General features: G+C 42.1%; 2 protein-coding genes across 2 annotated transcripts; one reads left to right on the top strand and one right to left on the bottom strand.

Annotated features, from left to right (window-relative positions):
• Positions 1-29,694: 29,694 nt before the first annotated feature.
• On the top strand, positions 29,695-53,242 carry LPIN2 (lipin 2). Its single transcript, XM_056854553.1, has 19 exons — positions 29,695-29,891; positions 31,818-31,913; positions 33,395-33,690; positions 34,904-35,011; positions 36,286-36,409; positions 37,566-37,902; positions 39,142-39,241; positions 43,023-43,210; positions 44,159-44,252; positions 44,583-44,652; positions 45,164-45,253; positions 45,658-45,737; positions 46,092-46,233; positions 47,609-47,757; positions 48,091-48,177; positions 49,874-50,026; positions 51,822-51,936; positions 52,679-52,782; positions 53,009-53,242. Exons 1-19 carry the CDS (start codon positions 29,700-29,702, stop codon positions 53,151-53,153), a joined length of 2,670 nt encoding a protein of 889 aa, XP_056710531.1. The 5' UTR covers positions 29,695-29,699; the 3' UTR covers positions 53,154-53,242.
• A 4,252-nt stretch (positions 53,243-57,494) lies between these two features.
• On the bottom strand, positions 57,495-105,146 carry EMILIN2 (elastin microfibril interfacer 2). The gene is made up of 8 exons (XM_056854632.1): positions 105,028-105,146; positions 101,512-101,634; positions 87,425-87,600; positions 83,621-85,540; positions 66,813-67,295; positions 65,787-65,828; positions 60,677-60,805; positions 57,495-57,897 (listed from the first exon to the last, which is right to left on the bottom strand). Exons 1-8 carry the CDS (start codon positions 105,144-105,146, stop codon positions 57,560-57,562), a joined length of 3,330 nt encoding a protein of 1,109 aa, XP_056710610.1. The 3' UTR covers positions 57,495-57,559.
• Positions 105,147-124,239: the final 19,093 nt, after the last annotated feature.

The following is a 124,239-nucleotide window of genomic DNA, read 5'->3' as shown; positions in this document are numbered from 1 at the left end:
TTCTGTCTCCACTGCAAACCTTGTGAATAGTAGACATGTTGTCGAAGGCTTTCACGGTCAGAGTTCATTGGTTCTTGTAGGTTATCCGGGCTGTGTAACCGTGGTCTTGGAATTTTCTTTCCTGACGTTTCGCCAGCAACTGTGGCAGGCATCTTCAGAGTAGTAACACTGAAGGACAGTGTCTCTCAGTGTCAAGGGTGTAGGAAGAGTAATATATAGTCAGAAAGGGGTTGGGTTTGAGCTGAGTATTGTCCTGCAAAAATAAGGCTTGGCTTCCTGCCCTGAAAAACCTCCAGACAAAGACAACATTCAACAATAGCCATACAGATTAGCTTTGGATTACACACATTAACAGATCACTTCAGGATACAATGGTTCCATATTAACATACCATACCCTCATTAGCACATTATCTTGATACTTACAGGACAATACTTTTGCAGGACAATACTCAGCTCAAACCCAACCCCTTTCTGACTATATATTACTCTTCCTACACCCTTGACACTGAGAGACACTGTCCTTCAGTGTTACTACTCTGAAGATGCCTGCCACAGTTGCTGGCGAAACGTCAGGAAAGAAAATTCCAAGACCACGGTTACACAGCCCGGATAACCTACAAGAACCAGTAGACATGTTCTTCGGCACATTAGAAATATCTCATCATTCTCATCTATCTAGAGTGGGAACCTGTTCCAAGTATGAATACCAATGTTTCTTCGAGATGTACCTACTGGATTGACCTAGGAATTTCCAGGCTTATAGCTCAGCCTGTTGGGCACATAGCTACACTAACAATTCTGTCCTAGACTTTCATGCTTCAGAGCCCATTCACTTCATTGCCTTAGAAGGGCAATGAACTCTTCTAGAATTAAATGGCTAAATTAAACTAAATTGTCATGATTCTGCTCACAATTGAAATATTTTTAAAAGACACAAATATTTTTAAAAGACAATGTCATTGCTCAGAAAGATCTCTAACAGTGCACTCCTAAGGAGAGTTACTCCAGTCTAAGCCCACTGACCTGAATAGGTTTAGACTGGAGTAACTCTTCTTAGGAATTAAGTTACTGTTGACAGCAATTTGAATAAGCAGCAAAAGCCATTTTGAGTTACACTGACTGATATATCAGGCCCTGACCTGAATGGCCCAGGCTAGCCTGGTCTCATCAGATCTTGGAAGCTAAGCAGGTTCATCCATGGTTAACACTTGGATGGGAAGACCATCAAGGAAGTCCAAGGTTGCTTCACAGTGGCAGGCAGTGGAAACCACCTCTGAATGTCTCTTGTCTTGAAAAGCCCATGCCGAGGTCACCATAAATTGGCTGTGACTTGACAGCACTTTCCACCACAAACTAATGTCAAAGAGCTGGGATAATAGTATTGATAGCACTTCACCAATCAAGACTAGTTTGGCATCATCTGAAGTTTCATCCCTCTAGTACTGATCACAGCATTTTAATTGTAGAACAGCCCATTTCTGAGGATTGGGCTGAAAGTGTAGCGGAGGTGGCGTAACCCTGTGGCCAGCCTAAGTGCCCTCTTATCACGGAATAAGAGGCACTTATGCTGGTGGTGGGGTAGTTCCATTGGCACCTGGGTGCTCCTCCAATGCCGCAGCCTCTCCAGGACTTAAATCCCGGAAAAGAAATGCAGCGCCGGTGTGTGTGTGTGTGTGGGGGGGCATTCCCGGGCCATTCCCAGGCATGGAGCTGACTGTAGTCAACTTCCTGAGCCCCTCCAGCCTAGGAACGCCACCTCCAGCAACAGTGTTGTTGCGCCAGGTTTTCCTTGGCACAGCATCGCTGCTTTCAATGGGGCTATTTTCCCCATTTTTGGCTTTTTGGTTTTTAAAAGGCCTTTTTTAGCCTTGCAGCGGCCAGTAAACCTCTTTGGATGCACCGCTGCTGTGTCTCGGCCACGCTGTCCCTGGCCGCTGCAGGGCTCAGGAACGAGCTGTCAGTAAACAATGGTGATTTTAACACAAAGCAATAAAGATACACACATTTAAACAGAGAGGCTGAATGAAGTAAACATATTTGGAGAACAAAAGGGTGAGTTCTGCGGGGTAACAAAATAGCTATTTTTAAATATTTCAAAGGTTGGACTGGAATGTGTATATTCTAAATTCTATTAGAGTTAGCTGATTTCTTAGAATGCTTTCTTCCCCAACCACATTATTGCATCATCAAAATAATTATAACAATGTGAAACAGTCAGGCAGGTGAATGATCTATCTATCTACCAAAATACATGATTATGGATATTTATTTAGCCAGGTAATGAAGATAGTGGTTTCTTAATTTTGTTGGCTATCAAATTAATATTTTATATTTTTAATAAAAAACAAAACCATGGAAATAACACAGTGATATCCAAATTTAACTCCATTTGATCAGCTGGGGATTTTGTAGTGCATATAAAATGAAGACTACACCTTTAAAAGCCTTATGGCTCTGCAAGACCATAGCTTGAGTGCTTTTGCTCAATAACTCATCAAATCTTTATTTTTTGGGAGATCCCACAAGCAATATCAGTAACACATGAAAGATCTGAAAATATTTTCATTGAAGACTTAATGAGCAGGAACTTTTAAAGCACCAGGCTTATCTGATAAAATTAAGATGACACCATTATTAAATACCCCCCCCCCAAAAAAAAAAACATGAGGGATGTTCCATGAGAAGTTTTAAATGGGCAGCCCATTCTTGTGGGGGTGATGGTTAGGGGGCAATTGGAGGCAAAGCAGCTGCACCGCTTCTAAAGCAGGATCCAGCCCCCCCCCCCGCCGAAGCCAGAAAGCTGCCCTTACTTGTGAGCCCTGCATAACCGCTTTAGAGCGTTCCATGGGCCTATGCCACCTAAAAAGGTGGCATAACTCACCATAAGGGCAAAGAGGGCATTCCTGGCCCAAAAGGTCAGCTAAAGGCAGCTCCACCCCTGGGACTGCCACCCAGGATGCCGTTATGGGGAACTGCACCAGGAGAACACTGGCGCAGTGGTGTGGAGTCCCAGGGCCAGTGTGAATGCCCCCCATGCCGGCATAAGTGCCCTTTATTCTGGGGTAAATGGGCATTTACGCCGGCACGAGGTTACACCGGCTCTTAAGGAGCTTCGCCCCCCTCCCCCAGGAATGCGTGCTTAGTATCGGATACTGGTATTGGAAATATAATGTTTTTAAGATTTTGGGAACCCCTGTCTGAGTAATCAGACAGCAATATCAGGAACAGGATGTGGTATGGTTTAGGGATATGAATGTCAGACTAGGTCTGGAAAGGCTCAGGTTCAATGTGCCATAATGTTCACTGGGTGACTTTGGGACAGTCTCTCTCTCTCTCTCTCTCTCTCTCTCTCTCTCTCTCTCTCTCTCTCTCTCTCTCTCAATTTAACCTATTTCACAGGGTTGGTGTAAGATCAAAATGAGGGAAGGAAGGGCTGTTTTTGCTACCCTGGGCCACTTTTGAGACTGAGGGAGTTTCAAAAGTTGTTTGTGATGGAAAACTTTCTGATCTCATCCCCACCCCCAGTAGGGCAAAAATCCCATTGTATGCACTGAACATCTTGAGTACACTTAAGATTACTCTTTGAATCTTGACCACAGATAGTAGTAAAACATTACATGGATCTATTTTCCAGCTTCCTACTTTGCTTGCTTGTTTTTCTCTCTGCTTGCTTTATTGTAGCTTATTGTATCTGATAAAGATGAAATGACTCCTTTGGCTACATTTGTTGCTGAGGCACAAGGGCTTTGTCTTGACACAGTAGCCCTAGGTAACAAGAAAAATGCATCTGGCAACAAAAAAGGTAAGGATTTTTATTTTTGTAGACACATTTCCAAGAAAAATATGACATTTGAAGACCATGAAGATTATTTCCTCCTATAGTAACCTGTAGGTATTTCCCCAAGGAAAACAAAGTCTTGCTTTCTCATTGTTCTGCGTTATTTTAAATGGAAAAATATATATTGTTTCTTCACAAGATCCTATGAATATTAATTTTCATTCTAACTAAAACAAAGTATCGTTCATTTATTTGGAGTTCCTGAAATGTACTGCACATTGAAATTACAGGCGTTAGAAAACTTCTGTTTATATCGTATAGGAGACCAGCTAAGATTTTTACACTGTAATCCTAAACAGAGTTACACCTTTCTATGTCCATTGAAGTCGGTGGGTGTAGCTCTACTTAGGATGGCACTGCTCATTAACATGGCTGTTGCCTTGATAGTTCAAGCTGTGATCCTAAGCACATTTTTCTAGAAGATGACTCAAATGAAATTAATAGGATTTAGCCTATCCTTTCCCACTTTTGGATATGATCACGTGATAGGGGAAACGTTTTTTTGGCAGCGTGAAACAGCCCTTGGTTCCAGTTATATAGGGCAGAGACTCAAATCACAATCCTATGCAGAGTTACTCCAGTAGAACACTATTAAGAGGCTTTAGACAGACTGATGTGAATGTACCTATGGTTTATGCACTAGCATCTGGATGGTTGTGTTGGAGCTAGTGAGGGGGGATGCTGTTGCCATAGGAACTGTTGGCTACAGGCCTTGCTGTGCTGTGACAATGCCATTGGTAGGGTTGCCAACCTCCAGGTACTAGCTGGAGATCTCCCGCCATTACAACTGATCTCCAGCCGATAGAGATCAGTTCACCTGGAGAAAATGGCCGCTTTGGCAATTGGGCTCTATGGCATTGAAGTCGCTCCCCTCCCCAAACCCCACCCTCCTCAGGCTCTGCCCCAAAAACCTCCCGCCGGTGGTGAAGAGGGACCTGGCAACCCTAAGAAAGGGAAGAGCGGGCCAGACCAAGTCTGTCACGAGTGCACTTTAGAAGGGCCCATAATACCATGGCAAGGGCCTTCCCTCCTCCTTCTGCTCTCTTACCCCTTTTAAGACCTTACAGCACTGGAGAACTTTCTACAGACATAGTAACTTTTCTCTTTGGATCAGGGGAATACATATATGGGGAAAATGCATTATTTCTCTTGAATTAGATTTCACTAAGCCACGAGTAGAAGAGATTATTGCTACAGAAGAGACACCTGATCCAAGTGAAAATCCAATTGTGGAAGACGGAGATGATCCTAAAGACAGCTGGCAAACTACAGGGATCCCAGGACATTGCCAGTGACAAGACTTCATCTCAGATGGATTCATGAACAGAAGTTGGGAAAGAAAAAATGTCCAAGGGGAAACATCCTGTACAGGGGAGCTTTATCATTATACTGCACATATTATGAAATGGATGACAGTACTGGAGTACTATTTCATGCCACAGTAGTGTGTTTATGATGCAATACAAATACACTAACATTTAATGGATTCACTGCATGATTGCTGTATTCTGGATATACTCATATTTGGTATAGACTGCTGCTGTGTAGGGCTCAAAGTGTTCAGCATAAAAATAGATGTCTTTTACAGGATAGACTTATCTTGATGCAGAGTTTCAATTTACTGATAAAATCCTGAATAACTTCAAAGTTGGCATACTTTCACACAAATATACACCAAGTAATGGAAATCAGGTTACCTATTGTATGTGCCATGTGATAATATTATCGGTTGTTTGCTTCCAAATATTTCATGCTTTGTCTAAATGTCTGAGGACAACAGAAACATTTGCATCCTGTAGCAACACATTTACTACCTTGCTAAAGTGCCCATTGATATAACAGTGTGCTTGTGAGAATGTCTTTTATCAACCTGTCATGCTTATAGGCTTGGCAGCTAAGAACAACTCCTGCGCATGCTAGACAGTCTCTGCTATGGAGTGAGCTTCCTCATGTGCTAGCACTTTCCTTTACACATGATCAATGGTTTTCCTTGAGCTTTGTGCAAACTGAAGGGCTAGTACAAGAGGAAGCATGCTGTACAGCACAGACTATCTGGTGCACATGGACCTTGATCATAGTATCCGAACCAGTATACACAAATAGGGATTCAGATTGGTTTATCAGAATCTATAAAATTACAGAAGAAATCTTAGTAATTCTTAGTAATGCAAAAAGATTGTTACTTAAACTTATGTAATAGGTGAGATGAAAGGTGTGATGCACAAATAATTTTTATTCAGGCTATCCTGGTCTTGTCAGATCTCAGAAGCTAAGCAGGGTCAGCCCTGGCTAGTATTTGGAAGGGAGACCACCACGGTATACCAAGGCAGGCAATGTCCAACCACCTCTGAACATCTCTTGCCTTGAAAACCCCACTAGGGGTTGCCATAAGTCAGCTGTGACTTGATGGCGAAGAAAAAAAGGGTGGGATGAAAGGTGAGATGTAAGAATATTTTTCATTTCCCACATACCCTGACTTATGATGATTCTGACATTAACAGTGCAATCTTAAGCAGAGCTACACCCTTCTAAACTCACTGAAGTCTATGGGCTTTGAACTCTGCTTAGGATTGCACTGTAAATTACTCAAGGGAGTAGACAGTATTCAGACTTCTATGTAGGCTGAAGTTAAGTAAAATTTCTTTATAAGCTGTTAAGTATGATGTTTGAAGGCAACCTCAGATGTGTTTCTGGAAACCTTTCAGGAAACAGAAGCAAATTATTGTACTACCAGACAGAAAATATTTATTCTGCTTTCTGAGCAGTCAGTCAGCAGCTGCATTTGTGGTAATTTTATAATGGAATCCAGTTTAAGAATGTCTTGAGAAAATGGATTTAACCTTGTCCCATCAACCACCAAAGAAATCAAAAGGAGATTTCAGTTAATTGGAAAAGTCCCCCCCCCCTTTTGCTGGGAACAGATTGCTGTTGATAAAGAAAATCAGAGGACTATGCACTAACACCCTTGTGCAATTGAAGTTTCAAGTAGAACTAAGTCCACAGTGAAAGACTAGAGGAGCCATATAGTGACATGTAAAGGGCCATCTATAACTAGAGCATTATAGTTTGCAAAGAGCCACAGTTCAGTGACCATGCAGGTTTTATATGTGTGACCCGCCAACCACCTCAGTATGGAGTTTGCATATGTTGAGGGCCATATTTGGTCAGGAACAATAGCAGATATGCTTTTTAAAAAACTAATCTGTAAAGGACTTCACATAGCAGTACTAAGAAAGAACCTGAATAAAACAGATTTGAACCTTGCTGCTGATCAGGGTTTGAAGGGCCAGTTACCACCTTATATAGTTTCGATGTTGAAAACACAGCCATTTAGGGGGGAAATATTCAACACTTGCATGCTCATTATTCTATTTTGCTAATATAAAATCTAGATGTCTTGAATATATAACTATACTTACTATATAACTGTATAACTATAATAACACTGACGGTAAGTCGAAAGTACCGTAGCTCTGGTATCTTCTGTCCATATTCATGGCTGTTTTTGTAATTTTCAGCAGTTGTGATTTTTTACAGGCATGGGTACAGTTAGAATTAACTAACCAATGCACTTATGCGAGTGCCAAAGTAGTATTTACAGCACATAATCATTACCTGAGCTGCACAGCAGTAAAGCCAAAACCCTTGGATTTTAGTTTGTTAGCATTCTAATCCCAAAAGTATTTATTTGAGCAACTATATTACTCTGACTTCAGTGAAAATACTTCTAATTCAGGGTTCATGGTACCCACAGGCACCATGGTGAACACATGAAGCTGCCTTGTACTGAATCAGACCCTTGGTCCATCAAAGTCAGTATTGTCTACGCAGACCAGCAGCAGCTCTCCAGGGTCTCAGACTGAGGTCTTTCACATCACCTACTTGCCTAGTCCCTTTAACTGGAGATGCCGGGGATTGAACCTGGGACCTTCTGCATGCCAAGCAGATGCTCTACCACTGAGCCACAGCCCCTCCCCTCCTCAGTGCTTGTCAGTTCATCACCTTGTGCCCACTGAGTTTTCCAAAAAGTGAGTGGGGCCCTTGTAGGGCAAGAGCAGGAAGACTGGTGAGCATCCAGGCTTGTGGTTCCATTCCTTGTTTTTATTCATCCTCCCCTTTCTCCCTTCCTTCGCCTTCATTTCTTTTTTATTCTCCTTCTGCAATTCTTTTGCAAAGTGAGGAGGGGGATATTGTGTATGGCTCTGTCCCCCTAAGGGAGCCATTTTGGGTTAGTGTTATGGTTGCCAGGTCCCTCTTTGCCACTGGCAGGAGGTTTTTGGGGAGGAGCCTGAGGAGCGCAGGGTTTGGGGAGGGGAGGGACTTCAATGCCATAGAGTCCAATTGCCAAAGCGGCCATTTTCTTCAGGGGAACTGATCTCTATCGGCTGGAGGGCAGGTGTAATAGTGGTCGAGTTGTTTTCTACTTCCCCAGAAGGTCAGACCAGAACCAACGGATTGAAATTAAGTCAAAAGAGTTTCCGTCTAAACATTAGGAAAAACTTTCTAACAGTTAGAGCGGTTCCTCAGTGGAACAGGCTTCCTCTGAAGGTGGAGAGCTCTCTTTCCCTGGATGTTTTTAAGCAGAGGCTAGATGCCCATCTGTCAGCAATGCTGATTCTATGACCTTAGGCAGATCATGAGAGGGAGGGCATCTGGGCATGGAGTAGGGGTCACTGTGGGTGTGGGGGGGAGGTAGTTGTGAATTTCCTCCATTGTGCAGGGGGTTGGACTAGATGACCCTGGTGGTTCCTTCCAACTCTATGATTCTATGAGAGGTTGGCAACCCTAGTTAGTGTTCACTATCCCCTCTCAACCAACAGCCTCAAAAAGATTGGGGGGCCCTCTCCTAAGTAAATGAACTTGGGACTGCAATTTATGTCCCAATCCCAGAGCACTTGGGAGGTGGCACCACAATGTTGGAAATAGATTTGAAATAAGTTCGCCATGTTTTGTCATTGGATACGTTTACAAAAGAGTTCTGTGAAAATCCCAGTTAATATAACAAAGTCTTGTGGCACATTAAAGACTAACAAGTTTCAATTCTAGCACAAACATTTGGGGATTGAAATCCCCCAGGACACCCTGTTGCTGATGGAGAAATCGCATTCTCCTGCAAAATAACTTTAAGCAAAGACTACTGCTGAATAAGAAGAATCAAGAAGTTTAACATTATATCCTGGGGGACTTAACAAGGACTTGGAAATAATTCCTCAACCATAACAGGCGTTCGCTAGCCTTGCAAAAGCAGGGAATTGTGTTACCCCCAATTACTGCTATTGCAATAGTCCCTAGATGCGTTTTCATTATATTTTCATTATACTTGAATCTTACAAAATTGCATCTCACCTTGTCCTGCATTTTATGGCCCTTGATTCAGCTGTTAATTTTTTTCTTCATATATAAATGTCTGCCTAGTAAGGATCCACTGCATACACCTGGCAAAGCGATTTGTTGTCCAAGAAAGCTTATACTAGAATAAAAAGGTGTGAGTCTTTAAGTTGCTCCAAGACTCCTGTTTATTTTGCTGCCTGGCTACACCTCAGGATATATTACTTAGTGAACACGTAGCTCAATCCTGTATGGGTATAAGATGGAAAGTCCATTCAACTGCTGCAAATTATTTCTGGATCCCCAACTGTGAATTTTATACTGGATATACCAGTAATTATGGGGTATTTAATCACTTGCTCTCATTTATGAGCACCAACTAGCACTTGGGGGGGGGGGGATTCCTAGATGTGATCATAGGATTCTGACGTTCATGTTAATATTTGACTGTGGAGTTGCCTCCTCCAAGAAATGCTTCCAAGGAACACTGCAGGACAACACTGCGTTCAGAACAAAGAATAGATTCAGCTTTGTAATGTCCTAGCTGCACTATATACTGAATATTTTTAGTCATCTACCCATTTTGCTTCTGATGACTGATAATACTCCATTAACAGGCGTGATATCCACACTGAGAGATCAGGGACCGTGTATCACCTAAATATCAAAAGATTAGATTATGGTATGCAACACTTCCAATCTTAGCATTACAATATTTCCTGTTTTGTTTTTTAAAGTGACATTTTCTTATAAGCTCAACACGAATAGGAAAGCATTTTCCTTCATCGCATGGTATAGTGGGTAAGACTAGGATCTGGAAGACCCAGGTTCGAATCCCCACTCTGCCATGGAAGCTCACCGAGGGTCTTTGAGCCAATCACCCTCTCTTGGCCTAACCTACTTTTCAGGGTTGTAGTGAGGATAAAATGGAGGAGGGGAGAATGAAGTTGTAAGCTGCTTTGGGGAGAAAAGTGGGGTATAGATAGTTAAATAAACACAAATTCTAAAATCCATGGAAACCAATGAGTTTCAATTAAATTAACACTGCATGCGATTAGGCTACAAATTTACAATTTACTATGAGTGTGTTGATCAACCCATTTCCACAAGTCAGTCATACATTTTCAGACTCATGTTGGAACTTTATAAATTGTAGATAAGGTCCTATATAAAAATAATGTGCCATGAGAAATATGGAGATCACTGTAGTTATAGCCATTTTTATGTGTGTGCAAAAGTTTTGATAAATTATATAACTGGATGCGCACCCAACCTCACAGGCATTTCTTATACCACATTATTGTGTGTGTGTGTGTGTGTATGTGCAAAGTGCCATCAAGTTGCAGTCAATTTATGGCGACCCCAGCAAGGGGCTTTCAAGGCAAGTGAGAAGTGAGAATGGTGGTTTGCCATTGCCTTCCTCTGCAGAGTCTTCCTTGGAGGTCTCCCTTCCAAGTACCGACCCTGCTTAGCTTCCAAGCTGTGACGGGCTATACTATGCTGCCTTTCCCTCCACATTATATTGGGGATCCATTATTGAATATCATGTGGTATAGTTTAGCCTCAACAAGCAATCACAGGGGGAGGTGATAAGAATTGGGACTGCGACACTGGGGAATGGAGAGTTAGCTGTTTCCTTTGGACCACTTCCTTTATTGACCCCTCTCCAGACTTCTTTTAGTTCTTCCAGGAAAAACATACAGGCACCCTCTCTTTTTTTCCCTTCACTACTGGGACAACAGGTAACAGGGGGCAGTGGTGATCAGAGAAACTCCCCTTCCCCGGTGCTGTGGTTCAGATCCATACAGGTGTCTCCCTCAAATCTTGAACTTTGCAGCATGGAAATCAATGGACAACACAAAACCTTGCACGGAATTGGGCTGTTTACTGTGATTTCCCATGTTATAATTATGTAAATATCAAAAAAGTGACGAGTAATAAAAAAATACTCAAGTAAAGCATCCATGTCATGTAGATTTTTAAAAATATAAATATCAACTACTCGGAAGTTTCATGAAATAGTGTAAAATGTTTGTCAAATCCAAGTACTAAAACCTCATGAGTCAGATCTAAAATTCTTAAGGCCAGCTTTAAATCATAGGTTTTAAAATATCTATTGCTTTTGGGTTTTCTAGCCTGCCTTAACAAGTAGTATTTCTCTAAATTTATGAGGGCTACAAATGTACAATGCAATATTTAAAGTGCTCTGTTGGCACAAGTCTCAGGGAGGAAAAAGAGGCTGGCGCTACTACTGCACTAAAGGAAATCAGACTGGCCACTGTCCAATAAATAAAAGCATTTATACTTCGTATGCATTGATTCTGGAATTCGTATGCATCAGTAGCATGTTGTTAACATCAACTGGATGATTTAGGCTAATGTGTATAGTTGCCACAGTGTAGTGTTTGCAAACAATCTGACACAATAGGTATGACAAGAGGTACTCCCATACTTGCTGCCAATGTTTTCTAATTTTAAAACCTTTAGGATCATACAAGGACTTGCAGTGTGAATTTCTCTCGCCCCCAACTATTTCTCTTTCCAAAAGCCCCCACAACCTCTCCCCCTTTCTTGCCTCCTCTCCTTCCCATCTACCAGCCACCCTACATCTATCTTCTCCCCATCTTCAGTTTTCCGCCTTACCCTACCCTGGCACCCTCTACCCAGGGAAAACTAGGGCTCAGTTGCATGGTACCAGTTGCCAGGGCTGGCCCAGTTGCATAGTGGGGAACCTGCAAGGACTTGTGAAGGACACCCATCTTCCCATCTTCCCATCTCAGCTTCCCCATACTATTTTCTCTTCCCCTCCACCTGGCAACCCCCATATAATGACCCTTCTCTGCTTCCTTCTCTCCTTCCCACCCACACACAAACCTTTTATCTGCCCCTTCTTATTGAATTATATTTATTCTTTACTTCATTTATAGTCCACTTTATCTACAATGGGGTCTCAAAGCAGCTTACATCATTTCTCTTTCCTTCATTCAATCCCCAGAACAACCCTGTGAGCAGAGAGGACTGGGAATGAAAAACCCTGGGAAACTGCCCTGCCCCCAGTACAGGGAGGGAGAGAGGAAGAGGCAGCCTGTCCCACCCAGATCCTCCCTCCTAAAGGGGAGAGAGAAGGAGGAAGCAGCCTGCCTAACCAATTGGCTGGCTGCTTCTGTCCTCATCTTGGTGGGCCAGGCACAGCTTCTCTCATCTTCTGTGGGCAAGGGTCTGCCTCCCTCACCTTGGCTGAGTGCCACCCTTACCCCCTGAGGGGCTTTGCCGGGCACTGCCCCCTGCCTTGCCTCACCTCACCAAGAACCTGTCCAGGTGACATCTTCTGCCTTGCTTTACCTCGTGCAGGGCTTGGCCAGGCACCACCCTCTACCTTGCCTCGCCTTGTGCAGGGCTCAGTTGGGAGCTGCCCTCTGCTGTGCCTTGCCTCACCTGGAGATTGTTGGGTCCAGGCCGGGCACTGCCATCTGCATCGTCTCACCTTGTGCAGGGCTCAGATGGGCCAGGCTCCATTGTCTGCCTCACCTTGCACAGGGCTCTGCTGGGCTAGGTGCTGCTAACTGCCTCACGCTGCCTCATGTAGGACTAGGCTCGGGTGCTGCCATCTGTTTCACCTTGTGTGGGGCTTGGCCAGGCTGGGTGCAGTGTCTGCCTCACCTCAAGCAGGCTGAGCCAGGTGCTGCCATCTGCCCCCTTCTACCTCACCTCAGGCTGGCTGGAAGCTACCTCTCTCGCCTTGAGTGGGTCAGGCTCAACCCTTCCATCAGAGGACTGGCTGGCCCAAGTGTGGGTGGGATGCCATCAGCATATGGGATGTGTGCAGGTGCTTTTAATGGTCAGTCTTACCCTGCCTGTGAGGTAAGTTGGGCTGAGAATATGTAAGTGGGCCACAGTCACTCAGTGAGTTTTCAAGGCAGAATAGGGAATTGAAGTCTTAGTCTGAAACTCTAACCATTCCATCACACTGCCGTTTGTGGGGTGGCTGCTGGTGAACATTCACAAGCAACCAGGCTTAGGTGAGTCATACAAGCAGTGAGGTATCAAGTTGCCCAATGGTTCCTGCTGGGCCTGGCCCCAATGAGTCCTCTCTCAAAGGCCAAAATTGACTTTGAAAGAGTCCTGTCCCCTCCCCCTGCCTTTTGCTAACAGAAACCAAGTCTGTTATGTTTGCCTAGCAACAGCCACGGAGGGCATCTGTTTCTTAAAGCTACAGGCACTCCTTTTATCATCTTGGGTTTTTCAAATCCCCCAATGTGATTTAAAAATTATTTTAGATTTTTCTGCAAACCTTGAGCATTTTTCAGGTTTGTAGAAAGATTCATCTTGTCTGTTCATAAGTCCAGTCTTTGGATTTAAGTATCCTCATATTTGGCTGACTTGGCTTTTAGAATATAGACCCACAAAAAAAGGGACATCTACTACAGGGGAATATCATTGATGTTATGCCTTCATTAATAGTGTTGAAATTTGTATTTTGATGTTATGTTGATCACAATGTATAGGATTGTTATAAGAATGAATTAATTTTAATCTAAACATCCTGTATAGTAAAAAAAAAACACACTATAGGAATGGTAACCATTAAAAATAAATTATTCTTTCTTCTAGGGGAGTTATTCAAACAGACAACAAGCAAACCTTAGCACCTGCTTTGGGCGGAGGATAGTATACTATGACTGCATTCCTAAACACTTTCCTGGAAGTAAACCCCCTTGAATCTATTCCACTAACATTGGAGCCTTTCCCTGGCAGGAGAGGCATGAACAGATTCACAGGATCCAACCCACTATATTTCCACCTCTTCTCAATCCTGAGTCACGCTGCATCTTCATAATAGATAGCCAAACAGCCTTCTCTGCTGTGGTAGCTGCACCTGTCCATTATGGCTGGGTCATCTACAAAGCAAATGGGCAGGAAGTGACATCACTGGCCAGGAATAATGGCCCAGTTATTGCTTATCTCAACCCAGAAGTTGAGTCAAGGGTCTCTTCGCAAGAGCTGCTTCAACCAGACTCTGAGTCACCCTTCAAATGCACATGCAAAACAGAAATTGAACTGGGTTCTGGTGTTATTCAGCATTACTGATCAAAAAAGCTGCTTCCGCATTGTGATTATGACAGCTATGTTATAAGGCTAAGCAGCAAATGGGCTGTGTAAACATTTCTGCGTAAATATTACTATCAGGTCTTAAAACACTTGTTATCTAAAGCCAGTTGGTGTATCAGCATATACGTGAGTAATACTTGTGCGTGCCATTAAAAATGGTTTTATGGCCCATCATGCCAATGGCTGATATAGGGAAAAAACAGGTTTGAAGTATAATAATATAAAAAGGGTACACAGAAGTACTGATAAGACAATGTTCTGGGCCATATTGTCAGTTTCGAGGAAAGGCTACAAAGGTTGGATGTTTTTATTTTCCAGGTAAAATCATTATGGGGTATTTCACAGCGCTGCACAAAAGTTCAGGGGTGGTAACACAGTAACGTTAAATCATTGTAGAACATAAGATAATACTGAGCTACTCTCCAGCTCCATTTCTTCATGCAAATCTCTGCCTTCTACTATTTCAATACAATAAATACACACATCGCATTTGAAACAGAGGATTACTAGAAAGCGAAATTCAGACCAGTGAAATTCAGGTTGTTCACTCCATCTATAAACGATATCAAATTCTTTATGGTTAATTTATACAAACATTTCCCAGTTAAAGATTACTATAGGAAATTGCTATCTTATGGTAGAACCTGGAACATAGAGGGGGTAAAATAAGGTAAAGGTCCCCTCTGCAAGCACCGGGTCATTCCTGACCTATGGGGTGACGTCACATCCTGACGTTTCCTAGGCAGACTTTGTTTGCGGGGTGGTTTGCCAGTGCCTTCCCCAGTCATCTTCCCTTTAACCCCAGCAAGCTGGGTACTCATTTTACCGACCTTGGAAGGATGGAAGGCTGAGTCAACCTTGAGCCGGCTACCTGAAACCAACTTCTGTTGGGATCGAACTCAGGTCGTGAGCAGAGCTTGGACTGCAGTACTGCAGCTTACCACTCTGCGCCACGGGGCTCCTGGATAGAGGGGGTAGGATAGCTTAATTTTATAATAATAAAAAGGAAGGGGGTGGGAGAGAATCAAATCATAACAAATAAATACAAGACACTCCAATTAGAGCAGGGGCCCCCAATCTTTTTTAGCCCATGGCCACCTTTGGAATTTTGAGGGGTAGTGGTGAGCGGCGAGCGCCACCCCAAAATGGCTGCTGCAGGAATGGAGCCAAACATAAAACCTCTCTCCTCATTTTGCAGAAGAATTACAGAAAGAGAATAAAAAGAAAGACTGAGGGGGGAGGGAAGGGATTATAACGACATGAAGGAACGATACACCGACTAAGGAAAGCCCAAGTGTTTACCAGTCCTCCTGATCCTCCAGAAACCACAGAAAACCCTTTCATTTGAATGAGGGCAGCCGATAAGAAGGCCTGCCTCATAATGGTCCCATCCACGTTCTGAAAGCTTTGCAGATGCCCGGGGAAGCACTGGCAGACACCGGCACCCATGGGCATAAAGGTGGGGAACCCTGCAATGGAAGTGTTGATTCTCTGGGGTTCTGGAATAGCTTTGCTAACAGAGTGAGTTGTGACGAACAATACGGGCCCTCTTTCCACAGCTGCAGCCTCATGGAGTCTACTTAAACATTGCTTTAATGTGGAGAGAAGCTCATGTGCAAAAGCTTAATGCAACTATTTTCTTCATCCTACTAAATATGTATCTTATTACAGCCGAAGAGCCATGGATTAGATGCCTGATCCTTGAGTATTAAGCTGTTGTGTGAGAAGGACTACTCGTATGGAGACAGCCACCGCAGACAGATATTTGCTGGGGCCTCACACAGCAACTGTTTCATACGCACCTGCCCTTTTTGGAGAAGAATAAAGTTGCTTGACAAACAGGGTGCTGTTTTAGGCAATGGGAGCATCACAAGAGAAGATGCAGAGGTGTGTGACAGAGATAAAGACAAGGTACTAGCAATTAAAGGTTCACCTTCCGGATACAAATTTGAAGTTCAAGCAGATTCTTTCAGTGCAGAAGATAAAGATTCTTCACATTATTTACAGTGTTTATCTGGACAAGGAATTAGCTCACATAAGCAACAAGTAGTAGTACACAGGATCAAATCTCAAACATGAGGTCATTCTGCTGGGTACATTTCCTGTACACATGATCAATGCTTGTTATCTTTTGTAAGCACAGTAACTGGAGCACACATTGTTCCACCAATGGCCAGTGACTGCACCGAGCTGGTTTATCATTGTATTGCCTTCTTGTATTTCGCTGTTGGGGAAGCAGCAGAAATGCATGTGGTCCTCTGAATGACACTTCAGTAAATTATGATCCGAATTCCTCATTAGGTTTGTCCTGCCAATCTTGTAAGACTAGCAATCTCACCAAGGCACCATAGAAATCAGTTGGCCTTTTTAATTTTGGAAGTGGATTGTGTGTTTTCTTGGACTCTTAAACTCAGCGACAAAAGATGCTAAAACGATTGTATAAGGCAAGGTTGGTACTTAGTCCCTAAGAATTTCAGGTAGAGTTTTGACATGGCAAAGAAGAGTTGGTTTTTATATGCCAACTTTCTCTACCACTCAGACCGGCTTACAATCACCTTCCCCTCCCCTCCCCACAACAGACACCTTGTGAAGTGGGTGGGGCCGAGAGAATGTGATTTGCCCAAGGTTTCATGTGTAGGAGTGGGGAAATCCAGTTCACCAGATGAGCCTCTGCCACTCATGTAGAGGAATGTGGAATCAAACCCGGTTCTCCAGATCAGACTCCACTGCTCCAAACCACCGTTCTTAACCACCACACCACACTGGAGAAGACAGTGGCTGTAATGAATCCAGCACCCTACATATTCACACAGAAGTTAGAAACCGCCGAAAGCACCGGAATACCCAGCAATGCACAGCAGTAATAAACTGGAGTATTGGGATGAGTTTATACCCGAGATAGTCATCCTCATCTTTAGGGATTTTAGTAGTTCCTTGCATGTAACAAGGAGGCATCGCAGACCCAGCTGGCCACCTAAACCTTAAGAACACCCGTGTGCACAGCAGAGTGTCTGCATGCAAACACACCTGAACACATGAAGCTGCCTTGTACTGAATCAGACCCTTGGTCCACCAAAGTCAGTAGTGTCTACTCAGACCGGCAGCGGCTCTCCAGGGTCTCAGGCAGGGGTCTTTCACATCACCTACTTGGCTAGTCCCTTTAACTGGAGACGCCGGGGATTGAACCTGGGCCCTTCTGTTCTACCACTGAGCCACGCCCCCCCCCGTTCGATGCAAGAACGTTAATCTGTACACATCATATTCAGCGCTAAGGCTTCGGCACACCGCGAGCGCCCACGTTGGCACCAGCGGCTGGCCACGGAGCGCCACCCTCCAGCAACAGATCCTGGATCCGGCTCGGACTCTCCTGGCGAGGGAGGCGGGCAGGCGCCTCCCGCCTCGGCCGCTCATGAGCCCTGGTCGCCCGCGCGGACGCAGCCAGGTCGGCATACCGGGGGCGAAAACGCACGGTCGCTTTACCCTCCTTTAGTCCCTGTCTTAGCCAGGATCACATCAGGCGAAACGCGTGCGCTCGCTCCAGGCTGACTCCTGGCTGAAACAAGGGCCATTTCTTCATCGGAGGTTTCGCCTTGGATTTGCCACTCTCTAGATGCACATTTCCCCGGTCTAAATTCTCAAAACTCTGCACGGGGGGCTTACGGTTGAGTTCTGAGAACCGGGATGGGGAAAAGGTGCGCCTAGAGAGCGGCAAAGGCCCGGCGAAGCCTCCCGTGCACCAAGGGCCAGGGATTAAGGGAGGATAAAGCGACCGCGCGTTTTCGCCCGGGTGGGTCTCCTCCTCCCCGGTCACGCGGGGCCCCCTTCGCTTTCTCCCCCTCCCCTCCCCTCCCCGGTGGCTGGGATGGAGCGAAAGGGGGAGGGGGGAGAAGGCGAGGGGGAGGAGGAGCTGGAATGTCCGCCCCGCGCGCGCGCGCCTGCGTGCGTCAGTCGCCCTCCCCTCCCCCCCCCGGCTTCCTAGCCCATCGGGTTCATTCAACGGCCGCCTGCAGCGAGGGGTGGCAGCGGGGACGCGCTTTCCCCCTGGACGGCTGAGCAAAAAAAAGGTAGGGGGGAAGGGAGGAGGGGGAGGAGGGGGAGGAGGGGGAGGAGGGGGGTCCCCGCCTGTCCCTCCGTCCCTCCGCGCTCGCCCTGGAGAGCTGGCCTCTTCCCTCCCCGCCCTCCTCCCTTCCCCGCGCGCCGAAACCGCTGTGGAGGAAATGGGGGGTGGGGGTCTTGCTGGGGGGTGGGGCGGGGTGGGGGTTGCCTCCCAGCAGCCTGTTCCTCCGTCTCCTCTCCCTCCCTCCTCCCTCCAGCCTCGCTGTGCGCTTTGGGCTCCTCCTCGCCCGACCAGGCGAGCCGCCTTTGCTTCTCTGTGGCTCTCTGTGGCTGCGGTTCCCGGGCCCGCCGCTTTGGGGGGGGGGGCAGCCCCCGCCGGAGTCGGTGGGCTTCCTCGCGAGGAGGGGCGGCGGGGGACGCGGCCCCGCGCTTCCTGCCCCCGTGCTGCCCCTCGCTTCTCACGTGACGCGCTCTCCTCGCCGGCGGCGTGTTGGAGAAGGGGGCAGCCCTTTTTCTCGTTGGGTGCAGGGCATTTCCTGTTTTCATCTAGTCTCATCCAAGTAGTAGAAAAGGGCCAAGAGTCCAGGAGCACCTGAAAGACTCACAACAATATTTTCTGGCAGGGGATGAGCGGAGCTGTGGCTCACGAAAGCTCACCCCCTGCCAGAAAATATTGTTGTGAGTCTTTCAGGTGCTCCTGGACTCTTGCCCCTTTTCTACTACTGCAGACAGACTAACACGGCGACCCCCTGGGAATTACCTCATCCAAGTGTCCGGTTCTTTGAATGGCCCCCTGGTTCCCAGGGTCGCACGAAGCGCGGGGGGTGGGTGGGTGGGGAGAGGAACGGCGAACCGAAATGGGATGCTGTTGGCCCGTGAGAGATGCAGCCCGGATGTTTTCTTCTGTTGGTATCTGCCTGTAGCCACTGTCATGGCTCTTCTTCTTCTTCTTGGCAGGGTGATGTTTACTCTAGAGTAGCCATCAACGTTAGCGAAGCTGCCGAGCAGTAAAGCAAGGTTACGCTTGCATCCCAAGGGCTCCTGACTCTGTGCAAGGCTCCATCCTTTGTGTGCAAGGAGCCCTGAATCTTGCCTGCCGCGCTCTCCGCCTTTCTTCTTTGTTGCATTTGTTTCGTTTTGGCCTTTTGACGCTGGCTTCTTGAAAAAGCTCTTCTCTCATTCAAGGCTGAGGCTGAAGAGCTGTCGGTTTATGCTGCTGATCGAATCCAGAGGTCATGGTACAGAGTATCGTAAAACCTTTATAAGTTGCAGATGGCTACCATGCCTTTATCGGGCCGTACATTTGTAAAATGCTATGCTTATCAAAACTCGTTTAAAAAAGCAGAACCTCAAGTTTTAACCTGGGGTACTACAAAATTCAATTTCCCCTTGTATGTTTTAATAAAACTATGGTGTTTATTTACAGGGGAGAGGACAAAGATGAACTTTAGCCTTAAATAGGTGTCGGCATTTCTGGGGCAGGGGAGCCCTTTCTTAAGATATTTTGAGGCCACCCAAAACCTCCTGATGACTTTTCTAGTCTTGTTTTTGGTAACAGAAGGGTGCTAATACTGATCACTCCTTAGTACTTGGGTTAGCTAGAGAGAGAGAGAGAGATCTTTGGCTAACCCAAGTACTTATACTATTATATATATAAAATTATTCTGATTGGACAAATTAATATTATTTCTTGAGCCATTAAGAATCCAGTCCCCCCTCCCTTTTCAACTTGTAGCGTACAGCCAGATAGGGTAGTGATGTGACTTGGCCAACTGTTTCCAGAATAAATTTAGGACAATACATTTTATCACTAGTTGACGTTAACACAGATTTTTGTGTGTGAACAAGCTTCCATGTTGCAAGATTTATGTTTGTGTTAATAGTTAACACCAGGCCACACAAGAGATAAGGTTTTCTATTTTCAGATAAAAACATCTTGTAATGTGTATTTCCGGATGTGTCTTTAATAATCATGTTTTGTATTTATGACCACTGAGGAAGGCCCAATAGGCCGAAACGCGTATGATCCTGTATTGGTCACTTATAATGAGTGTATCATCAACTTTTATATCTTTGTAACAGTCTGTACTGACGGTTTTATATGTAGCCTGCATTCTAGGCCCTGGTTTCTCTTCAGATCTAAAGTTTGTGTAACAAACATTATAATTATTTTGTCATAAATTTTATAGTTTCCAGCTGAACCTTCCAAGCTCCCTAAATTTAGGACAGGACATGAAAGTATTTACGGTGCAAGACAAAAGAAAGATTAAAAAAACACCTGTGGCTAATTTATTTGGCCTACTATCTTTTATTAGTATTGGTAGTGTTTGGGCTGGATTGGTTGTGTGGCATTACTCTGTTAGAATGCCATGTTTTGTGTATATGGCCTAGCAGCCTGAGGATGGCCAGCCAGCCAACTGCCATTATTCTCCTTTAGACAGTGACTGTGGTGAGGCTGCAACCCTGTGCATATTTGTGGGTTAGTAAGTTTCATAGTGGAACTTTAAAATGTGCCTAGAATAGCACTGCTGACTGCATCTTTCTTAGCCAGCAGAAGGAAGGAAAACTGAAAGAGCTGAGTTGGAGGAGGACTGAGTCAAGAAATTCCACATTGCATCGGTATCCCTTGTAAAGTTGTTATGTGTCCAGCCGAAGGTGGAAGATTCAGACATAGGGACTCTAGAGTCCAAAAGTCATGACCTCGCAGTAAAAAATAGATTGTGTGCCAGCTGAGACTGTCTTATAGCCACATGTGATTTCTTGTGGCAATTAGGAAAGGATTTCCCCTGCTGCCTGGTTCTTGGTAACTCAGAAGTTCTGAATAGAAATCTGAACTATATGATCATCAGATGGGAGACTTAATTCAGGGCCCAAGGTAGAGTTCCATGTACAGAGGCCTGCTGAGTAGAAAATACTTTGTCCAAGAAACATTATTTAAAAAGAAGCTGTTGATTCTGGGAACTGCCACCATGGCTATAGGAACTGGAGGACACTGAGTGGTTGTTGGGCCTTCTGGGTCTGTATGATAGGAGAAAGGGAGAGCTGTTAGAGTGTTGATCACCAACAAACAGGAAATGAGAACAAGAAAATGCTGAATACCTTTTGAGCTGGGGGGAGTCAGCTTATCTGACCAGCCCAGCAGTTGCCAATTGACTGGTGGTGAGGGGTGTTTCGACTGCAAAGATAGGGCTTTACCCACTCACTACTCCTCCTTTTGGGCACATTTCCCTGTTGGGGAAGAAAAGGATGTGTTAATACACTGCAACTGTTTTTTGTGTGAGAAGTAGCCCTTCCTTTTTCTGCTTAGTGGTATCCTTACGCTGCTGAACGGATTTGACTGTATCATGGCATCACTGATAGCAAACTAATCTAGTTCAGTTGGAAAGCGTGGATTTGTTTGCCCTCAGTTATGTTGCCACATTTGCTAGATCTGACAGCTATGCGATGATGTCATTGTTACTAGGATGAAAAGGGGCTGCTATGAATTTAAAGAATGGCACTGAAGCTGCAATTGATGGAGGTTGTGAAGAGGCTCTCGAGGTGAGCTACTTGAACGAGTATTGGTTGCATGTGGTCATTTTCTCTTTCCGCACCCTCCAAAACATTGCCAGGAATGATCCTTTCTCATAGTCACAGGTGATATTTGATAGGTAAAAGTTTGTTAAATGCACCTCCTGTTCCAATGTTTAATTTTTTGTTGAGCTTGGTCCTAGAGCAGGAGGTATTTTGCAGGCACTGATTATAACTTCTTTTTTTGGGGACCAAATTTTGATGTGGTGGCTTTTTATGTTTACATGCAAAACCAAGTAGAATCCATTAATTTTAAAAAACACCTTTGCTGCTGCTTGAGTAGAAGTTCTGCGTTAGCGAACTTGCATACTGAGTCATAGTACAAAGTGTTGTCTTATCTAGCCAGTTCTGCTTAGGCTACTTGCTGCCTGGATAAAGCAAATCAGAGGTTCTTCACTTCTTTCTTCATGTCAGTTTGATGCCATTGCACTGATACGCCAATTTAGCAACTCAACTGTAATATCTTGAAGGCTTTCTCTGTTTGTGGCTCTCTGTGGTGGGAGCGGTTTAAATGCATACAGAATGTTTGTGCACTGGTGAGATAATATTACGCTGTTCCCCATACTGCAAGTTCCAGAGATGGAATTCTAGCCATAAGTAATGCTAGAGTAACACCATAATGGCAATCTCAAAATGTATTAAACAAGGCTAAAAGCATCATGCTAAGTAAGGGTTGCCCTGACCTGGATGGCCCAGGCTAGCCTGATCTCGTCAGATCTCAGAAGATAAGCAGGGTCAGCCCTGGTTAGTATTTGGATGGGAGACCACCAAGGAATACCAGGGTTGCTGTACAGAGGAAGGCACTGGCAAACCACCTCTGTGAGTCTCTTGCCATGAAAACCCCAAAAAGGGGTCGCCATGAGTCGGCTGTGACTTGAAGGCACTTTACACACACAAGTAAGGGTTATGAGAATAGAAATAAACTGAAGAGGAGGCAAGTAATACAGAAGATTCTCACATTTTCAAGAGGCAATGGGCTTGTATCAAATTGTATGTGTGTGTGTGTGGGAGAATTGCTTTTTTGAACTGTCCTGTGCAAGAAAATACCAGTAAAAAATAATAGTCTGTTTCATTAGCATGCTAGTGGATCCACATCTGTCTGCAGCATTCTGTGGCATTACACCTTGAAACATACAGGTGGAAGCTGAAAAATTGTTTGTTTTTTAATTCAGGGCTTTGAAAATACAGCGTGCCAAATTCATAGTATGAAGGGGGGAAATCATACTTGTAAAACATTTGAAGACCTATGGGTTTTTTTCCCAGTCTGGATTTGGCTTATGTTGTATACAAAAGTGGACTTGTATAACATAAAGACTTTCTTCCTTTTTTAAAAAAGGCATGAACTGTTTCATTCTATTCATTACTATTTGCATAGTAGACAAGCATCCTTTCACTAAGATTGGGATGAATTGAAATATCTTGTGTGCAGGGTATATCCAAATTGACGGTGCTGTTATTATAATTTGGAATGGAAACAGAACATTTTTCTTTCTCTCCCCTGCTCCATCCACTCAGACAATTAACACAAAATACCTACTTCTCAGTCACCAATAGATGCTTGTGGATGCTAGCTTGAGAACTGAAAAATTAAGCATATGTTATTCCATCTTGCATTGTGGTGTAGCGTTTAGAGCAGGGGTGGTGAACTCATTTTCAGCCTAACCTACCTCACGGGGTCGTTGTTAGGAGAAATGGAGTAAAGAAGAACAATAAGCCATTTTGTGTCCCCATTGGGGAGAAAGGCAACATATAAATGAAGTAAATAAATTAATAATTTTTCATGTTTATCTGCATGGGCTTGAATTAGAAGCTTCCGATTCTATATGCTGGGGACCTTTGTGATGAGCCACACTAAAGTTGCAGCATATATGAAGAAACTGGCAGTTTTGTCCTCTAACATTCTCCAGTAGTCAATTGGCCTGACTTTGCCTTCCTGTATGTGCTTGTATTGTAAATAGGCCTGCCTTTTTGTCTGGGTAACTGCCGTCATCTGTGCTTCTTAATTTTCTTCTGTGCATCTCTGTTAGCTGCCCTGTCTTTCATTAGGACTCTGCCTGCCTGGTTGCCCTTCCGCCTGACTTCTGCTTTATCTGCTGCTTTTGTGTGTGTGTGTGTGTGTGTGTGTGTGTATCTTTGTCAGACTCATCTGCATCTGCCCCTGGATTGACCTTCCTAAGGATTTGCCCCCCACACCCCATCTTGACACTGGGGTGTGATTTGCACCTACAACATGGATCCACCCTCTTGCATACACTTCCTTTTCTGCTTTGTAGCCCAGGGTTCAGGCAAGCAAGACAAAAGCTAACCCAAAGGAATCCAGGCAAGGCAGACAAAGCCACACACTCTCAGAAGAAAAACCTTGCTAGCATCTGATCCAAAAGCTCAAACCAATAAATGAGCAGGCATTCATCTACAGCTTTCACCTGCTACTAGTTTATGTTTGGAGGTCAGTCTGTATGATCAGGAAACGAATATCATACAGCATTCCCAGGACTATACCACTTCAGAATGCACATAGAGAAACCACATGCTAGCTTAGATTGGAGTGAAATTATTTATTAATCATGTGACATCTTGTACTGCGTTGTCATTGCCTATCTCTGCAACCATATGCTGGAGTGTAGCCATGTCACTTATCTCTTGCAGTGGAAGACGGCGTGCATGGTGGCTGTTTTGATTAATTCAGTTTTAAATTTCATCACTGTTTGGTAAGGAAGCAAGAACTGTGGTATGGTAAGATCCTCAAGCAAAAAGCATCAGGCCCTGCTTGGGCAGTTTGCATGCTCCTTTAAGGTACTGTGTGGAAGGAGTACCTCTCCATCTAATCCCCCCCCTAAATATAGGTACAGTTAACAGGATATTTAACTCTGTCGGCAAATAGTTACCTTGGTATGCAGAAGAGTGACAAAAGAGACTACAGAAGCAAGAATGTACTTGTTGCTGTATGGGGGTGTCTTGGCGCATCTTATCAGCAGACTTTTAAGACCTGTTATATAACACAACGTTGCAAATTTTATTTTTTTAGTAGCTCTTTATCAGGGCTGGTTCAACACCCAAACAACCCAAGCAGCTGCTTGGTGTGCCAAATGGACAGAAGCTGCCCTAGAGAAGGCATGAATTGTCCCCTCCTGGGCCACCTCCACCTGGTTGGATTCCAAGGCAGGCTGCAAAGACATTACTTCTTCTACGAGTCCACTTTGAAATGTCTGTGTGAATCTGGCTTATTGTCTCCAGTTTCAGTAGCTTCTGGCCTTGCAGCTGTGCAACTCAGAACCCAAACACACTTTTTTGGGGGAGAGTATTAACGTCAGCAACTTCTTGCAGCAGGCCTTCAAAAATAGACTCTGACTTGTGGGGAGGAGGATCCACTCTCTAAGGACCCATTTTGTTCAGGGCCAGGTTAACACAGCCTGCCTTGCTTCCAGCAATAGCACCACAGGAGGAATCCCCAGAGGTGTCACTCATTCTGTGCCACCGCTGCTGGGAATACACTTTGGAGCCCAGCTAGGTAGCAGTGGTGCAGGGAGTGCATGCCTGCACCTGGACCACCTCGGCTGATTTTGGCACCCCAAGTGGCAGCCTGGGTTGCTTGTCCGCCTAATTGTCCCAGGAATCTATCTCCCTGTGCTCACATCACTTCTGCCCATCTGGGTATCAAGGCACTGCTTCTGAAGCCCATCTTTTTCATGGTTTGGGTGGTGTGGGAGCTGTTGTCCGTAGCTCATCTTTTTCATGATTGGGGTGGTTTGGGAGGAGCTGCCTGCAGCTCATCTTTTTCATGGTTGAGATGGTGTGGGAGAATCCGTCTCCACTCATGCTGATGGTCCACTTTCCTGTGGTGAGCAGGGAGCCAGCTGTCTGGCAAGTAGTTTGGGTTGCTTATGAGCAGCTTGACCCTATTCACCGGGTTGCTTTCTATACTTACAGACTCTTGTACATAGCACACCTTAATTCCCCCCCCCCCCATCCATTGCTGTCACCAGTGATGTGGATTTTCTGGGAAATTTCGAATTTGAAATTTTTTAATCAATAGCTTAAATATTTTAAGTTAGCAAAATTTAAATAATGTTAGCAAAAGGAGGCAAATGTACCATGCACAAGCCTGGACCATGTACAGGCACTGTGGTTTGTCCATGCAAATCCCACATTTAACCCATCTAATGGGATTGATTTGCAGCATATCTTCCATCTTCAGGTAAACAGAAACTATATATTAATATGTAGAGCAGAAAAACTCCCATGAAAAATACAGAATTGGATTTTTTCTGGGAAAATTCAGTTTAGAAAATCCCCACCCCCATTTCACTACCTGTTTTATTACTTAAAATGAAATAATGGACATAGTCCATCCTACAGGGTTGCCAACAGGCTTGAAGAGAAATATCATGTCCCTTTAATAGAGGCTTTGTGTTGAAATGAAGCTGTAACTTTTCATGGCATGGAAGTAAAAAAACATCACCAGGTAAATAACATCCCATTAAGCCTCTGTTAAAGGGACAGCCCCCTGACCTTGATAACTTGGGCTAGCCTCATCTTGTCAGATCGCAGAAGCAAAGCACTGTTGGCCCTGGTTAGTACTTGGATGGGTGATCCTTCCCCAAGGAAATCCAGGGTTGCGATGCAGAGGCAGGCAATGGCAAAACACCTACCGGGTTGCCGTAAGTCAGCTGTTACTTGATGGCCCTTTCCAAAATCAAAGGGACAGGACATTTTTCTCACATCCACTAGCAACCCTACCAGTTTAGCGTGCATATAAGCATTTGCAAGACCCATTCAACTGCAGCCCATGTGAGGCATCTCATGCTTGGGCCAATCCTGAAACCCTTATCAGACTTAGCATCTGATGTCTTCAAGGTTGGGAGAAAATGGGGAAAGGCTGGGTATGTCAGCTCATATGTAGGACTCTACACTAATCATGTGGTCACTTCAGCAAGAGTGGAATGCAAGACAATATACAAGCCCCTTCTCATGGTGCCTGGCTAGTCAGCTCTCCGTGTATTTTGAGGAGTAACTTGAATTTGGAGAAAGAGAATGATTTCCAGTTGGCAAAAGTGTCAGACAATGATTTATTTTGAGGAGTAACTTGATTAAGGAGAAAGAGAATGGTTTTCAGTTGGCAAAGGTGTCAGACAGGGATGTATTTTATCTCCCTATCTGTTCAATCTGTGTGCAGAACATATCATACGGAAAGCTGGATTAGATTTATATGAAGGTGGAGTGAAAATTGGTGGAAGGAACATTAACAATTTGAGATATGCAAATGGCACCACATTACTGGCAGAAAACAGTGGAAGACTTGAAATATGACTACTGATGAAAGTTAAATCAGAAAGTGCCAAAGCAGGATTACAGTTGAACATGAAGAAGGCAAAAGTAATGACTGCAGGGAAAATACACAACTTTTAAGACTGATGATGAAAAGATTGAAATTGTTCAAGATTTTCTGTTCCTTGGCTCCATCATCAGCCAAAAGGGAGACTGCAGTCAAGAAATCAGAAGGAAATTGAGTCATAAGAACGGCCCTGCTGGATCAGACCAAGGCCCATCAAGTCCAGCAGTCTGTTCGCACAGTGGCCAACCAGATGCATCTAGGAAGCCACAAACAAGACGACTGCAGCAGCACCATTCTGCCTGTGTTCCACCGCACCCAATATAATAGGCATGCTCCTCTGATGCGAGAGAGAATAGGTATGCAGCATGACTAGTATCCATTCTAACTAATAGCCATGGATACCCCTTGCCTCCATGAATATGTCCACTCCCCTCTTAAAGCCTTCTGGGAAGGGCAGCCATGAAGGAGCTAGAAAAGATTCTTAAGTGCAAGGATATGTCGCTGGCAACCAAGATTAAGTTAATTTATGCCACAGTATTCCCCATTACTATGTATGGGTGAGACAGTTGGACAATGAAGAAAACTGACAGGAAGAAAGTTGATTCCTTTGAAATGTGGTATTGGAAGAGAGTTTTAAGGATACTGAGGACCACCAAAAGGACAAATGAGTGGATTCTAGATCAAATCAAGCCTGAACTGTTCCTAGAAGCTAAAACAATTAAACTGATGCTATTGTACTTTGGTCACATTATGAGAAGACAAGAGTCCCTGGAAAAGACAGCAATGCTAGGAAACAATGATGGATTGACTGTATAAAAGAAGCCTCAGCCCTTGGTCTGCAGGACCTGAGCAAGGCTGTTGAAGATAGGACATTGATTCATAGAGTTGCCATAGGTCGGAAGCGACTTGACAGCACTTAAAACACACACTACTTGCATGTGAAAAACTACCCAGATAGCTGGATTCTTTTGTAAGCAAGAAGTGGTTTTCTATTGCTGCGTTGCAGCCTACTGTGGAAATGTGCATCTAGTACAGCTGTGACAAAGTGAGGAAAGTTCCATTTGTGCGCTGGGCTTAAGGACAGAATGGTAGTGGTGGAGAGCGCATGAAAGCTTCTGCACCTTGTTTTCAGCGAGTGACTCATATTGGTTGGGTTGGGCTCATTTTGCGCTGGTATGAAACGAAACGTTTATTAGCTTTCTTGGAATTACCTATCATCAGCCTTTCTCATTATGATAGATGTCCTGATCAGTAAACAGAGAAACTTCAGTTTTATTGATGTCTAGATTCTTTTGTCATAATAAGTATCTTTAAATAGTTCCTAAAGATATCTGTTGACCCTCGCACACGACTGTATCCTGACTCAGGACAGAGGTGGAATGGCTTCATTTTTTTAGAAGATTGATTTCTACAAGGAATAGAAAGTGTCTTGTACCCTGGAAGTTTATCTTCTGGATTTCCCCCCACACAGGCTTTAGGATTAAAAATAAATGCAATTTAAAATGCAATTTAATAAATGCAAATTAAATGCAAAAATAAATGCAATTTAAAATGTAGCCAGTTTTGAAAATTAACAATCAAACTTGTGAATATATTTAGTGTGCTTACTGAGATTTACTACAGGGTAAAATTAAGTCTTAAACCCTCCACTTGCAAGCACTATGAAAATCTTAATTTCCTTTTTTAAGGAATAGCTCATTTGTAGCCTGCGTACACTGATATGTCTTGATTCTAGAAGGTGACTGAGCACTTTGAGTAGAATTTAGCTTTAAGTCTACTGAGGACCAAAAAGATCTGAAGGAGATCATAATTGTGTTATTTTGCAAAAAGTAAATTGTGTGCGTGCATAACCACATTTCAGATTGCGGCCGTGCAGGAAGGGAAGAAGGGATTTAACCCACCGAATCCTGTTTTGCTAATGTAAATTGGCTCTTCACGCTATTATTGCAAGTATTAACTTTTTTCTTTTAAAATGGCACAGGAAGTCTAATTTCATTTAGTCAAATGGAATAGCACTTGAAGGGTTACATCTCCTTTTCCCACATGGTCCAGATCCAAATTGTTGCTGTGCACACATGCAGTTTACCTTTTACAGATTGATGGAGATCATAGATCTCCATCATGCCTTCTAGCCCTCATTGATAAATCAGGGTTTGCATCTGTGTAATGAATGAAATGGCCATAGTGTAACTAACTTGGATTTTATTTAGCTTTCAGTGAATGAATTATGTGGACCAATTCAAGTTCACAGGTGACTGTAATTCTGTTTAGGGCCATTTTTAAAAATTTGAATAAACAAAGCTGAGTTCTTTACATTTGTGTTCTCGTTCAGCTTGACCTCTCATAGAATGAATTCAAGTGCTGTCTTTTTAGCCACAATCTGGAGAACCTTGATTTGCAAGAGTATCTGAATTCTGAACAATGCTTTCAGTCACATTTCTCTGCTTTTTTTCAGCTTTGAAGTATGAATTACGTGGGGCAGCTTGCAGGACAAGTTCTGGTTACTGTGAAGGAACTATACAAAGGCATTAACCAGGCTACACTGTCAGGATGCATTGATGTAATTGTAGTTCGACAACAGGATGGTACATATCTGTGCTCACCATTCCACGTTCGTTTTGGAAAGCTTGGCGTTTTGCGTTCCAAGGAAAAAGTGGTAAGTAACTTTAATGATAGGAACTGTAGGAATAATTAACGTTCTGCGTTCATAAAACATTAGCTTCATGCTTACGAAAAGAGAAGAGTTTAATCTTCTGAGGGCAAAGTGTACATATTGAGGCTTTGCTTTCTCCCCCCCCCCCCGCAAAACGCTCAGATTGTGCAGCTGTTATGGCATTAGGATAAGCCATGATGTTGCAGTCATTACAGGGAATAGCCAAGATCAAGCTTACCATTTACACTTTCTACTAGCTATCATCCAGAGTATGTGATGCTCCAAGTGTGGAGCATGGGTTAGAGCCTGTTATATAGTGGTTAGAGTATCAGATTTGGATCTGGGAGACCCAGACTTGAATCCCCACTGTGCATGTCACACACGCTCAGTCTAACCTACCTCACAGGGTTGTGGTGAGAATAAAATGGAGGAGAGGAAAACAGTGTAAGCTTCTTTGAGTCCCTGTTGGAGAGAAAGCTGGATTATAAATGAAATAAGGCAACTGAGTTATTTTCTGTACGGCTGCATTAAGGAATTCCATCCATACCAGTGAAGATACAATTAGAAGTCCCCCTTGCTTACAAAGGTATCAGTTCAAAAGCCTAGTCTAGGTATAAAAAGCACTTTGGGAAGCAAAACAATTATTTCAGTTTTGCTACTGGTAAAGCTTCTCTGAAGCAGCCTAACTTAGGCTGTTACCGCACTAGGTATTCCCAGCGATGTATCAAGAGTTTGATATTGTTATAAAAAACATCGCTTTGAAAGGGTTTTTGGATGCCACGGCTAAAAAATGGTTGGAAGACGTCTTCACAGCTAAAGGGGCCAAACAAAGTGCAAACAGTATTTTTTATAACAGTTTCAAACTCTTAATACATCGGTGGGAATACATTGAAAGTGCGAACAGAATTTCTTATAACATTTCCAAACTCTTGATACATTGCTGGGAATACCTAGTATGGTAACAGCCCTAGTCACACAAATGCTTAGAAGATTGCAAAATAAATAGCTTTCAGAGTTATCTAAGAACATGTTGGGTGGGGCAGTCTAGCCAAAGGTTATAATTCAGCCCCACCCTCCCAAAATCTTCCCAGTTAAATTGTCAACAGTCAGAAGAGTGCTGGGGAGGAGAATGTCTGTATGGTGAATGAAGAAAGCGATTGTGTGTCTGTATGGTGAATGAAGGAAGTGATTATACATGAGCCAAGGGTTGTCTGCCCATAGTATATTACAGTGTTGCAGGGTTCCTGGAACGCTCCTCCTGGTTTGTGTGCTGTTATTATTTCCCCTGGTTACCACAGACTGGAGCAAATCCCAGAAATAGCATTAAAATGTGATGTGTGAGGCACCCCCCCCCCCGTCAGGACCACAACTTGTCATTAATTTATTGCTCAAGATGCCCATGTAAAAACGAATACTGTAAGATTTAAGCTCCATTCAGGTAGGTGGCAAGACATACATACTTTCTCTTCGTATCGAGGACAGCAACTGGTGGCCCACAGGCCAATCACAACTTCGCCAGCTAGTTGCTAACCACAGAAATTATGTGTTCATTGATTTTGTCCTCCGTCACTGGCTCATGTGTAGCATCCTGCAGTCTGCCATATCCAGGTTGATGGGAAAGGCTTTCCCTGCTTCCACCAGCCTAATAGTCCTAAATTGCTGGTACTGCTGCCTCCTTGTTCCTCACGGAGTTCAGAGAGGGCCGTCAGACTACTATTGGATTATGTGGGAAAGGGTCGTATTTGTCTCCTGTCATATTCCGTGGGTTTAGAGAAGCAAAAGAAAGTGTCACAATTACCATTCTTTTGTGTGATTTTTTTTTTTTTTTTGCAGGGAGGGGCTATATTGTATAGACCAAACATTGCTTAATTTTTGTATGGTGATTTTTCTTGATCGTTCTAAAACTTCAGCCTATTCCGTTTTGCACAGATTGATATTGAAATAAATGGAGAAGCAGTTGATCTTCATATGAAACTGGGTGACAATGGGGAAGCTTTCTTTGTGCAAGAAACAGAAGAAAAGTTTGTAAGTGGTGTGAATATAAAATATTGAATGAGGCATCTTAATCCTTTTCCCTGTCACGTCTGATTTGCAGATTAGCATCTTCGATTGCTGCATGTGCTTTCCTGATGGATGGAATTAATTTTTCGTTTGATTTACAGCCCATTAGAACAGGGATTGACAAATTCTACGTGCTAGGTTGTCATGGCACCTAGAAATGTCACCGTGGTCGCTAGACTTTACAGCAGTCTCTCTCCGCAATCCGCAGTTGATGTATCATTTTATAACATTCAACGGTGGGAGATATCAGTTGCTTTCTATACAGGCTCCAATATTCAATTAAATGGAGTTTTAAAAGCAGTAATGGATTGATCAGAAATGGGTGAGAAGTTAGGTTATGATTAGGGGTTAGCATTTTGTTGTAGAGATGACAACCAGGGTTATCCTTATATTTGTTTATATACAATACTTTTGTCATAGTTTTAATAAAATTATGAGAAGAAGTTAGGATTGGGTTTTATGGTAGCAATAATTAGAAGACACAAGTGGGGGCCCACAAAACTCATGAGGGGGAAAATCTCATCCTTCCATTGCTGAGGCGGCCCCCCAGTCCCAATCTCGGTGGGAAAACTCCCTCTGGGCTCGCAGCCGAGGCAGCCCCCCCCCCCAATCTTGGCAGGAAAGTCCACTTTGGGCTCACTGGCTGAGGCAGCCACCCCCACTCCGAGTCTCGGCAGACAAGCCCACTTTGGGTTTGCCAGCTGTCAGCCACCCCCTACTCTCTCACACACAGTCCTGATCTCCAGGTGGCCGCCAGTGTCCTCCGCCAGCTGGGCTGGGCCCAGAGAGGCTGCTGGCATCCCCACAAGATAGGAGCTGCCTCTGTGCTGGCAGGGGTTGGAGGCAGCCGCTAACAGCAGGTGCATTCTCTGCATAAAATCCCTGTTTTTAAAATCCCTGTTTAAAAAAAAAAAAAAAACTTTGGGATTTTTCTGCAGACTCAGGGTGTCCCTGTTTAAAGGTGCAGGGGGAGAGCCATGATTGCAATTGAAGGTTTACTTTTTGGTTTTGCTACAGCACTTCCCACTGCTGGAGAAACAAGCCAATCAAAAATTCATTTTTGGGGGGGTAGTGGAAACCGCAGTGGTAGCAGTAACAACTAGAGTTGCTGAACTACAGTAGTTTTCTGCACACACAAATGATGGCTGCAGACTTGTATGTAAAAGTGAATAGGGGAAATTGTGAAAGAGGTCTGAGATTCCGATTCAAATTTTATGATGTCCAAAAATATCCCCGAGAGATACTCCAGTTAACACTGACAGTCACCAAAGTATGATTGGACATGTATAACTACTGGATAAAAGTAGAGTTTTTTCTGTTTTCAGACATTCACAAAATCAATCTGGGATTGTCAGCATTCATATGTGATTTTCAACATTTGCTGGAATATGTATTCTAAGTTGGTTTAGTAATGTATGTAACTTTCATTCCCCTCCCCATTTAAGGAAAAAGTTCCAGCACATCTAGCAACATCCCCAATTCCCACAGAAGATCAGTTCTTCAAAGATAGTGATGACCATTTGCTGAAGTCAAGTGAAAATGCAAGGAAACACTCAGAAATTCCACAAATTGTAGAAACAGAGCCTGTGTTTTCATCTGGATCTGTGAAGAAGAAAAAGCGGAGGAGAAGAAAATGTAAACAAGATGCCAAGAAAGAAGATCTGATCGCCTCTCCTGGAACTGAAGAAGTATTTGAAATGGAAATAAGTTCTGATGATGAGAGAAGTATTCAGCCTCTGAGGTAAGCTGTTAAAGTTATCTTCTTCTTTGACTAAACTTTCAAATTACATAAAGCTCATTAAGGGTACTTGTTGATATTGTAAGGGGGAAATCCTAAAATTTACTTCTCCATATCCATTAGAACACTGCTAATATTTCTTACCTACTTTTTTGAGGGGGAAATTCAAAGAGTAAAAAATAACTTCCATGTACCAGTAAATCACAAGAACAGCTAACATTAATGATAAAGCTTATGGTAACAAGATTTTTTAAAAAACAATGTTTATCTGCATGGGCAAGTACTGGTAACATGACACTATAATTACCAATTTAAGAGATTATTTTTACTGTTGGATGAGGATCATGAAACTTGTCTTATCAGTATGTGTTCTAGAAATATTTTTAAAAATTAATGTTACCTTTGAAAATACTTAAATCTGACAGTTCTAAATGTTAACATGTTTCATGAACTTCATATAGCAGCAGCTAAAGGCTATGTGGAAGTTAATTTTTGTTAATAATTCTCAAGTTTTACTACAGTTCCAAAAAAGTAAACCAGATTGTCAAGTAGGAAAGACACTGTTATTTTTCTAGACAGAGAATGAAAATAGTATATTGTAGATTGAGGCAACTGAAAGCAAAACCCACCTGTGAAAGATCTGGCTTCCATCTCATCTGGCCTATATTCCACAATGCACACTGTTGTGCATCTCAGCCACAGTTATCCAACCTGAGACAAAGGTGAAAGCTCTAACCTCGTCTTCCCTGGTGTCAACAGCACGAATACACTTTAGCTGCTCACTCCTCCATGCAAGTTGAGAAACATAAACATGAGCAACTGAGGTGCTATATGCAGGAGGGCTCTGCTAAAGCCTCTGTTGCTGTTTACACTAGGGGCGAAAACGCATGGTCACTTTATCCTCCTTTAATCCCTGTTTTAGCCAGGATCGAACACACATTAAGCAAAACGCATGCGTTCGATCCTGGCTGAATCCTGGTAGAAACAGGGATTAAAGGAGGATAAAGCGACCATGCATTTTCGCCCATATGAGAGGGGGAGTTAAAGAGCCCTTTGTTTACTGTGTATGGGATTCAGCCAGTGCTGATTACTCTCCAGCCTTTGTTGTGGTTCAAAATATGCCCCCTCTAAAATTTAGTTGATTGCCAGAGGTCTATCATCTTTTTAAAGTTCATGGAGACAGTTGCTTTTTAATATACTGACTTTATCTCCCCAGAAATTCCTCAGATTCGCCACAGAAGGATGAAGAATATAGAGAATCATTGATTTACCATTCAAAAGACCATTATCCCTTATCTGATGGAGACTGGTCTCCTTTGGAAAAGTAGGTCACTTTCTTGAGTCAATTGTCTGCATACAGAATGATGGCATTAAAAAAGAATACAGCTTGTAAAAGCTGTTCTGACCTAAAATTTACCCAATGGAACATTTGATTTATATAACGTTTGTGCTTGACATCTGTAGTTTGCCATAGTTCACTCTAACCTAACATTAGAAGCTTTTTGCATAGCTCACTCAGCTCTTTATGTAGTAATACCTGGAATTCTCTGTGGGGGTAACTTTGGACATTTTGACATGTACTGCCATTGGCCTAGAAATAAGACTCCTGACAAAGCAAGTAAGAAAGATAAATTGATGATGGAAAGTGGATGGATTGCTATTAACTGTACCAAGGAAATCTGTCATTTTAGTCTTTCCTTTCTCTATCCCTTCCTCGAAAGAGGCTAATTTGAGGCAGATTCCTTGATGGCTTGATATAGCGTGGTGTAGTGGTTAAGAGCTGTGGTTTGGAGCGCTGAAGTCTGATCTGGAGAACCGGGTTTGATTCCCCACTCCTCCACATGAGCAGCAGAGGGTAATCTGGTGAACTGGATTTGTTTCCCCACTCCTACACGTGAAGCCAGCTGGGTGACCTTGGGCAGGTCACAGCTCTGTTAGAGCTCTCTCAGCCCCACCTGCCTCACAGGGTGTCTGTTGTGGGGAGAGGAAGGGAAGGTGATTGTAAGCTGGTTTGAGTCTTCCTTAAGTGGTAGAGAAAGTTGGCATATAAAAACCAACTCTTCTTCTTGCTTTCAAGAAAAATAAGATGTACTAATAGATAAATACCACATGGAAGACTCAGCCAATAATTTGTAAATTATTATTGATATCTCATGCTTTGATCTGGAAGCATGACCAGTATATGAGTGAATTAGGACATACTTGCCTAAAATTAAATGCTCTGCCCCCCTTTTTTGTACTTAAGTCTTAAAAACAGGGACATTCCAATAAGACAGGGTTACAGGAATTTTGAACACAAGGCTCTCATGAGAGCAATTATGTAAATGTTTTTTCAAAAATAAAGTGTTATGGTGAGAACATTTAAAACATAACAAAGTAAGCTGTTTAGAGTGGTCTGTTTGTAATTCCGTTAATGTGATTTTTGTTTCTAGCCTCCTTTTTTCACATTCTGGAAAACCCATTTTGGCTTTCTGCCCTGCTGCTGAATGACTGAAGCTCTGTTAAACTGGTGGAAACTCTCAGGAAGGAGAAAAAACAACAACAACAACTGAACAATGACATCTTTAACACAACAACTTTGTTTTTGTTTTTTTACAGCCCTTTTAACCAGGCAGCTTGTCCTAAAAGTGATTCAGAACTGGAAGTGAAACCCGCAGAGAGCTTGCTGAGAGCAGAGTCGCACATGGAATGGACGTGGGGAGGTTTCCCTGAATCAACCAAGGTAAAGTTATATGAAGTAGCTGTTTCTGTAGGACCTTGGTAGTGATCCAGGACTAGTACTCCCCCCCCCCCAGGGAATGTTTCTTTTATCAAACAGCTGCATGGTCTTGAATATAAAAGCAATGATAGGAATAACATGAAGGTAGCACCCTCTTGTGGTTCATCATAGTTCCTTTTTTAAATGTAGCAGTATCAGATTCTGCATTTTTTATCGTATAATCTGTGTGGCTGTGAATCGAGTAAAGGGTATTGTTTGTGTTCTTTTTGCAGAATGCTGTGTGTCTGAAGTCTAATGGTTGCTGTTACAATGCTTGCATATCTTTTTAACGCTTACAAATGCTGGTGTCTTAGTGGGCCTCCAGTACTACTGGCTTCTCTCAGCTCAGGGCCCCGCTCCTTTAGCGGCTGTAGATTCCAGTCAGTGAAGAATTTCTGATTGACTTCTGAGGCTTAGAAATCTGGAATTTGTTTTTGAAAACTGGATACTATTGAGACTTGTTTTTTTAAATGCATTATTTTATGTATACCCATTTACATTTTGCATATGAAACTTAAATCACCATGTTTTATTTCATACTTGGATTGCTTGTCTTTATTTTCACTGAGATCTGCCTCTGAAATGAATTAACTTGTGCTTTAAAAGTAACCATACCTGGGACTCTTAGGAATTGCCTTTAGGTGAGCAAGTGATGATGCATTATGTCTTTGGCACAAGTCTCAATTTGGTTTATATTAGGAACCCAGATGCAGCGCAGTTGCTGTTTGTAGAGCTTCTCAGATGAGGTGGTCTAATGTATTATGTTCATAGTGATCTAGCATAGTGGTATAACATCTACTTCGAACGAGGTGGGGAGACTTGATTTAAACATATTTTTTAAGGTGTTGGCAATACATTCTTGTAAGGCTGCACCTAATTACCGCCCAGGGACGAATACTGTTTTATATAAATATTTTATTAAGCATTCTGGATTAGGCAGTCTGTTTTATCCTCAAGATAACCAAATGAGCCTTCATAGCTGAGAGATTTGAACCTGGGTCTTCCAAGTCTCGATCCAAAAATCTAACCACTACACAGCAGTGTAGTCACTGTGTCTCTTTGACTTGTGCAGATGGTGAACTAAAGCACTCGTATAAAAAAGAACACTTTTCCTTTTCAGATAAGCAAGAAAGAAAAACTAGAACATCCTAGAACTGTCACTCTCACCCCAACAGAGAAGACTCATTTCAGAGTCATCTCCAGCACTGACACAGTTGAAGATGACATTTTGGTGAACAGTTCGGTGTGCATGGTACTGAAACCCGAACCAAGAACTCATCCTCTACTTAAGGAGCTGGATATAAGAGACAGATTTGTTTCTACAGCGGCAGACCCTGTTTTGGAAATTCTTCAAGACTCATCTGCATTGGATACTGATACTCTTCCTAGTCCATTGGTAGATTCTCCATCAGAAACTAAACAATTGGCAAAACTTGACTCTCCATCAAAGAAGAAAGGTATTAATCTTCAAAAGACTTCCTTTAACAAATTTCTACTTTCCTTTATAGTTTCCAAATATTTAAACATTTTTTCCAGTGAAAAATGTATTTGCAACTGTCTGTTTAGAATGTTGCAAGCGGGGGACTCACAAGAACTTGCAGGGGGCATCTCGCTTCACTTACCCCACTGTTTCCTCTTTCCCTTCCCTGAAAACTGCTATAGCTTCTTCCATTTCCTGCTACCTTGTCTCCTCCTGCCTATGAAGAACATTTGTGCATACTTGAGCAGACAACTGTTCTCTGTTTAGGTTTTCTTTTGTAATCCCCCCCTTTTTACACTGTTTCTCCATGGCCCCATTCCATGGGTTTAAGTATCCACAGATGGGGCTGTGTTGAGAATTAGATGTACTGATAAAGAACTGCAGACTCAAGTTTTGACCTTTGAGCACTTTAATGTATAAATCATCTCTTAATTTTCCTATCTGCCATGTAAACAGTAAAATTATATTGGCTAGATTACTGTTCAGATTCAGAATGGATCTCTTCAGCTTTCAGTCACACATTAAAATGTTTATTTAAATAGCATGAGAGAGGCTCAAAGGCACTTTCAGTGCAACATATTAAAACACCCTTGCAGAAGTTAGTAATTAGTTTGCTGGTTCATTTTTTAAAATCTGATAAATGTTCTAATGAAGAACTCCTGCATGGAACTTCTGTTTTGCTCGCCACGTTTGTTCATCTCAGTTTTTCGGAATACCACCACTACACTGTTTGCCCTCTTATACTTATTATTTGACAACTCCTTGTCTTTCTACAGCCTTCTGTTTAGCTAGACTGAATGCTAACCCCTCTATGGTTATGTAAGGCAGAATTTTGAACATACCATACCCAGAAAGGACCTGTCCTTGCTCTTCTGGCTGTATTGATTTATTAGCTCATGTCCTTTTGGGAAGCCGCTTTTATGAGGAACTTAGATCACGTTATATCTCTCCCCTTTTAATATATAAATCTAATGCCTTTGTGTCTGACATAATGCCTTTTTTATTGACAGGGATCCCAAGGCTACATTGTCAGTGGCAAGATTTATTTCAGTCCTTATATCCCTCAAACATTAGATTTAAAATTACGCTGCTCAAGATCAATGGATCAAGGAGCTTCTAAGAGATAAAGGAAAAGAACTTCTGTTTCTATTGTGTTCATACTGCATTTTAAAATGTGATATATTCATCAGTTGTTCTAAATGAGCATGTTTTCCAGGGACACATAAGAGAAGCCAGCACCAAGGGCCTGATGACATATACTTGGATGATTTGAAGGCTTTGGAACCTGAAGTTGCAGCTCTGTATTTTCCCAAGAGGTATTTCTAATGCAGCAGACCACATTGAGTATTTCACAGAGATGTGAAGTCCTTAGGCTGCAGTCCTAAGGGCACTTTCCATAGAGTAAGCCCCATTGAATAACCTGTAGACCTGTTTAGGATTTCTCTTAATCAGTAAGGGATTTTAAAAAGCATTAAAACCCATTTGGTTAAGATGTGATTTGTTAAAATTGTATCTCTAGAATTATTAAATATTTTCTTATGAAGAAATGCTTAAGAATTTGGAGAGTTTTGGTTTAAGAAAAAAGACATTAAAGTAGGGAGCTTGCAAAATAGTACAAACATTATGAAAAATATGGAGAGAAAGCATTCAGTCATAAAACACTAAAAGGGATCATCTTGTGAACTTGGTTGTAGGTTGAGGACAAACAAAAAGAAATATTGTAGTATCAAAGAACTTTTGTTCTAAGATCTCTTATAGAAACACTCATGTTCCAAAAAAGTGTGAAAATAGTAAGTTAAGGCTCTCACATTCTTGCATAATTGTGCTTGCTTATAACTTTGGTTCTGGCGTCTCTACCTTGCCATGATCTACCTTGCCATCAGTCCCAAACTTTCCCACAGCTGAATCTTATGTAAATATTAGGTCAGTAATACTTAATAAGAATTTGGTTACATATTGAAAGTATTGACATACAAGATTAATTAATTAATTGAGTACCATTAGAAGAAAGAAATGTTAAATAAACACTAATCTAGAGATCATATTGTTATTTGCAGGTCACATTAAGTGGGAAAAATATAGTGGATTCGTATAATGAATTGTACAGTTCTCAGTGAACACAGTATAAAGACTTGGATCTGACCAATCGTTTCCATACGCTCAAGGAGTGGGGATATTTGTCTCTTCCTTCTCCAGTTCCAGTGCAAAATGAGTGCCTGTATGCAAATGAGCATTTAGGCGTAACTTAATTATAACTTCAAAGTATATCTTCAAAGTGGCCATTAAACAATAAACTACGAATAGAGTAACAGCCTTATCTTTACCAGACAGCAGCTAGATTAAATGATAGTCGTGAGAACATACAGGAAAGTGTGAAATCAGTGGAATAATGAGAAGATACAGATGACCTTTGAACCCTCCACCATGCTGTTCCTGGGGGAGTGTCACTTATTTATTTATTAAACCCCACCTTTCCTCATGGTTCCCCAAGAGGGGCATTTTGGGCAGAAATCCTTCCGTCATAGAGATTTCATTACTGTTTACACAGCATGCAAGCTGGAACAAGAGCCCTAACTTAAATTTTCCATTGAGGGGAGGGGTTGTAAAAGCTTTAACTCTTCTCTTAAGTATCTCTTTGATCCTAAATAATCCCATTTTTTTTGTTTATTTTTTAAAGAGAGGTACATTGAATTACAGCTCAGTTTCAACCTTCTGGCTTTTTCCTCTCGTGCCACACTGTCATTCCTTTTATATCTGAGAACAAATACTTAAAAATAAGCCTTTAAAAAAAAAAAAAAAACCTTATTATTTTGCCCCTCACTTAAATAGGTAAGCCATGATGTTGCTGCAGGCCCATGTAATGGACGATATAAAATGGGCTGCCATTTTTTTTTCATCCCGACTCTGTCCTAGTCTCACTTTCCCCCAGAAGTTGACAGTGGCAACCAGAAAGCCATTCTTTTATTCATCTGAAGGTAAACTGGTTCTGTTTGGTCCTCTGCCAGCTCCTTCCTATGTAGCTATACCTTTGTAGCTTTTGAAAAGAGCCCTGTTTGGTGGTATTGCAAATAAAAACACACAGTGGGAAGAAGAAATTCTAGTCATGATGCATATCTATTCTCTCCAGGATCAGAGGAGCATGCCTATGATATCAGGTGCTGTGGAATCGCAGGCAGGATAATGCTGCTGCAGTTGTCTTGTTTGTAGGCTTCCTAGAGGCACCTGGTTGGCCACTGTGTCAACAGACAGCTGGACTTGAAAGGGCCTTGGTCTGATCCATCATGACTTTTTCTTATGTTTTTATGAGAAATTGTCAAAAAAGCAAGCCTTGCCCTGTCACCCAGCTCCTCCTTTTGCAGACCAGCCTGGCTATGCCCTCACCTGCCTCTGGTTGGCCAGACAGAAACAATAGAAGGGGGCTAGTGAGAACCTGCTGCTGCTTCTTCACCAACGGCTGGCAGCTTCTCTTGGCTTTATGTATTGTGTGTGCTGAAGGCAGTGTAGAGGACAACACTCTACTTTGACTGCTTTATACATACAAAACACAGGGAAAGGAAGTCTGTATAACCAGGAAGTTTGGATAGTTCCTCACCACCTTTATTACTGAACTCTCATTGGATTGAATTAACTCTCATTGGATTGATCTGGAACAGAGCTTGGCAAACCAAATTATTCTCTAAAAACCTTAGAAAATAGCATAGTTTCCTACAAGTCCAGTTCTAAAAATCAGGCACTGTTGTGCTTCTGGTAACATCACTTGGGGTGGGGGGCAGCTCAGTGGGTCCTTTCTCCCAAGCCTCCAGGGCGAGCTCCTTGACCCTGAATCCCTGGTGTACATTATGATGCCAAACAGGGGTCACTGCTTGCTTGCCCATGCCTAATCGAGCCTCACTAGTTGCCACAGGGACTTAGGTCTACTTTCCACAGTGCCTGATGTCTGGTCTAAGGCGCCTGGGAAAAACTGTTTTTCTCAAAGGGTTTTGTGTGTGTGAGAGTGTGTGTGTTTCTGAAATGCTCTGAAAATTAAAATAGAAAATTACATTGTGACGTACAGAATGACTGAAAGAAGGCTGTATGACTTGGGGAGAGGAAGGAGAACAATATGGAGTTGTGCCATTGTGCCTTCAGGTGGAAGCTTGTGTCCCCCAGTTCCAGTGATCCTCCATTTTGGATTTCATAGCTGTAGGGAAATCTTACTAGGTTTTGACAGCATTAAAGAGAACGGGACATGTCTTCAGTATAGAGTTCCTTCTGAGGTTCTTTCGTTCCTTCATGTAATGCATTGTTGTGTGTGTTAAGTGCCGTCAAGTCGCTTCCAACTCATGGCGACCCTATGAATGAAAGTCCTCCAAAATGTCCTATCTTTGGCAGCCTTGCTCAGATCTTGCAAATCAAAGGCTGTGGTTTCCTTTATTGAGTCAATCCATCTCTTGTTGGGTCTTCTTCTTTTCCTGCTGCCCTCAATGCATTGTTAACTCGTTGAATTTAGCATCACAAGAACTAGTGACACTGACCAGCTTGCATCTCCAGTCACACAACCCTCTTGGAATAGATGCTGCCAGGAAGCCCTTCACATGCACTAAATTCTACATTCAAAGGAGGGTGTGCAAGTGGTGCTCAACTCTGCATGGACTGTTTTGTAGCACACTTCCACAATTGCCTAGTTATGCTTTGTGGTGATATGTGAAAGCTTTATCCATGCTGAGTCAGTACCGGCTGGCAGCAGTCACACAATGTCTTCAGTGTGCACCGCTAAGGCTTTAGCTTAGTGAAGACAGAATGTTTTCTTGGTGGTGGCCCTTGATGCAGTGGTGAGGTGTTACCCAGTGTCATGGAAGATGCTTGCCATAATACACAACAGCGGAACTTCAGTATTCAGAAGCAGCACAACTCTGATTTTTCATCACGCCCTGCTTGACAGCTAAATGAATCTCTGGCCTGAGTGCGCAAGGCAGTTTTGACATCTGAGAGGACCATAATGATTTGGTGTTTGTTGATAACATTTAGAGTTTCTAACAATCCCTTCACCAAGGTGTTCCTAATTAATTGCTGTTCTAATTTCATGTGTGTATGAAAATCTACTTCTTATTTCTTCAGTGACTCTGATCCAGGTTCCAGACAGTGGGTGGAATCTGATACCCTCTCCGGGTCACAGTCGCCACAATCTGTGGGAAGCGCGGCAGCTGACAGTGGCACAGAGTGTATGTCTGATTCCGCTATGGACTTGCCTGATGTCACTCTCTCTCTTTGTGGCGGTCTTACTGAAAATGGAGAGATATCTAAAGGTGTGTAAGAATCGGTTTTATTTTCAGTATAGTAACGAAAGCCTGTGTTTTAAATAGCTTTAGAGAAAATTGATTATTGTGGATCAGTGCAGCATCAAACTCTTTAAAAAGCCTTCATGTATCTGTCTAAAAATAGGAAGTTCCTGTTGAGATATATATGAGTGATAGACTGGCTTGAGTGGTGAGATTGGCAAGCTGTCTTCTTAGGAAGAATTATTATGCATTTAGGTTTCCTGTGATGGAGACTTTGGAAAACTAAAGGTTTGGTTCAAAAGTTGTGTTTTAACAAGTTATTAATTAATTGCTGCTAAAACAGATGTGTATATAGGGCTGTCAAGCAACTTAGAGGCAAGTGGCTTTTTAATACTTCTAAGATGTATTAACATTTAATTAACTATTTAATTAAACTATTTACCATACCCATTTTTGAATCCCCATGCCCAAGGCTTCTGCTCGCTGGGATGTGCAGAGTCATAGCCATGGGAGGGAAATGTATAGGCTGCCATTTAAACATCATAGAAGTTCAAAAACAGGAAGTGCTATTCAAGTGCCATTTTCCAATATTTGTTATAACATAAGAGAACTCTTTGCTAGCAAAAGCCCTAAGAACTCTGGCTATTTCCCAGAACTGGATTGTACTTGTCAGTTGCCAGAGCTGGGTTTTTTATATGAACATTTCTGACTACATAGAAAACTGCATTTCCTGTTTTCTAAAATTGCTTTGCTTTTTCATTACCTCCTTCATGTAGGGTTGCATGGTTTTTGAGCAGGAGTTAAGGGTCTCTACAGTTCATAAGAGGAGCATCTATACGATGATTACTTAAGATGCATCCACTTGCAAAAGGAGAATAATTTATGTCATTACTACATAACGAACTAGATTGAGACAATGTTTTTAAGGAGGAGAAAAATGTTTTTAATAACTGATAAAATGTCCTTGCATTGCAGAAAAATTCATGGAGCATATTATTACTTACCATGAATTTGCTGAAAACCCAGGACTTATAGACAATCCTAATCTGGTAATAAGGATATACAATAGGTAATATTCCATGCATTTTCTATTAAATATTTGTTTTTCTTTATGGTTTTACAATAAATTTGACCAGTTAATATGCATTGTTGCAGTAATTCTGTTTTACTTTGGCCTTTTAAAAATAGTTCTTAAATTTGAACACAGTAAATACTTCATTATTAGCTGACACCATGACAAATTTATAGCATACTACTTGAGCTGCCATGAAGGAGAATAAACTACAACAAATGAGTAATCATCTTCTGTTTTCACTGATGTGTTGCATCATAGTCGTTATACTTTTGTTGGATGTATATTTTGCAGTCTGTCCATAATGAACTGTCTTCTGTATAACAGGTACTATAACTGGGCATTGGCTGCTCCCTTGATTCTCAGCCTGCAGGTGTTCCAGAAGAGTTTGCCACAGGTAATACACTGAATTGGATTGGAACAAATTAATCTGCCAAAATACATGAGACCTTCATCTTGGGAAGGAAGGGCTTTGCTTCCTGTTTGCCCCACAGTTCCCACGGTGTGGCCGTTGGCGAGGAGGGACTGATCAAAAGCTGGCACAGTGCTAAAGCAGGATGCCCAAGTGAGATCATGTCTCCAGATGCCTCTGTGCCATCTGAGGCTTGGAGTCATCTTATCTCTTTGTGAGGGAAGAAGCACCACCAGGCAGGCAAATGGCAATATGTGGGCAACTTGTATGCTGTTTCTAAGCTGGCATCACCCTGTTCACCTAAACCATGTGTATCCAGTTTGTGCATCCCACACATCCTGTGCTTTGTCCTCTAAATTTCCTCTGCAGGCACTCCTTTACCCCTCTTCCATCCCACTCCACATCCAATGAAGTAGGGGGAAGAGGCTGCAGAGGAAGGCAGTAGGTGTGACCTGAGGCCTTACTGTATATACAAACTACATTTTTATGATTTTAGGCTACAGTTGAATCTTGGATTAAAGATAAAATGCCAAAGAAGTCTGGAAGATGGTGGTTCTGGCGTAAGAAAGACAGCTTAGTTAAACAGGTAAAGTAAATTCACTGGTTGGTGACACTTCTGATTGGTAACTTCCTTCCTGTTTATCAGAAAAATGACGATAAGTGGTCCATTTATTTGAACCAAACATCATAGTCCTAAATTTCCCAATACTAATTTCTAACTGAATTGTGTAGCAATGTGGGAAGCTGTTCATAGTTAGCATGGTTTGGGAGGCCAATACTACATTATCAGCTTATAAGACATTAATAAAATGAGATATATGAAATAAGTCTCCCCTGAAGCAGCTTTTGTATCATTGATTTAATTCAGAATGAGAATACAACTAAGTTGTCAGTCAGAAATATTGCAGGTTGTCATTCAGATTAGGTGGCAGTGAAGACGGGTAATATTTTCATACATTGATGTTTTCATATGTTCTTTTCGTATTATAGCTTCCTGAGCCAAAGGACGGGAAATCTGAAGCTCCAAAAAGTGACCTATCAGCTACTATGAAGGAACAAGTTGAAAGCCGGTAGGTTTCATTCAAGTGAGGTTATGCTCGGAGTGAGTACCTGGCCTTTGAAAAACAGGAATTACTGCTGGATAGCACTTCATCTTAATGAAGCATTTGACCAGGACCTGGGAAAGTTCATAGAGTGCACTTTAATATATTCTGACGCTTCACTAATATTTGATCAATTTGCTTGTTTCCAAATATATCAGTATAATTGGAGAAGCATTTAAACTGGAAAATGCTGGAAGAGCCCCACTTCATTTTTTGGAATGATGGTTAGAATGTGTTTCACATTGTAGAATACCTGAGCATTTGTTTACATTGACTCTGAAAGTCCTGATACATCTTATTATTGTTTTTATATCATAATAGGCCTACAGATGATTCTTCTAGTGATGAAGGATCACAGGAACTGAAAGAATCTTTAAAAAAAGATTCTATTTCAATTGAACATCCAAGCCATGGGAATTCTACCTCATATAAAAAGTCACTACGATTGTCTTCAGATCAAATTGTAAGTCTATACATCCTGATGATTTTAAATGGTTCTAAATTTCATATAACAGACCTTGTGAAGAGAAGATTAGCTGGAGAAGTAAAAGCCCAATTACCATTTTTTTCTCAAGAACTTTTCTGGGATATTATTAATCATTCTGGGATCTGGTCTACCTTTGCAGTTTCTAGAAAAATCCTACCTTGCTGGAATCTCCCCCCTTATTTATTACCTAACTCTAGTTCAGAACTGCTAATGTTTATGTGTATTGTAGGAATAGAATGACACACATTCATGTTTCTGATGATCACTATTATGTGGTGGAAAGTAGCATCAAGTCACAGCCGACTTACAGCATCCAAATACAAACCAGGGCTGACCCTGCTTAGCTTCCAAAATCTGATGAGATCAGGCTAACCTTATAGCAAATGTCAAATCTTTTTTAAAGTATGTCATATTGAAAGTTGTTATGTGGACTAGTAAACACTTCAGCATTGATACTGATGTGTTAATGGGTCTAGTATTACAGTGCAGCTCATGGACTATGTTTCCATCCGAACTTTATCTCCATTTTTGTGCTGAGTGAAAGAAATGCAGAAATATGAAATAGGTATTAAAATCAATAATAAAATGTGCCTTTAGGAGAGCTGGCTCCTGCATCTTTGATAGTTCTCATTTGGTTAATTAGGTCCTTCTTTTTTTAGAGAACACTAAAGGATTGTGAAAAAACCCACAGCCCTTACCTCAAAAAAGGGTAGTGCCTGTGTAGTTCCCAGGATTCTTTTGACCCTTTGCTTGCTCTTTTTAAATTGTCTGGCAATCTTTAGCCTGCTGTACCTCCATGGAATGAGCTAACTTGAAGGATATAAACAAGAACTATAAAACAAGAACTTTTAGCTTCAGATGAAGGGACCTTATAGTATACAAAGTGGTAAAGCTTTACTGAACCCTACTCAGATAGGCACTTCAATTCTACATATTTTTATTAATGCTTACTTTGATGCAAGTCTTACTTATTTGAAACATCAGCCTACCTCAATCCAATGAATACATTTAATGAAATGGGTTTCTTTGCTTTGCTTCTATTCTAGAGATGAACTGTGGCTTTTCAATTAATCTTGAGGGGGGCAGATGTTGACCTAATGCTAAGAATTCATTATATCAAGATCCAGTCTGCTATCTCAGTACATGATTTGGGTGGTAACCTTGTGCACACTTGTATTTTGGCTTAACTGGTTTGTAGGAAGAGGAGGTAGATACTCTATATGCTATTTAAAAATTCTGTACATACCAATATTTAGTTTTACTATTGGAATGTAACTTTTTTTTGGCTAGAGAAACATTGCATTCTTGTTTTTTTTTTGTTAACTTTAATTGTGCCTTTTGATTTTTAAAGGCAAAGCTGAGACTTAGAGATGGCCCAAATGATGTTGTGTTCAGCATTACAACCCAGTATCAGGGGACTTGCCGTTGTGCAGGAACGATATACCTGTGGAACTGGAATGACAAAATCATCATTTCTGATATTGATGGGACAATAACAAAGTAAGCTACACTGCTGTGCTGCTGTCGGTTTCTGTTCCATAAGGCTGAGAAAATTGCTACTGGAAAAAATTCTGTGTTTAAGAACGAGTGACTGTTTAATTTCTGCTGCTTCCATCTCTCCCCACACATCTCCCCAAATCTTTGCTGGAATCTGATGTGATGGGCTAGAACATGTCAGTGTCTGACTTAATTACTGAATAACTGAAACCAGTGAAATTAGTAGCCTTTGAGTTGACCTGAAGTATATTAGGCAGTGCTGGGTCTTTTTATAGCTGCTTTGATTTAAAATGTTTCCACCTCTGCATCTTGTTCTAATGATTGTGCCTGGTTTAGGTCTGATGCTTTAGGACAGATTCTGCCGCAACTCGGTAAAGACTGGACACATCAGGGTATCGCAAAACTGTACCATTCTATTAACGAGTGAGTATCTTGCCTGTAATAGTGTTGTGGAACATAGAAATAATATATTGTACTAATGATTAATCACTTTGGCTTTGCCCAACTTTTAGTCATGTTTAACTGGGGGAAAACCCCTGAATTTATAATCTTTTATACTTCAACTGTATTAGTCTGTACCTTATTCAGAAACTGTATTTCAGTCAGTCCAGAGTATCATTGGAGCTTGAAGTGTATGGTTAAATATGCAGCATGCAAAGAAGTTTAAGTTCTACCAGAGGTCCTGCTTGCACTTTGTTTGCCAGCTACATGCTGGATATTCTGACATCCATGAGTAGGGCTTATAATGCACAAGTGCAGGTCAGCTGAGGGAAGCTTCCTGGGTTCTTTTCTTCTTGTTCTTGTACCATCAGAGAAAGGGAACTGGTTGCTTAAATGATCTGTGAAAATGTCAAAGAAACAGCTTCTGCTTCTCCATGTATGTGGTGTTATGGTTGGGACTGAGTGTGGAGAAGCCTTGGCTGTTTTCATAGCAGTGGACTTCACTTCCACCTCCTCCTCGCTTCCTTCAATTTTCTGCCAGCTCATTGCCCAAAGCTCCCTTGTGCTACCATGATCCAATGTTGCAGGCAGTGGCAGTCTTTGCCTACCTAAGGCTTTCCCATTGAATCTCCATCCTTCCCAGCGTAGAAGATACAACTAGGGTTAAAGGAGTCTCTTGTCCAGTTAAGGAGGCTACCACCCTGGAAGGTTGTGGATATATCTGGAAGCTAGATGCTTTGGGTTAAGGATCTAGGAGGAGAGCAGCAGAAGCTAGTGGTGGTAAACGGGATCCAGTTGAGGAACGGTAATAGAAGAACAAAGAATGATAAGCACGTGGAGCTTGTTGCACAATGCTGCCTAGGAGATATGGAACATAAAGTGGAAGCATAGAAAAAAAAGGAGGACAAGAAGGGGTGCATGAAGAAGTAAAAGGCGTGGTTTGCTTCAGAACTTTATATAGGATTTTAAAATGTCTGTGGTGTCACTGACAAGCAGTACCACAAACCTTTGCAAAAGACTGCTTCTGCAAACATTAAATGTTGGGTGGGGGGTTAAACCTTTGAGCATTGAGTAGCTGGCACTGTATAAAGATTCAGATGTAGTATATCAAACCACAAACCACTTTTGTGGGGGGGAAATGTGCCTAGAAGCATCCTGCAAGTCTACAGTACCGATTTTCTCTTCTAGTTTGTGGGCTTTAAAGTCTGGCATTTTAAAGTCCCCTGTAAACATTACAAATTTCCCACAAGAAAAATACTTTGGTGTAGACGAGAGGGGGAAAAAACATAACATCCATGTTTTAGATCATTATGCATGGCCTATAAACTTAGATGGCTATATTGGCAAACCATTCTAGGTATTTAAACCTCATAAAAAAGGACAAGATAAATGTGCTTATGGTCTTTAAGAACATTTTAAAAGATTTAGAGTGGATGGATGTTTACAAAGAATAGTAAACTATAAAATTGTATGTGAAACACTTTGAGATCTTCATTAACACACCCTTCTCCAAACAGTTATTTTGTAGGTTAAAGGTTGGGTAGAGCTGGAGGAGTCGTCTTTGCAAGCGCAGTAGGATTGCTGCCTTGAGTGGGACCTTTTAGTGTTATAAGAATTTACCTTGTTAAGAGAAATCTTCTTAATCTAAAATATCAATGAAGTGCATTTTGTTCCTTAGGAATGGCTACAAATTTCTGTATTGTTCTGCTCGTGCCATTGGAATGGCAGATATGACAAGAGGGTACTTGCATTGGGTCAATGACAAAGGAACAATCCTGCCTAGAGGTCCCTTGATGTTGTCTCCAAGCAGTTTATTCTCTGCTTTTCATAGGTATGTAAACAAAAGACATCATTAGTATCTTTAGAGTAGTGGGTTTTGAAGTATGACTAACTAAATACCTGCGTTTGTCATTTATGTTGGCTTTGGTTTTTATCGTGGCATGATAGTCTGGCGTGGTTTCTAAATATTTCATTTATATAACTACAGGAAAGGTTTATACTGGGTAGGAATGTTAATTTAGAACAGAGTGGGCATAACAGAAATCCTTTTTTCACTTTTAGTTCAGTCACTTTTAGTTTAGTTCAATGTTTATGATTACCTAGTGGTTAATGGATCTTGGTCTGATCCTGAAACCACTTTTTATCAACTGATCATTGGGACTGTAGTTTCCTTAAAAAGAAAAAAATGGTGCAAGATTGAAGTCCAACACGCCCTTGCATAGTTGAAACATATCACATTGTCTAACTGCTTTTTATTACTGTCTGTGATGAATAATTTTTTACAACTCTTTCTATATAGGCTGGTGTAGTTCAGTCATTTGAAGGGCTAAGTTAAACTAGTGGAAGGCACATGTACCGTCTTTTTCGCTCCATAGGATGCACCGCTCCATAAGACGCACCTAGTTTTTAGAGGAGGAAAACAAGAAAAAATCTTGTTTTCCTCCTCTAAAAACTTGTCTTATGGAGCAAATGCTGGCTGGGCGCATGCTCGTTGGGACCATAAGATGCCCCCCCAGCTGGCCGTTGGGGCGGGGAAAGCCGGCTCGCGCTGGAACAACGCCAGCCGGCTCTGTGCGCACATTCGCTCCATAAGACGCACAGACATTTCCCCTCACTTTTGAGGAGGAAAAAAGTGTGTCTTATGGAGCGAAAAATACGGTAATTTCACAGACGGAGGGACTTGGGTGAAAAAGGACTCCCAACCTTTTCCCATCCCTTTCCGCTCCCTCCTTTCACCCCAGCTGTTCTTGTTCCTTGCTCTCTTTCTGTTCTCCCCCTCTACATGATATTTCCACTGGTTTTCATTCTACCTGCAGTCCCCTGTTGCTTCTGTCCCTTATCCTTGTTGTCCACCAACCTCTGCCTCTCTTCTTCTCTCCCAACCAGCATCTCCTTGGCTCTCTTCCTTCCTCCAATATATATCTTTCTCCCCCCCATTGCAGAACTTTACTTATCCGTGTGTAAATGAATGGCAACCATTCACTTAATGTTGGAAAAAGTACAGGGCAACCCTAGGGCAGGGTCTAAATTTGTTTTGAGTCTCTGGTGGCCCTAACTATTAAGAATCAAGATGGCTCCAATATACGTAGCTGTAAGCAGTTCTTGTTGGTCACTCTAGAATGTGGCATAGTAGAGTAGGATGGGATAGAACATGTTGTAACCTGAATATCCACGTTCTCAAATATCCAGTTGGGTCCTGGGATGCCTGGGAGAAAGCATGTATATAAATAAAATAAATGTAAATAAATTATCTAGGGACTTGGATGAACCTTTTAAGACAAGTTGTATTGGCACTTTCCATAGTTACACATTTACAAGGAAAATAGCTTTGAAAAACTTAAAGCAATATGGAGAAAAAATCCTGCTGTGTACTGCTCAATCCAAGTGGGTGTTTTCCCATGTATAGGAGGAAGTGCAGCAGGAATGCAGGAAGTACTAGGCGTGTATATGTGAACCAGTTCTTATTACTTCATTGAAAAGCAAATGCCAATAGTTAATAATGGTATCAATTCATGGAAGCAGTAGTAATTTTTAAAGGCTTACACAAATACCATCTTAGGCCAGACATATTGTTGATTAGATGATGTAGGACTGGTTATAGTTCATGGGTTTTTCCCCCCCCTCAGAGAAGTGATAGAGAAGAAGCCAGAGAAGTTCAAAATCGAGTGTTTAAATGATATCAAGAACTTGTTTGGTCCACGTGAACAACCTTTCTATGCTGCTTTTGGAAACAGGCCTAATGTAAGTCTGCTGTCATCCTAACAATGAGTCAAAATATTTGTGTTTTCATATTACAAATGGTGGTCATGAAATTAGTTTTTGTAACTTAGTAATGAGTTTGACAAAAAAGTATAAATTAAATACCATTCTTCAAGCCTAGCCTTATCAGTGTACCCATAACTTCTCTTGTATGTTCATTCCATCCACCTTTGTAGTAGTTAAATCACCTATTCCACAACAGACTTTATGCCTACCCTAAAGGGAACTGGTTGTGACTGAATATGTGAAGCTACTAATGATCTTTTTCTGTCTTGAGCTCTTAATCAAAACACTGAAGTTTCTTAACACTGAACTTCTCTCCTCTACTTTTGCTTTCTTCTTCATCTTTATAAAGATCTTTTCCCCAGGCTTGGGAACCTGAGACCCCAATGGCAAGCTTAATTTCCATTCCATTTTATCTCTAGAAGCTTCCCTGTGATTTCTGTCAATTTGGGCTTACCCTGCTGTTGATTTGTCTTGCCCTTGGAGCTCTTGCGAACAGTAAAACGACAGAATCTCCTTCGTAGATTCTGGAGAGTGTGAAATAAATTATTCATGTGCCTGTTAACATAGAACCTGTTTATTTGTCAGAATTAATACATGTACCTCTGAGTTTAATCCCATGAATTTTGTAATATGCCATTAGTCAACTCATAAAATTGTCAATGCAGCCTTGAAAACCAAATGCAGAGATGTTCTGTTTTTTTTTTCTTGTAATCTATAGGATGTATATGCCTACATGCAAGTGGGAGTTCCCGATTGTCGAATATTCACAGTCAACCCAAAGGGTGAACTAATCCAGGAACAAACGAAGGGAAACAAGTCTTCGTAAGTATAGGATTTTAAAAGCAATCTGTAAAGGGCAAAGCATCACTTAGTTGATTGGGTAGGAACTTTGGAGTATGTAAAGGAGCTTTTGGTGGAGCTCTCTTGTGAGCAAGTGGTCATAGAACTGGGCCTTTAAGGCTGGGAGTCACTTGTACCACTTGTATCAGTGACTACACTGAAACTAGGATTAGGAATAACCATTTTTCTAATTTCTTCTTGAATACAGGTATTACAGACTCAGTGAACTTGTAGAACATGTGTTTCCACTTCTGAATAAGGAACAGAGTTCTGCCTTTGTGTGCCCAGAATTCAGCTCCTTCTGCTTTTGGAGAGAACCACTTCCAGAGGTGAACATAGAAGATTTAGTTTGAATAGCACTGCTCCCACACCACCTCTTTCTGGAGAGAGGACACTTTATCCTTTGGTACCACATGTCTTATTAGATACAGAAAATGTCATAGGTTTGGTACTAGCCAGAAATGCAAGGCTAATCTCTTTGTTCTTCCAATATCCTTATTGAATAAGGCACTGGAATGCTAACTATTCTTTTAAATACTAGATCATCGAGAGATTAGGAAACAGTATAGGGTGGTAATTTAGGGACAGCTCTACAATTTCATATATACAAACCATACTGGATGCATGTGGTGATTTGTGTGCTAGTCTCCTTAATATATCATCTTAAGCAAAATCATAAATAAAAGTATGTAGAACTGATATAGACAGTATTAGGCCCAATATAGGAACTGTAGTACTCAATTACTTAGGCTGCTTCAGATGTCGTATCTGAGATTCTTGTGGTTAAATTCCTTAATGTCTTAAGAATTTACTACTAAGTAATTAATGCTTGATAAGTCATTTTGCTGCATCAGAAAGTAGTGATGGTGGAAGTGGAGATGGTACTGTATTAGCACATTCTCATAATTTCTTTGCCTTGTATCACAGTGATTTGGCTATCAAATATGCCTTTTGTTACTTGTGACATGCTTATATATATTGCTTCCTTAGCTGCTATATTAAATTGGAAATCCACAGCAAGGTTTAAAAAACCACATTTGCTGCAACAGTTGGCACTTCTTTAGTCTGGGCACACTACATAGGTCAGTAAGCAAAATATACAGAAAACATTCAGGGATAAACTCTTGTCTTATAACATAAAGGTAATGTATATAAATTAGTCTTTAAAACTGGGACTACTGTTAAGCCTTTCCAGAACTCTGTGTGTCGGGGTTCTTCCGTCTGAAAAAAAGTGGCATGGGACAATGGGGCCAAAGTGGAAAATTATAAGTATCAGCTATAAATATCAGTTCTGATCAGATGCTTTATATATTAGTAGCATAGTAGATCCAAAAGCAACTGAAGTCCTGATTGAAGTAGCCAGTTGTCTTACAGTCTTTCACTTGTTTTACTTTTTGCTAACTGATATTAGTTAAGAGTTGTCTGGAAAAGCACAGCTGATTTGGCAAGTTTTAGCCCTTACTCTTTGCCAGGCTGTGGTAGTACATCACAAGCAAAATAAAACTAACTAGAAAATTTATTTATTTTTAAAAAAAATTACTAACTTGAAATTAGCTAGGTCTATGTCTACTTGAAGCTAGCTAACTCTAGGAGGGGGGCAGAAGTGAAATGCAGGCATCACTTGGCTATGGCTAATGTTTTTCCTGGTCACTCAGAAGATCCATATAAATACATGAAAATTGCCTCTTTTGTCAGTTGTGAACAATTAGGTTTAATTTGCAGCTCCAGTAATTCCTGAGGCTGGTTTTCTGTTGAGTCAGCTCCTGTAACAATGCTGAAGGGCTAGGTGCAGCTCTTGTTCTCAGTGGAGGCATTACCAGGCTCCTTAGGATCTCTCACAAAGCCAGAAGAGAAACATGGCTTGTGCTTCAGTGAATTTGTTCAGAAAATGCATACAAGAAGAATTAACTAGGATCACTAGGTATAAGCACAGCATATTCTAAGCCTTGAAATTGCTAGCTTTACAATGGTCAGGCTGTGTAGTTCAATGTGGCAACTGATTCCCCCCCCCCATGAGGTAGGATTAATATGACAAAGTACATTTTTCCAGTCCAAGGAAAGTGCAAATCATACAGTGCCATCACAACAAAGTCTGCTGTACTGGATGAAATCCATTTCAGTAGTAGGAATTTGTTCACTTTCCTATTGTCTTACTTTAAAGCACTCTGAAAATGTAAAAAAGTGATTGCAGTGGAGAGATCCATGAGCTGATTTTGACAATAATAATTTCCAGAAAGCTTCTGGAAGAAAAATTCTTTTTTATACTTATAGCCTGGGAAAATTTTGTTGGTTGTTTAATGCTGAAGAGTGCTCTTGAGTCATCTTGATCCAAACTTTAATTTGAAATAGATACATGCTTCTTAAAAATAATGTGCTATTATTTATAATGTCAGAGTCTGAATTTGGATAGCATTTTGTGACTCTTTAAATACTAAGTTTGGATTTTACCTCAGTGACTCTAGAGCTGTCCAGTAGTAGACTGTGTCCCAGTATTCACAAAATCTCTGTTTAGAACTCCTCCTTAATATGTTTCCTTGTTGTAGTGGAAATAGATGATTTGAAATTGGTATTGGGAAACAAAACTTCTACTGTATTTCAGATCTACACAAGTTAGCCAATTCTTTCCATGAAAGAGCTAAACATTTACATTAGTGAGGAAAAAAACAGCTATTTTACAGCTGTTTCGAAAATGCATTTCCTTTTACTTCGGAAATATATTGAGCAGCTTGTGCTGCAAAAATTGCTACTTGAAATTGTTATACAAAATTAATGTGACAGTTTTCAAGTAAGGGGCTGGGAAATCTTAGCCAAAATCCTTGCAGCATTTGTGTAGGAATGAACAAGGAAAATGCCCATTATGCAAGAAAACTATCAATTATTTGTATTACAGTATAAATGTCTGGATTTCTTATTTCCTTGTTGTGTTCAAAACTGGTATTGGGGAGGAACCAATCAATTTTTAAGTGCAACAGTGTTTTTCTTAATATTCAATGGCAGATGTGATGCTGTAAAATATTACTCTTTAAAATAAATAAAATAAAAATAATGCTTCAAGAATTGTGTCCTCTACTAAGACTCTACCACGATTCTTCACCTAGGGAATTCTGAATTGATTCCATTTATACAAATATTAGCATGAAATGTAAGCTGGCGATTGTAGTAAAAACACAGCTAATAAAGACAACTAATTCAAAATATTGAAGAGAAATGTATTAGAATTACTAACTAGGGGGTTGCCTTTTGGCTAAGCAACTTCCTTTTATTCTGACAGAAAAATCTGTATTTTGGTTGGTTTTGAATGCAAGGAAAGAAGAGAACTCTTCAGTATATTCTATTTAATTACTGATAATTGTGTTATGAATATTTTTGCTTTGATTGGGTTTTGCTCAGTTATTAATTGGTGAACATTCCAGTACAGTGTTTTTGTAAAGACTGGTCTGTTAGGAAAATAAGTCACTTATGTGTTTAATTAAACTGACAATAAAACCTTACCTAAGAATGTTACTGTTTGTGGTTTTATAGTTTCTGCCTATAGAGATCAAAATAAGACCTGTGTGGATACTCCCTGTAGCCTAATAAATTAGAATAGTCTTGCATTGGATGCAGGAAGATGATCTTGGACCAGCGTTGATTTAACTGAAAGGTCTTTTAGCTAAATGGACAGCTGCATTCTAGTTGATGGGAGAACTACAAAATTTTGAATCACTAAGATATGGGAGAGGGAAGTGAAACAAACCCATCTTTAGCAAGTTTTGAACCAACACTGTGTGAAAACAGCAAATAGGTAAGAAGATAGTTCTTGGGGGGCTGAAATCAGTGCAGTCAAGCTGAGCATGATGTTTTTTTTCTCTATGAAATGTAAACAATTTGTAATCAGGGAAAGATAAGACATCAAGAAGAAGAGTGATCACAGAGAAGCAGACACTAATGGAGTAAAAATGACCATTACAGAATTGGATCAATTGTTAACATTGAACTAGTGATAGATATCTGACATCACAATTAAGTAATCAAAAGTGGAATGGGGTTCACTCTTACAATATTTCTCTCACAGTTATTGTTTTGTGTTAACTGAACTAATTCATACTCTTTACGAACTAGTTTCAGAGGTCATCAGACCAGAGCTTAATTATGCCTGTAAGTATAAGTATAATCACAGGCAGGATGGTGCTGCTGCAGTCATCTTGTTTGTGGCTTCCTAGAGGCACCTGGTTGGCCACTGTGAACAGACTGCTGGACTTGATGGGCCTTGGTCTGATCCAGTAGGCCCTTTCTTATGTTCTTAAGTATGGGAACATAGACAATACAGGAAGAAAAAAAATTGGTTAAAGATAATGGCTGCACACTGATAAGCCAAATTTGGCTTAAACATGAATTGTATAGGGGGCTAGAATAAATCTTAAAGGTTTACAGATTATTCATAATAAAATTAACGGGACTACATTAAAACAGTTACAATAAATCTCACATGTGCTTCACAAGAAGAAATGGAGTGTGGGTTTGGATCACGTCTTTTTGGAAACACCTGAAGGTAAATTATATCTGACAATGTGTGATAAATCTGCTAATTAGCCATAGCCTGTTGGACTTTTGTTTGCTGTGCATTTTCAGAGATGCATGCTAACCTTTGTTATACAAAAGGTATAGTTACCTAAGAACAAAACAGGAGTCTTGAAGGTCGAAAACGAGAGAGAAACAGAACAGGTTGTCTTTTAATTGCTTTCTTCCAGATAGCTACCCTATCTCCTGCTCACATACCTTACCCATGAGAAACGGAAGGGTACAGAAACACTCCACTGAAAGTGGAATACATTTCATCAGAGTCTGTGTAGGCCAGCTTCCCCCCAGTAACAACAATGCTTACTTCAGCTCTAGCTTTGAGGTGAAGAACAAGATGGAAAGCCCCGACTCCACCACAAGTTCGTTTTCCTGGTCTTGGCTTGTGATATTCCAGCAGCTCTCTCTTATAACCAGCTGTGTGGAGCTGAGTGACACTCGTGTTGGAAACAGACAGCACAGCTTCAACATACTCATCCCTTTCTGGAGCCAGGACAGCAGCGATAAGATAACGACCTTCATACGGAGCTGTGAAGATCCCTGCAAAAATGATGGTCCATTAATTAAAAAACAAGAAGGCCAGTATATACTTGGCATTACTACTGTTTCTACTGTGCTTTTCACATTGATACAAGAGGAATAACAGTAGGAAGAAAGGTCACTTAATTTGAAATGTTCATATGACTGCTGATATGCTCTTTGCTAATGTATGACGTTTTCTCACTTTAAGCTATACTTGAGGTAGGGGTGTGCATTTAAAAAATTGTGTTTTTTCTGGATTTGAGTATATTGAAGCTGAAAAATACAGATATCCCCAAATTCCAATACCAGTAGGGTATTCACATTTGGGTTTTATTCAGGAATCAAAAATTATTCTGCTACATTATAACCTATGAGGAAGTTATCCAGGAGTCAGGAGGGGCAGTTTTTGAAATAAGATGCACCAAATTTGCAGTGGAGCTGCTGGCGCCTGTCTACAGAAGAACCCCCAAATTTCAAGATTAGGGTCAGGGGGTCCAGTTCTATGGGCCTCTAAAGAAGGTGCCCCCATTCATCCACCATTGTTTCCAGTTTGGGGAAATCAGCCTTCCCCCCCCCTCCAGGGCAAAAGCAAAGAGGCAGCCTGCAGCAACCAATGCTTCTCATGCCAAGAATCAACACAGTCCCAGCAGAACCACCAGCCAATGTGTCAGCCAGGGCATCCATTCGGGCCCCGGGTAAGCATATGTTTAGTATCAAAGCCACTTCCTTTCCCGTGGGAAGTTGAGGAATCGGTGTGAAGACAGAAGGCAGCGATCTCCACTTCAAAGTAAGCCTTCCAATGGAAAAACTGCTATCTGCTCTCGAGGTGACAAATACTCTTCCTTTGATGTAACTTACCCTTTCAAGTCCTACCTATGATGTAACCAAATGTATGTTCCCTATAAAGATACCCTGTATTCCCCATATCTGCATTCTGACCTTAAGTTCATTAGACCTACTGACCCGTTAGCTTTTCTTAATAAATCTTTAAACTCTCTGCAACGTCTGGAGTAAAGTTTATTGCTGAGACGCAATGGGGTACTGAAGTCCGACAGCAGGTCAGAATCCCCAAGCCTTCTTTTTTATTTTTGTGTTTAGGAAATAGTATTAGTATGTCTACGCGATCCACGCACTCGCTCCTCACAGGGGAAGAAATCCTGATTGATTTTGGTCAGGAGGTGGTGACCCCTGAGCAGCGCCCGTCCGGGCTTACCGGGATGCCAACGTGGACTTCCTTGCCCACGCAAGCAGAGCAGCGACGGAGAGTCGGGGCCAACGAACGGGCGGCGGCGGACCCTGGCGGCGGATTCTACCGGGGGTCACTAACCGCCCAGTACGGTGAAGAGGGGGAACAAAACCAAGGGGCCGTGCCTACAGAATGGTTGGAGGAGCCCTCGCTCACCCGCTCCCCGGTCACCCCAGTTGTCGTCGCCTCGGAGGAAGTTGCCGTGCTTCGCGGCCAGAACCAGATGTTGGTTCTACAGAATCGGGTCCTGCAGACACAAATGGACGCACTGCAGAGGGACTTGGGTACTGTTCTGGGGGAAGTGCGAGAGCTCAGACAGACCCCGCAGCAACCCCCAGCGGGCTCTCTGGCCGCCGGGGAAACACCCGTCAGTAGAGAGGCATCCTTGCCCAGGCGACCTACCACCAGAGATCTGAAGGTGTCCTTCGACGGATCCAGCACTCAGCTACCCCACTTTCTACTCCCAAGTGTCCGGGTTCATGAAGGATCAAGGGGAAACCTTTCCTTCGGAGGAGGCCCGGGTCAGTTACGTGATCAGCCTACTGGAGAGGGAAGCAGTAGAATGGGCAGTAACGGTAGAAACTATGCCTAGGGCCTTGAAATCCCTGACGGAATTTATGTCTGCGTTGTGCCGTCGTTTTGAGGATCCCCAGTGGGGAAAAGGCTAAGATTGCCATGTGTTGTTTGAAGCAAGGAACCCGCTCCGTAAGTGAGTATGCTCAGGACTTCCAATCCCTATCCTGTAAGATAAGGGAATGGAGCGAGGACACTAAGGTCCAACACTTCCGAGAAGGACTGCGTTGGGAAGTGCTGGACGGCTGCTTGACCCTGGGAGATCAGGAGTCGGTAGAGGACTGGATTAAATTGGTGGCCTTGGGGGAGAATCGCAAGCTTACCCTCCAGTTCTCTAAGGACCGCTCGTCAAAGGTAACCCCCGCAGCTCCCACCAAAGGGGCAACACAGCGGAACTGCGGCGAGATGGAAGAAACCAAGGGACTTTTAGCCTGGATAGGGCGCGCCGCTTGGAGCATATCTCCAGTGAGGAAAGATGGGTCATTTCGCGGCGAAGTGTCCCGGCACATCGGCAGAAGGGTCTGGCAATCGAGCGACCCGAGAACGAGAGTTTACTCTACCTCGGGCCCAGGATCGTAAGACGGCTGAGAGGACTACCGGCCGGCGCGGGATGGCAGCTCTGCAAGTGGAACCGGCAGACGACCGGTTCGTCTGAGGCATTTTGGTGCAGGTGGATTCAGAATGGCATTAGGGATGGGGGGATTCTGCCAATCAAATTGGGTAATTGCCCTGCTGCTTCTTTTAGTGATTTTAATTTTGAGAAAAGTGTTTGCCCTGGCTTCCCAAGACAGAGAGAGAGGATGCAGTCACAAGCACATGCTCACTTCACTCATCCTCAAAGTCCAGAACTGGGTAGTTGAACAAATTGCTAAACGTTGTGTGAATACAGTCAAGTAAGGTCAGGCAGCTCAAACTGACAATGTAACTGAAACCAGAATGACTGCTTGACTTCTATCCCTTATATAATATTTTTCCTACCTGTAGTAGGGTTATAGTTGTTACCATCATTTACAAGCACTTTATTAAAATGTACTACACCCACATCATTATGGAAGGGCTTCTGTGTGAGACCAGCAGAGAATGATACCGATGAAGTAATAGTTGCTCCTGGAATACAGAAATAATCATGAAAAAATTAGGGTTGCTTTAACTGGTTTTAGGGAAATGATTTTTTTTGTCCCTTGAGTTGGTGTTTTTGTAAAGAACACATATTTCCAAGTAGCCTTATTACTGAATGAGTAAGGGTTAACCATGCATTATCCTTAAGCTTCCCTAGTACCTGTAGTCAGAATAGAGAAAACATTTCCCTATCTAAAGCAGTGAAACATAGACTTTCTTATAAGATGGAAAAAAACCACTCCTAGTACATGCGTAACTGCTTCTAAAAGCATTAAAATGCAGCAATGAAACAACATAATAAAAAGATACAACATTAAAATAACAAACATACCCCCTAACAAAACTCTGCTCTCCCAAATGCAAAACCTTCAAGCCCACCAACAGTAGCTCTCTACATACACCCCCTCCATGGGATGAACCTTCCCAGACATTCAGAGTCATGCCTCTGCATACACTTTCTCCCTGTGAACAGGGATGCTGCTTTCTGAACACTGCCAATCATGCGCAGGGAGCATACACATGAATGCTTCCTCAATGCACAGGTGCTATAGTCATGAGAAAGTGCAGAGGCAGAGGGCAGGGCCAGCGTGCACACACCCATTTTCCCTTTCTGCACATTTCAGTCAATGTGAGGAGGGGTTGTGTGCAGAGCTTATAAATTACCCAATCAGCTGGAAAACTAGAACAAAATTTCCCTCAAAGCTCCAAAATAGTGGGATTTCAGCAAAAAAAATTATAAGCCAATGATAATGACATCTTTCAATGTCTTACTGTGAGGTTAAATGCTTATTGCACCTTACCCAGCCAAAAGGTAAGTTATTGCATTTTTCACAAGCTGAAGTACTTACCTTCAAGGGCAGCCTCTTACAGAGTTTATTACAGTAATGCAGTTTGGAGGGTGCTCGAGCATGGCTTGGTCAGCGGAATCAAGAAGAGAGCTCTTAAATCAGATGTAAATTATAGAAACACTCATGGTAAGAACACTGACTCTATATTGTCGAAGGCTTTCACGGTCAGAGTTCATTGGTTCTTGTGGGTTATCTGGGCTGTGTAACCGTGGTCTTGGTATTTTCTTTCCTGACGTTTTGCCGGCAGCTGAGCCAGGCATCTTCAGAGGAGTAAAACTGAAGAGAGACACTGTCCTTCAGTGTTACTCCTCTGAAGATGCCTGCCACAGCTGCTGGCAAAACGTCAGGAAAGAAAATACCAAGACCATGGTTACACAGCCCGGATAACCCACAAGAACCAACACTGACTCTTTTTCAAAAGTCAGGCCACTTCTAGAAGTGTACTTAGACTCTTTACTTGATTGGACAGGGTCAGCTTAATCTCATCCAGAATCCCCTCAGGAACATCTATCTTCTTAACTAACACTATCTCCATCTTTGCTGGATTCATTTTTAGCTTGTTCATCTTCATCCACCTAATAAGTCTCCTGACAGTGACTTAAGACAGATGCATCTGGAGGTTTTGACAAATATATGGCTGGGTCTCATCAATATACAGACAACAAATACTACAAAATTCTAGATTATTTCATTCAAAAGCCTCATATAAATATTAATCAGCATAGACTTATGAACCATGATCTGAAACACATATCAAGAAGAGTTGGTTTTATATGCCAGCTCTCTCTTTCTAAGGGAGAATCAAACTGTGTTACAATCACCTTCCCTTCCCCTCCCCACAACAGACACCCTATGAGGTAGGTGGGGCTGAGAGAGTGTAACTAGCCCAAGTTCACCCCAGAGGCGGATCTACTGTGAAGCCAATGAAGCTTAAGCTTCAGGGCCCCTAATCCCAGAGGGGCCCCCTGAAGAAACTTTTAATGAATGAATTTCTCAACAAAATTGATGGAGTTTTTTAGTGATAGAATCATAAGCCAATGGCTTGAAGTACTTAATACTGACTTTAGAATATGCTCTAATACCCATTTTCAAGGACTCCATCCCACCACTCTGTTCTCCACCATTTGGGCCTCAAGGTCCTTGCAAGGGCAGCAAGGCCCTTTGGACCTTGCTGGATGTTGCCCTGTTGTTGCTGGTTACGAAGGGGCCCCCATAACAGTTCAAGCTTCAGGGCCCCAAAAATGTAGGTCCGCCACTGGGTCACCCAGCTGGCTTCATGTTTAGGAGTGGGGGAAACAAATCCAGTTCACCAGATTAGCATCCGCCACTCATGTGGAGGAGCGGGGGATCAAACCTGGTTCTCCAGATCAGAGACCATTGCTCTTAACCACTACAGTGCTGAATCAGCCCCTCCAAAGGAAACCCTTCTCCATCAATTTGGTATAAATACCCAAACCAATGGAGGGCAATACCAGTCCTTCCATAGCCTTGATGATGGTGCAACAGGCTGCTATGGTCAGCTGTATCAAATGCAGCAGCTCTAACAAATATTAGGAAGAAGTTAAATTCAAGATTATCCATTAGTTGTCATTTCTAAAACTGCCAGCACAGACAAGGGAGCTGTAGGTCTGGGGACTGTAAGCTGAGCATAGGAGTGGTCCCCAGAACTGGGAAGACAGTCAAGAGCCTGGAGAAAAGAGAACTGTTCACTGGTCATTGGTGGTCCCATTTTGGGGGAGAACTGTTGAAAGGTAAAGAATTTCCCCAAAATTTATATATAATTATACCCTTTGCAGCCATTGTGTGGAAGCTGCAGTCTGCCATCTGGTAATGTTTTTCATCTCTAAACTGCTCACCGTGCAGGGTTTTTTTCAGGCAGCATTAAGTTCTGTGGCAGAACTGCATGAAATGCACTCTGTCAACTAAAGGAATTCTTGCATCAAGCAGAATACTCCTAGTGCCAATGGAATAGTAAATGGGTAGCGAGCCAGTGTGGTGCAGTGATTAAATGGTTGCACTCTGCTCTGGGAAACCCAGGTTCGACTCCCCACTCTAGCATGGAAGTTCACTGTGTAACCTTGGGCCAGTCACTCTTCTCTCAGCCCAATCTAACTCACAGAGTTGTTGGGAGGATAAACGGAGGAGGGGAGAATGATGTTGTATGCTGCTTTGGGTTCCCATTGGGAAGAAAAGTAGGGCTGTCAATATATCTGATTCTCATTGTGGCCCCAGTCTGTGGACACTTAAATCTATAGACTGCAGCCATGCAAGACGGATTTGTCTGCAAACCTGAAAAAAATTCCAGGGTTGCAGAAAAATATCAATTCTAAAAAACAAACAACAAAAAAACAACAACCCACACACACACACACACTGGAGGTTAAAATAATAATAGAAGCTGTACCTGTACCCTTAATAAAGATGCCCTCTGCTGTGGCCATTGTGAGGGTTGCTAGGCAACCACAACCATATTGCTAGCCTTCAAGCCTTGGTTAAAGGCAGGAGGATGGGGAAGAGCCTTTTCCAATGCTGTTTTAACCTCTGAAAGAGGACTCATTGGGGACAGGCCTGGAAGCAACCATTAATAGGCCCGGCTGCTTGCTACTGTTCAGCAACAGCCACCACATGAAAACCAATACGTTATAGTGGTTAAGAGTTTCAGATTAGGATCCGGGAGACCCAAGTTTGAATCCCCACGCTGAGATGGTGTTCAGTGAGTGACCTTAGGTTAGTTACATACTCTTAGCCCAAACTACCTCACAGGATTGTTGTGAGGATAAAATGAAGGAGAGGAGAATGATGTAACCTACTTTAGGTCCACATGGTGAAGAAAGGTGGGGTATAAATGAAGTACATAAATAAATACAGCTGAATACAGGGGCACATGAAAGGATAATTGGATGAGAAGGAGAAGCAGGGTAGGTGACATTATGTGGGGTTGCCAGGAGGAGGAAAGGAGAAAATAGTGGAGGGAGGGGTGAAGTGAGATGCCCCCTCAAGTCCTTGTGGGTTCTCCACTGTGCAACTGGGCCTGGCCCAACCCAGTGGCTACAACAGCACAGTTTTTCCAGGGGAGAGGCTGCCAGAGGAAGGGAAGGAAGGAAAGCTGAAAACAGGAGGGCTGATAAAGGTAAACTGGCTGGTGGGTGGGAAAGAGAGAAGGAAGCAGAAAAAGGGGAGAGGTTATGGGGGGGGGGGCTTCCAAAAAAGCGAAAGAAGAAATAGCAGGGCTATGGGGCAAAATGAGATTCCCTTGCAAGTCCCTCACTTGTAAGTATCTAAACATATAAATACACAACTCTTAACTGCACACGGTGGTGGAATAAGGCCGCTGTAACGTATGTTTGTTACTTTCATCTGAAAAGATTGTAGCATATTTAATTAGGGTTAATTATGAGGCTCACATTTATTCAAACCTTATTCTGACTTCAGACTACTAAACTGCAATGTCTTGACTACTGAGCCCATGCAGCATCCTAATATGAACAAGCTGGATCGATCTGAGTATTTAGCAGCAGTGTGTGCTTTCTGCATACTTTACACCAGCAGTCACTCGCTCAGACAGAGGTCTGGGATATGTTAGCAATCAACTGTTTTAAGATGACAGCTGAATAGTTTCTGGCTTAACCAACAGCTTTGTCCCACTGGTTGGCTGACTGAGGTCTCTCTGTGCTTAGCCCTAAGATTCTAAATGCGCCAGGTGCATTATGCAAAATCTATGCAGTTCAGATGATGTTGGGGCTTCAACAGTATGCTGGATAAGAAGCCTGCGTAACACTCACAGTACATGCTGGTTTTCTATCCGTTGTACCAATTTATCCCCATTTTGAGAATCAGACTATGATCTGTTGCTTAAATGGAATATCCAGAACAGAATATTGCACTTTCATTTTAAATAGATGGAAAATACCTAAGAAGCATTAAAAAAATAATTTCCTTGCCTCTGATCTGCTTCAAAACAATTAGCAGGTTAATTTCATATTTGTGTTAACCCTATTAGAAGATTTTTTTGAAATAGCAACTATTACAAAAAGCACGTATGGCATAAAATGCCTCACTAAAGACCAGAAAGCAAGTTATAGGGATCAGTGCTGAGCAATTCTGAGCAATAATTAAATTACCTTGTGTAGCTGCAGATGGATGTCGTGGTGGTTTTGGATACCCTGCAATCAAATTGGCAAGTGTGAAAAAGGCGAACACAGAGATCTATAATATTTTTTTCCTTGTCAAATGTGATTAATTCCAATACTAATATATGACTGCATCACTCGAATGAGTGTAGCTTTTGAAGTGAGTGGCATCACTCCAGACTAAGAGGACCGATTACTACTATCTAAATGAAGAATTTATAGAGCCACTTCTCCGGGGGGGGGGGGGGGCTGCTGTGTTTGAAGTTTTCCCATGTCCTTCTCACCCAAGTGGTTCAGTGGAGAAGAAAGGGGAGAGGGAAAGCTTTCTTCTTTCTGCATGAAGCAGGAGTTCAACAGATGTGAACTGCTACTGTGTTTTCACTTCCACTACAGAATCCCAAAAAAGAGGAGAGATTAGCATTTAAAGTCTAGGAATCTGGTGTCTGGAGGCAGAAGAGGTGATAAGGACTGACCTCCCTAGGGCCCAGTATTTTCCTTAAGAGGCCAGAAAATATTTGATATCACAATCCCATTCCATTCAGGCTATTTATATTAAACCCAGTTCTTTTGTTGTTGTTGTAATCCAGTGGGATCCATACTGAATGTATTTCATTGGTGGTAGTGACAGCTACATTTACCATGGCTTTTGGCAGGTATCAGCTAGAGCCTCTCTTATTTTAGAAACAAAGTGATAATGTTCAGCAGCAAAAGTTCCACTTGCACTCGGTTTGTGTCCAGTGCCCCTTCTCACATGTCACTACAGCGATTACCATCATGGTGCAGAAAGGATTTATAGATACTTTTATTTCACAAGTCAGCTTTAGCTTCCTGTCTTACAATGTTAGGCCCAGGTTGACAGGACCCATCTGAATCTATGCTGGCAACTTTATTTGGATGAATACAATGGTCAGTTTCCCCCATAGAACAGCTGACCTCTGGAATTCTGGCTGATGATAGAGATATGCTGATTTTGTCAATTCCTAGAAAGATCAATGAATTTTTTTTTAATTTCCTCACCTGGTGCTCCAGCATAGCCTTCAGAAACAGCCACATTATTTTGTCCGTCCTGACCATCTATACTTTTGGACTGTCCTCTTCCTGTCATTAAAAGAGTACCAGGAGGGCCTGCCTGCCCAGTTTCCATCAACATCCCAGATGAACCAGGCAAAAGAGGTAAACCAGGTGATTTGCCTGGTAATGATGGCTGTAGAGGAGTTCTGGGATCTGCTGGCTGAAGAGGGATTCCTTGTAATGGTGGCTGTATGATTATTTCTGGATAAGATGGCTGCAAAGGTATATTTGGGTGTGGTGGCTGTATAGGTGTTCTTGGTTGAGATGGTTGCACAGGTTCTCCTGGTTGTGGCTGTAGTGGTGCCCTTGGCTTTGATGGTGCTGGAGGTACTCCTGGCTGTAACGGTTGCAATGGTATTCTTGGATCTGGAGGTGTCAAGGGAACATTTCCTGGTGGTTTCCTTGGTGGAAGCCTTGATGGCTTTTCTGCTAAGGGTTTGTAGAGAGAAGAGACTCTCAGTACACAAAACATTAGTCAGCCTGAGCTGGAAAACACTGCAAGTAACTAAAACATATTTTATTTAAAAATTATATACTTTCTTTTCAAATGTTTAAAGTGGTGTTCCTTGCAGTCAGAAGCCCACTCTCCTCCCACCTCAAGATTCTTCCAACTCGTCCTGTTGTATACATGGACCATTCCAGTGGAGCAATATGGGAAAAATCAATCATTGCCATGGTTCCCTTCATTCTCTCACAGAGTTACAGAAAATGAAGGAGGCATGGGATTGTGCAGGCCCTTACTTACAAAAAAAAATGTCCAGAACGATAGTGAATAACAAGCACAATGTTTGTTACCAGGGTAATCTAGTTGAAAGAGAGACAGAATGAATATCATCCAGCTACCGTATATACTTGCGTATAAGCCGAGTTTTTCAGCCCAAAAAAAGGGCTGAAAAAGCCGGCCTCGGCTTATACGCGGGTCAATACGGTAGGGTAGGAGGGAGGAGGGAGGGAGCAACTTACCGCCGCCATCGCTGCCGGGCCCATGCGGCTTCCCCCGGCCAGGAGCGCCCTGTGAGGGCCTCCTGCGGCCGCTGCAAGGCCGCGCGGCCGCCGGGCGCTCCTGCCTCCCCCCGCCCTGGAAGGGCCGGGGGAAGCCGGCAGCCGAGCGCTCCTGCCTCCCCCCGCCCTGGAAGCCTCCTGCGGGGGGCCCACCGCCGCCACCACTGCCTTCTCCGGGAGCCCTGTCAGGTAAGCCTGCGGGGGGGGGAGGGGTTATAAGCCGACCCTCGGCTTATACGCGGGTGCCTAATTTTCCCCCATTTTGGGGGAGAAATTAGGCACCTCGGCTTATACGCGGGTCGGCTTATACATGGGTATATACGGTATGTGATTTTTTTTTTACAAAATATTTTTCACCGTTTTTTCCCCCTCACCAACCTCTGATGCTTATTCTAATGGCCATAACCTGGATAAATATATGAGTATAAAGTATAAAGAAATGTGTTTGCAGATTTTAAAAAAAGAAACTATTTAAAGTATCACTAAATATGTTCGACAAGCAAAGTGAAACTCCGTAGGTTGCAGTGGATGTTGCTGAGTCCTTTCTAAACTGTTCTGCTCTTCTTATCTGAAGCAGATAGAGACTGTAGACATTGTGCCTTTGGTGAATTTAGCACTATGATAAGATGTGGCTATATTTATGTGAAAATGACAAGTTAAGGGGAAGAAGTTGCAACTTTCCCATTATCTCAACATATTTTCTTGTTTAACAGTTTAGCAACTTAATGTGCTACTATACTTCAAATTGTGTGGCTAGTCTCACAGTAGTGACAGGAGAGGCTATGCACTGTGGAATTTTCTCTGCTAGACATCAATGAAAAGTACAGAAATCCAAAGGCAGTTCTATGTGCCCTTAGTTCTCTGGTCCACAGATCTTTGGCTCCAAAATTTCCTTTGCCTGTCCATTATTTTTCTGCTAACAGCTCATCACTTCTCCTTGTCCCAAGGACCAGTATGATGTTTGTCTCATTTTTAAAACACCATACTTCCTCCAACAACGGTTTCCTTCCCCTGCTTTTTATTCCACTGCCTAAGCAGTTCTGCTTCAGTCAGTCAGTAACCATCCCTGAAAGGACAGCATAAACAGGGGATGGGAACCACGTGCAAAGGGAGGTGATATAAGCCTTTTCCCCACACCATTTTCAGGATCAAAAATGGCTCTGGGGGCGGGGCTTCCGGTGGTGCGCTGGGACGAGCAAGACGTTCCCTCAGGTTGTCCTGGGGGAAATCCAAGTTTGCGCTAATTTAGGGGTGATATATGCACCCCAATCCGACCCTTGCAAGTGGGTCGGACAGCAGGAACTCCCTGCAGCCCGCAAACGCAGTGTGACCTCCCAAAGACTCTGAGGGAGCTTTATAAGCCCCCCAGAGCTCTGGACGCCGGTCCTGCGAGGGCAAATAGGGAAAGGAATCGCCAAAACGCAACTTTGGCATAAGGCTCTACCCTCCACCATCTTAACACCAACATAAGGACTATTTTAAGAAAAGAACCTCACCTCTCGATGCCTAAGTGAGTACAAAGAACCCTTCGTCTTTTACTGGCATTTTCGAATAACTGGGGGGTAGATGAAGATATTCCCAGTACCTCTGCTCCTCCCTTATTCTAATCGGGAAAGTTTGATTTGTAAATTCCATCAGGATTAGCGGCAGGAGCCTTATCAAATAGATCAGCTTAAACCAAAACAAAGAGTTGGAAGGACGCTTAGATGACGGACTAAAATCTCTACCAATGAGAAGCAACTCTGAGGGAAGGGGAGGGAGAATTTCTTCCTGATTCTCTGGTGAAAAAGAATTTCCTGCCAAGTTAGCAGCAAGGGATTCATCAGACCGGAAGACCCTCTATACCACCCTCTCTATCATTTGAGTCACAACAACAGGAAGCAAGCTGGAGGACCGGATACGCGTCGCACTTGAGTAACACAGAAACAACTCCTGAAGGAAACAACCATCGAGATGAGGCGGTAAAAGGTCCCTGGCAAATTCAACTTCCGGAATACTTCCTGGTAGATCCGACCTAGAGCGTCCATTAAAACTCGCTGGTATTTCAAAACTTTATTAAGCTATTTTAAAGCCAAATTTGGCTCTTTTCAACCCGAAAAAATTACTAAGCTGATCATTGAACTACCTTCTATTAATTACCATCTGGAGGGCCCTGTCTGAGGACATGACTTTTACCAGCCTTATTCCAATGTAAATGTCTGGAACCCGACCCCGTTCTGGCTCACTGCATAGCCCTGCCTATACTAAACTGAAGGACTTAGCACAAGTTACAGCTATGGATAAGAAATTACAGGATATGCTAGCCAAACAAACAGAGGCAACAAACAAGCAGCTTGAACAGATGTCTACACAGATGTCTACACAGATGGCACAGTTAACTTCTATGATGACAAATCTAGGTCAAGCATCTCAAGCTATTAACCACAAATTGGATGGAGTAACAGGAGATCTTAAAGAAGTAAAAATTCAAATGAGTACCATGCAGTCAGATATGCAAGCAATGGATTCATCAATAAAGAAAGTGATGGAAGAGCATAAGGATACAAAGAAAAAATTAGCAAGCCAAGAAAAACAGATTGAAACAATACAATTAAATCAGTCTGCTGTAAAAGATCAAATAGCCATGATGGAGATGAGAGTGAGAGAGACCAACCTTCGTCTACGCAATCTTCCAGATATGATGGGAGATAACAAAGAAACTGTAGTTCCAAACCTGGCTTATCTGTTTCAGATGGACGAACAAGAATTGAACCAAGCTATTAACAGAGTATACAGAATACCATTACCTGCTAGAATGAAAAGATCTAAGCCAAGAGACCTGTTGATAGTGTTCTATGACGCGAGGATTAAGGATAAGATCATGAAGATGCACTATGACAATCCGGTGTCAGCAGGAGACATTCCTCTAATTTTATTAAAGGACATACCAAGACATCTACTCTCACAGAGGAATAATTACAAAGAATTTGTGTCTGTTTTGAAAGCTAATGGTATCAAATATCGCTGGATTATGCCACAAGGCTTGGCTTTTACCTACAAAGAAATGAAAATGACAATTACATCTACAGCAGATGTGGGAAAATTTCTGAGGAAATATAAATCAGATCTTAAAGGATTAACTGGGGATCAAAAGGAAGAGGAAGAAGAACAAGAAGAAGAAGAAGAATCACAGGGAGCAGCAGGAGGAACTAAATTATAGACTGTATATTTTGCTTCAATAATCATTGTACCATGGCAAAAGTAATTTCTTGGAATGTGAATGGTTTGAATGAAAAAACTAAAAGGGCTAGAATTTTCAAATATCTACAGAAATACAAATACTCCCTAATTTGTTTACAAGAGACTCATATAGCAAAAAAACACAAAAAAATATTTGGATAGGCAAATGCTTGGACAAGCATTTGTGGCATCGGCTAAAACAAAAACTAAGGGAGTAGTAATATATGCTCATTCTAGCCTTAGTCCTGAACTACTATATAAAGACAATGAAGGGAGAATTGTAATTATAAAAACCAAAATATTGGGGCAAAAGACGATTGTGGTAGGAATATATGCTCCCAATGAAGGAAAAACAAAATTTTATGGACAATTGCATGAACTGATCTCTCAGTATGCCAATGACCAGATTTTATTGATGGGTGACTTAAATGGTGTTATTCTCCCAATTTTGGATAAAAAATCAAAAGCAAAAGACGAAAATGAAGGATGTTTACCCAAAACTTTCTTCACCATGGCTACAGAATTGGGATTACAAGACATCTGGAGAACAATGAATACTACAGCCAAAGAATATACCTTTTATTCAGCGAGACATGACTCACACTCCAGAATAGACATGATTTGGTCTAGTAAATCAATTTTTGCGCAACTACGCAAAATACATATTTTACCAAGAACTTTTTCTGATCACAATCCGGTTACATTTGAGTGGAACAATAAACAAGCATTTAGATGGCGATTGAATGATAAACTTTTAAAGGAAAAGAAGATTCAAAAAGAATTATATGATCTGATTAAAGACTTTTTTGAAGTTAATCTTAATGGAGAAACTACGCTGAATATAGTGTGGGATGCGTTTAAAGCAGTTCTAAGAGGATTTATGATACAGAAACATGCAGCGTGGAGGAAAACTCAACTACAATTTACCAATAATATACTTTGGGATTTACAAAATTTGGAACAAAAACTTGTTATGGCGTTACAAGAAGATGAGAAAAACGAAATACAAATGAAGATTTCTGTATCTAAACATCAATTAAATTTGGTTATAATGGAGGAAATGAACAAAAACTTAAAATTTGCCAAACAAAAATATTTTGAACATGCTAATAAACCTGGGAAATTTTTAGCAACACAACTGAAAGACTCATTTCAGAAGAAGATTATAACAAAAATTCAAACTGTTAAAGGACCAGTTCATTCAACTACAGATATACAAAAAGAATTTGTTTCATTTTACACTAAGCTGTATCAGAAAGAAAATATTTCAAAACAGAAAATAGATAAGTTTTTAAGTTCAATACAGATGAATATTCTTTCAATAGACCAACGAGAATGGATAGATGCTCCAATTACAAGGGAAGAAATACAAGAAGCAATAATGAAACAAAAACCGGATAAGACACCTGGACCAGATGGAATTACTGCACTATTTTATAGAACATTTAGTGACAACTTAGCAGACTTTTTTGTATTACTTTGCAATACAATTTTGGATAAGGGAGTAGCCCCAGAAACCTGGTCGCATGCATACATATCGTTGATACCCAAGGAAGGAAGAGATCCAGAAAAAACATCAAACTATAGACCAATTTCGTTGCTAAATGTGGACTATAAGATTTATGCCTCGGTCTTATCGAATAGGATAAGAAAATTTATTAAAGACCTTATACATGAAGATCAGGCGGGCTTTGTTCCAGGAAGGCAAATTAAAGACAATATAAGAATTTTATTGGACTCATTAGAATATTATGATCAGAATATTCAACGATCAGCCGCCTTTGTATTTTTGGATGCGGAAAAAGCCTTTGATATGGTCTCATGGGACTTTATGGAAAAAACATTGGAAAAATTAAATTTTGGAGACCGTTTTTTGAAAGGTAAATCGGCTATTTATACATCCCAACAAGCGAAAATTTTGGTGAATGAATCAATGTCGGAAAATTGTCAAATTAAGAAAGGAACTAGACAAGGCTGTCCTTTGTCTCCGTTATTATTTTTGTTGGTGTTGGAAACATTATGTTGTAAACTAAGGAGCATGGAGGACATTCGCGGTTTAAAAATTAAAAAAACATGAATTTAAACTGAGAGCATTCGCGGATGACCTCCTGTTAATTCTGGAAAACCCAACACAATCAATGAAGATACTACAAAAGACACTGGACGACTTTGGGGAAATATCGGGATTTAAAGTTAATCAAGAAAAAACAAAGACAATATTCAAGAATTTATCAGAAATAGAGCAACAGGAATTTATTTCGTTTACAGGTTGGGAGAAGGCCAACAAGGTTAAATATCTGGGAATCTGGATCTCAGCGAAGAACAAAGAATTGTTAACCAACAACTACTTTAAACTATGGGGTAAAATAAAAACTGATATGATTATTTGGTCAAATAAAAAGTTGTCACTACTGGGACGTATTTCAACAATCCAAATGAATGTGTTACCAAGGATGCTCTTCTTATTCCAAAATTTGCCTATAATATCACATGTTAAATACTTTGCTACTTGGAGGAAGGACATTTTAAACTTCATCTGGCAAGGGAAAAAACCGAGGATTGCTTATAAATATTTGGTGGACCTTAAAGTTAGAGGAGGTTTAGCATTACCAAACTTTCAACTTTACGCTGAAGCGGTAGCCTTAACATGGCTAAAAGACTGGATAACCTTATCAAATACACGTTTACTGGAGCTTGAAGGCTTTAATAATATTAGTGGATGGCATGGCTATTTATGGTATGATAAAATTAAGATACAAGCATAATTCAGGAATCATATAATCAGGTCCTCTTTATTGCGTATTTGGATGAAATATAAACATATTTTGGAACCAGTAACGCCGATGTGGATTTCACCGCAAGAAATGTTAACTCTACGTCCACTTAGACCGGACAAATTTATAATTTACCAGGAATTAATTAAATGGGAGGGGAAAAATGTTTATTAAAAGAATTCCAATTTTTCAAAGAGGATTTACAATGGTTGCAATACTGTCAGATTAAATCAGTTTTTGTACAAGATATGAAAAATGGATTTTCTAAAGAAAAGTCCCCTTTCCATAAGATGTTATTAGATAATAATTTGAAATTGATCTCGAAAATGTACAATCTACTTTTAACAATTTATTGTGAGCAGGAGACAATTAAACCAACTATGATCGACTGGGCTCAAAACATGGGACATGATATTGCTTTAAACAAATGGGAAAGACTATGGTCAAAAGACTTGAAAGGAATAAATGCGCAATCAATTCGAGAAAATATTTATAAAATGATGTATAGATGGCATTTAACACCTAAGAAGATTGCAAAGATATATAAAGTGACATCCCTTAAGTGTTGGAAATGTAATAAGGAAATTGGTTCCTTTTATCATATGTGGTGGACTTGTGATAAAGCTAAAGATTTTTGGGATATGATTTACAATGAACTGAGACTAATAGTACAAAAAAATATACCCAAAACACCAGAAATGATGCTATTAAGTATGATACCTGACGACTTGCTAATACAAAGAACTTTTTTGATCTATGCTACAACAGCTGCGAGACTGCTTTATGCAGCAAAATGGAAAGGGGCAGAAATTCCCGAGAAAAAAGACTGGATTGGGAAAATGTTTGAAATGGTGGAAATGGCAAAACTTACAGCCATTTTAAATGAAAAAGACAATGTTCGATTTTTAGGGGAATGGGAGGATTGGATGAAATATTGTGAATATGAATTAAAACTGGGGGAAATGGAAGAATACTTATTAATCTGATCTAGAGGACACAATTAATATTAAGAGTTATAATCATTTATATTAATAGAAGATGTTTCATGAAAGTTAAATGAATTTATGATAGTTAAGATCAGACCAATTACGATGGGATGAATACTTCATTAAGAGGCAGAGAGAGGGGATGGGGAAGTCATAAATTTTCCTCCAATTTGCTTTTTTTTTGTTATGAATTCAAGAAACTATAATAACATAGAGTTAGAAGTTTGAATTTCATAATGCTTTTATTGTTGTTTACTATCATGGAAAATTTGTATTATAAAAACCAATAAAATTATTATTAAAAAAAATGGCTCTGGGGGCTCTATAAGAAATATACTAGTACATGCAAGTTGCCAAAATGGAGCAATCAGGGAATCCTGAGCCATTTTAAATTTAGAAAATGATGCAAGTGGAAGGCTTAAACACCCCCTTCCCTCCCACTGAAGTTCCAATATGAATCAGGCTCCCATGCCAGAGTCTATAAAAAATGTTTAGAGCTTCTGCCACACAACTCCCAGCATATCATCTAGCCAGGCTCTCTCTTAGTCCATTCAGCTCTTCCTGTTCCTAGAGCCAGTGTAAAGTTTTATGCGTAAAGTGCCGTCAAGTCACAGCTCACTTATGGCGACCCAGCAGGGTTTCCAAGGCAAGAGACGAACAGAGGAGATTTGCCATTGCCTTCCTCTGCATAGAGACCCTGGAATGCCTCAATGGTCTCCCATCCAAACACTAACCAAACACTAACTCTGCTTTCATGTCTGGGACAGATTGTCTGCAAACATTGCCCATTGCCCATTTCATTCTCTCAGAGTTAGAATGCCGGTGCATTCAAAGACAACACACGGCTCTGACAGTAAGTGTCACCAACTTTATTAGATCTTACATTGTAGATTAAATGGAAGTCACTGCTAAACGGAATATTGTTGAGATATTTCAGTTATGACAAAGACCAGCTGTTACTATTCCATATCAACTAGGCTGCAGAAATTTTTTAAAAATGAGATATATCCTACAATATTGAAGATAGAGATCGGAAAAAAAGTAGAAAAATAGGTTAAAGAGAACTACCCCAATTTTTCAAAACATATTTAACTTATAACGAGATGGTAGATATCTGGAGGCGTAAAAACCCATTAATAAAAGATTATTCCCACCTATCGGCTCGTCACAAGACTGAATCCAGATTAGATATGATTTGGGTCTCAAATAGTATTATTGATAAAACAAAACAAGTAGAAATGAAACCATATTTTTTATCAGACCATAAACGTTGAACTATATAAGTTTAATAAAAACAGGAGAGACTGGAGACTTCCTGAAAATTTGTTAAAAAAAAAAAAAGATGTAGATATAAGAGAGCAGATTAGAGAATATTTTAGTATAAACGATAATCAAGAAGTAGACATAGGGGCACTATGGGACGCTTTTAAAGCAGTCCTTAAAGGGAACTTAGATAGAGAAATTAAATCAGATATGAAGCAAATGAAACAAAAAGCATTTTTTGGAGCAAATAAAATAGGAAAGCATTTGGCAAAATTGTTAAAATATATAGACAAAAAAATAACAATAGGATCACATCAGTAAAATCTGGTAAAGATATATATCACGATTTAAAATCTATAAAAGAGGAGAGTAAAATATTACCAAAAATTATATGAAGTACAAGATATTAATGAACTAGATATAAAAGACTACTTATCAAAAATTGAAGTCTCTAAAATTAATGAAAGTTTAATTTATCAATTAAATGATACAATAAGCATGGAAGAACTCGATTTATCCATAAATAATTTAAAAACTGAAAAAACACCTGGCCCAGATGGTTTTCCTGCTTTATTTTACAAAACATTTAGAGAGGAAATAAGACATCCTTTATTAAAAACAATGAATGCAATAATAGAAGAAGGGTGTATCCCAAATTCTTGGCAACATTCAAATACTACATTAATTCCTAAAGTGGAAAGCTCTCCAATTGATATAAGTGAATTTAGACCTATAGCTCTAGTAAACTGTGACTACAAAATTTTTATGTCAATTATGGCAAACGGATTTAAAAACATTCTACAAGAAATAATAAGTGATGAACAAACAGGATTCTGAGATCTGATGAGATCAGGCTAGCCTGGGCCATCCAGGTCAGGGCAGCAGGGGTCTTACCAGGCTTAAAATGAGGCCTAGGCCTTGATGTTGCTGGCATGGTGACATCACTTCTGGAAATGATGTGACCACACAGGTGTTGATGAAGGAGATGCTTTGGGCAAATCTCTATGGTAAAACAGCTTCTACCATGGAGTTTTTGCCCAAATATCAGATCGCCTCCCTTGTCATTGGTGACATGGTCTTCATTAGTCTACATAAAAGAGCAAGGAACGAGTCAACTTGGTGCAGTCTGTAACCTTTTGTATAACTTACCGAACAGGTGGAAGATATACAGAAACAAATTTCTCTTTCAAATAGGCTGCCAACATAAGCAACAGGGAAAGGCAGAAAAACTGCAAATATCTGTGTGCTAATACTTGGCAGGTAGGGCCCTTTTCCCCCTTTTTTTCTGTGAGACAGAATTCAACTGTATCATAAAATGTTGCTCTGAAAGGCCTAGAGCATAATGATAAAGGAGTCACCACCTGAATAAGCCACGTGTTAATAATCCAGACAGCAAGGAGAAAAAATCATCCCCAGAGTGACTCCACTGTTGCCTGAATAAACTGCAAAGGTATATACATAGCATTTAGCTTCCAGCTGTATACTGGACAGCTTGTAAAGCAGTGGTGTCCTGCAAACAGTGCTTAGATCATTCTTGCACTTGAAAGCAGAATATCCCCGGGGGGTATGATCTTTTTTCAGCTCAGTTCATAGTGCTTCATTTATCGCCAGCTTAGATGAGGACATGACAGCAGGCAACATGCCAAGTTCTCTGTCCGTTGCTCAAATCCCAGCCTTCTTGTTGAGTTCACCTCCAAATTTAAACCTCCTGTCCTTACCCCACTATTTTACTACTGTGGAGAGGTATGTCAGGTGCAAAGAAAAGGAATGCTGCTTTCAGACATCTTACTTAACCTCAGTTTGAAGGGCTTGGGGGAAGGTATGCTTTAGCTCCTGTCCATTAACAAACAACTGGACAGTATGTCATTGCGGTTCCTTTATTAACAATTGTGGGTACAGGGGGCTCAGCCTGCAGTTAATGTCACCTTGGCTGAGGTGATGGTACTGAGCCTTGATCTCATAGCTTTGTCTCTGTCCCTAGTGAACCCAGGTCCTCTTCCTTCTCCTTCCCCTCCTTTCCACTTTTCTCTGTTTCCTTCTCCTCCACTCCTTTCCATCCCTGGCCTTCTCTCTCATTTGGATGCCTCTTAAACCCCTGCACTTCTCCATCACTCAGCCAAGCACCTCTCATGTGCCCTTCTCTTGGCCAGTTAGGGCCTTCCAATGGCCCCCCTTGGCCATGCCCAAGGAACACTCAGGACCTCCAGGGCCAAACTGGGTGCCTCTCATCACCAACTGATGGCTTTCTCCTACCAAGGTGAGGTCAGCACTCAGAAGCTCATGCTTTTCCCCACAGTCCAGCTTATTTGCAAGCAGACTGACAACAGCATCAAGTAAAATCCTTCCTCCTCTGCTTGTAGTTCTGGTACCTCAGTGTTTCCTCACAGCCTCCAGTAATGCTGTGGCATGGCTCAGTCACACACACATGCAGTTAAATAAAAATGTGCATCAATCTATTTTACCCCAGGCTTGTGCATGTGGAATTCCCTCCCCCCGCCATTTAACTGAGGTTCGGAATCCTGGTTAGTGGCGTGGGAACTCACTCCAGTTAAACCACATACTTGCATTTATGTGTCATGGGTAAATGGGAATTTAATCCGTGATTCTCTGCACGACAGGGGAAGGGAAGGAACATGTGAGAACTTAGCATAATAAGCTAGGTACATGCACATTTTTACTTGACCACAGTTAAGTAAGATGTTTGAATGGAGTGGAAGTGAAATTCAAAGTTGTCGGCTGTTTTTTTTTTTTTTGCTCTAATGTAGCAACAAGCACATCAGACTTCCTCTATGAAAATAATAAAACAATGCCAGGGGATAAAATCGGCTAAGAGCTGGTGAGTCACTGATTCTATTTGCATAGAATACAGAAGCAACATGATTTCTGTCTCTGGCAACAGTACTGCTGCTCTAGCAATTATTAAACTAAAACCTGATAGCCATAAATTGACCTAGCATCTGCCATGATCAGCAGCATGATCAGAATACTCTCCTACATGCACTAGAAACAAATTTAGGTACATATGTCCCCACATAGCCTTGTCCCACTCTACAAGCATCTTTAAAAATCTCTAGTCAGTTTTCTTCTAATGAGATTCTGTTTCATTATGAATGTTAATGGTTTTAACAGTTTCTGCATCTTTATTCATACAGACAGTGATGCCACCAAACACAGGGTAGGACAATAACTGTCCTAGAAAAGAGACCAATTTTAATGGTCACATACCAAACAAGAGAAGCTAAAATGACTAAACTGAGGCTATTGTACTTTGGTCACATGAGAAGACAAGAGTCACTGGAAAAGACAATCATACTAGAAAAAGCTGAAGGCAGCAGGAAAAGAGGAAGACCCAACATGAGATGGATTGACTCTATAAAGGAAGCCACGGCCCTCAATTTGCAAGATCTGAGCAAGGCTGTTAAGGTTAGGACATTTTGGAGGACATTGATTCATAGGGTCGCCATGAGTCGGAAGCGACTTGACAGCACTTAACACACACACATACCAAACAAACTTGCTCAATAGTCAATCATTTCAGCCAAGGCCCAAGAGATAAAACAGAACTGTGAAAGGATTCATAAATTCACCCTCTTTGAAGTTCCTGTTGATTCCTAATTGCAGAGAAAATACTGAGATGGCTCAACAGCTTGCTTATACTTACCTCATTTGAAAGCCAATTCATGTATTTCTACAGTGTAACGGATATAATTTTTGTAGTGATGGATATGATGCTTCTCTGGTAATGGGAAAACCATAGTCTAGATGAATATAATGGTTCCTTCCATCCTTTCCCTCAGGCACTTTCACAAAAATCTCCATGCTACTTAAGAATCGGCAGAACAAGAGACTAGCGGAACAGCTATGTTATTCTGAAATGACTGAATTACACCTCTGGATTGGGAACCGCTGGAGTAAAACATAAACAGGGGAAGGAGTTTGGTTCCAGCGTAATTCTGTACTCTTAGTCCTATTGTATTGTTAATTGGTTGTTTTATGATTTCTGATTGCACTACTTTAGCCTGTAACCCACCTTCAGTATCAGTGAGAAAACAGACTATAAAGAAGGTAAATAAACAAACAAACAGATAAAAATAAATAAACAGAGGTGCTCAACAGGAGTAGGCTGTGTAATTCTTGGGCTTCTGGGCCATGCCAATAATTTTCCTGGCCCTCTGTTTCTTGTTCTGGTCTAGCAAGCATCCCTTTACCTTAAATGGAAATGTTGAGTAAGTAACAACCTAATAAGGGTCTGGATCATGGTTTGTACAGTCTACACAAAAATATTCATTAACCTGCCGACACACATTTGGACTGAGTCATTTAAAATTTCCTTGGCTCCATGCTGCTTTGAAGTAAAAGCTGAAGCCAAAGTTGGAAAACTCTTGGCTGCAAACTTGCACGCCATTGCCCTTTTAAAAGGTTCAACTGTTGCATGTTATTTAACACTGCTGTTTGATATTTCTTATATGATGCCATACCACAGCCCAACAAAATAAATACAAGCCTATTATGACTGGAGTATTCCACACTGAAGTGATATCATTTATGTGATATAATATTTTGGCAAACATTTGCTTAAACCTGTATCCGAAGTTAAACTTGCAAATTAACAGTTATCCATTCAAAACGCCAAAAAAACTATGTGGGCTTCTACAATCAAGCAATGAATACTTCTGTCTTACTGATGTTCAAACATGCAAAATAATCTGCTTCATAGTTCAAATGGATCCCAAAAGTTACAAACACATGCACGCGAACAGGGTAAGATTATGTCACAAAGAAATAAAATTGTATGGGATTTCCCCAAATCACCCCATAAAAGTTATCTGTTGACAGATACATAGTAAAACTCCAAGAAACCTTACTCAGCCCACATAGTCTGCCTAGTAAACATCGTGATGTGACATCACCCCATGGGTCAGTAATGACCTGGTGCTTGCACAAGGGACTACCTTTACCTTTTTATTTGTATATAATTTCATCTGCAATCTTTTACTTCCTCTGCACACTTACTTCAGCAAGAATTATTGTTCCTAGGAGGCCTTACTCCCTCATAGGACCACACTACAATCATGTAGGTTTTAAATGGGAAGCTACACATGTAGAATGCAGACTTCTGAGCATATACGGCTACTCAGGTGAGATGATAAGCAATTCCTCCCTCTCCCTGGGTAAGTACCACCTCCTCCTCTCACCTGTTACAATACTTCCCTCAATTATAACATGAAACAAAAAGGAATGCCATTTTTTTTTGGGGGGGGGGCTTTTAAAAAATGCACATCCACTCCTGCACCCAGCTTTAGGGCGCAGCCAATCTGCACATGGACCCATCCTCTTTCTCACTGTACTGATGCTGCCTGTCCGCCCACCTGCCTGCCACAATCCCAGGACTCCTGGCACCACTGGAACCGACCCTTGGCAACTGGCCCCGGCAACGTCGCACAGTGCCCAGCCTCATCCAATGTATTCCCCTGACATACTTGCATCTGTTATAAAAGCTAGAAGCAAAGTTTACCTATGAAATGAAATGTTGCTTATTCCACAGCACTGAATGTGCTATTGGGTGCAAAACAAACAGGAGAGAACCGTCAAGCTTCACACTGCTTGCCTCTAAATCAGTGGTTCCCAACGTGGGGCACATGCCCCCCAGGGGGGCAATTTGATTTTTAAGGGGGGCAATTCGAGAATGAGTTATTAACAGTGAATTTTTGGCATTTCTTATGGTTCTAGGGGCCTCATACAGTATATAAATATATATTGTGACATGCACATTTTTAAAATTAAAATCAGAATGTACACGGCGGTCAGCTGGGGACAATGTCACAGGGGGGGCATCAGGATTTTAGAGATGCTTAGGTGGGGCACGGCCAAAAAAAGGTTGGGAACCACTGCTCTAAATGAAAGGGGAAACCTCACCACCACAGATCCCAACTGGTGCAAGGCTATGAGGAAGTCAGGGACTTTGGGCTCACAGTGACCCTCAGAGCCTCAATGAGGTGATGGCAGTCTGTCTTTCCCAGTACAGTGGGAAACACCAGCTCAAATCTTTGCCAAAGGCTGCATGGGCAAGGTTCAGGGCTGCATGTCAATTGGTGTTCAAAACATGAATGTCAATATGGGGAATCTAAATAAAATTTCGATTCGACCCTGCAAAATATTCAGTTAAAAAGACTTCCAAACAAACGTTTAAATTACAGTGAAAGTAACAGATATTCTTTAACAATTATGAGAAACCTTATTGAGCAAATGTATACAGCATTTGGCTCAAACTGGAGGTTTTCATATTTTTGTTTTAAATAAAGCAATTTTTTTTTTTTTTTTACAAAAACACCACAATAAAGGAAAATATGCAGGGAATCCACAAGAATATGCCGGGGGAATCTCATCCCCCCTTCTCACTATTTTATCTTCCTGTTCCCTGAAAAACCCCATAGCCTCTTCATTTTTCCTGCTTCCTTCTCTCTTTCCCACTCACCAGCCAACCTACCTTTATCTGCTCCTGTCTTCAGCTCTCTCTTCCTTCCTTCCCCTGGCAGCTTCTACCACGGAAAACAATAGCCTGGTTGTGTGGTCCTGGTGGGCGGGCCCAGTTGCACAGAAGGGAATCTGAAAGGACTTAAAGGGGATCTCATTTCCCCTGTATCCCCCTATCCACACTATTTCCTCTTTCCCTTCTCCTAGCAACCCCCACATCCTTACCTTTCTCTGCTTCCTTCTCTCCTTCCTACCCACCAACCACCCTACCTTTTAACTGCATCCGTCTTTAACTATATTTATTTACTAAATTTATATCCCACCCTTTTCTAAAAAATGGAACCAAAGCAGCTTACATATTCTCCTCTGTTTTATCCTCACAACAACCCTGTGAGGTAGGTAAGGCTGGGAATGTATAACTGGCCCAAGGTTACCTAGCAGGTTTCCATGGTACAGTGGGGTTTTAAACCTTAGTTTTCCAGATCCTAGTCAGAACTCTAACCGGTACACTACACTGGCTTTTTGTGGGATAGCTGCTGTTGAACAACAGCAAACAGCCAGTTCTGAGTGAGTCATGCAAGTCATGTGGTAGTGAACTGCCCAGTGATTGCTGCCAGGATTAGCCATGATGAGTCCTTCCTCAAAAGGCCAAAAACAGCCCTGGAAAGCCCCTCCCTTGCCTTTTACTGACAGAAACCAAGGATGGCAATACTACTGTGGTTACCTCGCAACCCCCACCCTCTGACAAGGCATTCATTTCTCAAAGCTGCAAGAGCTGTTTCTATTGGGGGGGGTGTTGTCCCCATTTTTTTCCCTGCAAACCTGGGGCTTTTTTCAGGTTGGCAGAAAATATTTATCTTGTATTTTCATGACTCTGATCTCTGGATTTAAATATCTACAGTTATGGCCATACTGAGAATTAGCTATATAGATGTGAATATTAATATTTTCTCTCTTGTCCATTAAAAGTGTTACAAAAAATGCCTGTATCTTTTAAATATTAGTTTAGCATATGAAAAGAGGAAGGCTAACTTACGAGTAACAGGTTGAATCTTCATAAGATTCTGAACGTCAATGGTGAATCTATGGAAATGGATATAGACCTGCTGCACAGAATTGTTGAGGCCCAAAATATCCTTAGAATGAGATGTCATCGTTCTGTTCATCTGACTGACACAGTTCCAAAGACTGGATACGTGTTTGTTTAATCCTTCCTTTATCTTCTGAAGGCTGCCAGACACGGTGTCTAGTTTGCTGCAGACTTTTTCAACATGGGACACTCTATCCTCCAAATATGACGCACTAGGAGCTTTTTCTTTACATTTGTTTGGGTCATAAAACGCTTTCTCGTTTAACTGCTCCAGCTTCTCTTTCAACTCATTACAGCAATTATTGTTTTGGTGTGTTGTTTGATTGTTAACTGCTCTCTGTATTTTATTTATCTTTCTGAACACGCCGACCTGTGTCTTTTCACATGTAGAATTGATACCCACAAGTTGCTCTTTGCAGCTGTTCAGGCCACCTTGGAGGGATTTTATATCTTTATCAAGAGCGCTTATACCATAGCGAACTATTCGTAAGTCTTTTTGAAGTTTCTGGATGTCACGCTGGTTGCTTTTAACTGATTTAAAGTTCTCATTTAATGAACCATTTAAATCATTTATAAGAGCAGAATTGTCCCCCATTTTCAAAAGCAATAGATCATATTTGCTGTTGCAATTTTCTAAGACTTTCTGGAGTCCTTCCAAATTTTGTGGTACTATAGGATGGCATTTCTGCCCACAAATGTTTTCAACGTCTTGTAGTTTGTTCTTCATGAAGTTAATCTCGGATGCAAGCTGCTCATTTCCAAATCTTGAATCACTATGCAAGATAGATCCTGGACCAGTATCTCTCTCCTCTGGATTTGTGACATTTACAATATCTAGAATAGGGGTTCCCAGGTGATTTCCCAATGCCTGAAGCTTTTGCTCAATTAAGTTTCTCACATCATTTACTTCAGCAGTTATAGTGCCACGAAGAGTTTCCTCAATGTAAAAGCAGTGTTCCTCAGCATTTCTCTCTGTAATATTGATCCTTGCTTCCATTTCTTCCCATTTTGCGTCAAAGCTGCCTTCTAAATCTGGAGTGGAAGTACGCCTTATTTCATTATCTATTCTGAAGTTTAAAATCCTGCTTGCTTCTGCAGTTCTGTCAATCTTCTCTTCCAACTGTTTTACCTGCTGCCCAAAGTCATCCATTTTGGCAGTGTTGCAGCAAAAGGACTGGTTTGATGGTTCTTGGATAAGAGTCTGAAGAATTTTTATTTCTTTCCTCAGGTCATTTTCCTTTTCTCCTATAAGTTCTCTTATTCCTAAGCAGCTGGCTTCAAGATTATCACAATGTTGCTGAATGTCCATCAATTTGTATTCACATGAATTTTTCAGATCTGCCATTTTCTTCTCGAACCCTTCCAACATTTCCTGTCTCAGGGCTTCAAACTTAGCATCGATGTATTCCTGATATAACTGGCCACTAGGCATCATTATGGTTGGGCCTTGGGCTGCTTCCTGAAGTAGTTTTAGTTGCCCTTCATAGCCATTCACCTTCCCATTTAGTTCCTCAAGCTTGTCATTTTCCACCTTCAAAGCATCTTTTACCTGAGCTATTTCTGATTGCATGTTCTCTGTTCCGGATTCAGGAAAAGGATCTTTTTGGTCTTTATTATTAGATAGATGAACTGTGTCTCGTTCTTCTTCAACATCACTGTCAGGTCCTGCATGATCGTGAAGGTTGTTCAGCCATGGGACCCGTACATGACTTGCATCTTTTTGCACTGCAAGTTTTAGATTGTCATTAACCCCTGTTAAGGAGGACTGAAGCTCAAGGACAGTCTGTGTAAGGCGGAACAATTCATCCTCAAGGTCCTGAATTTTTTTATCCTGTAATTCATGTTGATGTAACTTTGGTTTAGAGTCTGTGGAAAGGGGGGGATATGCAGAAACAGAAATTTTATTATTTCTTCAAACAGCTTTGATTAGACACAGGAGAAATTGGCTTGCAATTACAATGTATTTTCAGCTTGATGCATATTAATACCAGGTAGAACTAGGTTGGATCTTGTGGGAAAGCTTGCAAAAGTTGATGGCTAAGCAGATCTTTCCCTGCCTTCCTCTTTCCCCATGAGCTTGTTGTCCTGAAAATCCTCCACAAGGGTTGAGGAATCCTTGTGAACAAAATGAACCATGGTTCAGTGGTATATGCTGCTTAACAGTGTTCCTCAACTTTCCAACTCTGTAAGTCATCCATGGATCATTTGTTCTTACTACCAAATATGTTATGAGTATTTTGAGGATCATAATGATCTTTAGTAATGACCAATTTCTGATCTGTGTGTACGTATGTATGTATATGTATGTGTGTGTGTGTGTGTGTGTATACACACACACACACACACACACACACACACACCTGCACATCTTTGTGTGAGTAATACATATAATCTATGCACCAATGAGTGTTTGTACATGTACATGGACTTAGTACTCAATTTATTACCAAGTAGTTCAAATTAACTCAAGGAAATGTCTTCAGAAGAGGTGACTTGAGAATTTCAGCTTCAAGATACATGAGACTAAACTTGTCCTAAATATATTTTAAAAGCCCAGTCATTTGTGGGGGCTCTTATCACTGTTATGCTCAATCACCTGCTCATTGCTATGAGAATTACTTCATTTACAGCTCTAACAGCTAAATTACAAATGTAGTATGCAGAAAGGACTGTGATTTCAGATAGTTTGGGATAGCATCACGCATACTGAGTCAGTCAGAACCGCATAGAGAATCAGCATTTAAGTCTCATGTACAGATGTACCCTTTGAATTAAGTGCTGACAGTACAGAGTGCTACATTATGAACATTTCCCTGACAATGACTGAAAACATGTCATAAAAGGAAGCCAGAAAGCAACAAACGACTCTCAGCCCCAAATTGAACAGGGCTTCGACAGGGGCAACAGGTTCTGCTAAAAAAGACAGGCGGGAGATGTAAATGCAAAACCAACAATGGTGGTGACTTCTGCATTTATAGTAGGCCTAGGGTCATGACCAAGTCATAGTGTGAGAGTCCCAGTTAAGCTTATGTTGAGCCTATGACCAGTTTTGATGCAAATGGCCATAGATTTTGTACTCATTTTGGAAAATTACAAGATTAACAGATTCCCTTGAAGAAGCCTCTTGGGAATACGTGTAGGAAATTTTATGAATTTTAACTGAGTAATAAAAAATATTTTAACCTTCTTTTTAATCTCCTGGTGACAGGTGTGGCCCTTTTATTTCTCCTTGATGCAAATGTTCACCAGCCATAAATAAACAATTACGCTACTGACAAAAAGCATTTAAGCTATTGTTACAGCAGGAGAATAAATAGCTTCCATACAGCATTCTGAAGATGTTACCAAACCTACAAATTTGCGTATATTTCACTTGAAAGTATCCACATCAGCATTGGTGAATAAATGCTTTATAAACTGAAAGCTAAAGTTTTTTTTTTATCTTTTCCAATGAAAACCTTTATTATGTGTCATCTATTGAACAATCAGTGATCAGATACAATTTGGCAACTTTTTTTAAAGAGTACTTTCTCAAGGAAAGAAACCCTGGACTTAAAGGAAAGTAGATGCAACTTCCTTGTTTTGGCCTACAAATTCAATGGGAGAAAGTAGTCAAGAACTACCTCTTTAGGCTGATAAAACTGATGACTGAGATAAGCACAGAAAAGCTATAGGAACATTGAAAGTGCTGAAGACTGCTAAATTATACCAGAAAGTGCCATGCATACCAAGATCCAAAGAAACAGTTACCCGGGCTTGTCTTTGCACCATTTGGTGGTAGCTCTGCTGGGTAAACAACTTTTCTTGATTGTGGTGCTGTGCTTTCTTTGCAGTCTACACCCATGTACCCAGGACAACATCTCCATTCCAGTTCTGTAACTGTCTTGTATGTTGTTATATATTTAGGTCTAATACTTGTACGATAGCTGCAAAAAAGTAAAATGAAAAAGGTGTTATTATAACATTTTGTTATTTGAAGGGGGGGAAGCAAATAGTGCCCCAAATAATAGGAATAACTATTACTGACATTTTAAAGGATCAGGGTATATTACATGTTAGGCATAATTGGAATGATCTACAATTGAGGTGATCTACAACAGAGTCAGGGGAGGCATTTGACCTGTGAAAAATTCAAGCACATATTTCACAGCATGTGAGATACTGGCCATCTCAACAAAACAGACACACACCTTAAATATATTGCTTAGAAAATAAGTGGTACTTAAAGAAAATCATGAGCAGGCATTACAGAGCAGATTAATAAGTAAATGTGTGATAGCATGTATCAACTAAGGGATATTGAAGTTACTTTAAAACATGGCTTTTTAATTTAGATATCTCTATTACCTAGTTCTTATTATAGAAAGTAGCTGTTGCACAGCACTCTTTGGAAGGTTTGATATACGTTATGTATGGTTTTGTGTTTAGAGTGTTGTGTTGTATATCTTTCTTGTTATATATAATAAAATAATTAAAAAACAGACACATATGATGTTCACAGTGTATACACACCTCTTATTATTTATCATCATCCCCCAGAATAACAACTGTTCTCCAGATGACAGAGATCAGTTCCCCTGGATAAAATGGCTCCTTTGGAGGATGGACTCTATGATTATACCTCACCGAGGTCCTTCCCCTTCCCAAACCCCACCTTCCCCAAGCTCCACCCCTAAATCTCCAGGAATTTCCCAACCCAAAGTTAGCAACCCTAACTTTACTACACAGAACTGACTACCTCTGTTGCAAAAAGTCCTAGATAAATAGGATTCCCAAGATATCCATAACACACCCCTCAGTATTGGAAAACGGGTATGTTTTGTTTTGATAATATTGGAATACAAATACCACTAGGGCTAATTAAGAATTGGCACCTCTTCCTATAGAAACAGAAATATATAGAATTATATATGTTATTTATTCTGGATTTTAATCTTTAAAGGATACAATATATACATTTTGGAGAGCTAACACAACGTTGAATGAATAAGCAGAAAACAAAGCAACATAAATTTGAATGTATTTAAACAATTGGTTAAACGTATTCCATAACATTTCATATATGCCATCCTATAGGTACTGCAAAATTTGGAAGGACTCCCAATGTGGCTTTCTTTTTTACAAGGAAGCAAACCAAATCATTTCAAAACTTGCTTCAATTTCCCAGCCATTCTGAACCTACATGAGTTAAATATTTTAATTGTTGTTTCTGCTGACTCTTCCTATCATATGTAAAATTTTAACATAAATTACAGTTTATTTAGTCAACATACACCAATATCATGGAAGTAGAAAGTGCTGTCAAGTCACAGCTGACTTCTGGCGACCCCATAGGGTTTTTATGGCAAGAGACATCTGGAGGTGGTTTGCCACTGCCTGGCTCTGCGTGGGCTGAGAGAGTGCTGAGAGAACTGTGACTGGCACAAGGTTACCCAGCAGGCTTCATATGGAGGAGTGGGGAATCAAACCTGGTTCTCCAGATTAGAGTCCGCCGCTCTTAACCACTACACTACGCTGGCTCTCTAACCTATATCGTAGACAATTACAAATGTTATTTAATCAAGGTTCCAGCCCCACATATTTCAGTGCTCAGCAAACTAAAAAAGAATCACTGCTTTTTTTGTTATAATGGGCCGATACTTGATATCCTTTTGGAATACCACATTTAGTCTTCCAAGAGGGGCAGAAAACATTTCCGTGTAACTTGAAAGCTCCCACAGCATGAAGACTGGATCCATCCCATGGACCTGCTAAAGCCTCGTGAAGCTCCATGCTAATCAAAAAACTGTGATGGAGAAAATGACATCTCCCCAATCCAAGAGTGCACTTCGTATTTGTTTGTAAACACTTATAATCTATAACTCTTGCTCTATTTGTTACATTTTCCCTCTGAATCCCCTATCAGATATTTTAGCCTTTCAACCACTCTGCAAGGTAAAAGATGCTGTAACACTCAAAGCTACCTATTAAACATCATGGTAAGGCTGAGATTGATACCTGGGATTCCCACATCCTGTTCTATCAATCTAGCCACTGTGCCATTCTGGCTACTTTGTGTGCATGCTGTAAGTATATAAAACCTGATTATACAGTTTTTTGATTGAACTGCTGTGAACACTTCATCTGATTTGGTCAGAACCTTTCTTTCCTTCTTTCCTTCTTTCCTTCCTTCCAACATGGATGGAACTCAAGGCCATAAACAGCATTCCAAACAACAACAAATCATAATAAAAAATAACATCATCAAAAACATCAAATAAATAGTCAGCAAAAATAAATAGTCAGCAAAATGTTTTGAGCCTTCTCTCAGAGGCCATTCCAAATCAGGGCGGTGGCAACCAGTCCAGGCAGCAATACTATATACCCTGGCCAGAGATCATATAGCCAAAAGGCCTTATAGGACAGTCGGAGTGGTTAAGGTGTCAGACTAGGAAACCCAGGTTCAAATCCCCACTCACACATTGGAAGATTGCTGGTTGACCCTGGGCCAGTCACACACTCTCAGCCCTGACCATGGCAAGTATTTGGAGGGAAAACCTCCAAGAAATATCAGGGTCATGATGTGGAGACAGGCAATGGCAAACCATCTCCAAACATGTCTTGCCTTTAGCACCACACGGGGTCACCATAAGTCAGATGCGACTTGACAGCATTAAAAAAAAGTCGCTGCATGGGTCAATGCAGGGAGAGGTGGTCCTTCCAAAACATACATAAGAATTTATAGTTGCCTACAGTATTCCGTTGCTATTTTGATCTCCATTGAAACATCAGCAAAAGCACTACACAATCAAATAAAGTGAAAATAACTTTTTAAATAACATAAAATGATCAATTTACACAATGGAAGAAAATCTAACAGCGTGGCTACCTACCCATGATTTTCCTATTTCCTTTTTCTCTTATCTACAGTACTAAACTACTTAATTTGTATGTAATTAGTTGGGATGGCATCTCTTTGAAGGCCTATATGGAGCCAATGGAATACACATGACATTTCAGTGATTTTTGAAGTGGCCAAAAGTAATTAGAGAGACCTCTCTACCATAATGACATATAAGTCTGAATCAGAACTAGTATGTTTAATTCACATTCACAAACATATCTCTGCATACAGACTACAACATCAGGACTGAGGTGTCTGAGTAAAAATTTAATAACGCTTTTGACATCATATGTCATATTAATTCACTTGAAAAGCTTTAAACAGCTTTTATTTTCTTTGTGACTACATGAGTATCTTTTAGTTAGAAAACTGAAATCTTAAATGCATTTGGAATGTCGCTGGTATATACTTATTTTCAGTAATGACTTGGTCCCATTGATAAACGGCTCATGGAAATCATAGTACAATATCTACTTATGACCGTTGCATTCCATGAACTGATCCAACTGCTTTGGTATCAACTGTGTTTTCACTCCCTACCAACAGGGCCAAACAAATACTGAAAACGAATATATTCCAAATAAGCTCAGCAGGCGATTTAATATCCTTCAACATTTGACAGATGTAAACAGGGACATACTTGCAATATCCCTATCCTACTGCTGCCAGGAGTGTCTTTTGCCAGCTTCTACTGGTTAACCAGCTGCGGCCTTTCCTGGGTAGAAAAGATCTGGCCATTGTGGTACATACCTGGTTACATCAAGATTAGGTTACTGCTATGCGCTCTACATAGGTCTGCCCTTGAGAAATGTCTAGAAACTTCAACTGATGAAGAATGCTAGAGCCAGGATACTAACTGGAGTGGGTCCATATCATTCCAGTTTTGGCCCATCTTCACTGGCTTCCAGACACAATTCCAGGCACTTGTTTCCAGGCACAATTCAAGGTGCTGATGTTGACTATTAAAGACCCATATGGTCTGTGACCAACATTCCTGAAGGACTGCCTACTCCCTTATGAACTCACTCCAATCATCTTTGGAGGCCCTGCTTCAGGTGCCTCCATCTTCTCAGATTAGACAAGTGGCAATGCAGGAAAGGGCCTTCTTGGTCATGCTGCCAGAACTGTGGAACTCTCTACCCAGGGAGATTCATCTGCCCACACTTCCACTGCCATTCTCTACCAGTGTAGCATTCTCTCAGTGATCCCCTCCTTCCTCATCAAATGTTTTAATCGTTGCCTGTTTGCCTTATACATTTTAGCTGTTTTTGTTTTAGCGATGTTTTAATGGTGATTATATTACATATGTATTAATTTGTTAGCTAACTTGTTGGCCCTTGTGAGGGCATAAAGGCAGGATATCAATTTTGTAAATATATAAATAAATTCTCATACCAAAGATGTTTGCCCCTCCCCACTGCACTTTGCTGAAGTCCCTATTCTGTTTGCAGAATTCATTTAATCTGCAATAGTCTGTCCTGAACTGCTTTAAAAACCAAGGAGGTGTTTGGGTTAAATTAATGCTAGATAAACATAACTACTCTCCATTCTGCTATCATTTGCTCAAAATGAACTTCACCAGCATGTGAATGTGCAGGCAGCACATTACATGGAGCCAATATTCTTGCATTTACATGTATGTATGGGCACTAGACAAGTTGAACCTATCTAACTTTCACCTTAATATTTCTTTTTTACAGATCTGGAATCTGAAAAATAGGAAACCCAGCAACTTATGATTTTTTTAAATAAAATAAATGTATCACCAAATACTGATGGTGAATAATCAGAGTCAGGTACTAGAACATAGGGACTCTCCCTGGCAAATGGGGATAGCTGGAGCATGTTATTCAATTTCAACTTTCTAATCCTCAAAAGATACATTTTCAATGGCTATTGTCCAAAAGCAATCAAAACCTTCTGGTTTCAAAAGATTCCTACATGCCACCTCCGTGAGTTGATACAACACAGATTTTGCAAACAAGTTTTCAGAAATTGTAACCCAATTCAGATCCTGCATTTCTGGATGCAGAAACAGGTTTGTTGAGAACTCTGTCAGACAACTGACATACCAAACTGCTCAAGAATTAAGATCTTCTATGGAGGTCAAGTTCTACTAACCCCATAGTTAGAACTGAGGTGACCCCCCGCCCCTGTAGAGAACTCTAATTAATAAAGCTTTTTCCAACAGGTGTTGTTTAGTGCCTCTTCTTTCCAAAGCTTTTCCACCCATGCTTGGGGCACCAGAGAGAAACTCTGTACCATGTGTCATTTCATTAAATGGAAACAGGCAGTAGACATATTGTTTTAATAGCTAATTGTTTAGTCTGTGATCCTATGGTGGAGCCAACATGGCATAGTGGTTAGAGTGTCAAACTAGGATCTTGGAGACCCAGGTTTGAATCCCCACTCAGCCATGGAAACTTACTGGGTGATTTCAGACCAGTCACTGGGTTGGATTCTACAATCAGTAAGCACAAGGATCATGGGATTTCCCCCAACTTTCCCTATTCCTGGAATCCCTTTTAACCCCTAGATCTCTGCTCATATAAGAGGCAGAACCGGAAGTCTTGTTCCCTTCTCCTTTCCTATTGCAGCCACCTGACATAGGTGGCTACTAGTCCAGGTGGGTCCCTTGACCTGGAAATAAATGTTCCCAGGTCAGATAGGGCTTTTTGTGTGGGGGAGGGGGAGGTAGGGAAAATCTTGGCCCTTCAGCACTTTTTGTTGGTGGTTTGTGGGATCAAACTCACCTTCTCTCAGCCAAGCCTACCTCACAGGGCTCTTGTTGTGATGATAAAATGGAGGATGGGAGAATGATGAGGTAAGCCACATTGGGTCCCCATAAAACAGAATACAAATATCTAAATAAATGCATTTGGAAATCAACTGAGGAACCTCTTGCTTAACGGTAGAGGTAGACTTTTTGATAAATGAATAAATATCTACCTCTCTTTTCTTTCTAAACACGGCAGGAGATGTATATAGCAGAAACTCAGGCTCTGTATTTTTTCAGAACATGGCATGTTGTAACAAACGAGACAAATATCTGACTCTACACAACAGCTGAAGCACTCGGTACCACTCCCTTATATTCTTTTATTTTGTTATTACTGAATCTGCAGCAGTTAAAAATTCTCAACCCATGAAATCATTTGCCCCTCATGGGATTCAGTTTATTCACTGTTGTTAGCTATGCAGCAGAAGAAACTAACACACACAAAGCCAAATGCTGTACAGTTTAAAATGATCATGTTCTTCAAAACTGCTTCCTAAATCTTCCAGCTGACTAAAAGAGAAAATAAAAAATATTTGTCTTTGAAATCCACTGGGGATTTCCACTTTCTTAAAAAATAAAAAAAGCTCCACTGATTTGTGTCAAAAACATCAGTGAATTAATTAATTCACGGAACTGCTTGAAGTCACAAGAAACAACTGCATTTTTTTAAATAAGGAAATAAAGTCTCACAGGTTTAGGATGCATTCCCTTCAATAAAGTACATGTACATAACAGTACAATCCTAAGGAGAGTTACTACAGTCTAAGCCCATTGAAATGAATGGGCTTAAGACTGGAGTAACTCTCCTTAGGGTTGCACTGTAAATTCCAATGAAATCAGTGAGACAAATAATGCCTGAAGTGAGACGTTCATTTCAAATCTAAATAACTTGTTCAGCAGGTCTGGTGTTAGCAATATTAATTGAAATCTTCTGATTTTGATCTCTAATCCTTTGCTTTCTTTGTTTATCAGCATCTATAGCATTGTATATCATCACAGAAATGGAAGTAAACCCCTCGCAACACACTTTAGTTGTAAAGCACTGTGCTCTTTATAAAAGTGCTATGTGTGTGTGTGTTAAGTGCCGTCAAGTCGCTTCCGACTCATGGCGACCCTATGAATGAAAGTCCTCCAAAATAAGTGCTATACTGCTTTGGAAAAAAAAATGCTGCTTGTAGTTTTTCAAACTCTGTGAGCAACCTGAGTAGCTAGACAGAAGCTTGGGTGAAGAGATATGTGACTATATGTGTAGCTATAGAGAAATAAAGAACTTCAGACAGCCTCCAGGTTTCTTACCTCCCCACATATGATATTCATGTCCAAAGCACCTTCCCTAGATAGTTGCGGGAGTTGCCAAGAGCCGGGGGGGGGGGGGAATGTCCTGGCCCTTTAATATGTAGAAATATCCTTTTATGACATGGAGGTAAATAGCATATTTTTCTCCAGGCAGCTGGCAACCCTAATGGTTGCTAGCAGTCACCTAGGTTTCCAAAGCATCCCTGTCCTACATATTTTTCCTTGCCATCTTCCCAAAAGAAATCAACAACAAAAACTAGTAGGATGAAGCTCTTCTTGTTCTCATGTTCTCTCAATTTCCAGAATAAGGAAATAAAATCCATTTACTGGATTTTCCTCACCTCCAAAATATTTTCCGGCAATTGTACGAGTTCTTCTTCTTCTTCTTTTTTAAAAGAAACATAGTAGAGTGCAAGAGTGGGGAAAACTGGCAAGTGAATCATAAAAATGCTACAGGAAGGAAGGTCTGGATTATGCATTACACTGAGAAAGGAATGGGCCATTTTGAACAAATATATGGACATACTCCAAATGACATTAAAAAATAAAGATCTGTTAACAGTTTTAAAAGAGTCCAAACTGAATTCCAGCTGAATTATTATCCACAGAAAAGGCATTCAAGGAAAGAAACTAATGCATCTGTAGGAAGAGGTATAGTAAAATGAAGGAGGATTATTCTGCTAGGAAATTTAGGGATTTGATGGATTTATAGCTCTAAAGTAATATTGCTAAGATTTTATCAGCTAGGCCAATTTGTTCCATACTTCACCGCCACAAGATTGAGTGAAATTGTAATTTTGGTGACTTCTCCATATCAGGAAACAACAGCAACCTTTTCTTCCTTTTGACAAAAATCCTTATGTCCTAAAAAAATGTATTATTTTATCTGACAGACACTATAGAAGTAATGGTTCTGTTACTATGGTAGACTCCTTAGGAACATCCCCAGAAATGTTAATAAAGTTTCTGTATTAAAATATATTTTTTTCCTGTGAAGTCCAATACTTATAATGCTCCTGAACACTGATATTAGATACGTTCATAGATTAAAATACTGTCTGAAAGATATAATTAAAAAAAAACTTTCTCTAACAAAGAAAGCATTACATCAGAGGAAACACTGTAGTCAGTTCTATATGAGCAGGCAGTAATCTCATACCTTGTGTCACTGTTGTTGCTAAGTCACACATACAAGTAGCCAAACATCACATTTTAAAGGCATAGTTCAACTCCCTCTGCTAGGGAAGCATGTGGAGGAATACTGTACTATAAAAGGCAGTAATTCTTTTCACTATGGTCCAAGGACTTCCCTGGTTCAATGTCATCTGGATCCTAAGACCATAATGAAACTATTTAAGAACTAAGTTTCTACAATACACTGAAGAGGCAAGCAGTATGATTTATACACTGGTGTAAATCTTAAAATGTAAACAAAGCAGCTGTCCTTTTCTGCTGTACAATGTGGGAAGTCAAGGGGAGAATCAGGTTCAACAGGAGGAAGCTACTGGGCAAAGGACATTTGAAATGTCCTTCTGTACTGAAACAAATATACTACATTCTATGAAGACCAAGCCTAAAAGTAAAGTGGGGAATCAAATGCGGTTCCACATCTCATGTGGAGGAGTGGGGAATCAAACTTGGTTCTCCAGATTAGAGTCCACCGCTCCCAACCACTACACCACACTGGCCATAGATCCCCGTGTGAACTTTGTTAGTAGAACCCAAAGTTTCTCCATGATTGAGAAACTATGAAGCATAAAGGTGTAACTTTTGGACCCCACAATCCAGGAAACAATCCTATACTTCATACTCTTCCATGTAAATACTCTAGCAATAGAGGAATGAAATACTACCAGAGGAAATACAAAAAGTTTGACAGGTAATAGCACACCAGGGTAAGAGCTGAATACTATCCAGCACTGGTACTATCTATGTCCATTGCGGTACACAATTAACTTATTTCATATAAAGTATCAATCAGTACTTGGCTATTTCGTCAGGAATTGGTACAAGAAGCCACATGTTTAAAACTTCAGCAAGCATTTTTGCAGCCCAATCATACAAGCATGAACTCTATTTGTACTGAGAGGAAGTTTAAGTGGATTTTTTTTAATATTCATAGATTATGGATGATACATGAGATAAATGAATCCCAGTATAAATCAGAGAAAAGGAAGAACGTGGTTGTTGTGCAATGTTTAAAGGCAAAATTAGGCAACACCTGGTAAAAGGCAGAAAAATCCATCCCACCTAGCAATGTGCGATTATCAAACAAATGTGTATCTAAAATTGTTCAGATTTTCTTGTTCTTTAGCTGCACACCCCATGTAGTCCAACAAGCTGGAGTCTGTAAAGAAAACCTCTCTCTGCCCTATACAGCATTCCTTGCCTCCTCATTAGGAAACAACAATGGTTCTTTTGTAGATTTTTGACCAATTATAAACCCAAGGGCTTTTTTTTCTTACTGAACACATTTTAAGCAACCTGAAAAGTATGGGCCATAAACGATAACCTTTTTGGGGGGCCGCTAATTTAGAACACTTTATTTTGGGTTGGTTTTTAATGAGTGAAATATGTCTTTGATGAAGTTAAGCTGTTTAAACAATGGCTCTGTTTACCAGCTTAAATTATACATCCGAGTGACTAGACTGGCCTGAAATCACCATTGCAGACTCCTACACTGTGGGCCATACGCCAAAGAGGGAGGAGATGCCCAGTTCAGGCTGGTGGCTCTCCTTATCACGCACGCATTCTTCAGTAGTGATGGATTTCTTTTTCAGAAAGCCAGGCTGCTTCCAGCACCACAAAAAAGTCAAACTGATAACCAGGGTTACTCATGCCACCCAACATGCTGGTCTCTCGTACCACACTGGATAAACCTGCCCAAATGTAGCCATAGCTATGAGATTAATCTAGAAATCTTAAGTCTCTTTTCAACAGACAATTCAAGTCAGACTGTATCCTGATATACAAAACTTCCTTAAAACAGTCAGTTAAAACCCAATTATAAAAATCTACAGGGAATGTTATTCAGAGAACAGCTCACCATAGCTGTTTAGCTGCTGATGAGGATGTTTAGTTTAATCTGACCTATTTTTTGGGGGCAAAAAGTTATATTTTTCAAAATCCAAATCACAAAAGCTTTCATTAAAGTCTACTACTATATCTTCAGCTCGTATTACTACTTTGATCTTGATTTTCAAGTCTGCATTTAATATTTCTCTACCTATAATAAGGAAAAAATTGTGTAAATTGCTGATCACTTTCTGTTATAGAGTCAGCCACGTGTTTTAAGTTTCTGTTCTTACAGTGCAACCATAAGAAGATTTATACCCTTTTACACCAACGAGTTTAGGATTGCACTGCCAATAACTGATTTCAAGATGACAACTTCAGTGCAGTAAGGATGTCCTTGCCCTGACATCCATGGCCAAGGCCAGCCTAATCTTGTCTGATTTTGGAAGCTAAGTAAGGTCAGTCCTGGTTAGTACTTGGATGGGAGACCACCAAGGAAGTACGTGGATGCCACAGATGCAAGCAATGGCAAATCACCTTTGTTTCTCTCTTGCCATGAAAACTCTATGGGGTCACCATAAGTCGGCTGCGACTTGGCGGCACTTTCCACCAACAAGGATGGCAGCTCCAGCTGTTTTCCCTTAAGATTGAAAAAATCAGAATCTGCTGCTTGTGAGGAAGGGCTCTGGACTCAAGTAACAGGCAAAAGCTCTTAACTCAGCAGATCTAATTATAGGTAAACCCTTGACAAGGCAGGCTGGACACTGCCTTTCATGAAATTCCTCACTGCACATGGAAGCTGCGAACTTGTAAAGAACAGGCTCCTCTGCTACCAGCAGCACAGAAAAATTGGCACGAGGAAAGAGAGGCACCGATCCAGAGCTCTTCTTGAAACAAATCATAGAATCATAGGAGGACAGAGTTGGAAGGGACCACCAAGGTCATCTAGTCCAACCCCCTGCACAATGCAGGAATTTCACAACTACCTCCCCCACACACCCCCAGTGTCCCCTACTCCGTGCCCAGAAGATGGCCAAGATGCCCTCCCTCTCATGATCTGCCTAAGGTCATAGAATCAGCATTGCTGACAGGTGGCCATCTAGCCTCTGCTTAAAAACCTCCAGGGAATAACTAAAATAAATCAGAAACTCAATCAGTTATACTTTGAATGGCAAAGAATACAACTTTCCCTATTTGAAAGACTTAACCTTATTAAAAGTTTAATTCTTCCCCACTTTATATTCTTATTTAGATCTCTCCCATCAATGTTTTCTTACTCCTGTTGGAAGTATTGGCAAAACAAGATCCAAAAGTTCATTTGGAATAATCACAAACCAAGAATCTCACTAAATACACTTTGGTCTCAATCCGCGAAAGGAGGCCTAGATGTCCCGGATATCCGCCTCTACCATGAGGCAATTCACCTCAAAAATATAATAGTACTAATGAAAGATAAGCGTGCCCCGGACTGGTTAGACTTGGAATTCTCTGGCGGAACACAAATCTCAATATTTGAATTCCTCTGGAATAATCCCACTGATAGACCAAATAGAACAACTCAGAATTCCTTTCTTAATTTGAGTATAAAGATCTGGGACAAATATCGACAAACTTTAGCGCCCCATCCATCTAGAATATCCCCCTTTACAGGACAAAAATGGTTTAAGCCAGCTTTTAGCACTAATGACTTTACTTGGTGGAGGACAAATGGGAAAATTACTTTTGAAGACATCATCAAAGCAGGACATCTTTTAGATAAATCTAGGATTGAAGCTGGTACTAGCTCTAAATTACCTTGGTTTAAATATTTCCAATTAAAACATTTATGTAACAATAAACAATTTTTACAAGCTTTTAAAAAAACCCTAACTGATTTTGAAACTCTGGTTAAATTATACACCAATAGACAAAAAGGCCTAATCTCCAAACTTTATCATATTTTACTGGGGAAAAGATTAGAAAAAGGAGTTATTACCTACTTAACTAAGTGGAACAAAGATTGTGGAAAAATAATTTTAGACAAACATTGGTCACAAACTTGGAAATCATACAGCTATACATCAAGAATAGTTTCTGTCAAGATGCAAATGGTGAAACTGTTGACAAGGTGGTATCTAACTCCTGTGAAATTAAACCATATTAATAATTCCTTCTCTCCAAAGTGTTGGGAAAAATTGTGGTAGTCTGGGTACCTACCTACATTGTTGGTGGTCATGCAAACACATTAATTCTTTTGGGGGCGATATTCTAAGAGAAATCCTTTTACTCACAGGTTATTCCATACCAAAACAACCAGAACTCATATTACTAAATCAAGGATATGATCCCAAAATTCCCAAGATTAGATTCCAGCTCATTCAAATTCTTATTTCTATAGCAAAAATAATAATAGCATCACAATGGAGAAACAAAAATCCTCCCACAGTTTCTATGTGGCTGAATCGTATTAAAGACTTCCTTAATTTGGAAAAAATATCAGAAAAAGTACAGCAAATGGAAAACCCCAACCACGAGTCACTTTTCTTAGAAACATGGTTTCCAATCCTAGAAAAATTTGATATGTTGGCTTTTCCTGATTTTAAATACCTGTTTTAACTACTCAATACTTTCCAATGGGTAAAGGTTTAACCTACTATTCTTAAAGTCATTACCTCTTGATCCAATTTATCATAATGTGTGATGTTGAAAAGTTACGAATTGTATTGTATTTGTTTGTTTGTACGTGCGAGTTAAAAATAAAATAAAAAACTACAAATTAAAAAAAAAAAAACCTCCAGGGAAGGAGCGCTTACCACCTCCCAAGGAAGCCTGTTCCACTGACGAACCGCACTAACTGTTAGAAAATTCTTCCTAATGTCTAGATGGAAACTCTTTTGATTTTTGCAGCACTCAAGCCATACCTGGGCAGAGATTTCTCAGGAACTCAGGATGGAATTTAACGGATGTGGAATTCCCAATCAACTGTTTTAGTGCTGGCATGCAAAAAGCAGTAGCAGGAGTGCTTAACCCTACCACTATCCACAAAGCTTGTTCCGATGGCAGGAGTAAAATATTTGTCCCAACTTTCAAACTGCTTTCTAGTTTGGAAGCAGGTGGTGAAGGTGTGTCCTGTTGGACTTGGCAACATCTCTCAAGACTGCTGGAAAAAAAGTGCCCAATTCAAATAACTACTTCAATGGCCGTATATCTTGTTCCATAAATTTAAGCCCCTTATCTACACTCCAAATCTTTTGTTCATAGGGCAACAGACACTGGCTAAGAATTACTGGTCCTCTTTGGATCTTTCCCAGTTATTTCAAAGGAAAAGACCTGCACTGATTTACAGCAGGATTTACGACTGCTCTGCATGGCTGGAGCCAGCAGACGACTGAGGGCCAAGGAATGTAACAGCACTCAGCAGCAGGTGTTCACAGAGCTTCCATAAAACCCAGGTACTAACTGCTCCAAAAATACTCAACTGATGGCAGCACCAAATTACTTACGTACGGGTGAGGTTTAGCAATATCCTTTTGTTGTTGTCTGAGTAATGTACAGTAACTTGTTGCACGATCTGTTGACAGAAGAGTCAACAGGCTCTAACTGGTTCCAGCTGCCTTGTGTTTGCAATAAGAGGAGCAAACTTTGCTCAAGCTTATGTTGTGGCTCAGAAATCAGGGATCTTCAGAAATTGGTGCAAGTCCTCACAAAGTACACACAGGGGGTGAAGATTTTAAACAGGAACAATCCTACCACTTGACTAATTGCGTGATGAAGCACCACATTCTCCTGACTACATATGGGGATATCTCATCCTTGGAGACAGAGAAGTGACCCAACGCTTCCACCACCCACCCAGCCTCCTGCTTGTCTTCTTCTGTTACTTACGTTGGGGTGTGTGGGCAGGGCATCTGGTTCCAGGCACAGTTGTACTGAACTTCAACATAGCTCTCTGTGCCATCCAGTACAGAACAGCTCACATTCTTGTTCACTATGTAGGCACACCAGTTTCTACAGGGGAGAAGAAAAGAGGGAGACAAGAGCAAGACAGTCACACTGTTACACCAGCAGACAATGCAGATGATGAAGTCTGGGTCAAACGTGCAGTCACAAATGTTCCACTCAGAGGAGGGACAAGGCTGGCTTGTCATTATCTCCTGAAGTTTTTGCCACCAGCCCAACACATGAGAAGGGAGCACGGTCAATTGTTCAAAGCTTTATGACTGTCAGATGTGAAGAATGCACATACCCCTTGTGCGCACACACATACATGTCACCAAGAAACAGAAGTATTCTAAAATATCAGTTTACCTAATAAACAAAATGCATGCAGTTACAGCACATCCTCACCAAATTCAGCCAATGTCTACAAAGCAGAACTTAAACTTGGGCTGCGAAAACTCTTTCAAAACCTGGTAAGGACTGTGTAAGAGTGAAGCAAATGATCTAGTTTTCAGCTGTTTGGCTCCAAACATAAACACATACAAGAAAAGTGCTCATTTAAATTTATCAGATCCCCATGCATAGTTTCTTATTAAGCAGTAAGAAAGAATATATAATACCACACCGGAGGACAGAAAAGACAGTTGCAGAGTTTAGCATTAAACTGAAACCATATGGTGTTGGATCACAAATGGAAGAGGGATACGGAAGAATCAGCTGTCCAACCTGATCTGTTGGATGACTGGTGAGTGACTTAGTGCCAGGCCATTTGGCTCGAGGGCTTTTTGGTCTTTCTTATGGCTAAGTGGCCCTCCTTTGTTAAACTGAATGCTAACTAATAGCCAACAATAACTGATTGATATTTCTTCAAGAGAGGCTAATAGTTGGAAGATTTCCCCCTCCCTCAGATTGAATTTGAAAAGAGAATTAGTTTATAGAAGTGTGTGTGCATGCAGAGGTTAACAAGATGCTGACACAGGTCATTTATGGAGAGGAAATTTGCGTTTGGTTTGCTGCAGTTTTCTGCTCCGGATTCTCAAACATCATATGCATGAGGGTTCCCCCCCCCCCATTCCAGGAGTACCTTGTGATTAATTAAGCATCCCCAGTGAATCATGGAGCTTCTGAGTCCCTCCCCCTGAAAACGCAGCCTTGTTGTACTTTACTTGGAGGGGGCAGGTTAGCTCTTAAAGGGACTGCATGTGTGTTTTTCCTCCCCACCTTTCTTTAACAGCTCCCTGCCGGGAGCCTTCCAATCTTCGCAGCCTTCTTCAGTGTCTTCCTGCACATTTCATGAAGGTTTAACTCCCTCTTTCATGCTTTGCTTTGAGGGAAGGGGTTGGATGGGAGGGACAGACCTGTGGGAGGGAGAAGGCAAAATGGGCGTGGCGAGAGAAACCCGAAATTAAAAGCTATGCATGGAAATAGGGGGAATTTGCTTTGCTCTTGCCTCAAAGCAGTATTTAGTCCTAAAACAGGATCCTAGAACTCCGGGGGAAGAACGAGGCCAGACTGAAGGTCAGTAAAATCATCAATAATGCAAAAGAAGCCTCGAAGCAGTCCAGCAGGGACTGCGAAGTAAATACCCCTGCATAAATAGCCACAGAGTCATTGGTTTTGCTGCCTGTTTTTAGATGTCTGCTTGCTTTTTGTAGGCTCTGCTTATATATCTGTAAATTAAGAGAGAATCTTAATTCAAGACTATTCAATAGGGATAACTCCCAGGAAAGTGTTATTAGAATGGCACTGTAAATATAGGAAAAGCACACTATTAGGAACTCAGTTGTCTCTTTTATCCAAAAGGCATTAAACTGTTCAGCACAGCTTGTACTTCTCAATGCTCAGGGAAGTGGGGCAATATTGAACAATATGATCTTGCGTCTCAGGGACTGGGTGGTGATGATCTCTTCTTCAAATAGCTCCAAATGTTCTTTGTCTTGGAAGGAGTCGACACCGGAGACTGAATCTTCTGATCTGTCCGTACACTGATGTGCGGCCAGTGCTCAGCTTCCCAATGAGTCATGAAGACTGTGATTTCGGATGGACATTTGTGCGCAGCCTATCCAACCCACCAAATAAGGCACGTCCACTAAATCTACCAACCTACCAAATAAGGCACATGTAGACAAAGCATCTGAGATATGCCTCATCCACATCCTTTAGCAACAGTTGCCTGTCTGGTAAGATTACATAAGCACCTTTGTTCCAAACTAAGGAAGAACTTTGGATGAGTATGCTGGAACAGGGATGGGTATTGAGATGGTCTGCTGTAAGGCAAAAAGGCATGAAGGAATCACCACCAGAAGCAAGAGAGAAGAGGATAGATGAAAGGTAGTGGTGGAGACAGATGTAATTAGAATCATGCAGATTATTGCCAGTTACTGGTTAAGAGCAGCCTTAAACCAGTCGGCAACTATGTACTCTATGAGGCTACCAGCTGTCAATTCTTCACTGGCTCCTCACGGCATCAGTGCTTCTTCCCCTGCCCTCGACTGCCACCTACAGTGGGGGCCTCACCTCTAAGCGCACTGCCTCACCTGCCCATCAGTGCACATTTACCGAGACACTGCTACAATAGAAATTATTTTACATGTGTAAAGCAGCCATCACAGATCGTGCTGCAGAAGGGGCTTTCACACCAGCCGCCTCCAACACGATACTTGTCAAGTTCTACCGAACAGAGTTCAGCGCTGTCAATGACAAAAATTCAGGCCAGACGTTCAATGGGGAGTGACTGACAAGCATGCATGTGCAAATGCACCCTAAAGCCTTTCTGAAGCTCCCTCCTTCTGACTCTCCTTTCCGGTCAAGACGGGGCATCTGGCCACTCTGGCTGGAGGGGAGGGTCCTGGGTTTCGCCAGCCAGACTATGCCCCCTTAGGGGGCAGGCATTTCACTTGCAACGACCTGCCCGGTTTCAGGCAGCTGTTATCAGGATTATGTCAGACCCGAGCCCTTGACCCTAGCCAGCCCATCTCCCTGCGGTTGTCGTAAGAACATAAGTAAGGCTGTGCAGGATCAGACCAAGGCCCATCAAGTCCAGCAGTCTGTTCGCACAGTGGCCAACCAGGTGCCTCTAGGAAGCCCCCAAACAAGACCACTGCAGCAGCACCATCCTGCCTGTGTTCCACCGCACTCAAGATAATAGGCATGCTCCTCTGATCCTGGAGAGAGAATAGGTATGCATCATGACTAGTATCTATTTTGACTAATCGCCATGAATAAGTCCACTCCCCTCTTAGAGCCCTCCAAGTTGTCAGCCATCAGCACATCCTGGGGCAGGGAGTTCCACAATTTAACTATGCGTTGTGTGAAGAAATACTTCTTTCACCCTCCAGGCAGGCAGTGCCAAGCAAGAGCCCCCCTCCCGCCGCCTCACTTGGGGAACGCCAGAGCCCGGAGGTCGGGGGCTGGCCTGGCACCAGTGGGGGGGGGGCGCCCGACCCGCCAAGCGCCACTTACTTGCTCCTGCCGCCCGGCCGCCCGGCGCGCGACTGCGTGGGGGGCCCCTGGGCCAGGCAGCCGCCCAGGCACACGAGGAGCGCGACGGTCCGGCCGAGGAGCTTCGGGCGCAGCTCCATGCCCGCACGACGCTGGCGCGCCACCGCCGCGGCACGAGGGAGACCCGCCAGGGCGCCGCTGCTGCCGCCCCCTCGCCTCCCTCCCCGCAGAGGCGCCTTCTCAGCAAAGCCGACTCACTGACGCAAGTTCTCGACACCCCCACCCCCGTCCCTCCCAAGTTTCCGCCCTCCAGTTCACACCCCCCTACCCGGTGGGTGGCTCGCCGTCGCCTCCGCCTCCCCCGGCCGTCCGCCCGCCTCCCTCCCCTCTTGTGGCCAAGCCGCGCGCAGTCCCTCGCCCTCTTGCCCGGGGGAAAAGCAGGATGACCTCATGGGAGTCCTTCAGGGATTTGCGAGAAAGAGCGCGCGCGCGAGGAACGGGCGCGTGGTCAGCCGTCGCCTGGCCCGGGCAGGATCTCGCGCGGCCGCTCCCAGGCGCGCCCGCCGGCTGACCTCCCGCACCTCGCGCGGGGCCTTCCGGAGGAGGCAGGGCACGCGCCCCCCTCGGAAGACCCCGGCCGAGGCGTTCCCCCCCCCCCCCGGCGCCCCCTCTTTCTTTCCACTCGGCTCGGGGCTGGACGCACCTTTTCCTTTTCCAAGAACATTCTTGCGCAACTCGGCAAGACGTTCCAAAATCTCTGCCTTAATACATTCGGTCTGCTTGTTTCACTGAAGAGGCTTCTTCTCTTAAAAAGATAATTCCCAGTGGGTCGCCGTGTTAGTCTGTCTGCAGTAGTAGAAAAGGGCCAAGAGTCCAGGAGCACCTGAAAGACTCACAAAAATATTTTCTGGTAGGGGATGAGCTTTCTGAGATACTTTCTGGCTCATACCCTGCCAGAAAATATTTTTGTGAGTCTTTCAGGTGCTCCTGGACTCTTGCTCTTTTCTCTTAAAAAGATACATTACAGACGACCGCTCAGACTATTCGAAGATGGCACCTATGGGATACGACGACTCTTCATTATCACTTGGCGGTGTTTCCGCAAAGCCTGCCCGGGCGTGATCCTGGCGCCGTGGTTCCTGTCCCCTTGTGTAACTTCGAAGGACTCTGCCGCAAAATCATGCCACAATAGACCAGCTGCACTTGTTGCCCATTTATTTCACCCTCCTGTTTTAATCTTCAGGCTTCAACTGTTTTCTGCAGCGCATCCATGGGGGGGGGGGGGGGTTGTGTGCCATCCTCACAACTGATTTATGCGACCCAGTAGGGTTTCAAGGCAAGGGGTGCAGAGGTTGTTTGCCACCCATGTGTGCGTGTTAAGTTGATTCTGACTCATGGCGACCCCATGAATCAGTGTCCTCCAAAACGTCCTATCAGCTTTGCTCAGGTCTCACAGACAGGGTCGGGGCTTCCTTTATTGAGTCCATCCATCTCTTGTTGGGTCTTCCTCTTTTCCTGCTGCCCTCAACTTTTCCTAGCATGACTATCTTTCCCAGTGACTCTTGTCTTCTCATAATGTGACCAAAGTACGACGGCCTCAGTTTAGTCATAGGTTTTCTGATTGGTGCATTTTGCAAAGAAGGTATTTTCAATATTTTTATACTGCCTTTCAAGTTTTTAAAATTAATTGAAGTGAATGGGCTTAGAAGGGTGTGACCGCAGGAGAGACCTGCAAGCATAGTATTCAACAAATTCGTCCTTGAAATAGGGTTGAGGAAATGTTGAAGCTGAATATAAATAATGAACTAAAGTCTTACAACATGAAGTCCCTTAAGTCATAATTTCTTGAAGTTATGGAGAAACTGATATAACAAGGGAAAGATTTTATGACCCCAAATCTCATCAACGATGTTTTTTCCACCCCCTCTTTACTTTGTTCTTAGACTACGTTGCCTTCCTGTTTTCCCTATAATTTGTGGTATGTTTATATGATTGAGAATAGGGTTGGTCAATTACAAGTTAAATAAAAGCTTTATGGGAAGGGAAGGTTAGATAGTGTTGCCAACTCCAGATTTGGAAATACCTGGAGGGTATTTGAAGGTGGAGCCTGGGAGGGTATTTGAAGGTGGAGCCAGCTGGGTGACCTTGGGCCAGTCACACTGTCTCAGTCCCACCTACCTCCCAGGGTGTCTGTTGTGGGGAGGGGAAGGGAAGGTGATTGTAAGCTGGTTTGATTCTCCCTTAAGTGGCAGAGAAAGTCAGCATATAAAAACCAACTCTTCTTCTATGTAGTCTGGAAATCAACTGTAATTCTGGGGGATCTCCAGCCCCCCATCTGGAGGTTGGCAACCTAGGAAAGTAGATAGGATTGATACTTTTGTTTTCTTATAATTCACATATTTCAGTTGTGCTTTAACTATTGCAAATTAAATACATTTAAAGATGTTAAAAAGCTCCCATCTCAAAGAACGGGTGTAGGAATTAAGTAGGGAGAGAGGCAGTCTGGGGTTTTGCTCAGAAGTTAATAATTCTGGAACAAGACACAACCTTTTGCTTTAGAAAAAGAAAACAGGAAGTGAAGCACAAACCGTGATGGATTACAAAATGAGCTCTTTGCTTCTTGTTGCTCTGTCTATGTTTTTTGTGCATTGTTTCCCTCTCGAGGAAGAAAAGGAAAATGAAGTTGCATATTCCACTCTGTCAAAGGAAGCTTTGTTACCCCAGAAATATATGAAAATGTGTTCAGATTACAGTAGAGAATTAGCTTGTGTATTTGGTCAAGGAGTAGAAAACTGGGTTCTTTTGCCTAGAGGTAGCTAAGAGCAGCAAGTTTTCAGTAGAAAAAATAATGATAGAAACCTGATCTGATGATAGAGACCAGATTTGAAGGTTTAAAAAGGAATGTGGAGTTTATTGAGGGGTTTGGTACAATAGTGGACTGGGGTGCTTATCCTAAGCAAATACTAGAAAATACCAGATCAAAGCACAGATAAATAGTACATTCCTTATCCAAACTAACAATATAACCACAATAACCAAAACTCAATCAGAACTACTCCAGTTTGGAGCAGGAGTTACTTTTTAAGCCAAAGCTGTAAATGTGATGAGGAGTAGGACAGAGGAGAAGTAGAATCCATTGGGACAGAGGTGTCCAGTCTTCCATATGTGAGGGCCTAAATAGAACAGAAAAGCAAAATGCCCACTTTCTGTCTAGTGTAGTGCAGTGTGGGTTTGGAAAATAAAGGGAGATAGATCAAGACGGGAAGTGAAGATATACCTGTCCTAGTCTGCGACGGATTCAAATGAGAGAAAGAGGGATCCAGTATGTTAGGAGCCTGAGTTGCAATCCATGTTGTAGCCTAGGCCAGTCTCTGTAGTTTCAACAGGGAGGTAGACCAACTGTGAGCTGCCGAGAACTGCCTTTTACTTCCTTTAGTTGCATTGAGAAAGGACACAGTGTCTCTACTGTGTATGATTGGGTTCCGGCTAGAAACTGTGAATTTTAAATTTAAATTAAATTTGAATTTTAAAGTTTAAATTTTAGGGGAGTAGAAGACAGAATTTCAAATATGGGCATGATTAACTATGTTCAAAAGCATGGGGAAACATGGGAAATGTGTACCTGTGGGAAATATGGGAAATGTCACCAAAATACCAGTTTGGCCTGGTTTATCAAAGAGCTAGGCAGAGCTTGATGGCCCTTCCTGGGTCTGAGTGGGAAGCCTGATTAACAAAGGCGAGGAGAAGACCAATGGGCCTGGCCTCATTTGCCATTAGTTTTTCAGGGAACTCTGCATTATAAGGCAGATTCCTGGATGGTCCTAGAAGGTAGGGTTACCAGGTCCCTCTTCGCCACTGGCAGGAGGTTTTTGGGGTGGAGCCTGAGTCAGATGGGGTTTGGGGAGGGGAGGGACTTCAGTGCCGTAGAGTCCAATTGCCAAAGCAGCCATTTTCTCCAGGTGAACTGATCTCTATCGGCTGGAGATCAGTTGTAATAGCAGGAGATCTTCAGCTAGTACCTGGACAGTTGGCAACCCTACTAGAAGGCAAGTTATTCTTCTGCAAAACTGGATCATTAATCATGGCCTGAATTTTTATGAGCCCTCAGGAAGCCGAAGAACAAAACTAATAGAACTCACGGGAGTGAGAACAATTGTCAAGGGAGTGTTGAGCCCCTTGGGGCATGTGGCCACTTCCCTGTGAGGCAGCTTTTCTGTTGCCTACAGACTGATATCATTTTCTCAGTTTTAATATCAAACATGGCTTCCCTTCTGTCAGAAGGATACCCAAAAACATGGCTCCTGACTCAGGGCTGTTTTCAGGATTACAGTTTGCTGGAAGGATGACCTTAGGCCAGTCATATACTCTTGGCCTAATCTAACTCACAGGGTTATTGTGAGGATAAAATGGAGGAGGAGAAAGCAATGTAAGGTACACTGGGTGGGGTATAAATTAATAACATCAATTATTAAATAGGCAGATAATGTCCATTAATGTTCATTCCTGAGCACTGTCACAATAGACCATAATATCTCCATTCAGAATTTATTTTTCTTTAGATATTTATGGAGATGTTTTCAATCCAGTATTGATCTCTCATTTCTGTTACTTTGGGGAATGATAAAAAAGAGTTAGTAAGCCCCAGAATGACTTTGGGATTGGGGGATGGGCTCTATGGCCCCTATGTCCCAAAGTTTTTGAATGGTGGAAAACATGACATGGTTCTGGGTGAACCTAAATCTGAGAGATACTGGAAACATCCCTAGAAAAGCTGGAAAACTCTAGTACACCATTTCCAGAACCCAAGAATCTGATATTCTGAAAGTCCACGCCAGGGCTAATTATTGGAGATGATGTGTAATGGAAAGATGAGGGCAATCTGAACTGGTGACATGAGAAAGAATTAGATTTGCTTTCTTCACATCCATCAGCAAAGGAATCAACATATGTAGTCAATGGTTTGGTTGGGAAGATGAATTAGTCTGGCACTTAGGGCGAAACTAGATGTTACGGTGTTGATAGGTCTGACCTATGGATGCCAGCGCCATTTTAGGCATGAATTTGGCCTTTAAAAATGCCATGAGGGGCTATTTTGGCACTTTAAAAGGCATGCGGGGGGGACTGCCTGACCCTGCTTCACCATGGGCCTGCCTCACAGCATTTTTAAATGGCTGAATTCATCTCTAAAATTGTTTAACATCTAGTCCGGCTTATTAGGATTGCTCTGAAAATATATATTTAATCCCCAGAGTTTCATAATGGGGTGACTCTTGTGTACACACTATGGGTGACAGGCCAAGCGGCATTGCCAACATGATGTCACATCCAGGGAAAGCCCGGAAGTAATGGTGGTAGCTCTAAGAATTATTGGAAACTCTATGGTAAAACCATAGCATTTCCGGCAATTCCCAGAGCTACCACTGGTGCTGCAAGCATGATGATGTCACTTCCAGGAAAAACCTGGAAGTGACATCATCATGCTTGCAGCACCAGTGAGGCTTTTAATTTCTTCCCTGCCGCTACTTGGAGTGGTGGCAGGCAATGGTAGCTCAGGTTGAGGGAATCCCCCACCCCGACCAGGATGCAGGCCTAGTATTCATACCAACATATACACCCTGAAAAGAAATAAACCTAGTTACAGGCGTACAGACTAGTTAAAGGGGAAGAGAATCTTGGGAACATTCCTGCCAGCTAATGAAATTTGGGTGGAGCTTCTGTTTCTCTCCCTGTTGCAGATATTTAAGCATGGGCAAGGTCAGACACAGACATGAGCATTTTGTCAGGAATCAAAGGGCCATTGAATTTTAGCCCATGGCTCACAGCCTGAGGTCCTGATTGAACCAGCCAAGGAGTTGCATTGTACTATATTTGTTGGTTGTTTTTGTCTGTCTGGATTTTTTCTCTGTAAACTTTGAGACCCCGAGTGGGGAGAAAAGCAGGATCCCTCCTCCACTGTCAAGTTGCAGTCAACTTATGGTGACCCCATACGGTTTTCAAGACGAGATGTCCAGAGGTGTTTGCCGTTGCCTGCCTTTGTATAGCAACCCTAGACTTCCTTAGTGGTGTCCCACCCAAGTACTAATCAGGGCTGACTGTGCTTAGTTTCCAAAATCTGATGAGATTGGATTAGCCTGGGCTATCCAGTTCAAGAGATGGATTGACTCTATAAAGGAAGCCACAGCCCTCAGTTTGCAAGAGCTGAGCAAGGCTGTCAAAGATAGGACATTTTGGAGGACATTGATTCATAGGGTCGTCATGAGTCGGAAGCAACTTGACCGCACTTTACACACATCCAGTTCAAAGCAAAAAACTGAAATCCCATAGCCAGGATAACAGGGTAGAAAAGCAGGATACAAATAACATAAACAATTTAGCACATATCTTCTGAGGTCATTGCTATTCTGCATGACTAAGTGACAAGCATTAACATAGAATGACTTAATCATAACAACCAGGAAACATTCATTTCTTGATATAGAAAATATTTGGTTTGTCTAATATTCCTGCAGATCAGGTCAAACTGAAAATCTTCCTGAAGATGCATTCTAATTCTGTCATGAATACCTTGTAACTGCCTTAGACTGCACATTTAATTGCATCAAAGATATAAAGTAAAAAGGAGAGGTTAACTGTGAACAGCCAATTGCTTCCATGTAATGAAGTAACAAAAAAAAAAAAAATCAGCCAGCTGCAGTTTAAATGTATCTTCTCCACCCTTTAGGGACATCTTCAAGGGGAATAAAATAGCTATGTTTTCCAGAACAGTGCTTCTCTTTGGTTTATAATCCGATAACTTTTTAATGCTGTTAACCTCTTGGAAGGCATGTTTTTTATTGGTAGTTTTGTGGTAGAAGATGTCAACCTAGTATAATGATTAAGGTGGTTGTTTTAATACACAGAAAAATTAAAGATAAATAAAAATAATTAAAAAGTTCTTGGGAAGTCCATTCCTGGGGGGTGGGGGTGGTTAGGTGGCTGGATCCAGCTGAAGCCAGAAAGCTACCTTTCCTTGCGAGTATGGTTGCCAACCTCCAGGTGGCAGCAGGAGATCTGCTATTACAACTGATCTCCAGCTGATAGAGATCAGTTCCCCTGGAGCAGGGGTCGGCAAACTCATTAGTCAAAAGAGCCAAATATCAACAGTACAACGATTGAGATTTCTTTTGAGAGCCAAATTTCTTAAACTATATAGGTAGGTACACTGTTTATTAACTTAATAAACTTTAATTAAAGCTTTAAGTCTTAATTAAACTATAGGTGCACTGAATAAAACTTGATATCATACTTAATACTGATCTTATTTATTGATAAAAATTAAATTGTAAGTCCCTGCCATTTCCCTCTCCCCGTCCGGAGTCCTCGTCTGGAGGCCTGGTCTACCGCCATAAAAGCCTATTGGTAGACCTGGCTTCCGGCTGAGTCCCATTGGGAGACCAGGTCTACCCATTGGCTTTCTTGGCAGTAGATCGGCCTCTGGAGGCCCATAGAAGCCAATGGGTAGACCTGGCCTCTGAACGGGGACTTTTTCCCCTCCTTGGAGTCCAGGTCTACTGCCAAGAAAGCCAGTGGGTAGACATGGCCTCCCAATGGGACTCAGCCGGAGGCCAGGTCTACCAAAGGAAGCCCGCCCCGCCCAACAGCTGATAGGCGGGGGGGGGCCCGAGGAACTGCCGAGCCGCCCGCCCAGCAATTGTGCGGCTAGAGGGGAGGGGAGGCTTTAGCCTCCCAACCATTGAGGGCAAGGGAAAGGGGGACCCGGCCATTCTCCACGGTGTGGGGGGGAGACAGCACGCCCGCTCGCCCGCGCTCTCTCTCAGGCGCGCCGGCTCCGCAGCCCGGCTGCCGGGGTGAGTGGGCGCAAGAGCAGGGGCTCCGAACCAAGTTCGGAGAGCCGCACTCAATGGGCCAAAGAGCCGCATGCGGCTCTGGAGCCGCAGTTTTGAGACCCCTGCCCTGGAGAAAATGGCTGCTTTGGCAATTGGACTCTAAGGCATTTAAGTCCCTCCCCTCCCGAACCACGCCCTCATCAGGCTCCACCCCAAAAACCTCCCGCCGGTTGCAAAGAGGGACCTGGCAACCCTATCTGCGAGCCCTGTAGAAGCGCTCCATAGCGTTCCATGGGGCTTCACCACCTAAAAAGATGGTGTAACTCGCAGTAAGGGCATGGAGGTTTTCCCAGCCCAAAAGGGATTAAGAAGCTGCCTAAAGGCAGCTCTGCTTACAGGTATGCCTCCCAGGATGCCAGCATGGGTAAATGTGCCTGGAGAAAGCTGGTGAGAGGCCACGCTGGCGCCTGAGCCCTGCTCTGCAGCGCGGTATCCGGGGCTGGCGTAAATGCTCCCCATGCTCACATAAGTGCCCCTTATACCGGGATAAATGGGAACGTATGCCAGCATGGGGTCACGCCAGCTTCTAAGGAGCTTGGCCCCCCCTTCAGGATTGCAGCCTTAGATTGCCAAATTAGAAAAGCAGGAGCTTATAGCATTCTCAATTGTAACTGCTTCTTGGCTGCAGAAATTCCTACCCAAGAAAGTTCATTGAAATTTGAGCCTGTATGCCTTTTGGAAAGGCTGTAAGACTTTCATGTCTGAGTTGCCTTTTAACAATTGAGGTTTAGCAGGTGTGAGGATTTTCATTTCTGCAAATTATAGATACACTTAAATGGGTATACTGATTTTATTGCTTTTTCGGAAAAGAATAGTGTAAATAAATGTTTACAGCACCATTTGTGCATTGTATTTAAATAGCAAAGGTTGGCTCATGGAGAGGTATTCTTGGCTGTCTCACATGAATAGAACTCCTTTTTCTTGGACCTTCCCCAAGATCTTTGTCTAAACATTTTCCACATGCAGTGTGAGATTTGCTTGGGCTGAGTGTTAAACCAGCTTTAAAACAAAGGTACAAAATACATCACACACAAGTGTGAGATGCATCTTTAAATATGGCATAACTTTTAGGTTGAAAATTTCTTTTTAGAACATATTGCTTCCTTGGGATAATTGACAGAAAGATCTATAGGCAACATCAGCAGTGTTTTGATTCAGAAAATGGAGAGGAACAGAGGAAGATGACTGCCTGAATGCTATCTTCCAACTGAGAGAATCGATCTGTTGAGACAATGGGATCACCCAGCTCAGATGCAAATTGGCCAGTCCTCCAGGATCTGTAAGGCTAATTTTGACAGGGGAAGCTTATCATCAAATGGTGAGAAAAGCCATATCTGATGAACGTTCCTTTCCTATATAAACAGTAAAAGCTCTGATTTTCCTTCTATAGATAGGCCCAAGACCTGTCACAAGTAAGTGCTAGATAATGCCATAATTTGCTTCAAAGAATGGGGGGATGACCACATTATAGAAGCCCACAAAAACCCATGGCTACACATGTTCTCAAGCTGGGCCTTGGCTCCAAGCAAACCGTACATTTTTACATAGCTGCCAAACGCATGTCTGTATTGTAAAAATATATCCCATGGCAGAAGGAATGCTACACTGGCTGTTTCACATTGTCTTCTTGAGTACCTCATGCCTGGAGTCCACGTTGCTGCCATAAACGGCAAACTATCTTCTGAGGCAATCATATGGACTTCATTACTCAGAGGCTGTAATGTAGGAGTCTCCGAAATTCTTTGTTTCTCTTTGAAAATTACTCTGCTAAACACACATTTAACCAGACATGCCCGCCCACAAAACAAGATATTGTTATTTCATGAACCAACAACACTGCAACTCTATAGAGTGCAGGCTGCTGAGTCTGGATTCAACTACAGATGATAGCATTTTATGGTACTTTCCAGTAAAATCCATCTTGTCCTGAAACTGGTTCCCAGAATGAAAAAGAGAGGAACAGTTCCTAGGATGCATGCACTGGTCTTGCTGAAAGGCTGTCCTCAGTACAGAAAAGAATCACAGCATGTATGCTGTTCTCCTCAGCCCTATTAGAAGCTGCAGAGAAGTGCATTTTTCTTTGGAAGTTTGGACTGTGCAAAACCTTCACCTTGAGTTTTAAAAAGTTTTCTCTCTCTTGGCGGAGTACAAGGGGAGGGGGGGGGGAGCCAGCTTGCCAGCTTCACCCACCAAGCCTTTAGATATGCAAATAGTAGGCCTGGCAGACACAATGAGACAGTCAAGTCACACACACACACCCTCTCCTGCTAGACAGGTGATATCTAGTAGGGAACAGAGATTTGGAGTATTTAAGGGGCTAGAAAAACGTCAGGAAAAATTCCTGGAGACTTCAGTAGGAGGAGAAAGAGAGATGCTAGAAGAAGAAGAAGAGTTAGTTTTATATGCCGACTTTCTCTGCCACTTAAGGAAGAATCAAACCGGCTTACAATCACCTTCCCTTCCCCTCCCCACAACAGACACCCTGTGAGCTAGGTGAGGCTGAGAGAGCTGTGACTAGCCCAAGGTCACCCAGCTGGCTTCGTGTGTAGGAATGGGGAAACAAATCCGGTTCACCAGATTAGCCTCCACTGCTCATGTGGAGGCATGAGGAATCAAACCCGGTTCTCCAGATCTGAGTCTGTGGCTGTGCTGAGAGTATGCGCGTGGACATTTTATTTTAAATAAATGCTTTATAACTTTTAATGCTGGTAGTGGTTCTTCTTACCATATTTGACTTCCACCATTCCTCAATGACACTCAAGGCAGTAAGCTGTCGCTGAGGTAACCAGGCACCGGATAGCAGAAGACACAAGAGCAAGACCTCAGAACAGGGAGAGAAAGCTGGGAACTCTGGCCCTCTCAGTGGGCAATTCTTACAAAGGCCAGGTGGTGGCAGTGGTTGAACCAAGAGAGGGAGAGAACAACCCATGCAGGTGTTGGGAAAGCCAGGTAGAGACTGTGGGCAGCCACTGGGGTCTATAGATGCCTTGGGAGGCATGATGAAATAGGGTCTTCAGGTCAGAACAGGACTGTTTTGCCTCAGAAGCTGATGATATAGCAACTGATTTAACGAGTGTTGAGGATTGAGTGGCTAATGCCAGACCTCAGCAGCACTGGTTCTGAAGCTACAAAACACAACACAAAGAATGTTTGATAATATTTTGAACAGATGTGGAAATACACCAAGAGATTTTACCACATAATGTAAATTCCAGCATGTCTTGATTGATACAGATGGATGATGTTAGAATCATAGAGTTGGATGGGACCATCAGGGTCATCTAGTCCAACTCCTCGCACAATGCAGGAAATTCACAACTACTTTCCCCCACACGCCCGCCCCCAGTGACCCATGCTCCATGCCCAGAAGATGACCAAAAAAAAAAACACACCCTCCAGGATCCCTGGCCAATCTGGCCTGGAGGAAAATTCCTTACTAACTCCAAAGTGGCGATTGGCATTACCCTGGGCCATGAGAGCCGAGCACTGACTTGTCCCTTCCTGCCCTGCCTCTCATGATCTGTGTAAGGTAATAGAATCAGCATTGCTGTCAGATGGCCATCTAGCCTCTGCTTAAAATCCTCCAAATAAGGAGAGCCCACCACCTCCCGAGGAAGCCTGTTCCACTGAGGAACTACTCTGTTAGGGAGTTCTTCCTAATGTTTAACTGAAAACTCCTTTGATTTAATTTCAATCTGTTGGTTCTGGTCCGACCTTCTAGGGCAACAGAAAACAACTCCACACCCTTCTCTGTATGACTGCCCTTCAAGTACTTGAAGATTATCATATAATCTCTGTTATCTCCTCTGCGGCTAAATATACCGACCTCCTTAAACCTTTCCTCACAGGACTTGGTCTCAACCCCCCCACCACTTTGTCGCCCTCCTCTGGACATGTTCCAGCTTGTCTACATCCTTGCCTCCCTCATTCCTTCTTTAAACTAAAGCATATTTCTTCTCTTGAAGTTAAAAAAAGTCACTTTTTTGGCAGCACCAATCACAGTGCATTCCTTTCAACCTAAGAACTGATATGACATTCTCCACAATTGCTGCCTAAAGGAAAGAAGTGGCACGAACAGTTAACATGCATGGAAGAGATAGCAAGCATATTAAAGGACAGATTCAGATAATGTGGAGTGTTAGAACAAGCATTCTGAGAACAAAATACACAGACCAGATGCCCTTTGGTTTAATGTTGTGATAGTATTTGCAATCTTTAAATAAAGGTACTGTAACCTGCAACACAGGTTAAACCGGGCATATTCTATCAGAGCAGATGGTTGTATACCTGCAACTGTACTGGAGAATTTGTGTTTGTGCACCAAACAGCTAAACATCTGCTAAATGGTAAAGAAGGGGAAACAGACATCTGGATTGGTTCACTTTACACATTCACCATACATTGTGGTTACAATTCTGCATGAGTGAAATCCTTATAGATCATCTATCTAGCACAGGTTTTGTAAATGGTTTTGTTCTCTCCCCTTTGGTTGTATGTAGGGCTGTCGATTCGGTTTGTCCCGAGCCGAAAAACAGCCAAATTTTCCCCGATTTGGTGGTTTTCAGTTCGGATGGAACTGAATTTAAAAAAAAGCGGGAAACGACGAGCCTAAATCAGCGAGTTCGGGGCACGCCGATTAAATTTGGCAAATTTGGGGGCTTAGAATCAGCAGCATAACCGTCAGTTAATAAGCAGCATTCTCCCACGGCCAATGGTGGCCATGCTGGGACTTCTCCTGGCCAATCAGAGCAGGGATTCTCACTTTTGAAATGGCCAGGAGAAGAGTCTAAAAACTCCCGTTCCTCCCCTCCCGACTGTATTCATTGTCTTCCAATTTGGTGGCTGTGCTGCTGAGAGATCCAATTCCTGACTGGGCCAAGCTGGTGCTTACCGGAATAGGATTGGATTTACGTCTCCTCCATGCTCCTGCTGGAAGACATCCACACAGTTTGATTTTGGGATTTTTTCTCTATACCTTTTCTTCTGTGTGTGTGTGTGTGGGGGGGGAAAGCAGAGTCTGTGTGTGTGTGGGGGGGAGCAGTTTCTGTGAGTGGGTGGGGGAAGCAAAAAGGGGCTTTTGCCCATTCTGCCGAGGGGTGTGTGCCCGCTCGCCTCTGCAGGAGTGTGTGTTTTGCTTTTAAAGTTTTAAAGTTTAAAGTTGAGTCTGTGAAGCCGGCTAGCAAGTCTCTCTCCGCTCGGCACCCAGGCCGCGCCTCCTCCTCCTTGGTTTTTTTCCCATTTGGGGTTGAGCCGAGCCGTACTGGTTTGAGGGGGGGGCTTCGCCCGTTCTGCAGAGGGTGTGTGCCCTCTTGCCTCTGCAGGAGTGTGTGTTCTGCTTTTAAAGTTTTAAAGTTTAAAGTTGAGCCTGTGTGGCGGCTAGCGAGTCTCTCTCCGCTCGGCACCCAGGCCGCACCTCCTCCTTGGTTTTTTTCCCGTTTGGGGTTGAGCTGAGCCATACTGGTTTGAGGGGGGGGGGCTTTGCCCATTCTGCAGAGGTTGTGTGCCCGCTTGCCTCTGCGGGAGTGTGTGCTGTGCTCTGCTTTTGTTTTTTGCCCCTGGCCTGGGGTTGAGTGCGACAGTGCGGCTTGCATGAGTCTCTCCCCGGTGCTGCTCGGCACCCGCGCCGCCTCCTTAGTTTTTTCCCCGTTTTGGGCCGAGCCGTACTGGTTTGAGAGGGGGGTTTCACCCGTTCTGCCTGGGGTGTGTGTGCCCGCTCATGTCTCTCTCTCCCTGGTTTGAGGGGGCGGGCTTCAGTTGTGTGTCCTCAGGTTTTCCCTCATTCATAAGATCGGTTAGGTCTATTTTGATGCTCGCTCAAAACTGGTTTTCAAATTTTGACTTAAACAATGCATTTGCCCGGTCCTGAGACTCCCGACTCCCGAGTCTGATGCAAAAGGGGAAATTCCACTCCCACCTGCTTCTTATGCATAGCTAGCACGCCTCTGTCTCTTTCCATGGCTTGCAAACTCCTAAGGTCATGTCACGTGTTGCTTTGCATGGTTTTGCAAACTCCGAGTCCAAATGGTCTGTTTATTTCTATTCATTCCAATGGGCGGGGGGGGGGGGACCCCTTCCGGGCCCCATAACTTGGGACCCCCTGTCCCAATCGTCACCAAACTTTTTTTTTTTGCTGTTTTCACTGGTTGCCACCTTCGCCTGGAGGTCAGTGTGGGTCAGTGAGTCTCTCTCTCTGGCTGTCCCGTTGTTCTCCTTTGTTTGGAATTTGCGTCTTCTTGTCCCGGGGGTGCTGTTCTGCTTGGGGGGGGGTTTGATTGTCTCTGTGGGCCGTGTCCATAGAATCCGAGCTTTTGCCTTCTTTTGCGCGATGGGGGGGGAGGGAATGGCGTGTAGCAGGTGTGCATGTGTGTATGCTCCAGTGGTGTCGTGTGCTGTACAATGCAGCATTCTGCTTATTTCCCCCCTCCCTGCCCCCCCGCAGGTGTCCCTGCTCAGGATTTCTCTTTTCCCCTGACAGTGACAGCTCAGCCACATTGTCTCCTCCCTCAACCCCCCTGCCTTTGTTGTTTTTGGGTGCCTCCGGGGCTGAGAAAGTGGTGACAGGAGGAAGCGAAATGTAGAGGAAAGGGCAGGCAGTCCTGATTCTCCGGCCTGCTTACTCGGAAGTAAGAGCCGCAGTGGGGCTTTGATCCCAAGGTAAAGCGGAGCGAATTGTAAACAACGCCTCCTTTTATCAGTCCGCAACAATGGGAGGTTTTGCCGCTCTCTAGATGCACATTTTCCCCATCCAAATTCTCAAATCTCAACAATAAGCCCCCCTGCAGAGTTTTGAGAATTTGGCTGGGGGAAATGTGCATCTAAAAAGCGGAAAATCCAAAGCAAAACCTCCCGTGCATAAATAGCCAATGAAAAACAATGGGAGGTTTTGCTTTGGATTTGCCGCTCACTAGATGCTCATTAAGGATTGCTGGCTCCCATTCATTCCAGTGGGCGGATGGGGGGACCCCTTCCAGACCCCATAACCCGGGACCCCCTGACCCAATCTTTACCAAACTTGGGAGTTCTTGCAAGTAGGGTCCCTCCAAGCTACCCTGAAAGTGTGGGACCTCTACCTCCAAAAATGCCTTCCCCAGAGCCACAGAAAGGCACAAATGTGTTTTTAATGGCTTTAAATGGCTGGATTTATTCGCGAACGCTGAATTTCAAGCCAAATTCGAATAGGGGGAGTTCGGAATTCGGCACTTCCTGAATAAAAATGGTCCGAATTCAGCCGAATCCAAATCAATTTTTTTCCAACAGCCCTAGTGTGTGCTAACAATCCAAAAAGAAAACACAGGATCACACAAATCTATACATTCAGTATAGTTGTAATTCATAGGTATAATCTGATGGCAGACTACCTCACAACACAGGAACATCATACTATACTCAATTACCATCTCTTCTCAGTGAACAGCCCCCAGTCAGCTCTGTTGCACATAGTTAGGGCTTTTCCACATTCTCATTTGCCTTACTTGGGTCTTCCTGTTACTTCGGGGGGTTTCCCCTGTTCTACATGTGTTTTGCTCCCTCTAGTGGTCGGTTCAATATTACATTGCTTTATGTCGGGCATATCTCCCTACAGATTTAAACTGCAGGTTTTTATGTTGGACATAAAGCAATGCAATATCGAATTGACCACTAGAGGGAGCAAAGCAGACAGAAATTAGTCAACACTTCGACTAGAGCAGTTCCTCAAGTCTATTATTGGACCTTATATGCCTTGCCTTTGCCAAGCAGCAAACCTCCCGTAAAGATGTCAAATATTTAAATTTTGTGACTTTATGTAGTTAGCGTACATCTAGGTGAATTCAGCATTCTTTTACACATACCCCCCCTTTCCTGGGGGGAATGTGAAGTAATACAGGGCTGGGAATCACAAAGGGTTGATTGTATGAAAACAAACATTTCCCAGGGTTAAAAAAAAATCACATTCAGTTTAGGAAAATGGCCTTTATTCTTTGCACAGTCTTTGAAAATTATACATCTACAAAGAACAAACCAGTAATCTCTTTTCATAAAAATGTAAGTGCAATGCAGCAAGATTTCCAAACTCTTTGAGTGACCAGTCAATTACTTCCTGAACCAGACTGATGATATGGAACAAGAGGGCTCCATATCATAACAAGAGTCAGCAAGTCTTTGAGTAACAGGTCTGTTTGCAAGGGAGAACAGTCCATCCTATTCTTTCCTAGTGTATCTTCCTATCTGATAGTAGTTAGGGCTTGTAAGCTCTCTTTGCTCAACTGATTTAGGACTCTCAGGAAGGCTATTATACACTCATATTTTCCTCCCCCTTTCCTTGTTTATATTTATGTACAAGGGTATTAGGCAAAGTAGCACGCAACCTCCCTCATAATGAATTGGGAAAGGGCCATAGCTCAGTGGCAGAGCATCTGCTTGGCATGCAGAAAATCCCGGGTTCAATCCCCGGCATCTCCAATTAAAGGGACTAGGCAAGTAGGTGATGTGAAAGACCTTTCTTTGCCTGAGACCCTGGAGAGCTGCTGTTGGTCTGAGTGGACAATAGTGACTTTGATGCATCAAGGGTCCGAGTCAGTATAAGGCAGCTTCATGTGTTCATCCAAGGCACAAGATAGCTCGGATTTGCCCTGCTTCACACAGGAAGGCATTCTTTTTATCTACTTCTGGACCAGTGGGGAGACATTGAAGGAACTGTTGATTGCTCATTTCCCTTCTGGTTTAGGAGGACCGTAACCTAAATTTTACAGTTCCACCAAGTTGAAGCTCCTGCTGGCATCCAGCAGCTAGAAGATTTCCAGGGTTCCCTAGAGGATCTATTAGTAAGCTCTGCCTCAGCAAAATCTCTTAAAATGGATCCCAGCACACGAAATACCTTGCTTCCTCACTGCAGAAAACTGTGGCCTTTGTCCCAGGACACAGCTGTGTGTGTTTTGGCAAGTACAACTTTTGCCACACCACTGGGGAGGCAACACCCAATACAGAACAGCTCAGAGTAATAAAGCTAGATGAGATAGATGTATATTTTTCATTCAAAATAAATGGTGATCTGATCTAGATAATCGCACAAAGCTATTTTTTTGGCCAGGGATTTACATGAATAAAGTGTTGGCAGCCTAATTAACACAGCAAAGGTTCACAACCTTGTTAAAGAGTAAATAAAGCTTGATAATTAAGAGACAGACAGGGTCCTAGCTACAGACAGGGTCCTAGCTACATCACTAGCTGCAGGGCAGGGGGGAGTGCACAATCCTATGCAGAGTTACTCCTGTCTAAGCCCATTGAAATGACTGACTGGAGTAACTCTCTTTAGGATTGCACTGTGAGTGTGGAAATTCTAAGAGGCAGGATATTGCCCCAAGAGCAGCAATCTGGAGACAGACAAGGAATGACACTTTAGAGGAGAGAAGGTGCTGACCTCACTCATAGAATCATAGAGTTGGAAGGGACCACCATGGTCATCTAATCCAACTCCCTGCACAATGCAGGAAATTCACAACTACCTCCCCCCACACCCAAAGTGACCCCTACTCCATGCACAGGAGATCTCTCTCCCTCCCCCCCCCTCTCTTTCTCTCTCTCTCTCTCTCACGCATACACACAAAGCCCTCCAGGATCCCTGGCCAATCTGTCCTGGAGGAAAATAGCTTCCTGACCCCAAAGTGGCGATCAGCACTACCCTGGGCGTGCAAGAAAGTGCCACGAGAGCCAAACACTGATGCAAACCTTCCTGCCCTCCCTCTCATAATCTGCCTAAGGTCATAGAATCAGCATTGCTGACAGATGGCTATCTAGTCTTTTCTTTAAAACCTCCAGGGAAGGAGAGCCCACCACCTCCCAAGGAAGCCCATTCCACTGAGGAACCGCTCTGTTAGAAAGTTCTTCCTAATGTTTAGCTGGAAACTCTTTTGATTTCATTCCAACCCATTGGTTCTGGTCCAACCTTCTGGGGCAACAGAAAACAACCCAGCACCATCCTCTATGTGACAGCCTTCAAGTACCTGAAGATGGTTATCATATCCCCCCTCAGTCTTCTCCTCTCCAGGCTAAACATACCCAGCTTCTTCAACCTTTCCTCATAGGACTTGGTCTTCAGACCCCTCCACCATCTTTGTTGCCCTCTTCTGGTCACTTTCCAGCTTGTCTACATTCTTCTTAAATTGTGGTGCCCAAAACTGAACAGAATACTCTAGGTGAAGTCTAACCAGAGCAGAGTAAAGCGATACCATCACCAAAAAAGTAGGTGTTTATATACTACCTCTATGCCAGTCATAGGCTGCAACTCCCTTCCCTCATCATGTGTTCTGTTTTTGCCATGCTGAGCACCATTTCCCTCACAAGATTGAGGAAAAGTAGGAACTGAGCAGTTCTGCCCTCTCTTCATCTCGTTACAATTTCACTTTCCAGTCCCCAAATGGGCTTATGATATCCTTGTTCTTATTCTTACTCTGAACATAGGAAAAGAACCCTTTTTTGTTGCGAGAGCATCTCTCACTAGCCTAAGCTCATACTGAGCTTTAGCTTTCCTAGCACTCTTCCTACAAGCACTGGTTATGTTTATATTTATCCTTGGTTAGAAAGCTCTCCTTCCACTTCCTAAATGAATCTTTTTATTTCTCAAATCTTTAAAAAGCTGTTTATGGAGCCATCCTGGCCTCTTTAGGCTCCTCCCATTTTTCCTTCTCATAGGAATAATTCCCACCCCTCTTGAACTCCCTTCTCCTTGAGTATTTCTGACCATGGGATTCTACCCAGCATAAGTTTAAGTTGTTAAAATTTGCTCTCCTAAAGTCCAACCTATATCTGACTACATACACCTTTTCCTTTCCCCAAGATAGTATATTCCAAAATTACATGGTCACTACTACCCAGGGTACCAACTACTTTAACCTCATCAACCAATTCTTCCCTGTTGGTGAGAATCAAGTCCAAGATAGCAGACCCTCTTGTTTCCATCTCCACTTTCTGGAAAATTTAGTTGTCAGCAAGACAAGTCAGGAATTTATTGGATCCTGAATTTTTAGCAGAGTTGGACTTCCAACAGATATCTGGGTAATTGAAATCTCCCATGACCACTGTGTCCTGTCTCTTTGAGAACTTTATAATCTGGTCTAGGAGTGTCTCATCTAAGTCCTCTGCCTGATTTGGTGGTCGATAGCAGACCTCCAACAGCAGACCCCCACTATCCTGTCTGCCTTAGTGCTGCCCCTGCAGGGTCGTCTTCTTCTTTGTACACCAGATGCTGCCTATTCCATCATAAAGCAACATTGGGGGGAGTGTTAATTCCTGTTTCTCAACACCTCTTCACTTTTCCAGTATCTGCTTTGATCTAAAGTTAAACACTGCAGAAGATTCCAGTGTCTCATCG

The sequence above is a fragment of the Euleptes europaea genome, chromosome 8, assembly GCF_029931775.1.
Source record: "Euleptes europaea isolate rEulEur1 chromosome 8, rEulEur1.hap1, whole genome shotgun sequence".
Taxonomy (NCBI): domain Eukaryota; kingdom Metazoa; phylum Chordata; class Lepidosauria; order Squamata; family Sphaerodactylidae; genus Euleptes; species Euleptes europaea.
The sequence above is the reverse complement of the archived record's forward strand: the minus strand, read 5'-3'. Positions and strand labels throughout refer to the sequence as shown.

Bases quoted from the DNA above. Each gene is read 5' to 3' on its own strand.
- LPIN2 (XM_056854553.1), top strand. From the start codon at position 29,700: ATGAATTACGTGGGGCAGCTTGCAGGACAAGTTCTGGTTACTGTGAAG. The intron at 48,178-49,873 runs GTGAGTATCTTG...TTTGTTCCTTAG, and splicing joins CTGTACCATTCTATTAACGA to GAATGGCTACAAATTTCTGT. The intron at 50,027-51,821 runs GTATGTAAACAA...CCCCCCCCTCAG, and splicing joins TTATTCTCTGCTTTTCATAG to AGAAGTGATAGAGAAGAAGC.
- EMILIN2 (XM_056854632.1), bottom strand. From the start codon at position 105,146: ATGGAGCTGCGCCCGAAGCTCCTCGGCCGGACCGTCGCGCTCCTCGTG. The intron at 101,635-105,027 runs GTAAGTGGCGCT...TCTCCCCTGTAG, and splicing joins CGGCCGGGCGGCAGGAGCAA to AAACTGGTGTGCCTACATAG. The intron at 67,296-83,620 runs GTAAGTTAGCCT...ACAAACCCTTAG, and splicing joins GAAGATTCAACCTGTTACTC to CAGAAAAGCCATCAAGGCTT.